Below are 108,401 nucleotides of genomic sequence, written 5' to 3'. Positions count from 1 at the left end.
GGTGCTGGGAAAACTGGACAGCTACATGTAAAGGAATGAAATTAGAACACTACCTAACACCATACACAAAAATAAACTCAAAATGGACTAAAGACTTAAATGTAAGACCAGACACTATAAAACTCTTAGAGGAAAACATAGGAGAAACACTCTTTGACATAAACCACAGCAAGATCTTTTTTGACCCACCTCCTAGAGTAACAGAAATAAAAACAAAAACAAATGGGACCTAATGAAACTTAAAAGATTTTGCACAGCAAAGGAAACCATAAACAAGACAAAAAGACAGCCCTCAGAATGGGAGAAAATACTTGCAAATGAAACAACAGACAGAGGATTAATCTCCAAAATATACAAACAGCTCATGGAGCTCAGTATAAAAAAAAACAACCAATCCAGTTTAAAAATGGGCAGAAGACCTAAATAAACATTTCAGCAAGGAAGGCATACAGATGGCCAAGAGGTACATGAAAAGATGCTCAACATCACTAATTATTAGAGAAATGCAAATCAAAACTACAATGAGGTATCACCTCACACCAGTCAGAATGGCCATTATCAAAAAATCTAGAAGGAATAAATGCTGGAAAGGGTGTAGTGAAAAGAGAACCCTCCTGCACTGTTGGTGGGAATGTAAACTGATACAACCACTATGGAAAAAAGTATGGAGGTTCCTTAAAAAACTAAAAATAGAACTACCATATGACCCAGCAATTCCACTACTGGGCTTATACCCTGAGAAAACAATAATTCAAAAAGAGACATGTGGGCTTCCCTGGTGGCGCAGTGGTTGAGAATCTGCCTGCTAATGCAGGGGACACGGGTTCGAGCCCTGGTCTGGGAAGATCCCACATGCCGCGGAGCAACTAGGCCCGTGAGCCACAACTACTGAGCCTGCGCGTCTGGAGCCTGTGCTCTGCAACAAGAGAGGCCGCGATAGTGAGAGGCCCGCGCACCACGATGAAGAGTGGCCCCCGCTTGCCACAACTAGAGAAAGCCTTACACAGAAACGAAGACCCAACACAGCCAAAAGTAAATAAATAAATTTAAAAAAAAAAGAGAGAGACATGTACCACAATGTTCATTGCAGCATTATTTACAATAGCCAGGACATGGAACCAACCTAAATGGCCATCAACAGATGAATGGATAAAGAAGATGTGGCACATATATACAATGGAATATTACTCAGCCATAAAAAGAAACTAAATTGAGTTATTTGTAGTGAAGTGGATGGACCTAGAGTCTGTCATACAGAGTGAAGTAAGTCAGAAAGAGAAAAATAAATACCATATGCTAACACATATATATGGAATCTCAAAAAAAAAAAATGGTACCGATGAACCTAGATGCAGGGCAGGAATAAAGACGTAGACATAGAGAATGGACTTGAGGACATGGTGGGGGAGGGGGAAGCTGGGGCGAAGTGAGAGTAGCATCGACATATATACTCTACCGAATGTAAAAAAGATAGCTAGTGGGAAGCAGCAGCGTAGCACAGGGAAATCACCCTGGTGCTTTGCAATGACATAGAGGGGTGGGATAGGGAGGCTTGGAGGGAGGCTCAAGAGGGAGGGGATATGGGGACATGTGTAGGCATATGGCTGATTCAGTTTTTTGTACAACAGAAACTAACACTAACACTAAAAGAAACTTGAGTTTTTGGCAAAGCTTTGCTACCTTGTTGTAGACTTTTCTTCAGTTTCTATTAGATTTTTCAAAATATTGTAATAATTCAAAGGTTCTTAAATATTTTTGACCTCTAGGATCCCAAACCTCCCAAGTTTAGATAACTATGAACTAAAGATTAATTAAAGAGAATAATGTGAAACAACTTACACCTTGACGTTAGCCTTCATTAAAGGCACATACTACTTACAGTTAAATATCTAGTTTGGGCATGGCAGAGTCAAAATACTTGGTAAAATACCATAAAATATCCATTTATTTTCTCATTATTTAGACAAACAAAAGACACGGTTTCTGTCCTCAAATGGGTATCAGACAACCACAAAGAGCATTTTTGCTTTTTCTTACATGTAGCTTCCCTATACTCTCCTCTGTTGTTCCATTTCTTAGCGTCTTCCTTCTTCTCTGTGTCCAGGGAACCTCTGCTGAGATCTGTCCTTGTTCTTTCATAGCTTCCCAGAAAGATAGCTGTAGGAGCCCAAAAACAGACTAAGCCAGGCAGCAAGGTCATCTGTCAGAGCTAAGTTCAATTCCATAACATTCACAAATATCTGCACTGTAGGGACTCACAAACCTGCAAAGGCCTCATTCTGGGATTGAGGGATCAGAATAGGAAAGGGTTTGGGGATAGAGGGAAAAGATGAGCTAACATGAGTTTTATATCCTGACTACCAAATTTCTATCATTGTACCTCTGTTTTGAAAGCCTGAACATCAAGAGTTCTTAATTTAATCCGCCCGTTTACAGGTTAGGAAAGAAATGAGAAATTCTAGCAAGGGCTGAATGCTGTAAAGTTTTCATCAAGGACCACTGCAGAATATATCGTTATGGAGAATTCCATCAGCTTTCCAGTCCAATTTACTAGATATTGTGAGACCATTTGTGAAATTTGGCCTGCTCCAAATTAAATCTTTAATATGCCACCACTCTGGCAGGTCAGATATAACTTAGGCTGGAAAAAATTAGAAACAGCATGAAAAAAAGAAAGGTAAGATTTCATAACCATAAAGAGTTAGGAAGCCACTGTACCAGACTACAAGGTTCTGCAGGGGAGAGCATTATGTCACCATGACAACCCAAGATATTTTTATTAAGAGAGTTGGTAGGCTATACTGAAACATGTTCCAGAATTTGGAGGTTGAGAGTGAAGTATAAGAACATGTGTAGGAGTTGAAAGACAAATTTCAACTTTATTTGGATTTTCATCTTTATTTTTTAGCTTTTCCTTGCAATCCACATATTGCCAAATCTTGTTTTCTAAGCGCAAAAGGGCAAAAATAATTTTTATACCCCATATTAATATATAAATGTTACGTACATGTATGTATATTTGACTATGTAACTTCAAGAATTGGGAGGGTTTTTTTAACAAAGGATACAAGGTTTCTTGAAGAATTGGACAGATTTATATCATCAATAGTTCAAAATAGGTTATTATAAAAATTTTTATAATTAATTTATTTTTATTTATTTATTTATTTATTTTTGGCTGTGTTGGGTCTTCGTTGCTGTGCGCGGGCTTTCTCTAGTTGTGGAGAGTAGGGGCTACTCTTCGTTGTGGTGTGAGGGCTTCTTGTTGCAGTGGCTTCTCTTGTTGCAGAGCTTGGGCTCTAGGCGCGCAGGCTTCGGTACTTGTGGCATGCGGCCTCAGCCGTTGTGGCACGTGGGCTCAGTAGTTGTGGCTCGCAGGCTCTAGAGCCCTGGCTCAGTAGTTGTGGTGCAAGGGCTTGGTTGCTCTGTGGCATGTGGGATCTTCCCAGACCAGGGGTCGAACCCATGTCCCTTGCATTGGCAGGCGGATTCTTAACCTCTGGACCACCAGGGAAGTCCCAAAATAGGTTATTATACATTAGTATACCCATCCTTGTCTTAAAAATCCTGAGAGTATCAGGTGGATACCTTACATATTGAATTTATACTATATTACTTTTCATTTGATTTTATAACATTTTAATCTTCTGTGTTTAATTTCCTCTGTACTGTTTCCCAAAGTGTCTGCATAAAGCTCTGTTATATGTGTATTATCTACTCAGTATATGTAGTTTATTTAACCAAGTTTATGTTCCAGTTTGTTTTGCATACAAAGTTGATGCAAAATAAACATGTCTGCCTGTGCCTTATAACAGATACTTCACAGCTCTCATTTTATTTAATCCTCACAATATTTCATAAGTATTATTATCCTCTTTTAGAGGTGAGCTAACTGTAATCAAAGAGGTGATACATTTGCCCCATGCCACATCTGGAAGTGTCAGGTCTGTTAAATCCCAGGTTTATTTGACACTTACAAGTCTTTCCATTTCCTGTGCTACACTGATTATCAATGTCCTCATGATTCTGGAGGCATATACTTTGAGCTTATAAAGAAATTGTTTCTGATATTACATAAAACAATATGTTTGTACTTCTAGCTAAGATATAAGTTCTTGCATTGAAATGTCCTCTGCTCTAACACATAGCAATGAAAGATAAAATATAAAAACAGAAATTAACAAACAAAACAAAGCCAAGAAACAAACAAACAAATAAACTACCATGCTTGGAACCAATATAAACCTCTCTGAGGCCCAGAAACACCAAAGTTGAGGCCTACAGCGTTCTCCATCTAAGAATTCTGCTCCTGCTTGTTAACGTGGACCAAAAGTCCTCCCATGAAAGACAAGAGATGGACGCAGTCTCACTGCTGAAACTAGGGGCTTCTGCATCTATGAAAAAAAGGTTGAAAAGTGCTGCAATGATTGCTTCCAGAGCCGTGACAGTGGCTAGGAGGTAGGCAGGAGAAAGGTGACAGTTTCATATCCTGGACCTGGTCAAGTGGTCCACTAGCTCAAAGTCTGGATCTGCAGTGTTTCTTAATATCATAGCTAGATAAGCTTAAACCACCAATATAAGACCTGATTCTCGTCTGGGATTACTTGGGGGGAAATGGAGGCAAATAAAACACAGTTTGGTAACTAAGTGTCACTCACAGAGAAACCAAAACTCAGTGACACAAAAACAAAAAGATTTTATCACCCACAGACATTGGCTAAAAAGAGAAACAATGTTTAAAAAAAGACACAATGGGCCCAAGATGGATTGCTTGTGCTAAGCCCCACATCAGCAAATCAAGACTTAATACCTAACCTAATTGCAGTTTCAGCCTCTCCCAGGAATGTAAACTTTAACCAGTCAATCTGAAATTACCTGGTCAGCACTAGCAAGGTAGTCTGTGCAATAGAACCCTTCTGTCCCCCAAAGGCAGGTGACCTTGCCTGAAACAACCCACTCTTTGCTAGAAACTTCCTTTTCTCACCCCTTTCTGCCTCCAAAAGCCTTCCATTTCGTACAGCTCCTCAGAACTCCTTTCTGTCTGTTTGATGGGATGCTGCTTGATTCATGAACCCTCGAATAAAGCCGGTTAGATCTTCAAATTTCCTCAGTTGAATTTTGATTTTTAACAATAACAAAGAGGCAAAGAAGTTGTTATAAATATGTTGGTGTTACTATTAAAAAACTAGTGTTGAGGGAACAAAAAAAAATCAAGAAATATGGGCAGCAGTGTTTAATGAAAAAGTCTGCTAAAGTTCTTGCCTTAATCATGAAAAGGATAGAGATAAAAAAATTCTTATTAGAAATTTTGTTAGGAATACAAATGAAATTAGTATTTGGAGCAATAGAAATTTTTATACATGCCAAGTGAAAGTACAACCACTTTGGAGAGCAATTTGTCAATATGTAGTGAAGATAAGGATGTATTTCCTACCATCAGCACAATTCCACCCCTGGGAACATGGAAAGAAACATCACAGATGTGAACAGGAAGACATATAAGAAAATTTATTAGTAATTATAGCATTAGTAATAATAGCAAAATCAGTAAACAACATAAATGTATATCAACAGAATAAAAGATTAATAAATGTGACTTGTAGTTGGAATAATGTACAGTACTGAAAAATGAATGAACCAGAATTAGAGGGATAAACATGGGTAAATCTTAAAATGTTGAGTTCTGCATGAGGGAAGGGATGTGGGAACAGATGTATATGTATGACTGATTCACTTTGTTATAAAGCAGAAACCAATAAAAAAAAATGTTGAGTTCTAAAAGCAAGTTGCAGAAAGATACAGAGTGTGCCATTTAGATATAGTTTTAAAATATGTTACATAAAACATTATATAATGTTTGGAATACTTATTATACAGAAAAATATAACAGCATATATGGGAATGGAAATCAGGACAGTAGTTATATCTGGGGAGATGAAGGACTTGTGGGTGAAGTGCCAAGAAGCTTCAACCACGTTTTTAATACTTTATTTCTTAAGCTGGGTATTGGGATAAATGAAAAAATGAAAGAGTGAATGAACTTTAACTGCAAATGTCATTGGAGTCCACCTGGTATAGGGATATAACAATAATAATATCTGGAAAGATTATTTAAATTGGAACTTAACAAACTACAAGTGCTACACTCTTGTTATGGCGTTAACTTGAGGTTTGATTGACAAATAAAAATTGTACATATTAAGGTGCGCAACATGTTTTGATATATATAAACATTTTGAAACGATTATCACAAATTAACATATCCTATCCATCTCCTCACTTAGTTACAATTTTGTGTGTGTGTAGGGTAAGAATACTTATCTTAGCAAATTTCAGGTATATATTTTTATTAACTATAGTCACTATGCTATGCTTTAGGCCTCAGAATTTATTCATCTTATAACCGAAAGTTTGTGCCTTTTGACCAATATAGTATAAATTTCTGATTCCTCCTGTCCTCTAGAAACTAGTGAAGGTCTTCTCCAGATGTGTAATGTTTCTCTTTCAGTCTGTTCTGGATTTTTCTTCTCTCATAATCCTGGCTCTGCCTTGTTTGCTGATCCAGTCTGGATATCCCAGACTAGAAATGGTCAAGCCCCTGCTCAGAATTATCTGAAAATTGTTTTCAAATCCCTAAGTCTCTTTGCTATTGTTCAAAACTCATATTTTTGGGGCTTCCCTGGTGGCACAGTGGTTGAGAGTCCGCCTGCCGATGCAGGGGACACAGGTTTGTGCCCCGGTCGGGGAGGATCCCACATGCCACGGAGCGGCTGGGCCCACGAGCCATGGCCGCTGAGTCTGCGCGTCTGGAGTCTGTGCCCCGCAATGGGAGAGGCCACAACAGTGAGAGGCCCGCGTATCGGGGAAAAAAAAAAAAAAAAAAACCTCATATTTTTAAAAATATTTTTATTAGCATATAGTTGATTGATAATGTTGTGTTAGTTTCTGTACAGCAAAGTGAATCAGTTATATATATATCTCCACTCTTTTTCAGATTCTTTTCGCATATAGGTCATTACAGAGTATTGAATAGAGTTCCCTGTGCTATACAGTAGGGCCTTATTAGTTATCTATTTTATATATAGTTGTGTGTATATATCAATCCCAATCTCCCAATTTATCCCCTCCCCCCTGGTAACCATAAGATTGTTTTCTACAGCTGTGACTCTGTTTCTGTTTTGTAAATAAGTTCATTTGTACCATTTTTTTAAATTCCACATATAAGTGATATCATATATTTGTCTTTGTCTGACTTACTTCACTTAGGATGACAATCTCTCGGTCCATCCATATTGCTGCAAATGGCATTACAAAATTCATATTTTTGAGTAATATTTTATCTTCTGCCACATTTCCATAGCTCTAGTCATCTCTGTGTCTAGTTGTAGAGCCCTTAATTCCTTAATGAGGTTCTCTGTACCTCTGTCACACTCTGAAAAGTGCCTCCACTAGTGACTTATCCCTTGAGAGGAGAGACAGTCACTGACTTCACGCCACTGCACCTCTCCATCCTCCTCTCTGCTCCATAATCAGCCCTGGCAGTTCTGTGGAAGGGAGAGGGAGTCCTACCTACTTCAGTTTTTGGCAGCAAGAACAACTTCCATGGTTCAAGAGTAAACACGGAAACACAGAAACTCACCCATCCAGTTATTAAAGAGCTGTTCTCCTTCCCAGTGGGCAATGAATTCTTGAGAGTCCTCACATCATAGAATGTGGACTCTGAAGCACTTCCCTTTTCTTTCAAACATCAGAGCCTCTGGGAGAGGTTTAACTCACACTTATTGCCATATTATCTACTCACACCTCCGCCCAACTGATTCAAGTTCCTAAGCTTTTAAGCAGTCCCCTTAGCAGCAGCTGAATCTCTGTATGCTTGCCCGAAATATTCGGTTTCCCTTTAGTGGAGACCTTGAATGCTGAGGCATTCCTGACCATTCTTCTTCACTGCCTCAGCCCCTGGCTATCTATGCAATGATGATGGAATGGTATTTTGAGATACCAATCAGTGTCTCACCCCACCCATTTCTTATTACCATTAAACTATTTCAAAAAAGAAATCACCTGTTCACTAGAGATTGACCTTAATTATTTGAACTTGGATTCTTAAAACATTTCTGAGTTAGTTTCTGTAAGAATAATATATTTTTATTTTAAGCATATCACATTAAAGTATTTCTATGTCTTTGTTTTCAGATAATTTTAGAAGTTAAATTTATATGTGTTTATTTACCTTTATAAACCAATCAGAACAGAGCTCCTTTAATAAACTTTATAATTTAATTTATTAGTACCATCCAGATGTAAGACATCTCATGCCCACAAAATGAGAGGTAAAGTCCTTTAGAAATAACAGACACATAGACACACAGGCATATGGAGAGTTTATGGCTTTGATTTTACAATTTCAGCCATGGGTCAAGAGTAAACATAGAAACGTAAAACATAAAAATTCACTAGTCTAGATATCAAAGAGTTATTCTTCCCAGTAGACACAGAATTCTTGAACTGAAAATAGACAAATAAATAAACAAACAAAACCAACAAACCAGATTCTCTGTTGTCTCTCACTCAACAGAAAATAGATCTCTATAAATCATTAATCCTTTTACAGAGCCCACCAATGTGGTCAGACCATACAACCAAATTCCTGATCCTTGCTGCCATGAAGGGGAAATAATTTATTGGCCACATATAAGCCCCCAAAAATTGGTGGAGGAGAAAATTTACGTGAGGAAAACAGAGACCTAAAGAATTCTATCGTGCTTCCGATTCACCTCTGGGAGCAAGAAAAGAAGTACCTGGATTTAGCAATCCATGAGGTGTACTTCTCTGGTGGTGAAGTTCAACTGGTTGTCAGATGAATACATTGGGCATCTCAGTGGGAACTGCAAAACTGTTATAGGATAATTCTCAAAAAAAAAAAAAGTAAAATCATACTGTTACCCACCATGGTTCTTGCCCTCCTTAATCAATAGAAATTGATGAGGCCAGACAAGAAATTCAGGCAAGGCTTTATTGGGGCTCCTGGTGCAGCACGAGGGAAAAACAAGCAAAACAAGCAAAAACAAGTGACAGGTTCCCTTGCTTGTTCCCCAAGTAGGGGAGGCGAGCTGGTTCCTTATACAGGGTGAGGGTAGGGGTGGGTCCAGGGCTTGGGCCCAAGGGGTGGCTTAGGTGGTGTGTCCACCCCCTTAGTGGTGGACAATCATGTGTCCACCATCAATACTTGCAGTGCTTTTGCAGTCATTCATGGACATGTGCAGAGTGGCAAAAAATTTGGTTGCCTAACGTGCATGTTCCCAGGAGAGGTCTAGGGAAGCAAAGTGCTGCCTTCTTGTTTCAGCTCTCACATCATAAAAAAGTGTCCTCTTCACGGTCTATTTAGTGACACACTTTTCACATTTTTGTGCCTTTTTTCTGAGGGATTTTCTTGTTTAAAATGGCCCCCAGGGAATTCCCTGACGGCACAGTAGTTAGGACTCCGCATTTTCACTGCCAGGGCCCGGGTTCAATCCCTGGTTCAGGAACTAAGATCCCACAGCTGTGGGGTGCAGCCAAGAAAATGAAATGAAATGAAATAAAATAAAATAAATAAAATAAAATATTTTTAAAATGGCCCCCAAAGGTAGTGCTGAAATGCTGTCTATTGTTCCTAGAGTCCTTGATGTGCCTTATGGAGAAAATACATGTGTTATATATGCTTCACTCAGGTATGAATTCGTGCTACTGGTCATGAATTCAATGTTACTGAATCAAAAATATATAGTAAATAAAGTGTCTTTAAACAAACACATATAAAACAAGGTTATGTATTGATTTAGTGACTAAAATGTGACCAGTGGCCTGGGGGAACCTAATTGTATTTACCTTAAGAGCAATGGTTCAGTAGTTATTAATTCAGTGTTGGCAGTAACTTTGAGACAGGCTGGGACCTGGGACACTTTGCTGCTGTGCTTGCACCTGGACAAACATCTCCTTGAGCAACAAAATACAAAGAAACTCTAAAGGACTAATAACTGCGTGCATGCTTGAGAAGTTGGGGCAAATTATGGACATGATACAAAAAGACCAAAAAAACCCAACTACCACTTCTGAAGAGCGGGGAGCAAAAAAGGTGTACTGCACATTTATGCTGCACTCAACACCACCAAAGGGGTAGGCAAACAACCTAAGCCCCTCCAGCCCGACCACTGCACAGACTCCTACCCTCACCCCACAAAAGGAACCAGGTCACCACCGACCTTGGGGAGCAAACAAGGGAAACTGTTACTTGTTTTCGCTCCCCCTACTGCAGCAGGGGCCCCAATAAAGCCTTGCCTGAATTCCTTATCTGGCCTCTTATCAATTTCTACTGATTGGGGGAAGGCCAAGAACCCTGGCTGGTATCAACTTTATAGAACATAACTACCACAAGTAACGGAAATCAACTATATGTATACGGAGGGAAAAAGTGTTTTTCAAATGCATCTGATTTTCTTATTCACACAAGTTGGGGGGGGGAGCCTTCCCAAGAAATCGCTCCACTACTCTCCCAAACAGCCTATAAAAGTGGTCATCAGGCTTTCCACTATTCCTTTCCCCCTTCACTTTATTCTTCCGCAGTTCTCTCTCTCTCTCTCTCTCTCTCTCTCTGTGTGTGTGTGTGTGTGTGTGTGTGTGTGTGTGTGTGTCTCTTGAAGGGGCTCTCCACCTAAGTAATGTTTTCCAAGAATCTAGAGTCCTATACTAAATTTGATAGCGACGGTCACAGACGACGCACACGTACGTTCAAAAGTGAGCTCTGCGGCTGTGTTCCCACAAAATTAATTGAAAAAAACCCGTAGTACCACAATTCTATCAGAACTCAGAGAAGGGCATTTCCCCACTTTGGGCATCCACCTTTGGAAATTCCCAAGGACATTATATAAATACACTAAATTTTTTTTTTTCTTTTTAACAGTAACTGCAGTGAACCCTCCCACAAGCCTTAATAAAGCTGTTCGGCTCTTAGTTTATTTCCTCTGTTTCTTTAAGACGTAAGTCGGGTGTTTTGCCCTGTTCAGAAATGGCTGCCCCTGCTTCACATGCACTGCGCATGCTTCTTGAACAGAATTTGGCGTAGAGGCAACTCAGTGACTTACGCGGCGCAAGATGGGGACTTGGCGGCGGGCATGACTGAACCTCCCAGCATGCTTTGCAGCCCGGCGGAGAGGCCCGACGTCTAGTGATGGGGAGCCTTTGGTGCTCTACGCCGCCAAATCGGCTGTAGAGGTTGAGGTTGAGCCCAGGGCCTGGGAATTGGACGCTCGCAGAGGGGGAGAATGGAAGCGTGGCGCTGTGTGAGGAGGGGCTACGGCCGCTGTGTGGTGGGGAGAGGCAGGTCAGTAGGGCTGGGTGGCGGGAGGGAGGAGGGAGGGGCGGGCGGCCTGGGGGCGGGCGGCCAGGGTTAACCGGGGCGGGGCGGGGCGGGGTGGGGAGTGGGGGTTGGACGAGGAAGAGGGCCCGGGCCGCGGTACCGTCAGGACGGACCTCCAGAGACCCTGAGGGATAGGTAAACCCGGCGCGCAGCCGGAGGGGCGCTCGGCCCACGCGGTCCGGGGCCCGGGCGCGGAGCGCGTCGGCCATGGGCCGGGTTCGTGCTTTCCGGACCAGGTTGGCCTCAGAGTCCCGGCCCTTTTCCCCCAACCCAACCTCCGAGCCAGCCTGAGCCTCCGGGTCCCCGGCCTCCCTCCCCAACCCTGCAGCCCCCTCCGGGAGCTGCCGGTCTGCAGGGAGGGACTGGTTTGTTGTTGTGTTGGTGCCTCTCGAACTTTAGTCACTGGAATCCCAACCTTTACGATTATTAGCAAATTCCCTTTCCACATCTATATTACTTACTGGATATTTTTCTTGAAATTGACTCACTTTTTAAAAAAGCACTTCAATAGGTGCTGCACACGTTAGCGTCTCCCTAAGCAGTATCCGTGAGATCTTGGGTTTGGTATACTGATTTTTTTTCCTAACATTTTGAAATGGATGCTTAGATATAAAAAAATTTTAAGTTTAAATGTGTACCACGCGAAACCGACTGGTGTACCACACGTGGGAAGCACAGCACTCTATTAGTTTTTACATGAGTTATGGGGATCTGGTTTTAACTCCTGTGGTCTTGGGACTTGACAATTCAGTTCAACAATGTTTCCTGAGTACCAGCTGTGTGTCAGGCACTGTGCTAGGCACTTGGGAAGAGACCCAGATTAAAATGAATAAGAAGGCACTGGCCGTGAAGGAGCTCATCATTTTAAGAGAAAAAAAAAAAAGTCTGTATAAAGTAGCTACAGATATAGAGAATGTTTTGTAGTACAAGTATTGTATTTCAATACGGTAGCTTATTAAAATAGAAAATGTATGGGCAAGCCCCAAATCTCTATGGCTTTCAGAGTTGTCACAAAGCAGGATACACTACCCTTGTCATGTCTTTAAAGATTTACAATTACATTGAGTTTAGAGAACAGTTTGAAAATGTGTAAACTGCTCAATATATGTAACAGTTAAAAATTTAAATGCTGTTAAAATGAAACAAATGTAACATATGAAAGTCAAATAACAGTTAAATACAATTTAAGCAAAATTCTTTTGGTGATAAAAGTGGACATTATTGACACTATCTTGGAAATGTACCTTTAATGAATTCTGGAGGAAAGGATAGAAGTTTTTCTCAGAATCCTAGCATTTTGCCAGAATAGTGTAGTAGAAAGAAGGTGGTGCTTGAGTTGCGTTGTTTCTTAGGAGAGCCTGAGAGCGATATATCTATTCAAAATAATAATAACACTACTTTGGAGACATTTTTCATGCTATAACCTATCATATAATTGGTATCAGATAATTGATGCTGTTGGGTTTGGAGTGTTGGTGAATTTCTAGTAAGTAATTCTCTTTCATTTCCCTCAAGGAGAAGCGTGCTTTAAAGTAAAAGAAAAAAAAAAGGGAGTAGCATGGAACAATAAATTATCTACGTACTGATTAGCAAGAGAGGTACTTTTATGAGGTAGTGATAGTCTTTTGTTAGCTGTGAAGATGTTTGGAAAATATAACCTTGGTATAAAAAACATGTTCAGAAGCATGTTTTTACTCCAAACCCAGGTTGGAGAGATTCACTTTAATTGTAGTCACCTTATGTGTTCTATATTTGATTTAAGTATTATGTTTGCTGTGGATTTTATTTGTCCATTGAGTTTTATTAGATGCTAGAAAGCTACTCTGAATACCGTTTGGTGATTGATTCAACACAGCTGAATTGTGCGGACTTTCAGAAGTGCATCTGGTGTTTCGGGAGGTTGGTGGATTCTGTTAAGTGTTTAGAATACCATTCATAGTTGTTTAGGGAGAGTATTGAGATATTGCCACTAGTAGTTAAGTAATGGCTGCTTTTTCCCCCATCCTTCACAGATTTAGAAGTCAGATTTTAAATATTAGACATTACCTTCCCTTGAGGAAACATTTAGATTTTGTGTGCTACAGCTGAACAAGAAGTGGTGCCTCAAGGAGTGTATTTATTTCTTTTAGATACCCCATGTTACCCCATCACCAGAAGAGTCTGGGCAGAGACTGGACTGCACCGTGGGAGAATCTGCAAAGGTGTTGCTGGAACAGACATATTTCTAGTTGTATGAGGTGGCCTGGACATTACTCTCGTGCTCCTTACCCATACTTCAGTAGTAGGCATTTTTCACTAAATTGGAGACCACCTTGTTTGTTTGAGTCTAGAACTCAGTTTCAGTACTGGAACTGGACACCTGACAACCTGAGCCAGACATCTTTGATTCATCTCTCTAGTTACATCATGAACTCTGAGGGAGATGAGCCTTCATCAAAACGAAGAAAACACCAAGGTAAAGGTGACATTTATCTTGGTGGAGAAATAGACATAAGCCATAGAGTAATTGAAACTTCCATATTTAATCCTTAAGAAAACCTGCAGGTTTTAGAGGTGTTGATGTTTATTTTTAGCCAGTAGTTTTCTGTTATAAAAAAGGAAATTCTTTTTTTAAAATTAAGATTTTTAAAAAGAAATCTTCAATTAATTGTGTATTTCTGGCAGTAAAAATAGAAGTGACTCTACATATAAACTAAAGTTGGAAAACAATGGAGGACTAGATTAATACATTAAGTTTAATTTAAGAATAATTTTCAGATTCAGTGTTTTTGAAACAAAGGTCCTTAGACTTCTTAGAAATTGGTGGATGTATGCTTGGGAGTCCACAGAGCTATTTAAAAAAATCATGTTTTCATTTTTAATGTTAGCTTCATTGTATAAGACAAAAGAATTTCCTTAAATAGAAACAATCATAAATGAAAGCTATTTTCTTAAAGAATCAGATTTTAGCTTATTAGATTTATATTTCTCATACTGGGGTCTGTAGACATAATCTCGAGAGTCTGTGGGAAGTTTTATCTTTTAACCACATCTTATTCAACTTTGAGACACTTTTTTCTAGATATCTTGATTATTTCTATTTTTCTCATATTCTTTTTACTCTAAACAATTCACCAGGCTCTCTGTGCTGCCAGCCCAGCCCTGCCTCCAAAGTATACATGAGTTGTCTAAGTAAATTTGGAATTGTCTTTCTTACTGAGCTGTGGTTTTCAGTGAAGATCATCCCTCTGAAGATATGAAAATAGGCTGTGTAAGTGTTAATGTGTAGGAAGCTGACCTAAGTTTGTCAAAGGATGGCATTCACAGTGTCTCACCTGGAAGTCAGAGCTAGATTAGTTAGTGCTCTTTCAAGTAGAACTTCTACTACACATTTAAGTAGAAATTCTAAGCACTCAAAAGTGAAAATCTGGGCTTCTCTGATGGCGCACTGGTTGAGAGTCCGCCTGCAGACGCAGGGGACACGGGCTCGTGCCCCGGTCCGGGAAGATCCCACATGCCGCGGAGCGGCTAGGCCCGTGAGCCATGGCCGCTGAGCCTGCGCGTCCAGAGCCTGTGCTCCACAACAGGAGAGGCCACAACAGTGAGAGGCCCACGTACCGCAAAATAAATAAATAAATAAATAAAATAAAAAGTGAAAATCTATTTGTATAGCACTTAACCACCACATGTGTTTATAAACAAAGCTTTGTTTGAATGATTAAAAGGTGTATTTAGAGACATTAAAATTAGGTTCCTAAGGACAACGCATACTTTATAAATCTAGGGCTGTATGATGACATGAGATAGCTTCTCATTCACGTATTCATTGTTCATGAGGACGACACACTCCTCTTCTGTTTAGCCTTTTGTTATAAATCAGGTGTGCTCTCAGATGGAGCGGTGGTGTAGTGACACAAGCATGGGCTTAGGAACCGCTCCCTGCTCTCATTCTGCTCCACCACTAATTGTGTGGGTTTGGACAGGTCACTGAACCTCTCTGCTCCTTGGTTTCCTAGTGTAAAATAATGCCTACTTTGAAAGCCTGTGGAGGCATGAAGTGAGATATGTCAAAGTGCCTAACACACTGTTGGCTTCATAGTAGGTACTCAGAAAATCCTGGTGTTGTTGTTTTCCCTTTAATGGACGGGGAATTACATTTACAGACTGATAAACTTTGATTGCAACCTGACTCTTTATATGTCCGTTCTTCCTAGGTATTGTGAATAAGGAAAATGCTCTTCGTTAAGCCATATTTGTGACTTCTGATATTTCACTAATACTACTTTTCAATCAAGAGAACAGCATTGCTAACTTGCCTATCACTTTAAAGTGGTATTTGAAGGATTTGTGTGACACAATTATGACCTTTTAATTAGGCACCCTAAAAACCTGATCAGGCCTATTGCTTACTTTCTTTGATTCATCTGTCTTCTCTGCTGTGATCACCTTGTTGCTCCTGACATGGAAGGTATATAAGCTTTTGTAGTGTGAATTTATGTTGTGAAGTATGTGAAGGCCAAAGACTATCCACTCTCTCAGTAGTTTTCAAATTGTCTTCCAGGGAACCCTAGCATTCAAACACATTTCTGTATGTTTATTAAAAGCAAATGTGGTCAGGATAAGACGTGTTTACCCCATCATCCCAGCTCCAGTCCCAACATACCAGGGACTGATGGTCATAACATGAAAAGTAATGCCAAAGGGTTATACAAGCTGTAAAAGTCTGAAAGCCACTGTATTAATTTGATAATCTGATGGTCTCAGTTATTTAAAAAATGGAATTACAAAAAGACTTGGTTACAAACTCTTAATTGCCAGGACTATACAAATTTTAATGCTTTTATATGCCTTTATATATACATATTCTACAAGAAAGTATGAATGATTTTTTTAGACTTTCATCTTTCATATTTTAATGCAATGGTGCCATCAGGGTAGTGCTGTAAGTTTGTGATGGTAGCTTACATTTTGTTTGTATGACTAGAGCCCTTTCCATCTCGTATACATATAAAGACTTAATGATTTGTGGCTAAAACCATAGACAGTCCCCAGTTTATGAATGAATTGTGTTCTAGATAATCAGTTCTTAAGAATCAGTTCTGTTTTCCTCATAGAAGCTATGTTATAAATCTCAGGGTAGTTGTGTGGAGTCAGTATAATTTGCTTTAGTTGTGGCCTTTAGGGGTAGGATTCTCCATTTTCAGTGAAGGATAAGGAAGGGGATAGCTTCCTTCTCTTTCCTGGGCATAGGATAAGCTCTAGGCTAAATTATGTAATAGTTGAACACTTTTGTTTAGTTTGGTTTTCTTTCCTTCCACCATTTTTTCTTAACCTTTCTCCTCAGGCTCCTAGTACCTTCATGGTATCATAATTCCAACTCCCCTGTTCCACCCAGACCTCACTATTCATAAAAATTACCTTCCTCTTCTGTCCTCTGGTCAAAATTCCTATTCCCTCAGTGCAGCAGATATCAGCATTTAGATTTTGAGGGAAGAAACCTGATTAAAGTCAATTTACCAGAGTATATTTTAAAATTTTTACTTCACTGGCATTTTTATAGAGCGTACTGACACTTTTTTTCTTCCAGTTTTATTGAGATATAATTGACATATCAGCCCTGTATAAGCTTAGGTTGTACAGCATAATGATTTGACTTACATACATCATGAAATGATTATCACAATAAGTTTTGTGAACATCCGTCATTCCACAGAGACACAAAAGTAAAGAAATACTCTTCCCTGTGATGAGGACGCTTAGGATTTACTCTCTTAACAGTTTTCCTATAGAACACACCACAGTGCTCATTACATTGATCATGTTGTACATCACATCCCTAGTATTTATTCATCTTATAACTGGAGGCTTGTACCTTTTGACTGCCCTCAAACAGTTCCCCCTCCCCACTAGAGTGTGTTGATATTCTGACTGTAAATATACCATCATTGTAGAAGATTTGGAAAAATCTACCACAATCCTTCCTCTCAGAGACAATTACTCTTAAAAACAGTGGTATGTCTCCCTTTAGTCTTTTTTCCCCCATATATAAAATATTTTTCTTCAATTTAATTTTTAATTGGTGAAATCTTAGGGATTGTCATCCAGTGAAGTGCAAACCTTCTTTCAGGAAAAGGGAGATATTCTAGGGCTTAGATTTTTTTCATATCATCTAATCATGCTCAAAAGTCCATCTTCAAATCTTTTTGTTTCCCAAGTTCATCCCATTTCTTTTTTTTCCCTTCTTTTGAGCTTATAGATTCTCTAAAATGTTCCACATTTTTTTTATGGCTTCCATGGCAGTAAGAGTATCCTCTTTAATGGTGGGGTGAGGAAGACAAGATCAAAGGGGGGTGTGTGTCTGTGTATATATACATATATATAAACATATATACTTAGTGGTGTGTGTATCTATAGTGATACACATATATATATATATATTTACTTTTAGTAGATATTTCTAAGTCAAAGACTGCCTATAATTGCAAAATCTCATGCTATTTGATCCTCTTCTCATCACTTTATCAGGGTACATGGTGTCTTTGCAGAATATAAACTATCACACATTCCTGGTTGCTGCATGCTAGGTTTGTCAGTCAGGCATCATGATTTACTAGCATTCTGTAGCTGTATTACATTTAACTTTTGCTTTGGTGTGCATTAAAAATATTTCTTTTGCTTATTTTGTTTGCATTCTTCCAGTAAATACTGCTTCCATTTATTGTCATTATATACCCTTCATTCATGTCTAAACCAGATTTCTCAGATGAATTGTTTCTGGAACCTAGTTAAGCATTTGATGATCTTATCATACTAATAGGTGATAAAATACAATGTGAAATCACCTTACTGAAAGGCCAGCTGTGACATACAAATATATTATCATGGTTATGAAGTTGCTGAGCATGTCTGCGGCAGAGCCACTTCGTAACCATGGGGAAGTGAGAAACCGTGACCCCAATACAGTCAGTTTTATTAACACACACTCTCAGCCTCCAGAATGACTTGCTAGACCCTTTTGTTGCTGAGCGTGTCTGTGGCAGAGCCACTTCATAACCATGGGGATGTGAGAAACCATGACCCCAATACAGTCAGTTTTATTAACACACACTCTCAGCCTCCAAAAGACTTGCTAGACCCTTTTAAACTGTTTTGTACCTCTTGGTCAGTCAGTGTATCATTTTACTGCCTTTGTAGTCAATTTGATGACAACTTCTAGTTAACGAGTACTACATTGCCATTTCCTAGGGAAAAACATTCTGTTCATTGCCTATAGGAATGTTTAAAAGGCAAGAAAATACTTATATACAGGAAAAATATCCATTTTTAATTAATTCTTTGTATTTTATCTAATATATTTTAACAGGCACAATAAAACGGCATTGGGAATATATATGTAACCATAATAAAGAAGAAACGAAGATCCTAGGAGACAAAAATGATGACCCCATATGTGGAGACAGTGAGAACAAGTTTGACTTTTCAGTGATGTCCTATAATATACTTTCTCAAGATTTATTGGAAGACAATTCACACCTTTATAAACACTGCCAGCGGCCAGTATTACACTGGAGTTTTAGGTTTCCCAATATTCTGAAAGAAATTAAACACTTTGATGCAGATGTAAGTACAAAATATCATCAAAATTCTTCACATAAGGAAGAGTTGGATTCATTTCTGAACTAAATGGTTTTATCCCTTTTGTTTGTAGGGTAAGAAGGGAAGACATTAAATATAGTGATGAGGGAATTCCCTGGCGGTCCAGTTGTTAGGACTCTGCACTTTCACTGCCAAGGGCCTGGTCAGGGAACTAAGATCCCACAAGCCACAGCGTGGCCCAAAAATAAATAATATATAAATATAGCGATGGAACAGTTTTTAACAAGGTATCATAACTTTGGAGGAATAACTTGCTAATGGTTGTTGATATAAATAATTATATAATGTTTCACATAAGATCCAAAAAGTTTTAAGTGTCAATCAGTTTTGAGACAGGGACTGGCACCATATTAAGTATTCAGTAAATATTTCCTTTGATTCAAAATTTAAATAATTCGTGCAAAAATTTATTTAGATGATAGCATTCGAAAAATTATCTCTTAAGAAAGGACTAGGGGCTTCCCTGGTGGCGAATCCGCCTGCCAATGGATTAAGAATCCGCCTGCCAATGCAGGAGACACGGGTTCAAGCCCTGGCCTGGGAAGATCCCACATGCCGTGGAGCAACTAAGCCCGTGGCCACAACTGCTGAGCCCACATGCCACAACTACTGAGCCCATGTGCCACAACTGCTGAAGCCTGCGCACCTAGAGCCCATGCTCCACAACAAAAGAAGCCACAGCAATAAATTCGTGCACCACAACGAAGAGTAGCCCCTGCTCGCTGCAACTAGAGAAAAGCCTGCGTGCAGCAAAGAAGACCCAGTGCAGCCAAAAATAAATAAAATAAATTTTTTTAAAAAAGGACTAGAAGGATTTAGTACTAATAAACATGTAAATTCAGGAAAAATATTCCAACATATAAATTATAAGTATTTCCTTTGGTAAATACCAGTTTTGGATAATAAGAGGGCTTCATGTGATTAAAGGTCAGGGTTTTGGGGACTGATCAAATTTGGAGACATTAATTTGATAGATCTATACATTACAAGAAAAAAAATTTTTTATTTCAGCTTTCATCAGGTTTTTAGAATTTTAGAAACCTATTTTTAAAGACAAAAGCACCAGAAAATTCATATTTGCATTTTTTTGTTTTAATTCAAGCCATTTTTTTTCTTTTAAGGTACTTTGTTTGCAAGAAGTGCAAGAAGATCATTATGGAACAGAGATCAGGCCAAGTTTGGAATCATTGGGTACAGTGTAACTTTTACTTTAGCCAGATTTACTTAATGGGTTGTTAAAGTATAACTTGCTAATAACAAAGATGTGTGGTGTATTTGGACCAAAAATATTAATTTTGAAAAAACTTAATATGCATTTCAGAAGGTCAGGAAAACATTGAGGTATATCAAATGGGACCTTTTGTGTTAATACATAATTTTAATTCGGATGGAAAGGTATGCAAGAATCTCTTAATAGCTTCCTCTCCAGGAGTTGCTTTGCCTACTCCCAGAGCCCTAAGATTCTGAGTTCCGTGAGATCAGGGACCATCGTGTCTAGTTCATCATCATATAATACCAGTGTCCACCGTGTGTAATGGGTAGAAGCTGAAAATCTGTTTGGTGAGTGAATACCTCTAGAAACAGGTTGTCTGTTTGAGAAATGCTGCCTACTTTGCATTCATTCATGCAGCAAATATTGATATTTTTTGAGTGCCTACTGTACACCATGCACTGTTCTAGCCAGTGGGGATATAGCAGTAAGCAAAACAGGCAACAATCTCTGCCCTTGGGGAGCATACATTCTAGTGGAGAAAGGCCAAGAATAAACTGAACAAACAAGTAAATAGTGCCTTAGGTAATGGTAGTTTTCTGGAGAAAAGCAAATGGGTCAGGTTTCAGTTTTAAACAAAATGATCAGAGAAGGTAACATTTGAGTAAAGACTAAGGAGGTGAAGGAACAAGCCATGGCTAGAGCTTTCCAGGTAGTGGAGATAACAAAGGAAAGGCGCTGAGGTTGGAGTGCCTTAAGGCAAGTGAAGCTGCTGTGTGTGGAGTGGAGCAAGCGGGGAAGAATTAGAGGCAAAAAGGTGAGAGATATGGGGTTGGGGGTGGTGGTGAGGGGGCAGATTACTATAAGGCCTCACTGTCTTTGTCATGACTCTGACTTTTGTTAGGATGGAAATGAGAATGTGATAATGTACATGTATGTAACCCTGAAGTCTGCCAGTAAAAAAATCTATTTGACCCAGTCTCAGACTTTTTTGATTCTAACACTTATTAACATCCTACATTACTAATGTTTTGCAGAATACACTTTGGTAAACGTTGTTCAAAAAATTAGGAGAACTGTGTTTTGCCATATATATAATTTTTCGTGTGTGTGGCAAAACACAGCTCCTCTAATACTTATATATATAAAAAACCAGCCATCTTCGTTTAAAATTTTTTTCTTTCCTCTAGGTTATCACTGTGAATACAAGATGCGGACAGGAAGGAAACCTGATGGCTGTGCCATTTGCTTCAAACATTCCAAATTTTCCCTCTTATCAGTGAACCCAGTGGAATTCTACCGCCGTGATGTTCCTCTATTGGACAGAGACAATGTTGGATTAGTGTTACTCTTGCAGCCCAAAATCCCAAGTGCTGCCTCCCCTGCGATCTGTGTGGCTAACACACATCTGTTGTATAACCCAAGGCGAGGTGATATTAAACTGACCCAACTGGCAATGCTTCTGGCAGAGATTTCCAGTGTTGCCCATCAGAAAGATGGCAGCTTCTGCCCCATTGTTATGTGTGGTGACTTTAATTCTGTTCCTGGTTCTCCACTGTATAGTTTTATAAAGGAAGGGAAATTGAATTATGAAGGACTTGCCATAGGAAAGGTACGTGCTTGTTTCCTCATCATTAGGAGGTGGACTTAGTCTCTCTCTTGGTTGTAAAGTAAGGATAGTCATCACAGGGCTGTTTGAAAACCTTGATGAGTCAGTACCCTCACTTTACCAACCTGTGATGATGAGCTACAGCTACTGATAAGTAATTATTTTACTTGATTGAATTTGACCTATTGAATTTCCATCTATTTGTGGCAACATTCTGCTTGGAGGAATTGACAGGCAGTAAAAAATTCAGAATGGGGGAGGAGAAGAAAAATGAAAGCATTGACAGACATGAGTACTGCATAAATAAGGAATTACTTACAAGGTGGCAGAATAGAATTTTGAATGCTGGATGTGGGCAATATAGTTGGCAAAACAGTAATTTAGTATTTATTTATTATATAAGTTTCCCTTTATACAGTGATAAATATTTTAATTCTTTAGCTGAGTAATTTATCCCATGTTTTTATTTTAAGTGTACTTTCTTTTGCTTACTTTAGATAATTTCATCTTCGGTATATTTAACCAAAATAAACTCTCCACCACTGAGTTTTGAATGATAGTTTGAAATTTTATAAGAGTTGATCTCTCTTAGTATTTTATGTAAAAGGAAATATATTGCAGGTAGTAAAAAAGGAGGAACAGTATTAGTCCAAAACTATAGATCGTTTAGATTTCCAAATTAGACAAAAACATGCATAGGAAAAGATTGCCATTTACATGTAAATAATAAGTGCTTTCTGAACTGTATTTGAACAAGATTTTATAAGCACAAATAATCAATGTAATGAATAAAGGGTAATATTTACCATTCTTGGATTCCCTTTTATCTAAGAAATAAACTTTTCAGTACACAAACTATTTAAAATCTATTCACCTAAGATACCTGTTGAAATTTTGTTTAGGTATCTGGCCAGGAACAGTCTTCACGGGGACAAAGAATTTTATCTATTCCAATTTGGCCCCCAAACCTAGGTATCTCACAGAACTGTGTGTATGAGGTACAGCAGGTACCAAAAGTAGAAAAGACAGGTAAGTGTTTGCAATACATTTTGGCAGTCTTCTTGATAATAGTGTTCCATTTGAAGACATAAAACTAAATTTTTAAAGGGATAACATCTCAGTGATGAATATTCATATATAAAAGCATATAGTTGTTTGCTTATTCCTTTTTTTTAAGAGCTCTAAATTTACCTTTTTAAAATTCAGCTTCCAAAATTATCTTTGCGTGAATTACTTGCATGTTGCTTTGGAAATGTTTGTGTTTTATTTTTGCTAATTCTGGAGATCATCAAAACATAGATACGAGAATGAACCATTTAACTAGGCATCTATCTAAACTAGATATGTCTTAAATATTGTTCCTAGAGTAAAAGGACTATACTAAGGCAAGCTAGAACAAAACAATACATTGATAGTATAAATATATTTCTCTTTGTTCTTACAGACAGTGATCTGACACAGACACAGCTGGACAAAACAGAGGTCCTAGTAACAGCTGAAAAGTGAGTTTTGGAAAGCAACAATAGACATTTGCTGACTTTAGTTGAGTAAAGAAATCATTTCTCAAAAATCACTTGGATGAAAAATGAAGTTGATGTTATTTTATGCTGGTGAAGAATGCTGGCTCTGAAGTGAAGTAGACCTGAGTTCCAACCTTGACCTTGCTACTTTTTAGCTGTGTGATTTTTGAGCAAGAAATTTAACATCTCTAAGGTTCAGTTTCTTTATCTATAATTTGGGTTGTTGTGAAGATTAGATGAGACAAAGCATGTAAAGCTCAGTGTTTGACATACAATAGTAAGTGCTTAAGCACTGCTGTTTATAGAAGCAGCTTGTCCAGGGACCTGAACAGGCTAGTAAATTTATTATCTTTGAAATTTATTGCTATTACATATTTAAACAAAGGTCAAGATCACAGAAAAATATCTTTCAGATTTCAAGAGGACCTTTAGCCTCCTTTGACTTACTGGATCTTGAAACAAATCTATAGGAGAATTGATCCAAAAGAATATGTCTGTAGAAAAGACAATTACTTATACCATATCTCTTAAACTACAGGAAAAGGTCATCAGAGGTAGCTGGGTGAAGATGCCTGGATTTCTTTTTATTAAAGAATCATGAATCTTTAGGGCTGTGGTTGAGAAACAGATGTATATTAATACAACAGGGTGGAGACTTAAATCTTGTCTCTTGGGAGATTCTTGAAATGTCTTGATTGTTTCATATTGTGGCTCTTTTATAGCTTTGACTTTCGTTTAACATTTAAATTTCGGGACCACCTCTCATTCTCTTTATCTGCTTTCTCCTCAGTCTTATTTTATTTTGTATATCTTGTTTTGGGAAAATTTCTCATATATAAGAATTAGTAAGAAAGCAATTTTTTTTAATTTTTGAAAAAGAATATATAAAAATCTGTGATTAAAACTTTCAAAGTAAAAACTTCCCTGAGTAAGATTAATAAAAAGGTTACTCTTACTGACAAATACTTAGTTTTGAGTAATTCTAAAATCTTTTTATAACAAAATGGGGTATAAGAAAAGATACTTTTAAGTATCTATATAAATACAGTGTGTGTATACGCATAGCTTTTATCTGTAAACTGAAATGTTGGTAGTAAGATAACAGTTTGCAGGAGACCTATTTTACATTTAAAAATATTGTAAATATAAGTCCTTAGACATAAAAAGTTGCTAAAACTTGGAAGTAGAGCATCTTGAAGCAATTACCTTTGCTTATTGACATATGAGCTCTTTAAAAGCAGAGCAACATCTTTATTTGTGTATTCTCAGTGCATAAGATGAGATAGTGCCTGGGACTTAGTACATGCTTGGTAAATGTTTGTTGGGTGAATAAAAAAAAAGGTTTTTTTAAATTTTGTTTTCTTTTGTGACATAAAAGATCCTTAAAATTCATGATGTGTTAGTAGGAAATGATTTTTAAACCTTTTACCCATAACATTATGTGTATTTGTAGTGTGGGGTAAATGTAAACCATTATAGAAGCTGTTTTAAGATACAGTATGGGGAATTCCCTGGCGGTCTGGTGGTTAGGACTCCACGCTCTCAGAGGGCCCATGTTCAATCCCTGGTCTAAGGTCCTGCAAGCCGTGCAGTGCAGCCAAAAAAAACCAGATGCAGTACAAAATTATCTCATATACCATACCAAGAACAGTCATGGTAAAATATAACCCCTCTGACATCAGAAGTCTGTTAGTTCTAAATAGCATTCCTAAAGGCCACTTTAATTTTCCTTCTTAAAAACAACAAAAAACTTATAAATTGTTTAAGAATATGTGTTCATTCACAAGTGAAGGCTCTCAAATATGTTATAATTAATTTTAAAAGTCACATTAGGGCTTCCCTGGTGGCACAGTGGTTGAGAGTCCGCCTGCCGATGCAGGGGACGCGGGTTCGTGCCCTGGTCTGGGGGGATCCCACATGCCGCGGAGGGGCTGGGCCCGTGAGCCAGGGCCGCTGAGCCTGCGCGTCTGGAGCCTGTGCTCCGTAACGGGAGAGGCCACAGCAGTGAGAGGCCCGCATACCGCAAAAAAAAAAAAAAAAAAAAAAAGTCACAGTAGTCGGTTAAGTATTGAGCTCCCCACTTGCACCCCACCCCATGTATCACAGCTCTGTTAATGGGTTTTGGATATCACTGCATGAATAAAGGAATGCAAAATTGTGATATGGTCTATTTAAATAAAGCTTGTCCTAATGTCTGGTTTTGTCTGGAAATGAAGTGAAAAAGTGGTTTAAATAGGAGGAATTATAAAAATCATGAAGAACTTGATGGATGCTAAATAATTTTTCTTTTCAATTTAGATTATCTTCAAAGTTACAGCACCATTTCAGCTTGTCATCTGTTTATTCACATTATTTTCCTGACACTGGAATTCCAGAAGTAACCACCTGTCATTCCCGAAGTGCCATAACTGTGGATTATATTTTCTATTCTGCTGAAAAGGAAGGTGTTGCTGGGCAGCCAGGTAAAGAATGCATGTAATCTTAAATTCTGCTTGAGAACAAAGTAACTAAAACTTCAGGGCTAAAGTTGAGAAAGCTAGCTAAACATCTAGATGTTTAGATTTCGAAATTAAAAATATTTTTAAATTGGTAATACATTTGGCAGATTGGTGATATATTTGAGTAAATCAGTTTATCACCTGCAAAAGTTGGAGGCAGTAGAACACCTCAAAGCAAATTATGACCCAAGAATTATATCCTCAGCTCTATCCTCCAGTCCCAGTCAGCTTCTGAGGTAGAGCACAGATCTTTCATATCGCCCTTTGGTTTTACTCTCCATACATTTATGTTTTTCTTGTGACAGCAACATCATACAGTTTTGTACTTAAATTTTACTGAAGTATGCTGCCTTCATTGTAGGGCCTTGCTTTTACTGCCAACAATTGACAGTTTTGTCATGTTGAGCCTGGAATATTGGTTCTTCCTGGAAAGAGAAGTCTATAATACATGTTTTCAAAAAGCAAAGGTGATAACACACTCTTCTTTGTATGATTCAATGAAAACAAGGTTTTATTTATTTATTTATTTTGCGGTACACGGGCCTCTCACTGTTGCGGCCTCTCCCGTTGCGGAGCACAGGCTCCGGACGCGCAGGCTTAGTGGCCATGGCTCACGGGCCTAGCCACTCTGCGGCATGTGGGATCTTCCCGGACCGGCGGCAGGCGGACTCTCAACCACTGCGCCACCAGGGAAGCCCAAGGTTTTAAATACTAATCAAAGGACTTAACATGGAGAAGAAAGTGCCATTTAAAGTAACTGGAAGTCAAAAATATATTCAGAAAACTGAAAATCCTAAATGTGGGCAGCTATTTTGTTTTTCCTGATTTTCCCCTTTTTTCTTTTCCTTTTTCTTTTTTCAGTGCTACTTTTCTTTTCCCATCTGTTTGTTTGTTTTCTCCTTCACAAGGGTAACCTTACTAGTAACATTCAGGAGGTGGTTTACTCCTCTCTGCTAGATCAACTCTGCAAAATAAGCTTGCTTTGAATTTGTAATAAGGTTCTGGTAGTTGTCATACTGAAGAACACTCACTAGGTGGCGGAAGTGTGCCATGGACCAGCATCACTAATGTTAACATTAAGAGCACATCCTCTTTCCATGGGTACTGAGTCTCTGGGACCAAACTATACTAACTTATTCTGCAGTCACCTCATAAATGTCCTACTCAGATGTGGCTTGGTCTGATTTTATACAACTACAGAAAGGTTGATGGGTGAATTTCTTAGGTAGTTGTCAATCTCAAATTATTCTTAACATCTTATGTGTTGCATTGATATTTTCTTCTAAAGATTATTTGCAGAAGTTGAAATGGAAAAAAAATCTGAAATAGAAAAAAACAAGCATCTGAAACTTGTTTGTTAGAGAATTATAATTAGGTTATGTCACAATAAAAATTTAACCATATTCTAAAAACTGTTTCATATTAGACTTCCAGAAGGGTGTCAAGCTATATATCATTGTTGTTTTAAAAGAAAAAAAAAAGATTGGTATGATTTACAGTAACCTGTTGTTTCACTAAATATGTATATGTTTCTTTAATGTAGGAGCCGAAGTTGCTTTGGTTGGTGGCTTGAAACTTCTAGCTAGACTGTCACTTCTTACAGAACAAGACTTATGGACTGTTAATGGACTTCCAAACGAAAATAACTCTTCGGATCATCTGCCTTTATTGGCTAAATTCAGACTTGAGCTCTGACTTTTTTTTTTTTTTTTTTGCGGTACGCGGGCCTCTCACTGTTGTGGCCTCTCCCTTTGCGGAGCACAGGCTCCGGATATGCAGGCCCAGCAGCCATGGCTCACAGGCCTAGCCGCTCCACGACATGTGGGATCTTCCTGGACTGGGGCACGAAGCCACGTCCCCTGCATCGGCAGGCGGACCCTCAACCACTGAGCCACCAGGGAAGCCCCTGACTCTCCTTTGATTACATATATATTGTGCTTTCCCATTTATGTTCTTTTTCAAAGAATGTAAAGTTCTTAAGAGTTTGCATGTTACTTATTTTTACGCTATGGAATTTCTGAAGAGGTTATGTTAAATGCTTGAAACAGCAGAAGAAACAAGTTTACAACAATTTTCTTTTTTTGATAATGAAAAAATATTTGCCTGACAAGTGAGATCTAAACGCTCTTTATTGTAAAAGAGTTGTAAATATTTATTCTAAATTCCAGTAAATTTGACAGTGATTTTTAAATATAGTGCAGTTTCTTTAGTCCTCTTAGTAAAGAATTTCATTTCATGTTTTTGGCAAGCTTTACAGTGGATCCAAAATATCTTTGAGTTCTTACAAACCACAACTCATTTCCCTTGCAGAGGCCCGATATCATCATGAGGATCATATGTTTGTTGAGTCCTAAGTAGTTCATCTCAGAAATCATCAGGTTCACAAGTGTCCAACCAACCATTGTAGTTTGTTTTTGAGGGGGCTCAGTAATGCTTTTTAAAATTGTACAAATTGCTTAATTCATCTTATTACTATCCTGAGCCATGTAATATACCTGCATTTTATTGGGGAAATATAGGTCACCATAACTAGTAGGATGAAGTGCTTTACACAAGCCCACTTTCCATCCTGTCATAGACCATTGCAGGATACCTAGGAGAGGCAGAGATTGGGGTTATGCCTTGTGTTTCCCTAGTAATTTTTTTTTTTATATATTCAGTTTCAAGAAAAGATCCCTGGATTCGGAAAGATATTTTATTTTACTTAACTAATCCTGTAGAAATTTATTTTATTAGGAAACTTATTTGGAACAAAGTGGCAGCTATAAGGTTATTTTTATTTTGCCTTAGAAATAAGAGGAAGCCAGCAAAACTCTAGAGAGATATCAGCTTGGAGACATAATGCTCGTAAGTAGTAACTTTAACTGTTTTGTTTTGTTGTGGTTTAACTGTCGTGGTTTTGTTTCTAAAATGTTTTATCATGATGCAGCAGTGTGAGATGATGCTGATTTTTTTTATAAAGTGGTGAAGAGCAGGCCTAAAAAATGCTGTAGTTGGCTCTGTATAAGTGTTTGAATCAAAAAATTTTAAACATAATTGAAAATTTTCTCTTTTTTAGACATTGGGATCAAAGAATTATGTGCATTTTTACTAAGTAGTAATTTTATACTGAATTATACAAGTTTTTACAGTGGGTTTTCTTAATAGAATACTTCATCTTAAATTAGAAAGCAGCAGCTACTTTATAGTCTTGGACTTTAAAAGTTTTTCTACTAAAGTATTTACTACAATTTTTAAAAAATAAACCAGATAAATACCCACAAAAGGCATGTGGGTTACAAGGATTTGCCTAGTAAAAATTATAGCGATAAGCAAGTACTTTTAACTGTTTAATGTCTCGCTTTCTCTCACAGTATTAACTATAGTTCTAGGATTTTCATTTCGTAGTAACAGTTTTCAGAAGATTGTATGTTCTAATTAGCAGATATTGTCATCATCAAATAATAACAGCACATAGTATATTTATCCCCTTTTAGTATTGGGGAAAGAAAAATGAAGGTTCATTGATTACTACTTTGTGTTGTGTGAATTTATTAACTAACTTTATATATAGGTATTGTTGATAAACATCCCTGAAAACCTCTATGAAAACTTAATTTTTTGTATCCTGATTAATATATTGTGATTTTAGGCCCTTTTCATGCGCTTCAATTTTATGGAGTTAATCCATAAAATTGCTTTCTACTTTAGCTTATAGAATGAAGTATTATTTTGTGTACTGGAGGCCAAAGGGTCCATGTAACATCATAGCTTTTTAAAGCTCCACTAGGGACTTCTCTGGTGGTGCAGTGGTTGAGAATCCGCCTGCCAATGCAGGGGACATGGATTCAGTCCCTGGTCCGGAAGATCCCATATGCGGCGGAGCACCTAAGCCTGTGTGCCACAACTACTGAGCGTGCGAGCCACAACTACTGAAGCCTGTGTGCCTAGAGCCCGTGCTCCACAACAAGAGAAGCCACTGCAATGAGAAGCCTGCACACTGCAACGAAGAGTAGCACCCACTTGCTGCAACTAGAGAAAGCCTGTGCACAGCAACAAAGACCCAGTGCAGCCAAAAATAAATTTATAAAAAATAAACAAAAGCTCCACTAAAATTAATGTCCATTTGTCTTTACTTTTTTTGGTCCAAAGAGTTAATAACTCTGTTGGATCCTTGTATTTATCTGCCAAAATTAAATTAATTTAAATTTGGTTAATTGCTGAAACCAAATCTCCCAGTCTCAAGCGCTATGCTGTCCAAGTGTGTGTGTGTGTGTGTGTGTGTGGTTTTTTGTTGGGTTTTTTTTTTGGCCGCACCCTGCGACTTGCGGGATCTTAGTTCCCTGACCAGGGATTGAACCTGGGCCATGGCAGTGAAAGCAGAGTCCTAACCCCTGGACCTCCAGGGAACTCCCTGTGCTATTTAAGTTTTAAATGGAAAGGGATACATTGTGGAGTAATGAAATTTTGGCTTTACTGTAGCTTTTGCTATCAGTATGCATGTTTGAAGTCATCTTTTTTGGAATTTAGCAGCTGTATGCTTTTAACCCTTTGCTTTCATAAAAAATTAAAAAACTAAGATCCAGAGAGTTCAAGGGGTTGGAGAAACATTCACGTCAAGTCATTTGCACTTTTTCCCTGTAAGTTACCTAATATATTATTGTACTAGTACATCTGTGCCTGAAGATTTTGTAGTAGATGTACTAAGCTGTGTAATTGACTTGTTGCCTCTTCTAAACTGTTTCATTACCCTTTTCAGCCTTTATTACTTAGGGTGATACCAAAATATAAGTGAATTAAGATACACCAAAATAGAGTGATGTTTAACACAGAGTCTGAAAATTGTGAACGACAACAAGGGTGAGAGAGTGATAAATTAGTTTACTAGGACAAGTATGTAATAAGAGGAATAAGAAAAAAATCACACCATTTATATTTTTAGAAGGAAAACAATCCTTGAGTTTCCAGGATGGTTTTATTAAAGTCCCATGCTGTGTATAAACATACAAATGATGAGAAAAACATTAACTTGAAACATGCACTTATCTGGCATTCCCTAAAATACCATTATACAAGTTTTCATTTACTTAGAAAAATACCCACTAAAACAATCACAGTTTTTCTTAAAAGATTTTAAAAAAAATGTGTTGGCCAGAACAAAGTCCAAAGAATAAACAAGATTCTGAATTGCATGTCAAAAAAACTGTACAAGGTTGTACATAAAACTATAGCTTACAAAAGCCTCGGGTATAGTAAGAATACTGAATTAGGATTTCCAAAGTTCTATTTACCAATATCTATTAATAAAATCCTTATGAAATAATTGACTTAGAAAAAGTGAAATGCTCATGATTTCAGAGTGTATAGAAAATACTAAATATCACTTTCTGAAATAAAGTGTACTCAAAACAGCACAACATGTAGTCTAGAATCAAAATTTCTGTCATTCATTTAAACTTTGCATGTATTGCCATAATGGCTTAAGCATAAAATTTCTCTTGCATTATTAACTTTAAAAACTAGATTTCAGATCCCTTCATAGTTTTGTTTTTTACCTTTTGAATTATAGCCAGTTTTAAAATCAGTTCTAGGGGGTAAATCATGTCTTTTTTTTTCTTGCCTTATCAATTAAATTACTTCACTAGAATGTTGGAGTTTGGTGCCTTTCTCATATCTTTTAGAAATTAACATATTCCATAGGCAATAAAAATAGAATAACAACCAAGAACATTTTAAATTAATTTTCATGTTTCTGTGACTAACTCTTGCTTTGGGGAAATGAGTCTTAAAATCAAGAAATGAGTGTGGAATAAATCAGGTTACCAATTGAATCATCAAGCCAGTTGGCAGTTTTAAGGCTTATGCATCAGCATATTAGAAACAGGTTGTATTCCTATTCCTTTCCCCTTTTCTGTGGGAAACAAGAGGCTATGCAACTATTGGCATTCCATATTTTAGATTGGACAGTACTTAATACTTAGAAAATCCTATTCCAAGCTCTTAGAATGATTGCAATGTTATAAGTAGTCTACTTATTGGATATAATATTTTCAGATTGATAAACAGATGATGGTATTTCATCTAGAGAGAGAGCTAGGTCAGTATTGTTTTAGAACGAGAATGAAATGATTCACTGGCGACTGCAAACATCTAAATACATGTGGCCATGAGGCTGCAAATGGGTTCATCTTGTGAAGGTTAAAGATAACTCATTTTAAATTCTGCTAACTGATAGTATTCTTGAGGAAAGTGGTTAAGTTCTGAATTTTTAACTTACGCTGTATTTTAATCTAACTGAGATGTACACTTCAGTCAAAGAAAGTCAGAAGGGGAAGCACTGAGACTGAAATAACACTTTTGTTGACTAGCAGACTTCACTTAAATATGCCTTTTGGGGGCTTCCCTGGTGGCGCAGTGGTTGAGAGTCCGCCTGCCAACGCAGGGGACACGGGTTCGTGCCCCGGTCCAGGAAGATCCCACATGCCGCGGAGTGGCTGGGCCCGTGAGCCATGGCTGCTGAGCCTGTGCGTCTGGAGCCTGTGCTCCGCAACGGGAGAGGCCACAACAGTGAGAGGGCCCGCGTACCGCACACACAAAAAAAATATGCCTTTTGGTCTCATGAGTTGGCATGGTTGCTAAGATCAAACAAATGAAACGGAAGCTGTATTCTTGATAACATACAGACTTGGTATGCTGTTAGAGTTATTCTGTGTGGTCTGCAGCCAGAAGTTACACTGTAACTACCATATGCAGGCCAGATATTCATACTGTGCTCCGTGGACTAAATCACACTATAAGGTGTAACACTGTACCTGAAGACTTTTCCATTAAAAAAAAGGTTCTGCTTCTCTAATTCATTGTATTTTCCAATACCAGTTTCTAAGCACCATGAAGTGGTACCTAAAAGCAAGGTACTGGAAAATAATCACATCGTGTTGTATTTGGTCTTAATATAAGACATCAGAACACATCTCTAACAACAGTGAGTCCTTCAGAATCAAGGCCTGACTTAGAGTTTCAAAATCAGGTGAAATGGGATCAGCAAGGTTAGCTGGTTCTCAAGACCTACTGATTCACTCCTGGCCTGTGCCTTTGAGTGTGTTACTGTCAGAGGTAATTGCAATACTGCTAAATTTGTGTAACAGTTCATGACCCTGTGTGCTTTTTGCTGGACTCTGCAAAGTTTAAATGTTAGTGACAGAACATAGACTAGCTTCTGAACGTGCTTTTCTTGTTTTGAAAGAACAAAAACTGCTGTCAGTGAATGCTTTAAGAAAGATTTAAGAAAGAAGTGACTCCAAGGTTCTGAAAATGGTTTCCCGTATTGCCAGAAGAATTTCAGTGCTTTTTTAGTAGAACACTTGCATATATAATACCTTAAATTTCATCGCATGTGTGCACCAGGAAAAAAAATTCCAGACCTTGTGGAGATCCCCATGGAAAATACTGGGGAAACAATACAAATAGAATATAAAAAAACAAAACACCATTAAATTTGCATATCTGATGTCAAGATGCTGAGGTAATATTGACTGCTTAAAAAAAAAACCCACCAATCTTTGCCGCTGTTATTGCTGAAAAAGACATTAATACTGATTGAGTTTACCTTACTATATCAAAAGTGGGAGGGAGGGTTTCATGAACATTTATTACTGCTGTTTAAAACAAGTAAAAGAATGTAGGTAAATGGGAAAATATAAAACTACAGTTATGGTCTTACCCTTTCTATCCAGAGTGAGTCTGACCGCAGTGGGGTTTATTACTTAGCCTTTTCGTGGTTGTCCCTTCGTGAATTTTTTCAAAGTTAATTGTTACCACCCACTCAGAGTCTATTCCAAGTGAACCCTTACAAATAAAATTCACAAGTTCTTAATAAATAGTTGCAGTTCCTCCTGAAGATGCTGGGTAAAGTGCAGACAGAAGCACCATAGAAGCCCTGTTGCTGGCTGTATTGCTGGCCTAAATTCGGATTTGATAGCCCACTTCATTCAGAGTGCTGAGATCAGCCACCTTCTTTTCAGGCAGTGCAGGCCTAAGGGTAAAAGAAAGACGGTAGGCGAGAGGGGAAGGGACAGAAAGATCATTCAGTATCGTCAGGGACCTCTACCCTTTTGGTATTTGCCCCCCCTACACACACACACCAGCCTTAGCTCCCAACTCCACCTCTTGTTTCTGAAGTCCACCTTTATAGGTTTTAAGGAACCTTTTAATAGGCTTTCAATGTAGAGTTCAAAAAATATTTACAGGTTGCTGAATGAGTTTGTTCAACTTTAAGCCTGAATTTGGTCACACTGTAACTTCTAAAACCTAGTTTCTGTAAACCTTGAAAGGGTCTAAAAAAGTTTGACTACAGTAGAACTGAACATCTGAACCAAATTCTCCTAGAAACCTTGGCCCCCTCGTGTCGGTGCCCTGGGGAAGCCCAGCACCTACAAGATGTCTCAGGTGACTAAGGTTCTTGTGGAGATTCTCAGCCACTATTCCAGGCTTGAGGGTATAAATCAGGATGAATCTTTTAGAATTCATCTGTAAAAGCAGGTCAATGTGGAAAATCATTCAGTGGCAAATCACCTCTCTTCCCTAAATACATTTTCTCAAGCACTTTCCAATATGACAGTACACCCAAGCATTTATAGGAAGTTGTAAGAAAGTACTTCAAGGTGGGGAAAGAAGTCATTCAGTAGCACATCATCTGTCTTCATTAAAGATACTTCCTAGGTGACTTCCCAATATAAAATCATACCTAAGTGTTCTCATGATTTATCTCACAATTTTTTCCATTTTTAAAATGAGCCTCCTCCTCACCTTCTTTGGTAAGACATAACCCAGATTGTAAACCAGTATGTCTGAGTTCTAATTGAAAAGTTTCACGTTTTTACAAGAAGATCAAAGACATTTTTAGGTTACACTTGAACATTAAGTGTTAAAAAAAGAGAGACCAAATGAAAATATAATTGTTTAAAAGTTTCCTGGTTTATACCGAAAGATTTTCTAGCAGTAAATTTGTTTTTCCCTTGGCATGTGTGTGGTCCAACTCACTCAGTGTTGCTACAACGAGAAATCAACAGCTAGCTTCTACTTAGGGTACTGCTCGATAAAGGACACCAGGCTTAGTTTTGGCAACAAATTCTATAACCCCTCACATTCTCACTCTCATTCTCTCTCTACTTGGCCCTCCCTCTCCCCTCTTCCTCCCTCCCTCCCTTTCTTGTTTTCAGAGATGTCCCATTTCTGATAAGTCATTAACAGTCTATGATCATCCCCTCTGAAACTAGATTATCCAAAGTGGTACAGAAACCTTCCCTGACCTGCTACTTGACACTACTAAAATAACCTGTAACCTTTCTTGTCTCCATTGCACGGGGCTTACTTCTCAGCTGGACCATGTGCCCTGCTTTATTGGTCAGGAATCATGCCTCTCATTCCTTTGTGTATCTTCTCATGGTGCCCAGGATACACAGATGATGCTGATAAATATGGCCGACTATGGGTAGAAATCCCAATACTTCCTTGCCTACACCCTTCATTGTATTAAAGAGCCTAAGGCTTCTGACCTTCAGGGCAATGGTGTCCTCCAGCAAATACATGCCCTAGAGATTAGCCATTCCCTATAAACAGAGCCACTGCCTCAGGCCTGGTAGAGTGGCTCCCAGGGACCACTGCAAGAGCCATTCTTGAGTTGCCGGCTAAAGGGAGCACGCTTTTGCTTGAGGATTCAAACTTAACCTTGTATTTCTGCCCTACTCCTTGGCCAACTGATGTGGGGGAGAACTAGGGTTTTTGCAGACAAGCCAGGTTCACAGTCCATAGGTATCAATATCTTGTTCGTTTTGTCATAAAGCCTGAAGGAAGTCTGTTTTGTCTCCTTGCCTGGCGGAGTGCTGTCTTTACAAATAGCTAATATGAGACTTTCTCCCTCAAGTGGACTCCCCTTAAGTTAGCATCAGCCTAAGGCAAATGTGGTTAGAAAGGTAAATTACTCCCCCCTCTGCAGTGTGCCCCACTTTTAGAAAGTTCAGTAGTTAAAAATCCACTGGCCGGGCTTCCCTGGTGGCGCAGTGGTTAAGAATCCGCCTGCGAATGCGGGGGACACGGGTTCGAGCCCTGGTCCTGGAAGATCCCATATGCCGTGGAGCAGCTAAGCCCATGCGCCAGAACTGCCGAGCCTGTGCCCTAGACACCGAGAGCCACAACTACTGAACCCACGTGCTGCAACTACTGAAGCCCGCGTGCCTAGAGCCCGTGCTCCGCAACAAGAGAAGCCAGTGCAGTGAGAAGCCCACGCACTGCAACGAAGAGTAGCCCCCGCTTACCGCAACTAGAGAAAAGCCCACACGCAGCAACGAAGACCCAATGCAGCCAAAGATAAATAAAATAAATTTATTTTAAAAAATCCATTGGCCAAAGGATAAGCTTGAAGTACCCATGTGCATTCCTTGCTTTAGAAAAGAATTCAGTAGGGATCATTCCCTATAGCAATTGAAATAATTTTCCACCATGGCAGCTCTTTAGATCTCCCGTTGCCTCTGAAAGTTTAGCAATCCCTTGTGCTTAACAAGAGAATCCCTTGCTCCACGGTCCTTGCAGCACCTACCAATTAGCTCACCCCAGTTTCCGAACGTTTCTCGCACATGCTTTCTTCCTGGCCTGGCATCTTCCTCAACACCAAGTCACACCTCTCCTCCTTCCGAGACTCTAAAGGTGCCGCCCTTCTTATATGAGAATAATGCTAGTGAGACCCTAGCTTCATATTTCTCAGGTGTTGGGATAAATCTGCATTGACCTATTTTCTCTCCCTCGGTCCTCTGACCAACAGCACCTGCTGGAAAGTCAGTGGCAGGACAGGCGACAGGGTAGGTCAAGGAGAGAACAAACCCTACCCACTCAGCCCTGTAACGAGGGCTTCCCTGGGGTCACTGCAGCGACAGGCCACAGGCACAAACCACACGCTTGCCACCTCCTCAGAAGCCACTTTTTGGCCACTCTCCTGGCTTCCTCCTTTTGGAGCCCCTCAGCCCTGAGGAACAGAATTTTCATATTTTTCGAACTTTCTGTGCCCTGCAAATTTCTCCCTTTACCTTTCCCATGTTCTGCTCTCAGCACCCTTGAAAACAGATGCACTTTAATGAGGGGCTCTTATGGGAATTCTCTGGCATCCCAGGGGTTAGGACTCAGCGCTATCACTGCCAGGGGCCTGGGTTTGATCCCTGGTCAAGGAACTAAGATCCCATGAGCCGTGCGGTGTGACCAAAAATAAATAAAGAAAGAATGTGGGGCTCTTTGGCCTCCTTTTTCTAAACCTTTCCTTATCACTTCCACCAGTTCCCCACACCTTCCACGTGCTGAGAAACCACCGTTATAAATAGCTTTTATTTATTAGGCACTTACTCTGGGCCAGGCATTGTTCTAAGCAGTTTACATGGGTGAATTCATTCTCGCCATAACGTCATGGCACTGATAGTGTTACTACCCATTTTACAGAGGAAGAAAGGGAGGCACTGAAAGTTAGGAAGCTTGCTCAAAGCAAAGTCGTGTGGTTATTAGCAAGTGGTGGAAACCAGAGTTCTTCCCCAGAATCTAGAGCCCATGCGCGTGACCAAGATGCAAACTGACCCCCATCCCCACGCAAAGTATCCTCCCAAGCATCTGAAGATGACATCAGGCCACTCCTGCCTCTGCACCTTGGCTTTTGGAATGCCTCCTGCTTGTCTTCTCATCATCCTTTCAAGAACCAACCCAGATGCCACTTCTCCCCTGCAGTATTTTCGGACTTCCTCTCTCCACAGCACACTGCTCCTTGCTCTGTATGCACTGGTGTTTCCTTTTGTACATCTGCTAAAGTATCTCAAAGGCTCATAATCCCTGTGCCCGCCTCAGAGACTGCAAACAACTTCAGAGCAGGGATCAAGTGAATTCATCTGTGAATCCCCACTGTGGCACCTGTACCCCTCAATAAATTTTTGGTCTAGTTCTGACTAACGTGTAAATGACTGATAGGACTTCTTTCTGTTACGTTTGTCATGGGATATTTTTATTTCAACAAAGTCCTAAGCCAGGAATTCAAGCCACCATGACACCATTCGAAGAATTAACAAGTAGGAAGAATTTTTTTTTTTCTGTGTAAGAGAGGCTTTACCTTATCTCCGAAAGCTATTTGGGGAACCTGCCTACTTGTACAGCTAAATGTGGTTCTGCAACAACAGCTTGGGGGCTTCTAATGGAAAGGGACTAAGCTGTCTCCTTCCTCTGTATCTCCACCCCTCCCACCTCCCCCCAAGAGCCCAGAACCCAGAAGAGGAAAAAAAAAAGGTTAACACTGGCAGAAAATGAGTTAAACTGAGATTCCTGGTGACCTATCCGTAAGGTGAAACCCTTTTCTTTCTCAGCAACACTGGCTACAATTTCCTGGCCTGGCGAAGGGCAGAAGTGGGTTATCACAGCATGCCACCTGCCCGTGGGCCTAGCCAGAAATACTGTTCAGTTCTTGCCAGCTCATCTCAGGGCCAGAGCTGGGGGAGCTATTGAGTATGGAGAGGCCTCTTCCAAGTGCTCCCCTGGCTATAATTAGAATATGGCAAGGGGGGTTATTTTTAAGAAACACAAGCACCAGGATGATGATTCAGCCAGGTCTGTGCTTGCCCAGAACCTCACATCAGATCCAGGGTTATTATTTTAGAACAATATATTTCTCCAAACCCCTCCCCAGTCCAAACAAGCAAAGGAAATCAAAGGATTCTCCTTTGGAAAGCTCTCGGGCACCTTCTACTTTAGGGGAAGCGGGGTAGGGACCTCAGGTTTCCTTTGATGCACTTTGTGGATGGAAAAGGGGACGCTCCTCTCTGGGCACAAATGGAAAATCCCAGCCTCAACTGTATCCAGGGTGAACCAGGGTGACGGCGTGATGGCCTGGTCCCAGGTCCACCCTCAGCCCCACCCTCAGGCCTGCATCCCAGGAGTCAGCCGCAGCGAAGCTGTGCAGAGCGGGGGAGGTGGGCTGGGGAGGACAGGGCAACTGTTCCACGGAGGAGGTATTCTGTGAGACGTACCACTGCTATTCACCACACACCCTAGTGTTCGCTAACTACACCTTGACAGTTCGGGCACAGTGAACCATCTCCAGGTGGCACATCGTGTCTTTCACAAACCCTGAGGCAGCCTCAGGGCCGAGGAAGAGCTCGGCTAGATTGGATGTTGGTGTTGAAGCCACAAGAAGCATCAGAACCAGAAAGCGATGGCAGCATGTTGGGGACAGAAGCGGGGACAACATCATATCCTGGGGCTTGAACGAGTCGGCGTGCGTCTGTGTGACACTGGCTTTCGGGAAAGAGGCAATAAGTGGAGGAAAAGCCTACGGGGTTTTCCCTAAAACCACCCAGCCCCCTTTCTGTCCCTCTGACTAAGGGCTGTGTCTGGGGCATCTCCTCTCCTCACGTCCCAACTCCCCAGCCCCCAAGCTGTCACCGGGCAGGATGGGTCAGAGGGCCTGAGTGGCAGCCGGACAGCAGGGCTCCTGCAACTTGCTTGCTACTTAACTCATTCACAAGAATGTATCAAGCAGCACTTTGTGCCAAGCACCTCGCAAGTCTTGGGGTTACCCAGACAGATGGCAGCTCAGTGGAGCCACAATCCATCCCCCTTTCTTCCAATGGAAATTTACCACTTGCTTCTCCCCTACGAGTGTGAGATACTGATTCAGGGACAGGGCCCAGCTCTGTCCAGTTCAGGGCCGCCTGATGGGGACCCACAGACCACCAGTCGGGCTGCTCATGCTTCTTGCTCCTGTTGCCCTTGAGGTCACAGCCCTTCAGGGTGGGGGTGCACGTGCCCGTGTTCACACGCACCGTCCTCACACACCGCACACTCGCAAGGACCAGTGTAGCTGTGATCCTTGTGGTCTCCGGATTCGAGAAAGGGATATATGGTAAAGAAGCCATGTTCATCTCTCGGGCCTCAGTGTTAAGGGTGTGGAACGGACTCCATCAGGGATGGTGTTGGCCCAGCATTCACAAGTTCAGGGAGACCTCAGGCCCTCTTCTCTGGTCTAGTCTGGCAGCAGTCAGGTCAGGCCAGGCCCTGATTTAGGACTCATGGCCCATATGCGGGTACGCCTCAGGGACGAACACTGGGTGGTTCCCGCCCACCTGTCACCTTCCTTCAAAGCCAGTCCTGCTCCTCACTCACATTCCTTACTTCCCAGGACCGCAGGCACCACTGCTGGCAGCTGACAGGGCAGACAGCTGAGGCTGCTATGTGAACAGACGGGCTTGAGCCAAGAGAGACGTGGCTCCAAAGAGATCCTCCGGCCCTTTGCCCTTTCTTCCAAGCCCTCCCCAGCCAGGAGCTCTGGCCAGAGACCAAGAGCCAGGGGCCACTGAGATTCCAGGGCACAGCTTCCAGGCTCTGATCTCACCTCCCGTTTCCATGGCAGAGAACCCCTGTAGGAACCCCAACCCGGCATGACTGTTTCAGGCGTCAGCTCTGGAGGCTCCTGGCTCACTCTGCCAGAGGCAGTCTTTCCTGATAAGGCCCATCACTCCATCTTGGTTTCTTCAAGCATCCCCAGGGACCCTGGACCATATGAAATCCCCTGGGGAACGAAGCAGGGTGGGCCTCTGAGTTGGAGACTACCTTCTCTGGGCTCCTGGAAAGAAACCCCACATCATCGTGGAGGTTTTACTTCTCCCTCCATAACCTTCCTAGTTTTCTCTCCCTCTTTGTGCCCCTGCTACGATCCACATGAAGGCAATTTTCCCCTTTCCCCCCTTGGGGAGATTTTCTCATTTGGGGTCTACAGAGAATGACTTCTTGGGCCCCATTCAAAATATCTTTGATGTGATTAGATCATGGAACCAAACTGCTTCTCCTATGACTACATTATGATTTCATTTAGAAATGACTTGAGGGCCTCACTTAACCAGTTGCCTGGAGGCATCTTCATGAGCCTGGTGGTAGAACGGAGAAGGAATTCCCTCATCCAGCTGTGGCCCAGCAGTGGAAGGAGAACTCTCACGGGGCTGAGTAACCTCTGTGACCCTGAGGGTCTCCAGCAGGGTGAATAAAGCCCACCGGAGGCACGAAGTGCCCTCGAGATAGATGACAAAGAAGGGAACTCAAAGAAAAGGGAAAAAAAAAATTGTGAACAGCAAAGAAGAGAGCAGAGACAGAGGGGAAAAAAAAGGAGGCAGATGGGGAGAGAAGACAAAGATGGTCTCGTGGGTCCTGAGGGACTCTTGCCCCAGTTCAGAAGAAAGCTCCTCGGGGTCACTCCAGTTGGTAGGAGCTGCTTTCATGCGAACACAGGCAACCCAGCCAGAAAACCACTGTCCACTCACCCCCACTCCCCCGGGTTCAGGCTACAGTCAGCAGGCCAAGAGCTGTGGACTGTCAGAGACAGAAAGGACCCCAGGGAGCATCTGGGGTTCTCAGTGGAAGCATTTTAGGTGGAATGGTTCTTTACGGGGGAGGATGGTCCATAGCTTTCTTTGCAGGGCATTGACCATCTTGGCTCCCAAGATGTTGATAAGCAAAACCCTCCCCTCCCACTGCACTTCTAACGCTTCTCCCCCAGGGGGCGCCCTGGCTCCTGTTGAGAACCTCTGTGAACACCCCTCAGTGAAGAGCTAAGCGGGGACTGAGGCCCAGAGTTGTACAGGAGTTGATTCAAGTTCGCAAAAGGCCTTTTACACCTAGATCTCAACCTCCATCTCCCTGACTCTGTAAGAACTTCAGGAAACAACCTGGCTGTTCTGTGTGGACGCTTCTCTAAACACTCCTAGAGGAGCAGCGAGTACGAGAAAGGACTCTGGGTGGAGGGGTGGAGGAGTCCCTGTTTCTCTCTTGAAACTTTGTCTCAGCTGACACTAAGGTAGTCACTGCTACTTGCCCTCCTCCCACTCAGCTGACTCTCTGTCAGCCCAGTGACACTGATCCTCCTTCCTAGAAGGATTATTCAGACAAGTGCAAAAATGGAGAGGAATGCAGGGCTGGAAGTAGCTCCAGCTGCAGGGAGGTGGTGGCTGAGGATATAAAGCCACTAAAATTATCCACGCACAGACAGGGGCTGGGGCCCCACAGCTGATGGGCTTCTTGCCTGTTATGGTCATTTTCCACCCTTTGGGCCACTCCCCGGCTTCACTGTGGCACCCGACACATTTAGAAATGACTTGATGGCCGTAGGTAATGCTGAGATAATAACACAGTGAGAATCACCAAACCCTTGCTAGCCCTGACCATGCTACAGTAGGATGCCCAGAGTTTGATGGAGTTATGGGGTCATAATCAAATTTGTCACTTTCTCGTTTCCTAGCCAAAAGCAAGATTACCTGGAGAAAAGCCTGCTTGGTGAAGGCCATGGGTAGAAACTGAGAAGCTGCTTTTCTCCAGACACACCTCTAGGAACCAGGCTGTCCTGGATTCTAGTCTGTTGTAATGGCGGAGGCTGGGAGCCGGAGAGGGATGGAGGGGTTTGGTGCTCAGTTCTTCCCGTGGTCCCCACCTCTCACAGCCTTCATTTTACTCTCATCTCCTGCATCTCTCTTCCGACATGGTGGCCCCTGTCATCCCTAACCCAGCCCTGCAACCCACAAGTCAGGGTTTAGGAGGAACCGGGGAGAGACTCTTCCCTCCTTGTAACTCCTCCATCCACTGTGAAACTTCAGCCAAGATATTTGCCCTCTAGATTCCTCTCCTGACCTCCAAACTAGGAGAAAAGAAGCGGCAGGGGCTTCCACCACCAAGAATAACCATGGTCTTCCTGGATTTGCTCACATCAAATTGTCCATAAGAACCCACAAGCCACCTGGGTTCCCTTGATGGGCAAACAACCAAGGCCACCTGGCCCTAATTGGGAAAAAAAATCCCCATATTCTGACCCTTGGGAGGAGTTCATGAAGGAAGACTCCTGGGAACCAGTGCTCTGCCCAGAAGAAGGGGCTGCGGAGAAGGGTCATGAGTCCAAGGGATTCAGAGGCTGCTTGCAGCCACTCTTCACCATTTCGGGAAAGTTTACATTTTCACTGAACCATGAGCCGTCACCTGTGTGCTCCTGGGGCCTGCTCAGCTACAGCTGGGACCAATTCAGGGCATGAAGGAGGCTGGTGGAATTGAATCTCATGTCCCTGCACGTCTTCCTTCCTGACCCCCCGGTGACGACCACCCTCTCCCTAGTCTTTCTCCCCCTTCCCAGGCCCACTCCCACACCTCAGGAGGGTGGGCCCTGACACTAGAGGGTGGCCCTGACGCTCACATCCTAGGCAGTCTAACAGCCGTCCTCTGCAGGCACCGGTGTGCTTGCATGCCTTGGGTGCACGACAAAGTAGCTGCAGTTAGAGCAGGGGCATGGCCAGGGGGATGACTGAGAACAGGATTTCTCTATCTGGCCCACAGGAGAAAGACCAGCTGGGTTCCTCCCAGAGTGACTTCAGTGGGGGGCCAGGCCCCGGTCACACCCTCTAGCCTCACCCCAGCAACCTCATTATCCAGAGGCCCAGGCAGGACCAGGCAGGGCTGAGCCCCTGAACCACACTCAATGGCCTCATCCGCCCCTCTCGGCAGATGTAGGACCTTCATCTTGACGTTCTGGGTTTGTTTTTTTTTAAGTCAAGCCCCAAATCAGTTCTCCCACATTGACTGATCAAACGGTGGCTCTCCAGGTGTGGTCCCTGGACCGGCAGCATCAGCATCACCAGGGAACTTGTCTCTCCCTTCTTTCCTTGCAAATGTATCCAGCTGTTGTTTCAACTGTCACTTCTGAGGAGATGGCTCTAAAAGCATGATCTCTCTTTCCCAACATCCTCCAACTCCAGATCTGCATTTTCAGCAACTTCTACAACAAACACCCCGCTCCCTGGGTGCCTAAGAAGTACCTCAAAGTCCACGGTCCGAACTCAAATTCACCTTCTTACCCAACTCAAACCACCACCAATACCACCACCATCACCAGCAGCTTGTCATCCTGACTTTTGTCTCTACAACCAGTTTCTAAGATCTTATTGGCTTTACCATCCCTGGGCAATCACAGTAACTTTTTCTGGTGAAAAACTTAGTATATTTTGGACTGCAAAGTTCCTGTGGATCCAAGTAAAATGACCCGGACAGGAATCGCCTTAAAAACCAACGGCTGCCATTCTGTGCATAAACCCGTCAGGTAGAATGCCTAGGGTTTCATGTACCCTGGACGCCAGAATCTCAAGGGGAGAGAAAGGCTTTATGGACTGCTCAACGTTTGCTGAAGAGTGGGAGCCCCTCAGGAAAGGACTCAGGCCTCCACGGGCAGAAAGGATAATCTATCAGATTAAGGGGCCCCCTCCCCTGCTTCAGGAGCCACCAGATTCCCATTTCTGGGTCACTCACTCTATGCCAAATGACCCTCTGGGAAGGGCTTACATGTCCATAGTCCTGTGAGACAACTGCTACTTTGTTCAGGGAAGCAATGGATGGATGTTAGAATCAGAGAGGAGGAGACACAGGGTTAGGGTCAGGGTCAAGGGTGCTCGTCAGCATCAGGGTCAGAGGCCATGTATGAAAGGCTTGAAGCCATCCCGCTCCCTGAAAGGACACACCTATGTTGAAACCACCCTGACTGACCTTCAGCTACAGGAGCACCTGACCCTCCTGCTTTGTCATTCCTCCCCTTTCAAACCCTGGGTTCCAGTCATTTTGCTCAAGGCCTTCCTGGCTGTCGATGCTGAAGCCTGGGATTGGCAGTGGGAGGTGGAGGGGAGATGAACGGGAAACCTTCCTCAGAAATGACAATACGCGGGTCCTGTCCTATTCTTCCAAAAACAGAACCGATGCTCCCCTCCCCCGCCACCTTCCCAGAGTCAAGAGACCTGGGTTCTAGCCCCAGTGCCATCACTGGCCAGCTACACGACACGGCAAAAGACGACAAACCTTTTTTGTGCTCTGGTTTCTTCATCTAAAAAGGAAAACCGTGAAACTCTCCCTTCTCCCCCTACAGAACTGACGTGACAATAATATGCTTGCGTACAGCAGTTCACCACGAACAAATCGCTCTCGTTACGTCTTCTAACTTGACCCTTACAGCACCTTGTGATATAGGCAAGAAAAGCATTTTTATCCTCTTTGACGGATGAGGAAACTCAGGCTCCCGAAGGATTTGCCCAGGCTGCAAGGTTAATAGGCAGCAGAGAGCCAGGGCCCAAGCTTGACCTCTGTGCCCTGTACCACTCCGTCCCCTGCACGGTGAGAACCCATGTGACAGACACAGCATGCTGCTGGTATTAATCAAAGTAGTAGTTTTTCCCAGTGTAATTATGACCCACATATTTGCCAGTGGATTATCACTGGTTACTCTGGGTAGCCTCAGCATCTCCAGTCGGTCACTTCTTAAGTGGGTCATTTTGAACTAAGATGCAGGTGTGAAATCACTAGCTTCACGGCTAAAACAGGGGAGGATACAGTCAACCAGGGAAGAGGATGAGCCTAGTGATATTTCTGATGCCACCATCCATGGAGGGCGATCACGCTTTCTGCTGGGCACAGAAGGCTAAGGTTTTAGGCAAGTTCATCACTTCTAACAATCGCATTTTTGGGGTGGGAGAACTTGAGCCTGGAAAGGCTGCATGACATGCCTAGGGCCCCATAGCTCCTTAAGCAGCTGAGCTGCCTCCAGACATGGGTTTCCTAACTCTGTAAGGCCAATGCTCCTTCCAGGCTACCGGGATTTCGCACTGTTCTCCATCTCACACTATCTGGGGCTTATCCCTCCAACTGCGTCTCCATCTGACAGTCAGGAGGGTAAGAGCACTGGGGGTGATGTGCATGGTGGATCCTTTTCCATAAGAGATGTCCACCGAACGAGGGGCAGATCTCTTGGAGATCACCATTTGGTTCAAATGCTGAGCCCAGGACACAACTTCATCCCCAGGGGCCAGGCCAACCTCCCAAACGTGTGTGCTGGGCCTTAATTTGGGGAAGAGGAAATACTACTCACGACTTGTCTCGCCTGCCGAGCCGTCTTGGGGGGCTCGCCTGCCTCCGTCGGGGGGACAGTGATTTTCCCCGGCTTCTCGCTTGGGTTGGAGAGTGGGCACTTGCAGGTTTCAGGAGCTGGAGGAGATTACAAGGAGTTACCACGCTGCTTCCAAACAGCCCCGCCCTCGCGCCTTCCTACAGCCCAGCATCTCAACCCCTGCCCATTCATGATCCCGGGGTTTAGAAGGCCCTGAGCTGGAGGCCTCCTCCTGACACACAGATGTGCTTCTCTCATGCTGCACTGATAAGAAGCAGAGGTACCACTTCCCAGAGGATGATAGGATTTCGTTGCGTTCCTTTCCCCACGGCAGAGAGAGGAACAGAGCCCAATGTCTCAGCCTCCTGGGGCTGTTTGGTTGCTCAGAAAATTCCCCTCTCGCAAAGGCAAAGTCCCAACCATGTTGCCCCAGAAGCCAGCTTGTTCCTTTTCTGACCCTCCCACTCTACACGCATGCGCAGAGTGGGTCCAGCTGATCCAGAGTCTCCATTACAGGTGCTGCCGAGTGAAGTCCCCAGGTGCTAAACGCAACCAAGCCTGAATTCGGCATAATCCCTTGCCCCTGCGGGTCTCAGCATACACACAGGTTTTCTCTCTCAGTGACTCCACGAGCTCTGGAGGAGCAGGGACAAACAGGCATCCTGTCACCTTGGAAGTGACATGGTAGAAGGAAGAAGGGCTTATGAGCATAGTTTATATTAAAGCCAGCAGAGCACATGCTCCTTTGTTTGCTTTTGTGACCCCAGGTCAGAATTTTATGCCAAAGGGCTTTGCAACTTACAAAGCAAAGCAGAGATAGGGCTTCCCTGGTGGTGCAGTGGTTGAGAGTCCGCCTGCCGATGCAGGGGACACGGGTTCGTGCCCCGGTCTGGGAAGATCCCACATGCCGCGGAGCGGCTGGGCCCGTGAGCCATGGCCGCTGAGCCTGCGCGTCCGGAGCCTGTGCTCCGCAACGGGAGAGGCCACAATGATGAGAGGCCCACGTACAGCAAAAGAAAAAAAAAAAAAAAAAAAAAAAAGCAGACATAAAACAGGACTCTGAAATAGATTTTACAGCAGGGTGACCCACTCATCCTGGCTTGCCTGAGACTTTCTTGGTTTTAAGTACTGAAAATCTCATTTCCTCAGAAACCCCTCAGTTTCAGGGAAACTGAGATGACTGGCCACTCTTACTATAAAGACAAAACAGAATAAAGCAAAACTAGAGCCTTAGTATAAAATGACTAACATTTTAGATTGACTCACAGAAGGAATTGCAGGCCAAGACTCTGCTTCAGCTACAACACCTAAATTGAGCTTAGCTCTAGTTTTTAAAGTAGTAAATGCAGAGAGACTTAAATTGTCCATGTCAAAAATTGAATGTTATTTTTTTAACAGGGTGCCTACTAAGCAAGATAAGCTCAAGAAACTTTTGACCATCTCAGAAACACAGGGCACGTGGCAATAGAGAAAGAGAGAGGGAGGGAGGGAGAGAGAGAAAACGAGGAAAGAACTCTCTTGCATTGCTCATTTGCCTCCCCTGAGCCTACCTTCATTCTCATGTCCCTGGCATATTTCTCCAGCTCCTTCCTTATGTCAGCCCTCAACATCTTTGAGACATTGAGGACCAGCTGCTTCCACTCGATGGGCTGGAAGCTATGAGGCTCATGGGGGACATACAACCCAATCTTGACCTTCTTGACTGTGTGCAGATATTTCTTGTAGGAGTCTTCAAAGTCAAAGATGAGGTCACTCAGAGTCCGAAAGGTCAATGGCTTGTCCATCAGCTCAGCCCTTCGGCTCATGCCCAGTGAGCCATAGCGGCCATTGCAGTAAATCCCCAGCACAACATGGTGAAAGTAGTTTCCTGAGAAGTAGGTTTTAAAGCTGATGGGGAATCGCTCGATGGAAGGCTGTCCATTGGTTAAGTATCTTAGAGAATCTGAGTCAAGGAAGAGAAAGGAGGCTTGAGGACACCAGCACTTGGACTCCCAGGAAAGGAAAGTAGCCCATACGGTCAGTGGGTCCACCCCTCTGCCTCTGAGCAGGCCAAGACCTAACCTTTCCAGACCAATCCTCTTATAAAGGACTCACTGGATATCTCTGAGTACCTGCTACATGATGCATACCAAACCAAATTAATATGGGACAAAGAGGGAAGATTTGCCATCTTCTTTAGTAAATCAATAAATGCAAACAAAACCATTAACAACGTACTTTATCCTCCCCTGGTGTTCTACAGGGGATGATAAGCTATTAAAAGTTGGTTTCTGCCATTGGACTGATGTTCTCAGTCGTTAATTCTGGCTGGAGTATGTGGGACAGACCAGGAATTGAAGGCCTCTGCAATGGTGCTGGGAGAAATGACAACCAGAGCCTAGGCAAGGCAGTGGAGATGTAAAAGACACAGACCAACTGACAGGATGGGAAGGGAGAGAATGGTGTCAGAATGGGTCATATCTGCGCCTTGTCTGCTCCTCTCATTGGCTCCAGCACACCCATGCCAGTAGCCTTGGGTACCACAGAGAGCTGCCTGCAGCATCCGAACCTCAGGCTCCCTTCAGTCCCCAACCCAGCTGGTGTCACAGCTCGGCTCTCTCCACGTGTTGGCCCGTCTGGATTGAGCCACCCAGCCTCTTACCATGAACTCGGTTTGGGCCCAGCAACCCCACATGGTGCAGCTTCAAGTAACTACCCCCACTGACTCCACACGCTGCAACGACGGACAAGAGGCACCACATCCTCAAGTCCACCTCAAAGTCTCCGGACAGCCCTGGCATGGCCGTGGAGACTCAAAGACCCAACTCTTCGGGAGAGGGATACTGGAAATTCAAATACACTCTGCTGAAGACCGTTGGTGTCTCCGGACCTTTTCTAAGGGACATAACAATCCAGGCTCTTAACATGGTGGCTTGTGCACGGTGAGTGCTCAGTAAGTGGGTACCATTCTCCACGCTCGGAGAACTTGTCTTCACCATTTCTTGCCCCTGCTCCAATTTACCTTCCACACAGTGGCCAGAATGATCTATTGAAGCCAAAATTTGGTACATGTCACTCTTCTGCTTAAGTTTTCAGTGTCTCTCATCTTCTCCAGGACTTGGTCCAAATCCCTCAGCAAAGTCCTGCCATGATTCAGCCCCTCTTCCTCATCCCTTTGTACCGTCTCATCTCCCCCACACTCTGGGCTCACACACTGACCTACAGTTGACCTGTGACTTTTTTTTTTTTTTTTTGCCTGCAGTGCAGCTTGCAGGATCTTAGTTCCCCAACCAGGAATTGAACCCGCACCCTCAGCAGTGAAAGCGCAGAGTCCTAACCACTAGACCTCCAGGGAACGCCCAACCTGTGACATTTCTGAAGGATACACCGAGACCATGAAGAACCCAAAGATCTGTGCCCACTGCCCTCAGCACATACTCCCCCAGAATATGAAGTCAAATATAACTGAATATTTTAAATGACCTTTACATTACAAGGCCATGAGACTAAAGTGACCCAGGAAACTTTCAAAAACAAGCTACTAAACCCACTGTACACGACCTCATGTCTCCATCGAAGTATAAGTTCTTTTATGGCTTCACTCACACATCAGTCTTATATTGTGGAGGATTTAAACCTGGCAGAGATCTTTGGGGTCTCCTAAGAATCATGAGTGATAAGGATGCTATTGGGGGTTTCCCTGGTGGTGCAGTGGTTAAGAATCCGCCTGCCAATGCAGGGGACACGGGTTCAAGCCCTGGTCCAGGAAGATCCCACATGCCGCAGAGTAACTAAACCCGTGCGTCACAACTACTGAGCCTGTGTGTCACAACTACTGAAGCCCATGCACCTAGAGCCCGTGCTCCGCAACAAGAGAAGCCACTGCAATGAGAAGCCCGTGCACCACAACGAAGAGTAACCCCTGCTCGCCGCAAGTAGAGAAAGCCCGTGCACAGCAACGAAGACCCAACGCAGCCAAAAATAATTAAATAAATTTATTTTTTTAAAAAGGATGTTATTGGGCTTTCTCTCTTTACACAGGCTGCACCCTGACTGGAACAGCCTCACTTCCTGGGTGTGATACCTTCCCTGACCTTCCTCAGTGTGGGTTAAGTCTCCCACACCCCCTGCAAGAACTCCCACAGCACTTGGTGCTTATTCATCCTGCTTTGTGTGTGTGTGTATGCGTGCGCACACGTGTGCGTTTGTATCTTGTAATGGCAGGAATTGTGCTTTGCATCCTGGTATCCCCGGGCATCGCACAGGCCTGGCGCACAGAAGTACCTGGTTAGTGCTTGCTGAAAGGATGAATCTTAGATTGTGAGGATACATTTCCTTACGTTTAAGAAGACTGTACTCGACAGAGAAAGACAAACACCGTATGATATCACTTACATGTAGAATCTAAAAAAATACAACAAACTAGTGAATATAACAAAAAAGAAGCAGACTTACAGATATAGAGAAGAAACTAGTGGTTATGAGTTGGGGGGGCAACATAGGGATGGGGGAGTGGGAGGTACAAACTGTTGGGTATAAGACAGGCTCAAGGATGTATTGTAAAACATGGGGAATATAGCCAATATTTTGTAATAACTGTAAATGGAAAGTAACCTTTAAAAATTACATTAAATTTTCTTTTAAGTAAAAATAAATTTTTTTTAAAAAGGTCTGCACTGGGTGTGGTGTTAATCCAGTACCCTTAAAAGAAAGAAGGCTTGTCCTCTATCCTCAATTAAATCACAGATGGCTCCTCTCTATAAAAATGGTTACCTGCTTTCTCTTCACTTTATCATGTGAGATAAACTGGCAGTAAGGGAGTGAAATCACATCCTTCTGAGTCCTCTTACATAAATTCTTACTTGCTTTCTGGGGTGAGTTCTCTGGGGCTGGAACAAGGGCATTCCTCAGTTAAGTCAGTGTAATAAACACTGGGTGAGTGTTTCCTGTGCCAGACAGACTGCTAGGTAGGGCTGCAGAGCCAAAGATGAAGACTCCCTGGAAGTCTGATAGGGAGACAGACTCAAAGTGGACACAATACCATCAGTATGGCAGTTCCTCAAGCAAACTAAACCTAGAATTACCATATGACCCAGCAATTGTACTTCAGATACTTCAGGTATATACCCAAGAGAACTGAAAGCAAAGACTCAAACAGATACTCACACACCAATGTTCACAGCAGCATTATTCACAATTGCCAAAAGGTGGAAATAACCAAAGGGTCTATCAAGGGACGAATGGGTAAACAATGCGTGGTATATACATACAATGGAACATTATTGTCTTAAAAAGGAAGGAAATTCTGCAATATGCTACAACATGAGTGAACCTTGAGCATATTACACTAAGTGAAATGAGCCAGTCACAAAAGGACAAATACTGTTATGATTCAACTTTATGAGGTACCTGGAGTGGTCGAATTCATAGAAACAGAAAGTAGAATGGTGGTTGCCAGGGACTGGGGACCCTGTGTTTAATGGGTTTAGCATTTCAGTTGGGAAAGAGGAAGTTTAGAGATGAATGGTGGTGATGGTTGCACAACTGCGTGAATGTCCTCAATGCCACTCAATTGTACACTTAAAAATAGTTAAAATGGTACATTTGTTATGAATATTTTACTATTCTTAGAAACCCCGCATTCGCAATATATGTGTCAAGTCATTATGCTGTACACCTTAAACTTTCACGGTGCCCTAAATCAATTTTATCTCAAACTGAAAAAAACCCACCCCCATGTGACGTGTGTTGTGAGAGAGGCATCCCTGCCACCTCAGGAAGAGCAGAGAAGAGCCCTCGGGACCAGAATGAGTCCCACAGGACAGGTAGAGTCAGCCAAGGGGAGAAGAGGGAGTGGGGAGGGGACTGGAGGGACCACCAGTCCATCCTGTGACAAGTCACCAATCACTTGGATTTGCTCCATCACTACAGCAAATCAGTAAAGTCTTGGGACCTGGAGCCTCTGTGAACGGAGAGGGAGGGGACTAAGAGGTATGGATTAGGGCTGGGAAGTAGCCTGAGCTTTTCTAGAGAAAAGGGAGCAACAGTGCCCCAAGCTTGGGGAAGATCTGCCCAGTACCCAGCCTGCTGGGGCTATGCCTCCCCTGCCTCTAATTACACACCTGTTATTGAATAAACCATAGCACTTCAGCACCATGATTAAGCCCCACCAGGGCCAGTGAGGCCCCCTAAAGAGCTGCCCTGATTCAGAAAATAATTTGGAACCAAAAGTCTATCTCTCCAGCATGATCAAAAAAGCAAGATCAAAAGAAGTGGCCCTTCGCGAATGAATCCTGAACTCGGAGCTCATGTCAAACAAGAGAAAACAAGGACAAGCCCATGGACACAGCTTCCAAGCAGCAGCCAAGCCGACCTGTTTCAGAGTTGGCAACACACCGCTTGTCCCCTAGGACCTGTGGAAGGGCCCATGGGAGGCCGACCGATGACCCAAGTCCGTCCTTCACTGTGCCTGGGAGCAAAGCAGGCCACAGGGCTGCTGACACAAAGACAAAGAGGCCGTAACTTTTAGAATTCAGCTGTGTTTCTTGTCTGTGCAAGAGTCACATTTCCCTGAGTTCAGCTGTATTTCTCCCCCCTCCCTCCACTTTTCTGAAATGAAACACCGGTTAGAACAAAGGAGAACCCAGAGCATGCTACCCTCTGGTTCGGACAGGCCCAGAGGCTGGCCACAGGTCCATCCCCCCAACCCCAAAGGTTTTATTGGTAACTCCGGTAACCTAAGCTAATTTCGGCTTGGACTGATAGAATTGCTCGGGGACAAGACAACTGTGTACGGGACTGGCGTGTGAAGCAAGATGACCTCCATCCAGGGGCCCTGCGACCTCTGTCAGCACAGGGTCTGAAGGCAGCTGGTGCCCGTGGTGATGGGCTCCCTCACCCATCACCAGCAAATCCCCGACAATTGTTCACCCCATTAAACTTGCAGGAGGCTCTGCCCAACAGCTGTGCTGACTCCTGCCTCTAAAGGGTGGGGCCTGGAGCCATCTGCTGCACACCCCCCCGCCCCCATCCTGCCCTCCTGCTGGGCTCCCAGACGCGGTCCATCTCCTTGGTGGGGAACAGGGAGGAGGTATGACTGGAGGGCTGGGCAAAGGCCTCCAAAAAGCTCAAGTTTCCATTTTTCAGACGTCAGCCTGGGCACCTGCGGACAGTCCTGTTACAGATCTGGCCAGCCAGCGCTCTGCAGACTAGAAGGGTGGAGATTCCCCTCCCCACGAAGATGTCCAGGGGGCCGGGAGAACAGACCAGACCCAGCCTACTGTCCCCAGTCCGATTCTGAGTCACCAGTCCTTCTGTATCTGCTCTCTCTCCTGGTTCTCCTTCTACCTCTCTGGCCTCCAAGTCCTGTAAATTCTATCTCCTCGGGATCTCTTGAAACAGTCCCCTCAAATCCATTCCCATTGCCAAAACCATGGTTCAAGCATCAACATTGCCCTCATGTAGCAGCTCCTAACTGGCCTTGCAGATGCAGCGCCCCCTTCTCCGGTTGCCCTTCAACTGGCCCCAAGAACTACCTCTCTAAAGTGCACACCTCATCATGTCCTGTCTCTGCTCCAGAGATTTCGGCTGGGCTGCCCATTGCCTTTGGAAAAAGTTACCCTTCTCAGAATGGCATTCAAGGACCTACATGTCCTAACCTGGTATCACCTCTCGAGCTCATGTCTTACTGTGTTCCCTTGGCCGGTTCACCCCAGCCGTCCGCCCCAGGACTGGGAGTTTCTTTGCTTTTCTACCAGATCATATTCTACTGCCACTACCACTAATAAGTCAGTGCCATCACAGTTATTCTGGACCATATTCCCCCTCCGGCTGAGGATCCAGGAGCCTGGTGCAAAACAGAGCAGAAAGTGTGGAGAGACCAGACCCTTGTTTCAGCTTTATGTCCTGTAGGGTCAGGACACTACGCCATTGGTCTCCTCCACAATCCACTCATAGAACTTTCCCTGGAGATGGCTTTGGATAATCCCATTTTCCCTGGAGGGTCTTTCCTGTTGCAATGCCAGATTAATGCAAAAAATAATGATACACACTCTCTCACTAGTCCCTTGAAGCTGTAATTCTCCTTGTGACTAATGCGTCTGGCCTGGGAGCTGGCCGTGATGCAGGCTTCAGCTCACAAGTTACACTGATGATTATCCAAGCTCTGATTTGGTTCAACTCCAGATGGTGAAAGTTCAAGAGAAGCACCAGGAGGGCTTGACACTTTCCTCCAAGGAGACAACAGGCATCATCTCTATGGATCTAGGATGATAAAGGCACAAGCAGCCCCACAGTGAAGCCATCATCTATGGAGTAAATTTAAGCTTACGTCACTTAAAGGATACATGCCCAGGATGACAGCTTCAAGGCATTTGATAGGCAAGGACTCCCGAATCATTTCTTTCGCTGTTTCCATTAACCTGTAGGGTAGAGCATAGCAAAGGATCTCAGACTTATTCAATTATGCAGTCGGTCCGTGTGCCAATGCACCAGGCATGCCCATCGCCACACTAGGCAGCATGCAGGAGTACAGAGAGAAAGGGCAGAACTTGCCTCGTAGGAGGCGCGCAAAGCACATCCGCACCTGGTGGAACTAAATTCCTAAATTCTCCACTCCTCTCTGCAAGACGTAGTTCCGGGAGATTAGTGCTTTTACTCCACAGCACCCTCCCACTAACCCAGGACACGGGTGTTACAATGGAGCAAGTGAAAAAGGCCACATAAAACAAATTTCACAGGTCTGCCCCACCCCTGAGTTAGTCTCCACCACTGAGCTTAGCTCAGCCCCACCTCCAACCTGGCCCGGGGCACCCCTACCCCTTACAGACCAGAATATTTGAGCACTGGGATGAAGGAGAGAGAGTGGGAGAGAAAGATGGCCCCTCTCAGATAGAAGCATGGTCACCTGGCCCACAGATCATGCACCACTTACCCACTCAGCGGTCTCATTTTCCTAATTTCAAAGAACTGGGTCCCTGTATGATTGTATCTGTGTGAAGTATGTAAAGGGAAAGTGACAGAAAACTCCAAAGGTCCCAGTAATCCAGCAGAGGGATTTCTCAAAGGGATGAGGAAGTGGGGGCTTTCCAGAAGGTGGCCTGTAGCCAGAAGATCGCCAACAGTATCTTCCTCCTCTCTGTCCTGCCCTAGAAATCTACTTTCTAACTTAGGCCCCAAAGCACCTTGGATCTATACAATAGCTATTTTCAATCTGCTCTGTATTTTGTTTAGTTGACTCCATGTCTTAATTCACCTGCTAGATGACAAGCCCTTTGAGAGTTGGGACCATTTATCATCTTGTGTCACCCATAAAGCCTGGCACAAGCCCAACATATTCCATTTAGCAAATATTATTAAATAAATGAGGAATAAGTGAATGGAGGGGTGGATAGAAGGAAGGAAGGAAGGATGGAATTGACAGAAGAGTGGATGGATGGATGAATGGAAAGCTGGTTGGTGGGCTGGACAGATAGAAAGGTAGGTTGATGGATGGGTGAAAGGAAGGATGGAAGGGTTACGGATGGAAGGTGGATAGATGGTAGGAGGGTTTCTCGAGAGCGCAGACTCTGCAGCAGAGCTTACCGTGGAGGTAGCACTTTCATTTCATGCCTGGACTGATATTTGACATTGATTACTAGATCTGAGAAGATGACAGCATTCTCCACAAACTGGGATTTAGCTGGTTGCCCACAAGGTCTCAGGGACTGACAAGCCCGCACCAGCTCATTCGGAAGGAGACTGGAGATTCTCAGATACCGGGCTCTCTGTTCTGAAGGAGACTGGAGATTCTCAGATACCGGGCTCTCTGAGACCGGATCTTGATTTTTTTCTGAGCCTGAACAAAAGTTGTTTTATATGTTTCTCTTTCCTGCCTCAAACAAAATCCTATAGAAAAAGTGCATATTGGGAAGGTGCTAATGAAGCGTGAACCTGTAGCCCAGGCAGGAAGTATGAGGTTAGATGTGTGCCCCTGCAGTGGTATGGGCAGCTGCAGGAAGTGGCAATGATCACCTCAAGGCACTGCACACCTTCCCGACAAGGGTTGGGATTCCTCTCCGGGCAAAGACGTGCTTGGCCGCTAAGACACAAACATATGTAACGATCACCTGGAGAGTTTGTTATAAGCAGATTCTGGGCTCCATCCTTAGAGATTCTGATTTCGGGCCATGGTCTTAGCCCCTGATGTCAGAGTCGCCCCACCTGGGACTGTCGAATTGGAAATTCTAGGGGATGATTTTAATAAGCTCACCGTTTGGAAATTACCAGCATGAGCCATAAGAATAACCAATAATGATATAGGCTTGCCCAGATTTTTAAAAATACAATATACAAAACCCTAGAGATAAGAGAGAAAAATGAAGGGCTACGTAGCCTCACTGTGAAATGCTTTTTCACTTTACCAAAGATTTCATTCAAATAGTGAGATTCCTTGTATATTTAAAGTAACATGCAACTGGCAAAAGTTCTATTTATATGCCCAATTTTCCCCCTGTTCATATATCTAGTTTATACATCTAGTGCATGGAGTGAGACAAACCTCTAATAAAATAATAAAAAACTACCTGACCATTCTTTCTCTGTTCCTTACAGTTATGGGCCCCTGAAAGTGAGCTGGAGAGGACAGCCTCCTGTAAACGCTGCCTGAAGAGAGAGACTTCACCCTCTGCTCCCTACACAGCAGAGCTCGGGGGTGGGGACTTCTCTTTCCAGAACCCAGTGCAAGGTCAGCATTCCAGTTGGCCAACGCTGTGAGACTGTCAGAAGGGAAGGCAGGATTTGTCCTTTCCTGTTCCCCAGCTGAGGACATCTGTGGTCAGGGCTGGCCCCAATCGGTCCCCATACCCTAGCACCAGTCACTGCATCCAGGACAAAGCAGTAGGAAGGCCCAAGGAACTAAATAAAAGGCTGCTCAGGAGGTAGAACAAAGAGATTACTCCAATGGCCAGGTGACCTGGAGCCTGATCCCAGTAGCGTGGTGGTGCTTTCCCTTCTCCAGCCCTCTCTGCCGTCACTGAACCAGCTCAGTGAACATCACAGTGGGTCAGTGAAGGGAAAAATGAAAACGCAGATCCTTCAGGACTGAGAATGGGCTGCAGCCTTTCCGGGAGGATGAGCCAATGATATGTAAAGCACATGCAAATTTGCCCCATCAGTGCATTCCCAGCGGCCAGGCTCGTCCTCTTTAATCTCCAGCCAGATGATCCTTGTGAAGACCGTGTCCTAAATAGAAGGGGGGAGCCATGCTAATTTCTGTCACCTTCTGGAACGTTCTGTGAGGAGTCGATCACATCCAGGAAGGCTCAGCTTTTGGGGTCCAGGTCGACTCTGGCAGGTGTTTATGCTTCTGGGCCACATGGAACTCCCCACGTGCGGTCCCAGTTCAGCGATCAGCACCATCATCAGCCTTCTGAGGGCTAGAACTGTCCGCCTGACCCCTGGAGGCTGGTGTTATCTTCTCTAATATCGCTTCAGGATTCTACGAGGAAGATGCCATGCAGGGGAGTGCACAGTCCGTGAAGTGGGAACTGAGAGGCTAATCAAGTAATTTGCCCACCCAAACGAGCTGCAGCTCTCATCTGGTAGGACCCTTCCCTTCAGGGAAAACACAGAAGTCCACAGGAAGGCTTCTTGCCTATAGCACAGAGAGGGGAGGCCTCCTCTCAGGCATGTGGGACATGTGTGCAGTGCCCCGTGAAATCCTTTCTGCTAAGCTCTATGCCTTTAGGGAGGAAAGACAGAGGTCAGCAGACCTCCTGAACAATGTGCTGGGGGCTAGGATGGCGGCAGCTGCCTCGGCAGGGAGTCCGATGCTGGCTTAGCTGAGATGCTCACTGACTCGCTTGGGCAAACGGCCTGTCCCACTCACATACACCTCCTCTGTTGGCCCGGCTCCCGTCTGACTCCCATCCCTGATAAAGCACCAGCCGTGGCGAGGGCACCATCTGACCCTGCCCCTTCGTTCTTACAACATAGCTCACATGGGCGCTCAGAACAGAGGTAATCCTGACTGCGAACACTGGAGGAGAAAAGGGGCCACAGACTGGCTGGTCTGCACCCAGCCTGGACCCACAGGACTTCTCAGCTCTTCTTCAAACTCACATGAGGGGAGACGGCCCCCAGCCCAGGGCCCCATTCACTCATACAGAATGGACCAAGGGCACCAGCCACCAAAGGCAACGCCAGGTGGGCCTCTTGTAGATGATGAGTGGTCAGGATCAGGGCAAAAAGTGAAAGGAAAGAAAAGGAACAGAAGACTAGGAGGGGGGCTTCCCTGGCCGTCCAGTGGTTGAGAATCCGCCTTCCAGCGCAGGGGACTCGGGTTCGAGCCCTGGTCTAGGAACTGAGATCCCACATGCAACGGAACAACTAAGCCTGCACGCCACAACTACTGAGCCCACGCACCCTGGAGCCCGTGCACCACAACTAGAGAGGGAAAACCTGCGCGCCACAGCAAAGAGCACACGCTGCAATGAAAGATCCCGCACGCCTCAACGAAGACCCCGTGTGCCGCAACTAAGACCCGATGCAGCCATAAATAAATAAATAAACAGATATACTAAAAAAAAAAAAAAAAAGACTAGGAACGAAGAGGGAGAAAGCAAGCTGGTACAGGAAGAGATGGAGGGAGCAAGGATAACCAAGGAGGAGGAGGTGGAGAAAGCGTAGATGGAAGGAAGAGGGGCGTGTGCTGCCCACCGCCGCTTCACTGCCCTTTACCGTCCCGGCCCACACCCTGCTTCAACGGAGAGGGTCTGATCATTGCAGTGACGTCCTCCAGTGTCACTTCTTCTAGACTATCACATCGAGGCATCCCTCCGTGCCTGGGCTCGCCAACCTCAGACAGCATTTGCTGACCAGATGGGGACAGAGCCGCCACCAGGCTTGCGATCATCACGCCTGTCCCCGGGCTGGGTCTGCTCAGACCCTGGTCGGAAGGATACTGTAGTGTCTTCATGTAGTTCTGGATTGCCTGGAGCCAATCTGGGATCGTCATCGACAGCCTGTAGTTGGGAACCTGGGGTACTGAAGGCTGCAGGGAAGTAGAGAGAGATCATTTTATCAAGGAGATGCAGAGCTACTCCTGAAGGCAGATGGCCACACTGGCCTGGGCACCCGTTCAACGGGTGCCTCCTGGACAAGGTCTCCCCAGACAGGCCAGTCCTCTCTCTGCGTTCCCTTGGCACACACTCTGCCCTGGGTCGCAGCGGCTCTCTATGAGCCTTTGTGTGTTGTGGTATGAACACCGCCTGCCTCCCCATGGGAGCCTCAGCCCTTCTTGAGGCCAAGGACCATGTCCTATAGTGTCCCCCCCTCCCCAGGCCTGGTCCAGGAGGGTTCAGAAGTGCTCCATTAATCCTTACACTTCTACTGCATGACTACACTTTTGCTGCATGGCTGGTGTCACCATTGTATGTGTCCACTCCAGGGCACCACTGAATACAAGATGAATGGCGTGGTGCTACACATGCCATTTCTCTTCAACAGCACCCCCTGCAATGCCCATCACATCCATTGCCTGAGTCCAGCCCCAAGTGCACTAGGAAAGATTCCCTCCTTGCCTTGAATCTTCCCAGCTAAGTGCAGCTCCTCTCACTCATGAGCCATCTTACCCTTTGACCCCACCCGGCTGCCCAGTCTGCCTGGGCATCTCCTAGTCTGCCTCTTGGTCAACACTCACCAGCTGAGGGTATGAAGTTCTAACCCCGGCTGGGAACGGAAGGGAGCAACAGCCGGCCAGCACTGAAAAGGGGGAGGTAAGTCCCTCTTCTCGGGAATTTAGAGCTGAGACACCACCCAGCTCTGAGCAACCCGGCCGACCAGGCCAAGAGCGAGATCAAGCAGGGGCTTCCAATCCAGTCCCTCCTGGGAAGCAAGGGGGCAGTTTCTGCTTTATTTCTTCTCCGTGTTACCCAGTCCCTTACCCTCAGCCTCTCGGATGGGTGGGGGGGAGGGGCGCTGGTGACAGGGACACTCAGCCTATGTGGGTCTGTAGCTCTGGCAGGAAGGAGAGGAGGACTAAGCCGCTTAGGGAGGGGCAGAAGGGGCCGCAGGACAGATTAGTTCCAGCCTCTAAGACAACAGGGAGAGGGAGGCCCTGGGGATTTAGTACTTAGCTGATGGAAGGTGAAGCCACTGGTGGACAGACTGAGGGACAGCACTGGGCAGCCTGGCTGGGCACCAGCGCCAGACGCTGCCCACGGACGGTCCCCAGTTCTGTCCCCAGCTCTGCAAGCTCAGGCCCCACAGCCAAGCTGGAGGGCGAGGGGTTCCCCCGGGCCTGAAGCAGGAGGCTCTTCATACTTCTACAGCTTCTGCTGCTTTTACTTAAAATAGAAGGGAACTAGTCACACATCCTATTTCACAGCCAAGGTGCAGAGTGTGTATGTGTGTGTGTGTGTGTGTGTGCATGACTGCATGTGTGAAAGACAGAGAGAGAATGTGAGACTGTGTGCACACACTCACACAGCTGTTCTGCAAACATTTTGTTTACAACATATCAACTCAAATCACATTCCTGTCTTGGAGAGTCATTTTTGGGAGCAAAATGTTCCCATCTGAACATCTGCTTATACGGCCATTCCCACAACACCCCCGCCCAGCCCAGAGTCAAAATACAAAGCGCGTCCTGGTGTTTCCGACCTAGCAAACATGAGGACGCTTGTCCCTGCTTTTGGCAGTAACATCCACTGATCTACCCACACCTGGAATTCTGCATAAGAATGTGCCAGAGCTCTCACAGAGAAGTGAGGAAGCAGGGGAGACTGAGAACAACCATTTCTTTCGCACCTCCAGTGTTCCAAGCTCTAGGCCAGGTACAAGAGGGAGGTGGCAAACGACACAGTTTATGAAGGCAGGAGCATACCTCTACCCTGGCAAGCATGGGACAACGCCCCGGAGAATCACCAGCCACCTGAGGGATCCCCAGAGGGATGTCCCTTGGCCAAAGCCCTGAGGAAGCCGGAGTGCCCTGGCTCAGAGTCAGCTTTGGGGGCCGACCACCAAGTTATTTCAACCCCCCCCAAGCCCAGCGGAATCCACAAGAGCCAGATGATGGGGGGAGTCAGGCGGCAGCCGGTCCTCAGAATAGCTGCCCAGTGGCGCCCAAGGGCTTTTAAAAACAGCTGCCTGGTTACCTCAGCCCCGGCTAAGAGTGAGTACAGGGGCTGCAGTCACATTCCCCAAACCCCAGCTGGGGAGCCGGGCTGCAGTGGGAGAAAAGCCGAGACTGCTGAGGGGGTGATGTCATCTGGCTACAGCCCACCCTGCCGTCTGGGACAGCTGGCGGGGGCTCAGGCTGGGGCAGCTCCCAACCAGCATCTCGGGCTGCCAAGGCCCCACAGGATGATGGACTATAAACCAGGCAGGCTCCTTGGGGTATAATTATGAGTCCTTGCTTTGTCACCTACTGCTGTGGACCCTGGGCAAGCTGCACAGCCTCTCTAAGCCTCCAGTTCCTTCCTGATAAAATAGGAGAGGATATCACCTACTTCAAACCTTCTGAGCTGGTTGCGAGGATTATATGACCTAATGTATAAAGCAGACAACTTGGGGCTTGGCACTCGGTGTTTTTAAGTGTTAGCTGTGTTATCATTATTCATCAACAGTGTGTTTTCAGAGGTCTAGATGGGGGAGCCTGAATGGTCTCCACTTTTCAGTAACTGGAAAACAGAATCAGCAGGGCCTGAGCCCCCAGACACTCAACTCAGGAGCATCACCAAGATGCCGTCTCAGCCTGATGGAAGAGGATGAAAACATCCACTTCCCCTGTGGACACGTGGTGACCATGAGTTAATATCCTTAATTCATGAAGAGTTCATACAAAGTGATAAGAAAGCTCTCTAGGCCTCAATGAAAAGAAAATGGCCCCAGAAAGTGGAAGCAACCCAAGTGTCCATCAACAGATAAATGGATAAACAAAATGTAGCATATATGCAACGGGATATTATTCAGCCTCAAAAAGGAGGGACATTCTGACACATGCTATACATGCCAGAACTTTGAAGACCTTATGCTAAGTGAAATAATCCAGTCACAAAAGGACAAATATTGGATGATTTCTCTTCTGTGAGATTCCTATAGTAGTCAAGTTTATAGAGACAGAAAGTAGAAGGGTGGTTGTCAGGGGATGAGGGGAGGGAGAAATGGGAACTCAGTGTTTAACGGGTACAAAGTTTTAGTCAGGGAAGAAGAAAAATTTCTGGAAATGGAAGGTGGTGATGGTTGCACAACAACGTGAATATATTTAATTCACAGAACTGTACACTTCAAATGGTTAAAATGGTAAATTATATGTTACCACAATTTTTTTAACGGCCATGAAAAGACAATTCACAAAAGAAGAAATGCAAATAGTGAATAAATATTTTTTAAAAATGTTCCAGCACACTAACAATTTAAGAACTGCAAATTAAAGCCACTGCAAATGTCATTTTTGGCCTCTCCAATTAGCAGAGATATTCTGAAATGTGGACACTCCGTGCTGGTGAGGATGCTCTCATACGGCATGATGGGAAAATTAATTGGTACAACCTTTTATGAAAAGACCAGGGCACACTCCTTTTTTTTCTCCTCCTCCCTGACTGGGGTCCTGAGAGTCTCTCCTCTTATTTTCCTGCCCCCTTTCAGCTGAATTCCCCTGGCCCTGTCCCTCTAGATTCCCTCCTGCCACCTGCATCCAGCTATCTCAAACCACAGCCCAGCTGATGAAGGCAGAATCTAGGGGGCACACATCAAAACCACCCTCTCCACACAGGCACTGTGCCTACAGTTAGGGGGTGGGGTCCCTGAGGGTAGGGAATGGGGGGGGGAAGGAGGGGAGTGGACAGGAATACGGTTGTTCAAGAAGAAAAATGAAACAAACCACAGGCAAGCTTTTGTGGACAGGCTCTCTTTCACTCCATTCTTGCCAAGTGCAATGCCCTGTCAGAAGAATGCAAGAAGGGATGTGGAAGGACACGAGTGTGAATCATCACCATGCATCACCATGTGGAAAGAAGGGAGAAGCCAGGAAAGGAGCCAGGGAGGCATCGAGAGCCCCAGGCACCAGGAGTCTTTAACAAGAAAGTACAAGGAGAAAGCGAAGCCTTTTGCCGTCCCTGCTCTGAATATGTATTATATACACTGTGCAGGTGCCAAGCAGAATTTTCTCTGGCAACCTTGGGCGGGGGGCGAGCATGGAACATCACTCTTGGGCCAAGGATGGGCCCCAGGCCCCTGCTCAGGAACAACCAGGAATCTGTTGATGGTGACCTGGTCCAGCGGTCACAACCTTGGGCTGAGCAGGAAGGTCGGAGGGATGGATGGTTTTGAACGCAGGACAGAGGAAGAAAGTGCACTGCCTGTGTGAGCCAGCAGGGGGCAGGAGTGGAGCCCTGACCGCAGCAAAGTCTGGTCCCAAAGCCCTCACTCTTCTTCACTCACGCAAAGCCGAGTCCTCTAAATGTGAATTATTTCCCAATTTGGGATCAGCGTGAGAATGAGCCACAAAAACGTGGTGTCTGCAAGAAACGGCTTGGTGTTTCCTGCTCAATCCATCTGGCTGTCTGCCCCAGGAGAGTCGGGCTCCAGCCACTTGAGAAGCAGGAGGTGCTGTTTCCTAGTCGGCCCAGCTGTTTTTTCTGGGCCAGCCATCCTCTCTGCCCCTCCCTTCCCAACCTCTACTATCCTCCAACTGACCCGTGCTGCTTTCTTGCACTGTCCCTGAAAAACCCTGGCTTTCACCTAGTCAATTGTTAACTTCAGACTCAGTAACCACCAGGGGAGAGGCCTGCAGTCATAAATTTAGGATTGCAGAGCAGGTGACACCTGTCCCCCTTTCCCCAGTGGGGGCACCTGGATCTTTGGGCAGAAATTACCACGGCTGCTAACAAAATGTCCTGCGGTCAAAGAAAGGGTCATTCAGTCTTCCTCTTAGGCCTTTGACACCTTCCCCTGGCCACTTCTTTTGCTTCTCAGTCCACAATTCAATTGCCAAAAAAGGTTCACCTCCCTGAAACTCTCCAACCCTTCCACCACCACTCCACCACCCGCCTTCTGTACAAATTCCTCAGCAAGACACTGATCTGATTAAAGGAGAAAAGGACTTGGCCCCAGAGGAAAAAAAGTCTGCTGAGCTGAGTGCAGGAATAGCCCTCAAATCAGAGAGGAGTGGCTCCTGGAAACAGGAACTTTCAAAGCTGTTCCCATCCCAGGGCCTGCATAGGGGTCACGGTTTGGGGAATGCCAGGACCAGGGAGAGAGGGGATGCTGTGATGGGCGTTGAGGATGGAGAACCAAGCATTATGATGCAGTGTAAGAGAGAGAAATGTGAAGCTCTTTATTGAGGTTCAAAAAGTCAATGCCCATGTTCAGCCTGGGGATGCCCTGGCTTGGCAGTTCTCATGTAACCTTCCGGTTACTATGAAAGTACAATATGATATGGCCGCTATATTAAAAAAAAAAAAAGCAAGCTCATTTTTTAAGAACGCAGAATTCAGCCACAATAACGGGCGTATCAAGTACAAGTCTCAGGAAGTAGTACTTTATGTTCTAAGCTGCTCAGACAACATTTAGAATATTGTGTTTCTTACTGTGCTCACGTTTTCGGGGACTGGCTGATGACAAACTAGCAACTGTCCTAGAAAGAGGAGGAGGAAAGTGAGCTGATCTGGGAACTATGACACATAAGAAAAGGTGAAAGGAACTATCTGTGGACAAAGACGATTAAAGGAAGATGCAGAATAATCCAGTGCACGTGTCACACAGATGACTAGAACCTGAAGACTAATGGGTCACAACACCACGGGATTTGAGAGTTGGAAAGAACTTTACATGAAATCTGATCTACTCACATTTTATAGGTCAGAAAACTAAGGCCAGAGATTTTAAGTGAGTGACCTAGGCCACAAAGCTAGAGGTATAGCACAACCAGAACCAGAATTCAGTCCCTTGATTTTTCCACTCCAAGTCCTTTCCTTACTCCAAGAGAACCATCTCGTAACATTCGAGGGAGCTATGAGTAACACAGGAAGTCGACGTGTGCCGCCCTTTGGTTCTTGAGCACAAGAATCAGTGGTGACATGTGACCAGTGACATGTGGTGACATGTGTTCAGTTTCAGAGAAGAGTTTCCCAGTGACCAAATCTGGCCAGGCCTGGGAGCTGCCCTGTGAGGTGACAAGCCCCCCATTCCCAGGAGGCCTTCAGAAAGAGGAAGGGATTCTGCTGAGAAGTACAGGATTGGTCTCTACCAACCCTGACATTGTCTGATTCCCACAGAGAAAGGGGGTCCCCACCCACAATGTTGGGAGAAAGATGAAGCCACAATCAGAAGCCACAATCAGGTGCTAAGGGTGCTAAATGAGAAAGGCTCACTTAAGTGAGGACAGACTCCAAAGTCAGAACTGCACTCCAGTATCAGGGTTGTTCTCAGGCTCTGAGTCCTCAAGGAGGACTCAGCAAGGGTAATTATAGCTGACACAAAAGCAGGCAAGATTCTCGCCGGGCATAATGAAGATCCCACTGACCAGTGTTTTGGTTACTAAAACACCGTAACCAACTACAGCAGGAAGCTTACAGGCTCTGTCACTTTTCCCAAGGGCACACACAGCTTTCTGGCCTGCAGGCTCAGATGCTCAGGTCACCAGATGCTCCAGGCTGGGGGCTCGACCTTCCAGGTCTCAGGTCTGGCATTCCTAGACCTGTCCAGGAATCTTCTTGGCCATATCAGTGTCCCCAGGATGGATGGGAAACCACCTGCCATGCTCCAACCCCCAGGCTCTGCGGCATTTCTCCTCCAGTTTGCGTTTTCGTGCTTCATACAGCGACCACTGTACATCTTCCTCCATCTTACTAACATTATCTTTGGCCACCAAACCCAATTGGCTCACTGGCTTCTCTCCAAGGTAGAAAGAGTTTCACTCCTGAGCCTCCTTCTCTATCCAGTGAGATTCATTCCTCATGTGTACTGGAAAGTCCCTTTTTTTTTTTTTTTTTTTGCGGTACGCGGGCCTCTCACCGTTGTGGCCTCTCCCGTTGCGGAGCACAGGCTCCGGACGCGCAGGCCCAGCGGCCATGGCTCACGGGCCCAGCCGCTCCGCGGCATGTGGGATCTTCCCGGACCAGGGCACGAACCCGTGTCCCCTGCATCGGCAGGTGGACTCTCAACCACTGTGCCACCAGGGAAGCCCTGGAAAGTCCCTTTTAAGCCATAGTTAAAACTCTTTTTTCTCAGAGCCCAGATAAGCTGGGAAAAGAGAGAGCTGACTGTTTTGCAAGTTTCAGAGGTGAAAGTCACTGTCATAAAAAAAAAAAAAATTTTGCAAAAAAATCTAGGAATGATTCACGCTGAGAGAAGTCTGACTGGTTGATTGTAAATTCATTCATAGCCTAATAAATCATTTGCAAAGGGGGGACAGAGGAAGACCAAGAGACTCCAAAGAGGATAAGCGGGGTGGGATCCCTAGGGGGCCTATGCATTCTTGGCATCACTGGTGCTACTTGGTGGCTACAGTCTTCATTGAAGCAGGATGTACACGAAGCTAAGTAAATGATAAGAGTTTGGCTCCAGATTCTGAGAAACCTTGGCACAAGCCGACCACACAGCCCCAGGACAGCAAGCCCCCTTTCTCTCCCTCCCCCATTTCTAAGACGTCCAAGACAAACATCTCAATTAAGCAAAGGGGGTGGAGGCTGTTGAGAAAAATGAGGAGGGGAAGGGAGTCTGCAGCAGGACCAGGAAAATGGAAATTGCTACGTACAGGCAAAATGGTCCCATCACTGCCCACACCACCCCCTTCCTTCGGAGCCACTAACCTTTGCTAAGAAGGTGGCGTTCCTGATGGCGCCCACCATTTCTCCCCCCTTGGGGTGCACTTTGGCCACGTGCATCCACATGCGCTCCCAGGTGTGGCTGTCGATGGGGAAGCCGCTCTTGTTAACGTGAAACAGCACCCCGCCGTCTTTGTCCTCCTCCTCCGAGCCCCCGCTAGTAGCGAGGCTCACGGGCCGCGCGTGGCTGCTCCGGGACCGGGTGCCTTTGGCGCCTTTGGGGTGGGGGCAGCGGTGAGTGTCGGCCGCTGAGCCGGTCATGGTGGGGCAGAGGCGGGGAGGGCGGCGGGGGGCGTGTGCGCGCGGGCGCGGTACGGGGATCAGCGCCCCACGGGGGCGGCCTTCTCCATGCTTCTGGCTGTCGCAGGACGCGCGAAGGGGCAGCGGCGGCTGGAACTCCGCTTACGGGCCGTGCCTGAAATCAGTGAGACCCAGCACATACCACGGGTAAGTGGACACCCGGAGGAACCAAGGAGGGGGCCGTGGCCAAGACGGGAGGGGGGCTTCGAAGTGTCCCCACTTCCCTGTCCGCTCCCCCCACGCGCGGACGGGGCGCCCCCCCCCACCCACCAGGGAATTGTACACGAGCCTCCAGCCCTGCCATTACCTAGAAAGGCGACTTGAATTTTGCCACAAAGCTTCACACCCACCTAAACCGCGGGAGGGAAAGACAAGGAGCGTGAAGGCTGCGGAGTGGACGGGGTAGGGAGAAGAAAGACAGCTCGTGCAGCGGGATGGAACAGGAGGTCCCCGCAAGGCTCCACACGTCCCTTGGTCGCCAGATGTGGCCGAGCGCCGAGCCGAGCCACAACGTGCCGGCACGTGAGCGCCCGGGGCTGCCCCGAGAGCCCAGCGACAGCCTCGGCTTGCAAAAGCGGCCGCGCTTCTTCCAAGAAGCCCTCCCGAAGCTGGGCGGACGAGGGGCGGCCCCGGCCCCCAGGCTCCAGTGGCAGTGGCTCCACCCGCCCCCTTCCCTGAGTTCCAGCGCCAGGCACCCCGGGGAAATGGCTGCAGGCGGGGCGCGGGAAGGGCGCACAGCAGCTCCCGGACCCTACCTCTGGACGGTCGGCCTCATGGCTGCACGGCTTCTCCGGGCGGCGGGGGTGGAGGGAGCTGCTGGGGGTGCTGCGGCCGTCGCCTCATTCCATGTCCCATCCTCTAATGTTATTCTGTGACATATAAGCGAGTCACCCGGGCAGCCGCCGATGTTCTGACTGCGTCCATTGGCCACCGCAACAAAGAGGGGCGGGTCCCGGGCGCGGGACTCTACAACCCGGAGCTCCGCGACGCTCTGATTGGCTCCCGGGGTTCCCGGGCGGGAGGGGTGAAGAGTAGGGGGAGCTGGGCCGCCGCGCGAAATCCGATCGCTGTCATGTCCTGCGAGCCCCGCGGGGCTGGAGCGTTTGTCCCTAGGACTTAAGACAGAGTTTCCCCAGGGGTCGCGGCACTGCGGGGGAAGCAACTATGGGAAGCAGAGGAGAATTAAAGCCACCCAAGAAGTGACCCTGAGGTAGAGGAGGGCTTGTCATAGGACAGCATTCCCTGAAGAAGGCTGGGCACACAGTCACCTGCCGCTACCAGGCAGTGATGGATGGTTCAGGCAGGCATGTAAACATGACGGCACAATATTAAATCTTTTTTTTAAATCCTACATTACAAATTCCCCAAAACTAACAAGGGGACACAGCCATATACCCTCTGACATTAGTCATGATTAATAAAGTCCCTTTAAACAAGCTTATATGCGACACTAAAACCGGGGACATCAGCCAGGTCCCCACTGTTCTGTCACAGCTACTGAGTTAGGAGAGGGTGGAGAGATGATTCAGAGCCACTGTGAAGTGGAGACCCTCCCACACTCTCCAGGGAAACACCTTTTCCTTAAAGGCATCTTCTTCTTTTTTTTTTTTTTTTCTTAAAAGAAGAGCAAGATGAGGAGCAGCACCAGACTACTGACCTGAGGTCTGGCCCTAAGTCCAGGTTTATCACTTGGCAAAGCTGTGTGATCCAGGACAAGCCATTTGCCTGTTCTGGGCCATAGCCCCTTTATGAAAAGAGGAGAGCAGACCCTTCACTCTCCAAGGCCTGTTCTACCTCTAAGATTCTGTGATCCTCTGACTTCCTCTTTTATGGACACTTGGGAACCTGGCCATAATATGCTTTCTCTTTAAACTCCAGGCCAGCCTGCCAGCTTTGAGGGGAGTGAAGCAGCTGAGACAGCAATACTAAGTTAACCTCGAATTAAGAATGCAGTCATGGGCCTCCCTGGTGGCGCAGTGGTTAAGAGTCCGCCTGCCGATGCAGGGGATACGGGTTCGTGCCCCGGTCTGGGAGGATCCCATATGCCGCGGAGCGGCTGGGCCCGTGAGCCATGGCCGCTGGGCCTGCGCATCCGGAGCCTGTGCTCCGCAACGGGAGAGGCCACAACAGTGAGAGGCCCGCATACCGCAAAAAAAAAAAAAAAAAAAAAAAAAAAGAATGCAGTCATCAAAGACCACTGACGACAGATCTCTATCTGGATGCTTAACCCTGGAGCTTCTCTTTCAGAGGAGGGCGTGGTGAGGGGCAAGTGTTGGAGGGTAGCTGAGAGCCAGGTATTGGGTGAGGAGACCTGGATTCTGGACCATTCCTGCACAGCTACAGACAGAGCCCATGCCCAGGACTTTATAGATTCCATAAGGAGACTAACTTAGGTCTGGATAGACAGAGGAAATGGACCTAATAATAATATTCAGGAAATTATCTGAATAATTCAAGTGGAACAAGCACACTTGAAGACAACATTAGGGAATTGAAAGAGAATTATCCTCTCAATATATAATTGCCTCAGTTTTCATTTCCTGATTAGGAGAAAACATGCCTCAGAGGGTGAGCTGTTTTCTCATCTCGAACATTCTTCCTCCCTTCTTTTCTCACTCATCTCTCAAATCTGTCCCCTTCTCCTTGCTTCCCCAGGGGTTTCAAGTCCCAGGAGACTAGGATTTCAGGATGCAGATCTCTATGCAGAGGATGAGAATATGGCCTAACCACCCCTCAGGAGAAAACTGAGTTCTCAAAGCTCAAGTGATCAGACCAGTTGGTGAACATCGAAGAATGTCTGGCATGTTTCACTGTCCTTGGCATCGATTCCCAGTGTCCTGACTCAGGCCAAATCCAAACAATTACAATGTCCCTGTCAAACCAGGGCCTGGTTCCTGCTTTACCTGAATCAAAATCCTAGGGACCAGAGAGGATTATCGGTTCATCTTCCCGCCCCAGGCACCTCAGGACTCCCTGACAGTTGAGGGAAACGCTTTTGTTTTTCATCTCCAGTATTCCAACTATCTGTTCTCTTTTCCCCAGGAGATGGGGTGCAGTGGGGAGGCAAGCGAAATGGTCTATGAAGAGAGTTGTGAGATTTGGCTAATTTTCCAAAGAGGTGGTAAGAAGCCTTCTGAAGTGAGCTGCAGTGTCCCACTGAAAGGACTGGAAAGGAGAAGGGCCCTTTTGTTCAGAATTCTTTTGCAATTGAGAATTGTGCTAATTGTGTAGACCAGCCAACTCTGTACTTCATTTCTTTGTGTATTTTGTGTTACATGACACTCAAGTGAACACAGGCCAGACAGATTATGGGTTTGGGGGTTTGGTTGTTGCTGTTTTCTGCTTGTTTTTAATTTTTTAAATTGAACTACAGTTGATTTACAATGTTGTGTTAGTTTCAGGTGTACAGCAAAGTGATTCAGTTATATATATATATGTTTATATTCTTTTATATATACAAATATATATATATGTTCTTTTTCACATTCTTTACCCTTATAGATCATTACAAAATATTGAGTATAGGTCCTTCTTGGCTACCTATTTTATATACAGTGGTATGTATATGTTAATCCCAAACTCCTAATTTATCCCCCCACCCTTTCCCTTTGGTAACCATAGCTCAGATCGTTAACGACAATGACATAGCACACAGTGTGCAGGGCCTACCTGCAACTTGAACAGGAACACCTAATGACTAGATGCCCAACCTCTGAGAGCATGATCATATCCATTCACTGGCATAACAACTGGTATAGCAGAGACATGTACTGGGAAGGTGTGGAACAAGAAAAACTGGGGCTTCCCTGGTAGGGCAGGGGTTGAGAGTCTGCCTGCCGATGCAGCGGACACGGGTTCGTGCCCCGCTCTGGGAAGATCCCACATGCCGCAGAGCAGCTGGGCCCGTGAGCCATGGCTGCTGAGCCTGCGCGTCCCGAGCCTGTGCTCCGCAACAGGAGAGGCCACAAGAGTGAGAGGCCCGTGTACTGCAAAAAAAAAAAAAAAAATCAAGTAATCAGCTCAATAGATGCAGAAAAAGCATTTGAAAAAAAATCAATCATCCTTCACGATGAAACTGCCCAGAAAACTAAGAATAGAAGTGAACTTCTTAAACTTGACAAAGGGCAATTCTGAAATAAAACTACAGCTAACAACATACTTTATGGTGAAAGACTGAATGATTTCCCCTGGGAGAGGGAACAATGAAAAGATAACTACTCTTAAACCATCTATTAAATGAGCAGGAGTGTGTGTGTGTGTGTGTGTGTGTGTGTGTGTGTGTGTATGATAAAATTCACCACTGTAATTTTAGAGTGTTCAATTCACTGGCATTCAGTACATTCACAATACTGTGTAAGCATCACCACTATCTAGTTCCAGAATTTTTCATCACCACAAAAGGAAATCCTGTACTCCCCATTCTCTGCTCCCTCCAGCCCTAGGCAACCACTCATCTAATATCTGTCTCTATGGATTTGCCTCTTCTGGGTATTTCCTATAAATAGAATCATACAATGTGTGGCTTCTTTCACTGAGTATAATGTTTTCAAAGTTCATCCACGTTGTAACACATATCAGTACGTCACTCCTTTTTATGGCTGAATAATATTCCACTGTATGTAGAGACCACATTTTGCTTATCCAGTCATCTGTTGAGGGACAGTTGTGTGTATTTTAACAGAAAGATAGCCTTTACCCTCAAGGAATGAATCTCTATGGTGGGATTTCAAGCATAACATCAAACTGGAGAAAAGAGAGTTGGGAGCAAGGGCCTTTCTCAGAACTTTCAAGTCACAATTTACAAATCATGTATGCTGTGACTAGCTCTGTGGGAGTGGCAATGAGGCAGGATGTCTAATGGTACATGCTCCCCACAGGTGTCAAGGCTTCCAAACCACTTCTGCCTGGTAGGGAGGTTACTACAGGACAGCATCTGGCAGGCTCTTGGAATCAAAGCTTACATCTCAGGCTACTCACCCCCCATTTCACTGGGGGAGGACATGTCATAAGAATAACTAGGTTTCCACACACAAGCTGTAGGCACAAGCATAAAGGAAGGGAGGATCTGAGTGATCCCCTGGATAACTTAATCCCCACATCAGCCCAATTGCTGTCTTGGGTTCTCTCCATAACATATATACACACATTAAAATTAATTATGCAACTTCTAATAATGCACCAAATAGGTCTTCTTAAAGGTAGTTAAATCAGTCCAGTTTGAAAACATTTGGCTGGGCCAAGCCTTCTTTGTGAGGCTAAGTACTGTAGTGGTTCAGAACAAAGGCTTTAGAATCAGGTAAACCGGCATTCAAAGAGTGCCTCTGCTACCATTACCTCTGGGAACTGAAATAGGAGATACAACCTCAATTGCTTCACCTATAAGCTGGGAACAGTAGTTAACAATACCAAACTCAGTGGATTGTTACCACCATATGTGGTAACTCCTAGCATGGTGCCTAGGAGAAGCAAATTTTAATGTTTTTATTAAAAATCACCATCGTCCACGTTTACTGAGATTCTATGAAAGGACAGACTAAGGACCGCCACTGCCAACTCTGCCTTATTCGATACAATTAAACCATGAGCTTAAATGGTTCAAATTGATCCCATCAGCTTACATTCCTATAGATTTCATCCAGTAGCTGAATTTGGGGGAGGCAAAGAAAAAGGACCCACACAAAACTTTCCCACTTGAAGACATTTTTATTTTGGTAACGCACCTGAGTCCCTGGCAGGATGGGCCTGTCCTCCGCGGGGGCAATGGGGTGTTTGGCAGAGGATGGGGGCCCTGCCCTGAGGGGGCAGCTGGGGGATGAGGCAAAGGGCTTTGGGACAGTGATAGGTCACAAAGGGCTTTGTGACACTGATAGGTCACAAAGGGCATCAGAGGATAAATAGGCTGTGCCAGGGGGTTAGGCTGACAAAGTGGTTACTTCTCTCACTAGGACGGAAGTTCACCACAGCCTCTCGGGGAGATAAAAACCCAGAAGCAGAAGTGAGGTGAGGCGGAGGGGGAGCCTGCCGTACCTCTCGACACACTTGAAGAGATTCGGCCTGGGCTCCAGGCGCCCTACAGCGTCCCCGCTGTGATCATCTGTGATCATCTACCCACACCCCTGCTGCCTCTGGGAGACCCTGAGGCAAACGTGGGGGCCTGTGGGGCGGGCTTGGAAGACCTGCCACAGGGCCGCCTGTGTGACGCAGGAGCATCGCAGCTCGCTCTTCTGCCAGTGAGGCCGAGGGAGGGAGGAGCCAGGGAGCCGCCTTAACCGCGCTGCCTGTCGTGATCAAAGACAGCCATGAGTGGGGACTCTCTGCTCCCGTATCACACGGCCCGGAGCAGCACCTGGGTGGACCTGCTCACCACCACCACGGGGAAGCTGCAGCAGCAACTGCACAAGGGCGAATACGACCATTTCAAGTACGCGCCGATATTCGAGAGCGACTTCATCCAGGTCACGAAGAGGGGAGAAGCGATTGACGTGCACAACTGGGGCGGCATGCTGACCGTGGGCATCACATCCACCAGCCCCGTCCTCCCGCTCCCAGACATCATGCTGCTGGCCCGACGGGCCACCGGCTGTGAAAAGCACGCCGAGCGCAGCCAGGCCACCAAGGGGAAGAGCCACAAGGCTGCAAAGACCTTAGAGCTCACCAGGCTCCTTCCCTTGGAGTGCGTGAGGCTCTCCGCTCACAATCGTGAGAAACAACAGCTGCGCGTGAAGCTTGCCACTGGCCGCTGCTTCTACCTGCAGCTGTGTCCCCCTCTGGACGCGCGGGAAGACCTCTTCGCCGAGTGGGAACAGCTGATTTACCTCCTGCGACCACCAGTGGACAGTGAAAGCAACACCTATGCCGTTCCCGTCTGGGACATGACCTGCATGCCTGTGTTCGAGGAGGAGCAGGACGGGAGGAGCCCGGCCGTGGAGGATTTCCAAGGAAAGGGGCATCAGGACCAGGTGAGCGTCAGCAGCCTCCACACGTGCCCTGAGGTGGCCGGGGCCACGCCTGCAGCTTTTGCTGGGGGGCACGGAATCCAACTGGACTCCCACAAGCCCGATACCATGCCCGATGTGGCCACTGCGAAAGCAAAACCTACTACAGGGCTCGACAAAGCGTCCGCATCGCGGGCAACGACCAAGGTGGAGACAGCAGGGGTGGCAGGAGGCACCGCGGCGGGTGCTCTGAGCACGGCAGTGATCGAGTCTCCTGCCGCTCAAGAGCGGGGCACGGCCAGAGCAGCCACAGCCAGCGACGGGCCCGGAGGAAGCAAAACCAACACAGCCACTGGGGACACGGCCACAACATCCCTGAGGAGCGGGAAAACGGCCTTGGCAGGGGCTGAGAACAATTCAGAGTATGCTTCCAGCACGTCCACCAGCCTCTCCCCAGGGGCCGGCATGACTGTGGTCGGAGCAGAACCTACCAGCAAGACTGTCAAAGGAAGAGCCGACAAGGACCATGAGGGGACCCTCGTCTCAAGCTTGCCACAGGAAGGCAAAGTGAGCAAACAGGGTGGCAGCTCACAGAGAGTGTCCCAGGCCCGCAAGGGAAGAAGGGAGAGGAGGGAGCACTGGGGAGAGGACAGGGCTCTGACGAGCCCCTCGCTCTGCAGTTCCGTGGAAAGCCACCACAAGGCAGCGGGGAGCAAGACCATCCCCAAAGCAGCGGGCCCGTGCTCAGGCGGCCGCAGAGCCACTAGACATGACCAAAAGGCCAAAGGCCACGGCAGCCCGGGGGGCAGCGAGCAGGGCACTGCTCCCAAAGGCATCAGCCGTGCTCCCATCACCAGGGACTCCAAGACCTCGCACAAATCGGGCAGGAGCTTATCTCCAGCGCGTTCAGGTCCCACCACCAACATACTCAGCAGGATCAGCTCTTTCTTCAGGAATGTGAGAGCCAGACTTACAAAAAAGATGGTGGCCTCATCACGAAATAAACATGGGAGCATCCTGGCAGAGCCAGTGGAAGGGACCTGAATGGGGGCCATCACAGAGACAGCAGAGAGTGGCCAGGGACTGGAAATCACCGGTGTGACATCTGAGACCTTGGAGCCAGTGACCGCTGAAGCCCATCAATAGGACCTAGAGCTGGGAGCTGCAAAGGGGACTAGGGCTCTGGGAAATACCCCTGGAGAGCCCCTGTCAGCTTCCTTGCTGCAATTTAAATAAAAAACCATATAGTCTGAGAACGCATGCAGTGTTTTGTCTGAATTTCTAGGTCCTGAAGCCCAGCCGTAGCCTCACAGTGGATTCTGCCACAGTCTGAGACCCAGTGTCCAGGCAAGGGCAGCCCCACCTCACACACATGCTCAGCACCAACAGCACTGCTCCATCTGGCTTCCACTCCTTTCTGGCTTTGCCCCTCAGGGCCATGGCTCAAAGTCAGACTATGGTCTGGGAAGCTCTCCTTCACTATCCCCCTATTCTTTTTATAAACGCTTATTCCCCCTGAAGGTCTGTAAACAGAGCCAGAACAGGACTCATGTCCCCTCGGGCTATTCAGTGGACAGAAATAAGGGCGGCAGTATGAGCTAGCAATCAGAACAGCAAGCACTCTCATCTAGACTTAGCTGTTCCCTGCCCAGGTATATACCCTGGAGAAACACACATGTTCTAAGAAACAACTCTGAGAATGTTTAGAGCAAAAATACCTTAACAGCAAAACACGGGAAACAGCCCAAATTTCCATCAGCAGAATTAATACAGTAGGATATGAAGAGACTGGAATATTCAATAGTGAAAAATAAATGAGCTACACACATTAGCAGAGATCAACTTCTCATGATTTTTAAAAACATCAAAAGAATGGGATACAATTCCACTCACGGAACCATTCTGAAACAAGCTCAAACAATGGATTGCATAGGGTACACGTTTTAAAAAAACGGTAGCTAAAACTGAGGGAAGAGTAAACACAAAATTGAGGACAGTTTTCTCTAGGGTGGAAAGGCTAGGTCAAGGAGGTTGACACAAGGCTGTTAGTGCTGCTGGGAATTGTTCTGTCTCTTAAGCAAGATGGTAGGTACACAGATGTTGTATTTTTCACATTTTACTAACTATGAAATCAAGATGGTACTACAATCACCGTGGCAGTTGTGATGAAGTTACTGCCAATGCCTTTCTCTTTTTTTCACTTTTATTTATGCACAAAAGTGATGTCAGAAAGCCTTGGCATCTTTAAAGTACATTTATTTAAGGTAAAGTACAAGAACACTTGGTTATTAGGAAAAGAAGGAACAATATGCCTATTTTACAGATGAGAACACTGAGGCTCAGAGAAGGTAACCTGCTCCAGTCGCACAATGGGATCTTTGCAGAACAGTGATCCACCAGCCCACTTCTCTATACAAAGCCCTGTCTGTATTATGCGAAGGAAACAAGCAAACAAGCCTGAGATAGAACCAGCACAAGAACCCGAGGCACCACCATTCTTACCATCATGTTCCAAAACTACAGAGATGAGCATCAATTTTACTAGATTGAGGGGAGGGAGGGGTGGGGGCTAGGAGCCGGTTTTCGAACTTCAGTGAGCTCACAGCTCTTAGCTGGCATTATCACGGGAGCATTCAGGCTCTGGCTCCCAGGCTTCTACCTCTAGCCTCTGGCATGACCCGGGCTGCGGCCAGAAACAGGCTCCCACCTGGAATTCCAGCGTTCACTCCTGGAACGTCCAGCGTCCAGTCCTCCTCCAGCCACTAATTCAACTTTCGAATGCCCTGCTCAGAAGGGTTTCTCCACACCAAATCTGCAGGAACTTTTTTCTTCTGGGGCTCCAAAACCAAATCCTTAAACCTCACATGAGGGAGAGTATTTGTTAGGTCAGAGCATCCTTGTTGATTGGACCTCCAGTTTGTGACTTCCACAGACCTCATCACGGGAGGGTGGGGAGAGGTCTCTTCTGTTGGTGGACGGAATGGTGGGCACTTGGTGGGGAGCCCTGATGAGAAAGGGAGCCAGCCCAAGACCTACACATATGCACTGTTTCCCCTGGCCAAACAAGGTTCCTGACCCCAGAATTAACCCAGAGTTTCCCAGAAGACTAGGAGCTGCAGGGAGCCGCAATTAATGCTTTACTCTCCACCCGCTTTTCCTTGGACCCAAGGAGGAGAAATTACAAAAAGATCACATCACACTCCTTTGATCTTATGATTTCCACACAGGCAAGTGCAGGGAAACACTAGTTTGGAGGAAGAAAATGCATTAAAAACACGTGCACAGGGACTTCCCTGGTGGCGCAGTGGTTAAGAATCCACCTGCCGATGCAGGGGACCCGGGCTCGAGCCCTGGTCCGGGAAGATCCCACATGCCACGGAGCAACTAAGCCCGTGCGCATCTACTGAGCCTGTGCTCTAGAGCCCGCGAGCCACAACTACCGAAGCCCGCACGCCTAGAGCCCGTGCTCCCCAACAAGAGAAGCCAAAAATAAATAATAAAATAAATTTACAGGAAAGAAAACACGTGCATAGCCCTTAGCTGTTTATAAAGTTCTTGAATGTGTGTGCCCCCTTCCGATTCTCACGTCTTTCCATTTTGCGGAGAAGCAAACGGAAGTTCAGAGCATTTGAAGGACTTGCTCAAGGTGGCAGGTGATGGTGCAGAGAGGGAGCTACCTCGGTGCAACAACTTTCAGACAGTGTGCCACCCCGGTCCCACACAGAGGTACACAGATGGTGGAGGAGACAAGACAGCACGAGTAATGATCACAACTCTGAGTGACAAATACAATGAGAGACGTGTGTTTGGGGACTGGATCTATTCAGAGGAGGGGGTCTGGGGCATGGGAAGGAGTTCTGGGTTAGGGAAAGCTTCACAGGGGAATTGGTACTTTTAAGGATGAATAGGGCTCAGCCAGGTGAAGGAAGTATGAGGAGCAAGGGTAAAGGTGGGGGAGGGGTGGGAGATGATCAGGCCACAGGAAAGAGCGTGTGCAAAGTACAAAGGCTTGACACACCACGCTGTGTTGAGCAACTACAAGTATTTCAGTACTACTGGTTGCAGGGCAAGAGAGGAGGGACGTGAGGCTGGAGAATCAGGCAGCTGGGTCTTGGGGAGCCTGGGGTACTATTTGAGTGTCTGGCACTTGGGGAACGACTGAAGGCCAGCGTCTGATGGCAGTAAGATCTCTCTGGCTCCAGGGTGGAGAGTTGATGGGCAGGGGGCTGTCTGCAGACACGGGGTCATCCAGGAAGCCACTGCATTAATCCTGGCAGAGTCGGGGAGCCCCGAACCTGGGTGGCCCTGGGGAGACAGAAGGGGGCGGAGTCGGGAGGTGTTGAAGGGATGGAACAGGACAATTTTCCAGCCCACATCCTGAAAGACGGGGAGCTCATGGTGTAGGTCTGGCCCTTATCTAAAGGAAGTGGAACTGACAAAAGTGGAGGTGACTTGCCCCTGTGGCGGCTGTTGGTCAGTAGTAGAGTGGGTGGCCAGAAGAGAGGCTCACGGGAAAGCAAGGAGTAATGTGTTAAGAGAGAAAACAACAGCTGCTAGACAGCTAAGGGTAAAACACCAGGATAAGGCAGCCAAGGCGGGCAGTGGGGCTTCAGCACTTGGAGAGGGGCAGAACCCCTGAGCAGTTCCTTGTCTATCCAGGCAGTACTTCCCACAGCGCCCTCCTCCCCTGGGCAAAGGGTCGCCCCAGAGAGCCCCTTGTGGCCACATGCTGGTACTGCAGGTTGGCGCTTGAATGAGGGGAGTCAGCACTGAGGCTGAGTCACCGTGACCCTTTCCCTGTGTCACACCACAATTAGTCTAATGCCAACCCCAAAGGTGTGAGCTAGGGGAGGTGAGGGGGTCTGGGCAATGAGGATGTGTCTCATCCAGGCGGCATGGCTCCAGGCCCCTGGCAGTGGAGTGGCAGAGTTTGAAATGGCTGAAAGGTCCCTGAGAGGCTGGGGATCCGGACCCAAGGGGACAATGAGTGACCACCAAGAACAGGGGTGGAGTTAGTGCCAGGGTCCCTCTGCAGCATGGAAGTCCTTTGAGAAATAACTGTTGAGCACCTACTGTGGGCAAGATAGGAAATCAGGGACCATGAGGATGTTAACATACACACACACACACACACACACACACACGGTTGTAACACAAATCACAGTGTGGTAGTGGCCTCAGTGTATAGAAAGAGGCTGCACGGAGAAGTGGAGGGCTTAGCACAGGGATGGCAGGCTGAGTGCTCTGGCAGAGGGAATGGTGTGATGGAGAGAGAGAAGGGCTTGGGAGATGTTCACAGATGACAGACAAGTGCAATGTGCCCAGGGCGTAATGTGCTCGGGAGACAGAGTGGGGTGTTCGGTGGGAAAGGAGGCGAGAAATAGAAGTAAGGCCACAGCATAGAGGAGGGACCCAGAATGCTGCACAACTCCCCTGAACCCCATGATCTTCATTACTGCAAATGGGACCTGTATCCCAGCGTGAGGCATGTGCAGAGCTGGTTTCTCCAAGAGCAGAAGGGCAAGGGAAGCCTAGACTCTTCCCCTCTGCCAGTTCGGAGAACGTGAAACGGATAATGGAGGCCCATGGCTTCCCACACTCTCTCTAAGAGGACATTATCCCACAGGTGTACTGAGGTTGATACCCCTCATCCTGGGAGCACCTGGAGGACCAGGCCACTTGGCTTTGGCTGCCAGGAGCCCCATCTGGTACCCCAGTGTGTGCCATTCCAATGTTGTCATTTTCTGCACGTGCCACGGCCTGTGAAAGGTTGGGAAACATCTTTCTAGATATGCACATGCCAGTGCATGATACAGTTTGCAGGTGAACTGTGAGTGCAGCAGCAAGGAGCTGCTGAGAAGTACCTTCCCTGCAGAGCTTGCCTGCTCCCCACAGCTTCAGCTGATGCTCACATCACCCCTCTTTTCTTTTCCCTCTGACACTTTCACAGTCCCAGGACCCTGCCATAATGCAATATACACTGGTTCAAGGGAAAAACAAGAACAAATATATTGCTTTTCATAAAACTAAATTCGTTTTTGAAAGATCTATCCTTGGCTTTGAGATCATGTCCTGCCTCCTTGTTTCTTAACATTTTATTCTGAAGTGCAGTTGACCCTTAAACAACACGAGTTTGAACTGCTCAGGTCCACTTAAACTTGGATTTTTTTTTACTAAATACATACTACCGTACTACCCAATCCATGGCTGGTTGCACCCGCAGATGTGGAACCGCGGATTCAGAGGGCCAACTGTAAAGTTATATACGGATTTTCACCTGGGGGCGGGGAGGTTCCTAACCCCTATGTTGTTCAATGGTCAATTTATAACATTCATGCAGGAAAGTGTGCCATCGTAAGCATACCACTCGATGACATTTCACAAGATAAGCAACCCCATGAAACTAGCACCTGGTGAAGAATCAGAGCATCGCTGCACCTCTGGAAGTGCCCCCTTGCAGTCACTCAAGGGTAACTACTACCCTAGCTTCCAACACCACAGATGAATGGTGTTGGCTTTTCAACTTTACATAGTGGAATCACATAGTATGTACTCCTTGACTCTGGTTTCTTTCCCTTAACATTATATTTATGAGGTTTGTGCATGACTTTCCTGGCGATCCTCCATTTATTTTCACTGCTATACAATATTCCACTGTGTGATGATACTACAACTTATTCTGTTATTGATTTAAGTTATTATCAGTTTGGGGCTATTAAAAATAGTGCTATTATGAACATTTATATACAGATCTGTTGGTAAAAATATACATAAACTTCTGTTCGGCATATACATAGGAATGGAATTGAATATATGCATATGTTCACCTTCTGATTATACTGCCAAGCTATTTTTCTTCCAAAATGACTGTGGAAATAATAATTCCCACCAGGAATGTATTAAAGTCCTGGTTGTTCCACATCCTTGCCAACATTTGATACTGTTTAGCTCTTTCCTTTTAGCCATTCAGGTTGGATATTGTGACTTTTCTCCCTTTTTCATGATAAAAATATACTTAAAAATATATAATTGGGCTTCCCTGATGGCACAGTGGTTGAGAGTCCACCTGCCGATGCAGGGTACACGGGTTCGTGCCACGGTCCAGGAAGATCCCACATGCTGCGGAGCGGCTGGGCCCGTGAGCCATGGCTGCTGAGCCTGTGCGTGCGGAGCCTGTGCTCCGCAACAGGAGAGGCCACAACATTGAGAGGTCCATGTACCAAAAAAAAAAAAAAAAAAATTGGATTCAGATGGTATCTTATTATTCAAGTGCCAGTCGCTGGGTTCTCAATTATAAATAACACAAAGTCCTAACCCGATGATCATATTTCTAGCTCTACCACCTGTTGATGTTAATAGCCTATTGATGGATGTATCAGACGCACCTTATGAGCCTAATAGCACCAGCTAGACCTTGCCTTTCTCCTGCTTCCGCAGCTCCCTGCACAGCCAACCAAATCTGTGTAGTTCAGCCACCTAGGACTGATAGTCACTTGCCCAGTCAGGTCCCTCTAAGCTACTGCTGCACAGCCAAGCTGGCTGACCAATGTCCGGAGTCTGTGACTCTTCCACTACTTCTGGATCAGAAGAAGTGCCACACTGCAGGATGTGGCTTCTAAGCAGCCATCAAAGGGGAATCCGAGGGAATTAATTCCCTCTGGGGAACATTTTGACCAATGAGAAACAAGAGATGAGGGGGAGCTGGGCAAATAAACTCTCTTTCCTTCCTGCCTCCTGTGGACTGTTCAGAGTCATGATTTTCTAACACAGCCTGTCTGGAGATGTCTTGCATGGCTGAGCAGACATACCTCCTGAGAAACCTGCCAGGGCTCTTTGCGGTAGGTGGTGAAGCAGTTACCTGCGTGATAACACACCGTCTTGCACTGCTTCTCATCCTAGCCCACCTCATTCCCCTTTTCACTCACTCTTACTGCCTTCTCAGTCAGATTTAGTCTTTGCTTCAGATACATTTTCTAGAAAAACAGAGCTAAGACAGTTGGTTCCACAAGTGGTTCAAGAAAGCAAGTCCTCAGGATGGATTTTGGGGTTGTATCTCCTAGGTGTCTGAAATCAATAGAGTCCTTTGCTGGTGATAAGAGAGATAGCAATAGCTTTGATGTGCGATCGCACCCAAGCTTTCACTTGGTTAATTGCGGTGAACTGGGTGGAGAGCGAGACATTGGGAGAGCAAGGGGCTGTGGTAGTCAGTTTGGAAACAGTGCTAATGACAGGTACCAGAGACCTTGGAAACAGAAAATGACAGGCTCAGAGCAGTTAACTACCAACTCATGGAATGCTCTGAAAGCCAGAGAGCTGCTATGGCTTTAAGGGAAAGTCTTATTTCCTGAAACTGTGGGAGAGACTTATAAAATCAAGCCCAAGATCTGATCACAGGGTAGCAGAACTGCAAAAAAAAAAGACTAAATGTATCGTCTTGATAGGCATCCATGTCAAAGCAGAGCCCTGATAGGGAAAGACTGGAACCCTGAGACCTGGGATGGGCATATCTCGGTGGGTGAGCATCTTGACCCTTCAGATCCCCTGAATGTTACTGCCCAAACCAGCTCCCCTTCTCCATGGCTGCTTCTTCTTCTCAAGACCTGGCCCCACCACTACTGCCTCTGCCAAAACCCAGAGTCAAGTTGCAGCACAGCCCACACTGGCAGGAAAAAGTTCTCTTTCAGGGAGAAAAAGCATACCTGCCAAAGATCTTGCGGGACTTGGCTAACATGTACCGGCAGGAACTGTAGAAATATGTGTGGGAGTGGATCTGGAAGATGTTATATTTGGGGGTGAAACAGGAAGCTCAATTGGGAGGATCCACTAATTTGGGGATACTCACACAGAACTCGAGATTGAATGTTTTCACAAGGATGCTCGGAGTTTGTCCCAATAGTTCGCTGGAATGGCTCTTTGAAGCCTGGTCTCAATGATGGCCTACAGTAAGCAAAGTGGAGAAGCCAGACTTCCTTGTGTAGTCTCGAGGAAGGGGTCAGAAGACTCAGGAAGGAAGGAATATTAGAAGCATTTATTATACGTGGCTCAAGAACCCACCACCTGACTAGTTCCCTGGGCCAGCCCAGAGGACACTCCCTTCACTAAAGCAATAAAGAATGTACTAGCAAGGAGGTTTTTTGAGCACCTGGTAGTGGCTATCCTTGTAGTCCAGGGTCGATGGGAGGGAGAAGGCTGCTGTGGAACTGAGCTCCATACTTTCAGTGGAGATGATAAAAATCACAGAATTGCCAAGCACTTAATCATAAAGGACAAGGTGGAATACTTACCACAGTGGACAGCAAGGAGGAGGAAAGATCAGGGTGACTATATCTGCAGGGACTCCTGGTGTTTGGATAATAAGTCATGGTGTTCCTAGGGAGAGGGTATCCATAGAATTTGTTGTCTAAATTGAGCCACTTTTAAGAGTGAAAAGGGTCCTAGTAATAATTACATGGGGAGCATAGGTATACACCAGAACCATCCCAGTCAAACTGATACCCATGGTCACCCCACCAGAGGTGAGATAGATGAGCAGCCAGTTCGAGTGTTGCATGATTTGTATCATCAGACAGAACAGAGAGCTGTGAGCAGAAGGCCAACTTTAGTCACCATAGTGAAAAATCACAGACCCTTCCTCCTTTCCAAATCTAAACCAGATCTGGCCCAAAGCGACTGTTGTTGCTGAGGAGCCCAACTGGCCAACAGAAAAGACTGATGCTGAGCCCTCAATATAGCAGCATTCCTCAGCGGAGCCATATAGCCACCTGGTGGCAGGTAAATTTATATTGGACCTTCCACCTTGGAAGCTGGCTTGAAGGGGCTCCCATTAGTCAAATCTGGGACAGTCTGAGCACAAAATAATTAACTACAATAATGAAATGCAAACCACTGGAAAAATAGGAATCCATGAGTCTATAGTGATTATAAATAGATAAGTAAGTGGGGAAGAAGGGAAGACTTGCTTAGAGAAGAATATAAATGTGAAAGGAGTACTAGAGTTAGAAAATCATCATTCTGCAATCATCTCAGTAAAGATTATTTCAGGCAAGCGTCATAAATGCATGCTAGGGGGGCATTTTGATGAGGAGCAGTATATCTGCATGGTCTTAGGTGTCTTACACAAGATTGTTCATAAGTTTCAAGAGAAAGAATGGTAATTATCCAGTGGAGTAATTACTCAGCACCTTGACCAGGGGATCAAAGTTAATATCACCAGTTATGGGCAGATGGACAACACGGGTGTCCAGTTGTGATATCCAGAGGACACAATATCCCCTTTACACTATTCTGGCTAGAATCCTTAACATGAATCTAATGATGAAGAAACATCATACCAATCCAAAATAAGGAAAGTTCCATTCAAAAAACTATATTTTTAAAACTGTCAATGTAATAAAAACAAAGAAAATCTGTGGAAATGTTCCAGATTAAGGAAGACTAAAAAAACATGATGATTGGTACTTGCCTGGTGGTCCAGGGGTTAAGTCTCCATGCTTCCACTGCAAGGGGCACGGGTTCAATCCCTGGTCAGGGAATTAACATCCCACATGCTGCACGGCCAAAAAAAAAGAAAAAAGAAAAAAAAAACATGATGACTAAATGTGCTATCTGATTATAAACTAGATCTTGACCTATAGGGGAAAAAATGGTGTAACTGATATTATTGGGTCAATTGACAAAATTGGAATCTAGGTGTTCAATTAGGTAAAAGTATTATGTCTATGTTAACTTTACAGAAGTTAGTACTACCGTGATGTGAGAGAATATCCTGATTCCTTTTCTTAGAAAATATACATTGAGGTATACAGGGCAAAGGGCCATTATATGTGTAACTTGCTCTCAAGTTGTTCAGAAAAACACCCCACTGTGTGTGTGTGTGTGTGTATACAGAGAGAGAAAATGATAAAAGAAATGAGGTGAAATGTTAATGTTTGATAAATCTGGGTAAAGAGTATGTGGACATTTTTTGCACTATTCTTATTCTTGCCACTGTTCTGTGAGTTTGAAATTATTTCAAAGTAAAAGGTTAAAAAAGGGGGGAGACTGAATAATCCCTGTAAACATAATAACTGTCTATTATACTAGCCCTGTGAGGCAGGTATTATTATTTTCATTTTACAAAGGAAGTAACTGAGGTTTAATAGGTTTAATTTGCATAAGGTGATACAATTAGTGAGTGTCAGAACTAGAAATTAAGGACTTCCCTGGTGGTCCAGTGGTAAAGGATCCGACTCCCAATGCAGGGAACGCAGGTTCGATCCCTGGTCGGGGAACTAAGATCCCACATGCTGCTGGGCAACTGAGCCCACGCACCACAACTAGAGAGCCTGGGTGCCGCAAACTACAGAGCCCACGTGCTCTGGAGCCCGCGCCCTGGAGCCCGCATGCCACAACTAGAGAGAGAAAACCCGCATGCCACAACTAGAGAGAAGCCCGCATGCCACGACAGAAGATCTCGTGTGAACAACTAAGACCCAATGCAGCCTAAATAAATAATAAATAAAAGAACTAGATTCTCTTAATCCAACTCTTTTCTTTTTTTTTTTTTAATAGTAGGAAGAACATGAATGCAAATGCTCATCACAGATAAGTCCCAGGCGTCTTTATGATCAAAAAGTTTTACTGTCCTGATGCTTCAAACTTTTGCCTCCTAGGGAAGTCCCTTGAATTTCAGGTTCATTAATTTTTCTAACCTATCCCCTAGAGAGGGGACGCCAGAGAAGGGGGAGCACAGAGGAGAATTAGAAACAAAATTACTAAGACCAGGGGAGCCGCCAGGGAAAGAACCACACTGGCAGCAACGGGCCCTGGACAATGGTCCTCCCTGCCAGGTTTAGAGTGCTAAGGTGCTTTGAGGACATTTGGCTAGAGGGAGCAGAAATTTAAGACTTTCTTGGATTACAGCTACTTTTTGCCCAGAGAGGAAGAGGATCATCTGCTGTAAATTTACAGTGGCAGCCTTCAGAGGAGAAACCTGTTGTCACTTCTGGACACTGCAGTCAGAGGCTCTGTGCTCGCCCCTTGACAAAAAGACCATAGACTGCATGACATAAACAACAAACATTAATTTCTCACAGTTCCAGAGGCTGGGAAGTCCAAGATCAAGGTGCTGGCAGATTCAAGGCTCTGGTGAGGATCCACTTCCTGGTTCATACACAGCCGGCTTCTCACTGTGTCTTCACTTGGTGGAAGGGACAAGGGAGCTCTCCAGGGCCTCTTTTACAAGGACACTAATCCCATTCATGAAGGCTCCATCCTTTCGACCTAATCACTGCCCAAAGGTCCCACCTCCTAATACCACTGCATTGGGGATTAGGATTTAACATATGAATTTTGGAGGGACACAAAAATTCAGTCTCTAATAGCAACCATCTTGCAAAAACTTGTGTTTGGCCTTTGTGGGCTTCCTGAGATTCACGCAGAGAGGAGCCGTTGCTCAGATGCCTTGGGACAGCTGGGGTTATGTGAGGAAGCTCCCCTTTTGGCTCTCTGGCACTTTAGGAAGACTAAAATGAAGCAAGTTAACAAGATAGCATCTGTTTCCCAAAGGAAAATGGGAACACAGTGACCCAGACCCAGGCCTGATGAATGAGACCTAAGGCAGTTGCTATGGAGACACATGACTGGGGTCCATACAGGAGCTACAGTTGAGAGTTTCTGAAGGTCCAGGAACCCATGTGATATGAAGGGCACGCCATCTACCAGTCTTAGCTCTGCCTGCAACATCCCAGCTGAGGCAGGTAGCCATCTCTAGGTATTTGGTGACTGCCACAGAATGTGTATTTGGAATATTCATGGAAATTAGAGTAGGACAGTCATCCCTGAGCAGGATGAGTGTGTGACCCATCACCCCAGCCACTGAGCAGTTTTTCTGGGTTCAGATCTCTCTACTGTCCCCTTAAAATCTATGTACAGATCAGTTTCCTCCTATATGAGTTAGGGGTCAAGCGCAAAACAAGTGGGACTCTCGAAAAAGGTTTAAGTGAAAGATATTTTCTGAAGGCCTTGTTGACCGAGGCATAGGCGGGATGAAGGGGACCACCAGGGATGGTGAGGAACCCAGAAGCTGTTACCTGCCTGAGGCCTGAGCAGGTGAGGGCAGGAGACAGGAGCCCAGTCCACCGAGGGTGGCCTCCTGCACAGAGAGCACAGCAGAAAGTGGGCTGGGGGGCAAACAAAGATGACTAGTACACCTTGATCTTCAGGGCATGGGCACAGGCCCAGTGCCTTCCGGGGACTCTCACACACCTGGAGATGAAAGGGAAAGACAGATAAGATGGAACGAGGACTTAACACAGGAGGGAAAACAAGGCATTCGTGTATCCAGACCATGAGCTAAGCACATTCAGAGGCTGACTGTCTTCTGGGAGATACTGAATAGGGAATGTGAGCCCAAGTTACGTAGGGAGGTGTTCAACCTTCCCTGAGGAGAGGACCAAGGGGCCTCTTGTTGACAGTCTCCCTGGATGCTCCCCTGAATGTCCAATTTGAGGAAAGAGTCAGCATTAGAAATGTGCCAACATGTCTTCCTTTTTTAATTTTAACATTTTCCTCGACCTTATCAAAAACAACAGCTGTTGGGCTTCCCTGGTGGCACAGTGGTTGAGAGTCTGCCTGCCGATGCAGGGGACACAGGTTCGTGCCCCGGTCCGGGAGGATCCCACATGCCGCAGAGCGGCTGGGCCGGTGAGCCATGGCCACTGAGCCTGCGCGTTCGGAGCCTGTGCTCCACAACGGGAGAGGCCACAACAGTGAGAGGCCCGCATACCGCAAAAAAAAAAAAAAAAAAAAAAAAAAAAATCCCCTTAAAAACAACAGCTGTTTGGGGAGCAAGTGGGTACCCATGACAAACATCTCTTTCGGTAAAGGAAGCATTACTAAAAGCTAAAGAGGAAGTCCACACCCTGAATGTTATCATCACATGTTACTGCTAACATTTACTGAGACCATACGACGTGACAGACACTGGGTGCTCTTCCTGCATGGACTCAGTCCAACCTCACACAGCCACCCTAGGAAATGGGCGCCATTATGGACTGAATTGTGTCCCCCTGCCCTGATTTGTGTGTTGAAGCCCTAACCCCACAGTGTGGCTATATTTGGAGATGGGGACCCTAAGGAAAGAATTCAGGTTAAATGAGGTCATAGGGTAGGGCCCTGACCCGATAGGGTTAGTGTCCTTATAAGAAGAGACACCAGATAGCTTGCCCTTTCCCTGAGCACATGCAGTGAGGAAAGGCCACATGAGGACATAGCAAGAAGGTGGACGTCTACAAGCCAGGAAGAGAGCTCTCACCAGAAACCAAATTTACCGGCGCCTTGATCATGGACTTTCCAGCCTCCAGATCTGTAAGCAAATAAATGTCTGTTGTTTAAGCTATCCAATCTGTGGTATTTTGCTACATCAGCCCGAGCCAGGACAAGCACTATCGATATTTCCATCTTATAGATGAGGAAACTGCAGCATAGGGAAGGTGAGTGGTTTTCTTAGGTCACCCCGTTTGCCTTTGACTTTGATCTTGTCACCTCGCAGGGTCCTGCTTTTCTTATAGGAAGGGGGTAGGAGGAAATAAGTCAGGGGCCATAAACTCAGTTGTCAACAGAGGTCACGCAGGTAACAGAAAAAGGTGAAGCTGGCAGAGTGGGGACCCTGGCACACTGGAGACCACTGCCCTCTCTAAAGAGGAGGGAAGCCCTAGTCTGCTTCCACCAATGGTTGGCCAAGTGGTTACAGTTTTTCAAGACAAATTTAGAAGTCTGGATCTTTGGAGGAAATGTTCTGGTTTTTCAAATATTGGCAACAAATTACATCATAAAAGAGTGTGCAGGCCAATTAAAACATGTCTACAGGCCATGTCTGGTGTACAACGTCCCCTCTGGACTAGGTGATTTTTTTTACCCTCCCTTCTCTTCCTTCCTCTCCACTTGGCCATGATTCTCTGCCTTTGGAGATATTCCTGTGGTGTCTCTAAGTCCCTTGTCTTCAGGAAAATTATCACCATCATGATCCAGAAGTGTTTCCAAGCACAGTCCACGCAAAGGACGATGTGCAGACTTGGCTGAGCCATGAAACCCTGAGCTCATTACCTCTTCTGAAAACTGGTCCAATGATACCCACCTTGCAGGAGTTGTGGTAGGATTAAATAAGACGGGGCAGGAGGAAGCAACTGGTAGATGATGAGTTAGCTGTGTGTGGAGCCCCTGTTGGGTTCAGAGGCACTGTGCTCAGCCTTCCCATACATATCAGGCATCTCAGTGTTAAGTGTGTGAGCTCCTTACCCACAGGGTACTGTTGGCTGTACCATGCTTGAAAGAGAAACCACCCAACCATCCGCCAAGTTCTACATCTCAGCAGAGGGTGACCTGGAGAGCCCAGGGACCTGGCTGGGAGGTGGAGAAATTGTCAGGAATGAGAGAGCAGTGATTTCACCCCCGGAAGACAGGAACCAAGCAGCCTCCTCTGCTTGGGAGGGCTTGGGAGAATTAGTAACAGTGTTTGCAATAATGCACTGAAAGTTCTACTTGTGCTTTATAGCTGCCTGTAAAAATTCCAGTGGGTCCATTTTGAGTTGGGGCTAATGAGGGTTAAAAACTCTCCAGGCTGCTCAGAATAGTCTCAGAAAGGCTCCCCTAGGCAGGGAGTATTTACTGAGCTGCTGATTAAGGAACAGTTTATCTACTTTGTATCATCTTTCAGCAAAGCCTCTGTCAGTGTGTGTTTTGGGCTGCTGGTGGGGGGGGGGTTTGTTTGTTTTGTTTTGGTTTTTTGTTTTTTTGTTTTTAAACAAATGAGAGCCATTATGTGTGTTCCAAGGCCATGACTCAAGTTAGCTGTTTGCCAGTTGGGAGGGAGACGGAGCTGGTTTTCTGGGGCCAGCTCTTCTTTTGCAGAGCCGGAGGAGAGTCACCAAGGAGGAGAAATGCAAAAGAAGAAGGCAAAACTCATTTTCTGCCAGGTCTTGCTGGGGACAGCTTGGGACTGGGGGTGGGGGGAATGCTCTGGTGAGGACTTTGACCTGGAGAAGAATGAGTGGGTTTAAGGCAGGTGAGGTGGAGGAAAGAAGGCCAGCAAGGAGCTGGGCAGCAGAGGCTAGTGGAGCAGACCCTCCCGGAGAGGCATACAGGGAGACTTCCCCCAGAAAGGGAAGAACCTGCAAGTGGTCGTAAAGGGAGGACCTCACAGAGCAGGAAGGAGGACCTAGGTGAAGCTGCGTTGGGGGCTGCACTGAAACTCTGTATTAAAGCTAAATCCACTCTGGGCAGATCAAGGGAAGGCTTAAAGTTCCTCAGCTTGGAAAGAACTTTTGGCCACAAAAACCATGAGATCGAAAAATGCATTTTCAGAAGAGATGATGGGGAGGCCTTTGAAGTAGAGAAGAGAGTTCACTGGATTTGGGGCTCATCCCTGCCACGAACTGGCTGAGTAATCCTGGGCACCCCACCCCCCCTTCCCCTCTCTGACGCTCGGTCTATAAAACAAAGGGATTGTATTAGATCCCTAGTTCTAAACCTCAGCTGCACATTAGAAGTACCCAGGGAGCTACTAAAAATTCTGATACCTGGCGACAGCCCAGACCAACTAAATCAGAATCTTTCCAAGAGCAGGTCCAGGCATCAGTATCCCATAAACTAGAACACTGTACGGACCCAAGTTTGAGATCCACAGGGCTACGTGGTCTCTAAAGGTCTCAATCAGCCCTGCTGCCATATATTAAGTCTTTAAGGAAAGGAGAGAGGGGATGATTGGCAGGCAGTCCTCAGTGGAAGCAAGGCATGGACCAGATGGCCTCTTGAGAGTTCCACTGCCCATAACATTCAATGATTTGAGGCTCCAAGTGGACAGGCTCTTGCTGCCAAGTTCCAGCCAGCTGTTTCTCCTCATCAATTCATCCCACAAATACTTATTGAGCACCTACTGTATGCCTAGCATCATTCTAGGGGCTGGAACGAGACAGACCCTCTTCTATTTTCAACTCTTGGGACAGACCTGAAATCACAAAGCTAAAGAGGAGGGTGTAGGATGGTGCAGAGAGTGGGAAGGGAATTTTGGGAATGTGTTGATTCACACAGAGTTCCCAAACTTACCCATTATTTCATCAAACTCCTAAGGTTATCAGGGGTCTGTCCCTGTTGTATTAATCCCATCTTCCTTTACTCCCTACCTCCTCCTACAGCTGTGCGATCATCATATCTGCAGTTAGCAAGCAACCCTAGGGTCAGAAAAATTCTTTTCCGTGAGCCCAAATCCATACTCCCAAGTACACACCATGTCTTCCCAACACAGCTTAAGCCCCTCACAGCCGAGGACCGGGGCTTGAGTCTTTGGGGGCCTTGGTGTAGCTTGGAGTGTGTGGGCTACAGACAGGCAGTCTGGCTTCAGATCTTGCCTCTGGCCTCCTACCAGAGCTTATCACTACATGACCTTGGGCACATACTTAGCATCCCAACCACCCACCTCAGATCTGCATCTGTAGAATGGGTGTTATCATAGCACTGCCTTTCGCATTGTTACGAGGAATAAATGAATTCATGAAGGGAAAGCAGTGTCTGGCCCATGAGCACACCCACTAGGTGGTGACTCTTACTATCCTAGAGCAGATGTTAAATGTGCTTGTTCCGATCCGACTGATGGAGCGACCAGCAAGGTTGTAGGTTGTATGTGGTGGGATCTGCTGTCTTTCTCCCTTCCCATGTGTGACACATTGGTAGGGGAATGCTACATCCTGTTGCAGGTAGAGCCTGAGATCTCAGCAGCTTAATTCCGTGGGATTCATTCTTCTCTCATAAAGTCTAATGGTAGTGGGGAAGGGGGCGCTCTGCCCCGTGTAGTCATTAAGGATGTCAGAGGCTCCGTCATCTTCAAGGTGTGGCCCCCAAGGCAGCCCAGGGCTTTGACAACCACATGGCACACAAGCTGAGAGAGAGAGAGAGAAAGACTATCTTGGGGGGTTTTGTGGGCCACGTGGCAATGGCGTCACTTCCACGGACATTCCACTGGCCAGAACCCAGTCACACGCCACAGGGAGCCTGGGAAAGGTGCTGTGAAGAAGGGCTGGAGGGGGCCAATAGGATTGTCTCCCATCTCAAGCCCTAGCACAGGCAGTGGTTATCCCGTCTGGGGCAGCACTGGGACCACTGCGCATGTGCGGGGCTCGTCTTCTGTCTCTTTTCTCTCCGACCTTCTCCAGTTACTTTCCTCCAATTCCTGTTCTCTCTCCAATGGCGCCTATCCACTGTTGGGGTTCTGTGGTTGCAGAAAGGTTGATTGTTTGGCCACTGAGGGCTTCAGTGGAGACATGCTCTAGGGACAATGATAAAGGATGTTGGGAGGGGGATAGGGCGAGAAATGCCGGCACAGGAGCCTTACAGGAAGGACAGCCGTGGCCACCTCCACCCACCTCCTGTGAAATCAGAGAGTTTGATCCCACGGGGCTCAAAGGCGCTGGGCTCCCAGGGTCCTGGAAGGGGCTCTTAGCCCCTGACACTGTCCCCTGACCAGTAGCCGCCATATCACCTGGGAACTTGGTAGAAATGCAAATTCTCAGCCCCACCTCAGACCTGCTGAATCAGAAAATCGGCTCAGAAAGATTAGTAACCTGCCAAAGTCACACAGCTAGTAAGAGGCAGGACAAAAGCAATTGAACAAGCCCTTGGGTGATTCTGGTGCACACAAGTCTGAGAATCCCTGCTGCAGGGGTGGAGCCCCAGGTGGAGGGCGCCGACAGGACAGTGCTTCACTCTGCCACCCAGTGGCCGCGGCGTGAACAACAACCCAGCTTCCAACGCAGGACAAACTTGGGGCTGAGGAGGCAGCACTACTAATACGCAGAATAGGAAGCAAGTTCTGGAAAAAGCCCTGGGGAATCCACAGGCCCCGCAGGGGATTCACCCAAGGCTGCCTCGCAGACACTTTTTAAGACTTAGATTAGAGTCCAGCCCCCAGACAAACCCAATGTCTGTTTCTAGAAGGGCAAACCCACCTGGGGCTTTCATGGAGACTGGGCACAGCTGGCTGGAAGAGGCCTTTATGTTCAGACTGATGACCCCATTAGGGGTCAGGGTCCAAAAGTTGCTGTCAAGTTCAGGGGGTGCCAGGAGAAGCAAAGCCCCCTCTTCCCTGGGAGAGCACACAACTTCAGCCGGATCCTGTGAATTAGGCCCCCAGGATCCCAGGGCTCACCTGGTTTAGCCCTCCCTGGGTCTCTGCCAGGAGCCTGGGGGGAAGAGAACAAGAGATGATCCCTCAGGGCGCAGCCCCCTCCAGCCTCTGTGACCAGCCCTGCAGAGATGGGGCTCGCCACCTGAGCTCAACCAGGAGGAAGTATCCAGAGACAAAGGCCTCTTGCTGTTTCCCTTGTCCCCACCCCCACCCCTGCTCAGACTCAGCAGGGCAGGAGGCTTAGTGCTTGGGGGACTGGCTCTGATTTTGCATTTTTATGGAAGGAGCTGGCAGCTGGGGGGTTCTGGGGGGAGGTGCCCAGCTTGCTGAGTAGGTTGTTCATTTGGTCCTGACACACCTGGCTTGTCCTGACTGTGCTCTGGAGACTCTGAGGGAGGGGGAGGGGCATGAGAACCAGTGTCTGTAGGGCATCCTGTGCTGTGTGGGGAACCCGTGATCTCCGTCTCATTTAACCCACTCACATCGAATTCCCAGCAAGACTCAGCTCAGAGAGGTTAGTAACCTGCCCAAAGCCACACAGCTAGTAAGCCCCCAGCTAGTAAGCTAGTAAGATCGAACACCAAAGCCTTTGTTTCTCTGTCCATCTCTCCCTGCTGCCCACTTCCCCACCACAGAACCCTTTTGGGCTGGCTATCATGCCAGGCAGTTCTCACACCCAGAAACCTGTGGGATCCAACAGCAAGAGAGCATCCTTGCTTAGCTGCCCTGCCCTCGGCTCCCAGGGCCCTCTTTGGTGGCTCAACAGCAGCTCTGACAAGGGAAGATGCTCCAGCCAACTGAGAAACCAGGAACACTGGCCTGTGTTCCCAGGTCAGAGGGAAAGCCTTTTAACCAGGGCAAAGCTACATGCAGAGGGTGCCCGTCTCCACCCTCAGGGCTCCCAGCAGGGGCTGCAGAGCAGAGCCCAAGTTGGGGAGGGTGGAGAAGGAGGAAAAGCAATAGCTCAGCTCTTCCAGAGAGGAGGGACAGATGGGGCCCCTGGTGCAGCACGGAGCAGCCTGGCCACCATGAGCCCCAGGTGCAGGTGCCCAGCCAAGCCGAACTGAGCCTGGGATGGTAATGTGATGCCCAGATGTCCCACTGTTCTCCTGGGTCCATCAGGTGGGCCACAGCCACCTCATGCTACAGGTCACTTGAAACCAAGGTAGCTTTTTACATTTTCTGCTGCAGACTCCAACTACATAACCATCACTAAAATAAACACATGAAAAAACACAGGAAAAGCATGAATGGATTTATACTTTAAGCTTTATTCAACATATGGATGTCATCAAAGAACCTAACATATATGAACCTCCTGCCCCCTCAGGGTGTCTGACTCAGGAGCAGGTGGGTGTGGCTTGTTGGACTTTTTGCCAAAAGATCCCCAGGATCCCTAAGGGAATCACCAGTGTGGCTTACAATCACTGACATAATTCGCAGCCCAGAGTGTCCACTGCCATATGCCTGACTTCGAGGCCCAGAGGATGGAGTGGGCATAGAAAGGGGACTGCGTTGAGGGCGCCAGCAGTGGCTGCCCCAGACAGGTCGGGTGTGGGAGACCTTTCTAGAGAGTCTGCATGGGACCGATGCCGGGGAGCAATCCAGACAGCTGTCCTGTGGGTGTTGGAAGGCAGAAGTGCCAGCAGCAGATTCGTTCCAGGGCTAAGAAAGCCAGCCCCTGATGCCCCTCAAGGCTGATAATCAGCGCTGACTTCTCCTTAGAGACATGCATCCCTCTGGGTCACCGGGGTGGGCTGGTGCCTGCCTGAGGCTGGGGCAGCTGCCAGCATCTCCCAGCTTGGGTTTTCTGACCCTTCTTTTTCCCAAGGAGGCAGCATGAGCAAGGGAAAGGCCTGCCTTGCAAATCTTTCCCAGTCCCAGCTCCATTCTTTTCTAGCCCTGCAACTTTTGGCAAGGCTGAGTCTGAGTCTACTCTTCTGCAAAATGGTTGTAATCAGTGAGGCTCTGGAGTTTTTTATAGGAGGCACTTAGGGGCCCTAAGGAAGGAGGTGCTGGGAAATTGTCGACAAGCACATATACAATATTTTGCTTAGCTAACAGGCTTGTTGGGGGTGGGTTGGGGGACGGGGAGCCAGGGTGATGTTGAAGCCTCTTCCAGCCATCTTTTTTTTTTTTTTGCGGTACTCGGGCCTCCCACTGCCGTGGCCCCTCCCGCCGCAGAGCACAGGCTCCGGACGCGCAGGCCCAGCGGCCACGGCCCAAGGGCCCAACCGCTCCGCGGGACGCAGGATCCTCCTGGACCGGGGCACGAACCCGCGTCCCCCGCATCGGCAGGCGGACTCCCAACCACTGCGCCACCAGGGAAGCCCCCAGCCATCTTTTAGTGCTGCCATGGTTACAGGAATCAAAACCTGCCTCCCACACGTGGTGATTGTGACGGTCAAATGAGATCATGCAGTGAAGCCCTCTGGGAATTGTAATGCTCTCAACAGATGGAGTATGTTATTGTCTCCTCCTAAAGAAGGACCTTAGCCCTTCAGCCAGGAGCCTAACCAGCATTGCTTGCTAATGGATCAGTGACGTTCCTGTGGACCCTTCTGCAGCGAGGCCTCCAATGAGCACTTTTCCCAGCTGTGGACGATGCCCCAAGTGGTTATCTGGCTGCTTCTTACACCAGGGACTTGGTTGGATCCTCCCAACCCCCCCAAAGCATTGTTTTCTGGAGGAATCTCCCTACTCATCAGCATCCCAAGTAGTCCTCCAAACAGGTGGTAAGAACCTTCAGAGGCAAAGGTGGCCAATCGCTTCTGGAACCAGTGGGATGCTTGTGAAAAATTCCACAGCCGCACCCTCGGTCTAAGGAATTAATTTCTGGGAGTGGGCTGGAACAATCTGTGAGGCTTTTTTGTTTGGTTTGGTTTTGTTTTTCATCAAAAGCATCCCTGGTTATTGTTATACAAACTGAATTTGAGTTTTGGAAAGGATTTTGCATGGGATCTGGTGCCCTGCCCAGACAGAGTTCCTGCAAACCGTTCAAATTCGGGAGAATCTTTCCCAATTTTAAAGTACTCGCTTAGTCCCTGGGAGGTGATGAAGTGACAGGAACACACCACATATACCAGCCACGTATTCCTTTTGGAAATGTCAGTTGAAATAGTGCAGAAGGAAACTCGAGAATAAAAACAGAACTGGGGAGATGATAGGGTTTTAAATGCATTAGGAACTTTTGCTAAGGGCAGAAGCTCCTGTCTGGAAAAGACAGAAAACTAGGGGAGGTCTCACAGGGGGCTAGGGGATGCTCCTGGCAGACTCAGCTCAAACAGCAGCTCTACCCCGAAGCCTTCCCTCCCCAACTCCCTGCCCACCGCACCAGCGCCTCCACCCACAGAGTTCATCTTTGCTAATGTGCTCCAGCAGGCGGCACAGATCCCCTCCTTAGCACTTTCTCACCATTAAAATTCTCCATATGTCTGTCCTCACCAGACTATGAGAACTGGCATCAGGTCTTGCTTGGCTCTGCAACCCATCCACTGGCCCAAAGTACTGTTTAATGTTTGTTGAACGAATAAACAAACAAATCCCATAATTAACCTGTGAGACAGAAACCCAGAGAAGATCTTAAATTTTAAGAGAGAATTTAAAGAAGAAGAAAAAAATTGAAGTCTTAATCATACAATTCATTATCCTTATAAATAATAGAGGAAAACATAAACAGGCAGAGGAAGGGTTAGGCAAACCCATACTTGAGAGTTCCAGAAGTGAATATGTAATTCAGGGAAGTGGTTGTCTTGTGTGGGTCTGACCCAGTGTGGCCATCCTGGATCACTAGGTGACTCCTAGACATTAAAAATCAAGACCACAAGCATCGCTTTCCCTCCTCTACTCTCTCGGAAAGAGGCCGTAGCATCAAGCCTAGGAGGTTGCCCTGTTGAGAGTGGTGGATTTTGCGCCCAGTTTCTGGGGCAGAGCCTCTTGTCTCCTTTGCTAACTTTTCTCCAAACCAGGTAAGGGTGTTTCTTTTCTTTTTTAAAATTTACTTATATTTGACTGCACCAGGTCTTCGTTGCGGCATCTGGGATCTTCAGTTGCATCATGCAGGCTTCTTGGTTGCGGCATGCATGCGGATCTAGTTCCCCGACCAGGGATCGAACCTGGGCCCCCTGCACTGGGAGCGCAGAGTCTTACCCACTTGACCACCAGGGAAGTCCCGGTAAGGGTGTTTCTTGCCTTCCTCTCTTAGTGGCTGCGGGAACAGGGTGTGTGTTAGTGCTGTCTTCACCAGGGAGAAAGCAGCTTTCCTAGAAGCTGGTTTTTCCAACCCTCCTTTCCTTGAAGCAGAGTCCTTCGCTCCCATCTCAAATCCACCCTATTCTCTGAATTGGTCCAAAAGCAAGGGGGAGGGGAGGAAGATAAACGTCTGATTGGGAGAAGCGCCAGTCGACACTCTCCAGGGACCAGCCTGGCCCTCCCCGTGTCTCCCGTGGGTGCTCGGCTTGTTTCTGCACAGAAGCAGGTGCCTGGTGGTGGCGTGTGTCCCGGGAAGGCTGGAGACGGGCCCCCTGCGCCATCTGCGTGCCTTCCCTCCGCAGCCACAGATGCACCTGCCCGGCTCGGAACTGTCCAGGTGGCTAAGAAACCCAGTCTCTACCTTGTTCCTCTTCACCAGGGGAAGGACAAAAGCCTCCGATCCGGATCATGAAAGAAACAGCCGGGGCCTGTTTCCAGTGAGGCTGGAGGAAGCATTTCTGGGGCAGCCAGGGGGCGCATGCGTGGAGAGGGAGTGCTGAGCCCGGGGAGACCCCCCTTGAAGAGGCGGTGTGCGCTCAGCCCACCCAGGGACACGAGGCCAGAGGCAGCTACTGTAGGGTGGGAGTTCTCAAAGAGTGGTCCCCAGTCCTGGAACCAGCGTCTACCTAACCTGGAACTTATTAGGAACACCAATTCTTGGGCTCCACCACAGACGGGCAGAATCACAACCTCTGCGGCGGGGCGCAGCACGTTGTGATTTAACAAGCCTTCCAGGGGATTCTGAGGCAGGCCCGGATTGCCGGGCCTCCGGGTAAGGTCTGCCAGGATAGGAAGCCCTGAGCCCTGGCGAGGGAGGCAGGGCCCAGGGGCTGGGGGTCCCCCCAGGGGGCCTCCAGTCAGAGCAGCCTCATCCATGTGCCCCAGTGTGTTGTACAAAGAGTATCCTTTTCTAGGTGTGCTGGCAGGTGAAAAGCGTTTGAGAGCCAGCTGAGAAGCACATGACAGGGAGAAACGCTGAGGAAAGTCACCTGCTGAAGGATGCCTTCCCTCTTCTAGGTGTAGATGACCGTTTATCCCAACTTGGAGAATGTGTTTCCACAGATTCCCTGGTAACCTGGCTTGGAGACTAACATCGTGTGCACATCCTTTTGCCCAACAGAAAACTGTCGTGTTTCATTCAGCACAGGCCCGCTACTTCTTGATATTTGGTCAGCCGGTGTGGAGAAGGGAGAAAGCCCACGGCCAAGCTGAGGGGTGTCAGTGGAAGGAAGCCCACCATTGGGCTACCGGGCTGGGTCTGGAGCAGTGTGGCCAGAGGTACCCCGAGGGTACCTCCAATGAGAAAACACTGTGGTCTTCCCAATCTTACAGAAATTGTGCAGGACAGTTAAGAGAAGTCAGCACGTTCACCAACCATCCCATTATTTGGCTTGGAAGCGTCACTAGAAGTATGAGAGATTGCTGTTTCCCCGTGATTTGATGTGTGTGTGTGTGTGTGTGTGTGTGTGTGTGTGTGTGTGTGTGTTTGGGTTAAGTGACTCCTGCTGGCCTGGATATGGTTGCGATGAACCCGCACATCCTATCCCCCACTCCCCAAACAGCGAGATTTCTGCATTGTCTGAAACGGTTTGTGAGACCACCCAGTAGAGGGCGTGCTCGCCCCAGTTTGGGGCGGAACCGGCTCTCTGGGCCCCGAGCCCGCTTTGGGTCTAGCAGGCAGGCTTTTCAGTGCTAAGGAAAACCCAGATTGACCCAGATGTCAAAGAGGCACCAGCCTAACGCTGGTGACTTCAGGGACACAGGGAGGTACAAAGGCTCACATAGTCTGTCTTCCCAGACAATTGAGACTGTCTGAGGTTTATCCATTTAAAATGCAAATATAATCCAGGATTACACTTCATGGCTTCCTGTCTCCTTGAGATGGAGGGAGTTGAGAGGGTTTTGACAAACTAGAAGGTAAGGGTGAGTGAGTGCTGGGGTGGGCAGAGAGGCATTTGGGGCATAAAACAACGAGATTGGGGCCTCGCAAGCATCACGATCCTCCTCTGTTCCAGAGAAAAGAAAAGCCTTGTGTGATTCCCAGGGTGAGAGCTGAGTCTGCCTGAGTGTCTGTGTCCCTCAGGAGGGACGCTGCCTCCTTGGGGGTCCATTATTATTTGCACATAGGCAGTCTCTGATCAAGTGCTGTGGACCCTGATGACTTATTTTCTTGCTTTTGAGCATTCTGAGAACGGGACACTGCTTTGTATTTCTAGCTCCTGTCGTAAACCCTGACACAATTGTAAATGTTCAATAAAAGTTGACTAAATGAACAAATGAATGGCCACGAGTGGGGAACCATTAAGTAAATTATGGTGTATCAGCCTTATTGGAATATTATGCAGTGATTTAAAATAATGGTTATTTCAGGGATTTCCCTGATGGTCCAGCGGTTAAGACTCCACGCTCCCAATGCAGGGGGCCAGAGTTTGATCCCTGGTCAGGGAACTAGATCCCTCATGCCGCAACTAAAAGATCCTGCACATCACAATGAAGATCCTGCATGCTGCAACTAAGACAGGCGCAGACAAATAAATAAATAAATATTTAAATAAATAAATAAAATAATGGTTATTTGAGAATTGCTAAAAGAGTAGCTCTTACAAGAAAAAAAAATTGTAACTATGTGAGGTGATGGATATTAACTAAACTTACTGTGGTGATCATTTCACTATATATATAAATCAAATCATTATGTTGTACACCTTAAACTAATACAGTGTTATATGTCAAGTATATCTCAATAAAACTGGAAAAAATAAAATAAAATATTGGTTACAGAGGCCATGTAGCAACATGGGAAATGCTTATGATACTATGTTGAGTATACAAATTGCTTTATATCTATCTATGGAAGATTACGCATTCATGTGAACAAAAAGGGAACAAGGAGAAATGAAGAGTTGTGGCAGGGCAGTGGACTTGTGGGTAGCTTCCTTCCTAGCTTGAGATTTAATCTCCTTTGTTGTGGGTTGTGCAATAAACATAAAAACCTTTTTTTCCTGCTCACAAGAGCGTCTCAGTTTTGTTCTTTGGTGCCAAAGTACCTTTACTCCCATCCTGTTTGCTCAGATCTCTGTCTCTTCAGAATTCATTTGTTCCATGTGCTGGTCACAATGCCCGGGGCTGCACCCACATGTACCCAGAAGTATCTAAATCCTTTGGATGTTAATGATTTTATGGCAGCTGATGTGAATAACATCAAGTTCAAACACTTAAACTGAAGTTCTCCCAAATCAGTCAACTGCTTCTCAAGTGTTATCTGTAGCAAGTCCCTATATTTACCATTTCTCAATGAGAATAATAATGGATCTGATTTTTTCAGAAGCTACTGTGTGGCTTCTATGTAAATTTAAGCCTCACCACAAACCTGCAAGCAAGGAAATATTATCCCATTTCGTAAAGGAAGAAACAGAAATTCAGAGGGTTTCAATTGCTTCCCCAAGACCATAGGCAGTTGGGTTTCATACCTCAGACTAGGCTCCCAAAGGCTGTGCATGTTTTTACCCGCCATACCATGACAGATGCTTTCAAAGGGCTCACAGTGCAGCAGAGGCAATAAAATAACGCACATGAATAACACAGCCTAACTACACAAGAAAACTGTCATGAATGATAGTACCGAGGACTGCATAGACTTGGAGACAATGAGTCTATGCCTATGTGTAATGTCTCCAGGGACCCCTTCTCTAATACTGAGCTGCTGATTGTGTAACGGGAAGCTCCATCCACCCATAAATCGTGCCCTAGCTGATGATCTGGAGCTTACCTCTCTTGGTTTTCGGTCAAAATATGTTTTGAAGGATTAGGCTTTTCACTGAAAAAGAAATCACTGTCACTCTTTTTATTTATGTATTTGTTTGTTTGTTTGTTTGTTTGTTTATTCTTGGCTGCGTTGGGTCTTCGCTGCCGCCTGTGGGCTTTCTCTAGTTGTGGCGAGCAGGGACTACTCTCTTCATTGCGGTGTATGGGCTTCTCATTGCGGTGGCTTCTCTTGTTGCGGAGCACGGGCTCTAGGCACACGGGCTTCAGTAGTTGTGGCACTCAGGCTCAGTAGTTGTGGCTCTTGGGCTCTAGAGCACAGGCTCAGTAGTTGTGGCAGACAGGCTTAGTTGCTCTGTGGCATGTGGGATCTTCCTGGACCAGAGCTCGACCCCGTGTCCCCTGCATTGGCAGGCAGATTCTTAACCACTGCGCCACCAGGGAAGTGCCCACTGTTGCTCTTATTTCAGCTTCACGCTTTTGCATTCTGAAGCTTTATGAAAATTTATTCTATCCGTTAATCTCAGGGGGTTAGGGACCATTTCAATCCCTGGAGGAATCAGATGTTTCCCTGAGAAAGGTGTACTCAAGCAGCATGTGTCAACCAAAACCTGGAGGCTGCAACCAGAAATCAAGGGTCTACTGGTTTCTGACACTTCTCTTTAGAGTGACCATTTCACCATGGGCTTAAAATAATAGGAATGAAGGGAAAAGGGCAAATGAATACATGGAACAGGACTAGGCAGAAGCCTGATCTGTCGTTTGTCTAAATAGGAAATGAAGCTCATATACGTTACCTTATGAGTCATTTTCCCATTTTTCCCTGAATCCCATTCTCCTCTTTTCTCAAGGCTCTAGGGCCTCCAGACCCATGTCCTCCTTCCTCTAATTCAAACCTGCCCACAGGACATCTATAGATCTTAGTACAGATTTAAGATAAGGTATTCTTCCTTGATGGTCAGTGCACTTTGACACCTTATCTCTCTTTAGGAACCCAAAGGTATTTTATCTCCTGTGAGATATTAAGAATCTGCCTTCCAATGCAGGGGATGTGGGTTTGATCCCTGGTCAGGGAACTAAGATCCCACATGCTGCAGGGCAATTAAGTCCACATGCCACAACTACTGAGCCACAACTAGAGAGTGGCCCGTGCACCGCAACAAAAGATCCCACATGCGCAACTAAGACCCGACGCAGCCAAAAATAAATAAATAAATAAACATGTTTAATTCTAAAAAAATATTAGTTTTTAATTGGCCTTGGCCTGTTTCAGCTCCGCAACGCTGGGTAGGGACGGAGGTGACGGGACCGAAGAGGTGCGAGAGGAGGGGCTGTCCCTGCTGCATAGAGGCGGGACTGAGGTTCGGCGACGCCGCTCAGGGTGCCCCGCGCCAGGCCCGGGAGAGGGACCGCCGTGTCCGCGTCCCGCCGGTACTGGAACCGCTCCGCCCACGGAGTCCGATGATGGCGGCGGCGCTGAGGGACCCGCCTGAGGGCAGTGTGACTTTTGCAGATGTGGCCATGAACTTTTCCTTGGAGGAATGGGGTCTCCTTGACGAGGCTCAGAGATGCCAGTACCATGATGTGATGCTGGAGGACTTGGCACCTACAACTCCCCTGGTTGTTGGCGTGCAGAAGAGGATGGGGAGGCACTATCTGAGCAGAGTGTCTCTGATCAAGGAAGCTCACAGATCAGAATTGTTAAGGCAGGTCTGTCTCCCCAGAAGGCCAACCTCTATGAGATGTGTGGCCCGATCTTGAGTGACATTTTTCACTTGGCTGAGTACCAGGCAGCACGCTGTGGGCAGAAACTACTCGCGTGGGGCGTGTGAGAAACCATTCTATTTCAGAGCAAACCTCCATCACCAAAAGCAGCACACTGGAGACAAACCATTGAGAAGTGATGTGAGGAGAGCATTGTTTGTGAACGGCTGCAAATTCTATGTATCAAGGAAGCCCTTTACCTTTGGGGATGTCGGGAAGGACTTCCTGGGCAACTCAGGATTTCTTCACCAACAGGCCACATGCACCTGGGAGAAGTCAAATAGTGGAACTGGGGCTTCCCTGGTGGCGCAGTGGTTGAGAGTCTGCCTGCCGATGCAGGGGGTCCCGGTCTGGGAGGATCCCACATGCCGCGGAGCGGCTGGGCCGGTGAGCCATGGCCGCTGAGCCTGCGCGTCCAGAGCCTGTGCTCCGCAACGGGAGAGGCCACAGTGGTGAGAGGCCTGCGTACCGCAAAAAAAAAAAATAGTGGAACAGAGCGTTAGACTACCTTTCCAAGGGCAAAAAAATCATTATAAATGGGGAGACTGCCCAGAAACTTTCAGTGGCAAACACACTTGTTCAGCACCAGAGAGTACTCACTAGAGGAAGATGTTACACGTACAGCGAATGTGGGAAATCATTTAGCAAAAGCTCCCATCTCATCAGACATGAGAGAGTTCACACTGGAGAAAGGCCTTATGAGTGTAGTGAATGTGGGAAATCCTTTAGCCAAAGCTCTAACCTCATCACACATCGGAGAGTTCACACTGAGAAAAGGCCCTTACAATTTGGGGAATATACTGAATTCTTTACCTACAGTTCCAGTCTCTTCAAACACTAGACTGTTTACACTGGATCAAGGCCTTGTTAATGCAATGAATATGATAAGGCCATTAGCCCAAGGTTTTGACTCTGGAACCACAGATTTCAGAGGGAAAAAAACATCTTACATGTGCAGGGATGTACAGTTTCCTTTTTCAGTATGTCGACACTTGAGATCCCTCCATGTGGTACCATCTGAATGGAACCTCATACATCCAAACATCTGCAAACATCCCAGGCATGTGGGAGCTGCATTGTACTTTTCTTTTTTTTTTTTTCGGTGTGCGGGCCTCTCACTGTTGTGACCTCTCCCGTTGCGGAGCACAGGCTCCGGACGCGCAGGCTCAGCGGCCATGGTTCACGGGCCCAAGCTGCTCCGCAGCAGGAGGGATCCTCCTGGACTGGGGCACGAACTTGCGTCCCCTGCATCAGCAGGCGGACTCTCAACCACTGCGCCACCAGAGAAGCCCCATGCATTATACTTTTTAACCTGCCCAGGTCCCTTGCCAATTTCTGTCACTGACAGTTTCTGTGGCCAAAGCCATTTCACCTCTCCCACCTGACAGGTACTCACAGTGTACAGCATTCACCCACCACAGTGTGTTCAGGGAAAGAAACCTTGGTTTTTCCCATTCACAGGAGGGACTGTGAGAATCCTGAGCACTCACTCCTTTCTCATTTCTTTGATGAGTTAAGTCACTGACCTGACCCATTTTTGGCCCAAAGGACTCTGCTGGTGACTTGCAAAAATGGACGACCTTATTCAGGGATTTTGTTGGCCTCACATAACTCCTATGATAGGATTTTCTAGCCATCAAGTCACCAATCCAGGAGTAGCTTCCCTCCCATTGCTCTGGTTTGTGCAATTATAAAGGTCTCACTGTTTAAGCCACATTAAATCCTGAGGTTCCATTCACTGTATGAGATGATTTGAAAACAGTTGGGTTCTGCTAACATAAAGGAGTGATCAGCTTTTGTTGGGAATCCCATACTTTGTGTGTCTTAAGGGCACAGTATGATAGCAGATGTACCTCTCTCCATTTTGGCCTTGTTTGCATTATTGCCCAAGGCTTGCAAAGAAAGACTACAGAGCTTTCTGGTCCTAATTTGTGGCCTGAGTGCCATATTTTCTTGGTTCAGAGGTCAGCCTGGGGAAGGAGCAATTGTTGTGACAACCTTCCTTGCTTATGAGAGTAACATGAAATTGTTGTCTTGTTCACAGGGGATATTGCCTTGAGCTCAGCATTAGTGAGGAAAATATTCTCCCAGGTCCTGCAATAGAGCCATGTGCCCTTATGTGCAGAATTCTGTACCATAGCATCACTGGTTGTAAGATTATAGGGGGAATGATAATTGTTACAGAAAACATTGGATTAATAGTGGGAGGAGGACACTATTACAAGCTGGCTGGAATGTGCCTCATTTAAAGGGGCATCCACAATGACCATGTTCCAGTCATGGTGGCTGTGAAGGACGAGCATGTACAGAAATTCTCAGATCGCCTGAATTGTGAAGCTTGTATAGCAGAGGGCATTACAAGAGAAAATAATCTGAAGGTTTTGTGGATTTCTGTAGCCTCTGTGGGCTACCCTCCTCAAGGCCATTTCTGTGCAGACAGAAAAATGAGAATAGAGAGAAGGGATATCTTTTCATCGAGTAATGGACTTTGGGACCCAGGCAATATTCCTGTTGAATCAGGTGGGAACAGTCTTCATTGCTTATATATATATATATATATATATATATATATATATATATATATATATATATTTTTTTTTTTTTTTTTTTTTTTTTTCCGGTACGCGGGCCTCTCACTGTTGTGGCCTCTCCCGTTGCAGAGCACAGGATCCGGATGTGCAGGCTCAGCGGCCATGGCTCACGGGCCCAGCCGCTCCGTGGCATGTAGGATCTTCCCGGACCAGGGCACAAACCCGTGTCCCCTGCATCGGCAGGTGGACTCTCAACCACTGCACCTCCAGGGAAGCCCTGCTTATTTATATTTTTGACCACTGAGGCAAGGTGACCCTCCCAGGGGGTGTGGCAGAAAGTGGTGAAGTCAATATAGGGGATTTTACAAAAACAGTAAGAAATCCCAGATTTTTATTTTGGATAATATTTTTAAGCTTTAATAAGGTATAAATACATGCAATAAAATGCACATGGTTAAAATTAAAAAATATATTAAAAAAGAAAAAAAAAGAGAAAAAAAAGAAATGTGCTACTTACCTATATATCTTTGCCTGCTGTGGAAAATGAGAATGGTACTTTTTTCTGAAAGGAAGTTTTTTTTTCCCGCTGAAAATCTAAATGTAATTTTAGCGCTTTTCAATAGGATCTAAGAAAGGGCTTAGATTTTGAAGTCCCTGCTTATTATAGGGTAACTAATAAAACTACCCAGTTCTGCCTTTCTTTCTCACAGACTCTTCTGTCTCCAATGATTCTCCTTTCATCTGCCTCCTTATTAGACACCTTTGATCCTTGACCCCCTCTTACTCTCCATTCTTCCTTTTTTCTCACACTGTCAATCGTTGATTGAAAGCCAATCTCTTTTCTAGAACAGTGGTTCTCAAAGTGCGGTTGGCAGAACCTTGGGAGTCCCCAAGACCCTTTACAGGGAATCCATGTCAAAATTCTTGTAATAATAATAATACAAAGAAGTTACTTGCATTTTTTACTGGGTGACATTTGCAAAAAGCGGTGACTGGTAAAACTGCTGGCATCTTAGCCCGAATAGGCCTGTGGCACCAAACTATATTATTGGTGGTCATTGGATCCTTCACCACCACGCATTTGCAGTTTAAAAAAAGTCAGTTTCGGGCTTCCCTGGTGGCGCAGTGGTTGAGAGTCCGCCTGCCGATGCAGGGGATACGGGTTCGTGCCCCGGTCTGGGAAGATCCCACATGCCGCGGAGAGGCTGGGCCCGTGAGCCATGGCCGCTGGGCCTGTGCGTCCGGAGCCTGTGCTCCGCAACAGGAGAGGCCCCAGCAGTGAGAGGCCCGCGTACAGCAAAAAAAAAAAAAAAAAAAAAAAAAAGTCAGTTTCACCTAAGGATATCCTCAGTGAAGGAGTAAGAGCTATTGAATCCCGACCCTTGGGTATATGACTTTTTAATATTTTGTGATGACATGGAAAGTATGCATAACACACTCTGCCACACACCAAAGTATGAGGGTTGTTTAGAAGAAAAGCACTTGTACAATTATTTGAGTTGCAAGCTGAACTAGAGCCTTATTTCCACAGAAAATCATTTTCACTTGAAAGAACGACTGACATAAATTACGGTTACCTAGACTTGGGCATTTAGTAGGTATTTTCTCAAGAGACAATGAAGTGAGTCACTTCAAGAAACAATGAAGTGCGTCACTTCAAGAAACTGACAGAATTTTTTTGCCAATGATAAGAATCAAGTTTTCAAACTAAAATTAGTGTTTTGGAAATCCTGCATCTGCCAAAACAAGACTCAGAATACTTGTATGAGCTTGACTGCTTCCCAATACTTAAAAGACTTTCTGATGAGATCAGAGGTGATTTGTCTGGCAACATATAATGAAATATATCAATATTTGGAAGAGCTGCATAATTCAGTGAAATCCTATTTTCCAAATGCCAATGCATAATATTACAAAATCATGCATGGTTACAGATCTATTTAAACAAGAAGACAGACCATTAGATTTTAATGTAACAAAGTTTCAGATTCCACATAGCAACTAACTTTTAAGACACTACCAGTTTGAATTTTGGTGTAGTATTAAAGAATATCCACAATTACCTGAAAAGACTAGTACATTTCCCTTTCCAGCTCCATATACCTGCAAAGCTTTCCTTCAAACATGTCAAAATAGTGTATCTTTACAGATTGAACACAGAATCTAAGAATCCAGCTGTCTTCTATAAAGCCAGACATTAAAGAGTTTTGCATTCTTTAAATATTAAAAAGAGTCACTCTTCTCACCATCTTTATTTTGGGAAATAGTTATTTTCATAAAGATGTAATTTATGTTAAGGTATAATGAAGTTTTTTTTTTTTTTCGGTACGCGGGCCTCTCACTGTTGTGGCCTCTCCCGTTGCAGAGCACAGGCTTCAGACGTGCAGGCTCAGCGGCCATGGCTCACGGGCCCAGCCACTCCGCGGCATGTGGGATCTTCCCAGACCAGGGCACGGACCCGTGTCCCCTGCATCGGCAGGCGGACTCTCAACCACTGCGCCACCAGGGAAGCCCTAATGAAGTTATTTTTAAATGAATAAAGTAGTTTTTAGTTTCTAATATGATACATATTGATTTTTTTTTTTTTTTTTTTTTTTTTTTTGCTGTACGCGGGCCTCTCACTGCTGTGGCCTCTCCCGTTGCGGAGCACAGGCTCCGGACACACAGGCTCCGTGGCCATGGCTCGCAGGCCCAGCCGCTCCGCGGCATGTGGGATCTTCCGGGATCGGGGCACGAACCCGTGTCCCCTGCATCGGCAGGCGGACTCTCAACCACTGCGCCACCAGGGAAGCCCCACATATTGATTTTTAAGTGTAAAAGAATTTTGAGATCAAAACCTTTGGGAGTCACTTCCCTAGACCAATCTTTCTTCTGGCCTCCAGTCTCTATTACAGTTTCCTTAATAGACACTAACCCATTTATTAGTACACAAGACTAGCTTCGGGAGGATTTGGAGTGGGCAGTCTCCTGCCTGGTTTGATTTGAATAGTGCAGGCCACCACTTCCCTTCTCCCCAAATATCTTCTCTGTTGACCCTCCACAGGACTTCAGATTTTCCTCATTGGTATTCTTTTGATATGTCACTTGAACGTCTCTCT

The 108,401-nt window shown here is 46.0% G+C and overlaps 2 protein-coding genes across 12 annotated transcripts; one reads left to right on the top strand and one right to left on the bottom strand.

Moving 5' to 3' along the window:
- The first annotated feature begins 11,124 nt into the window (after nt 1–11,124).
- On the top strand, nt 11,125–29,950 carry ANGEL2 (angel homolog 2). 10 transcript variants are annotated; one of them, XR_009531209.1, is made up of 11 exons: nt 11,476–11,631; nt 13,203–13,294; nt 13,525–13,850; nt 18,738–18,994; nt 20,152–20,221; nt 21,431–21,852; nt 22,752–22,878; nt 23,294–23,351; nt 25,668–25,831; nt 27,411–28,714; nt 29,628–29,950. XR_009531209.1 is itself a non-coding variant. In XM_060091105.1 (10 exons), the coding sequence occupies exons 2-10, from the start codon at nt 13,203–13,205 to the stop codon at nt 27,560–27,562; spliced, it is 1,668 nt and encodes a 555-aa protein (XP_059947088.1). In that variant the 5' UTR covers nt 11,476–11,631; the 3' UTR covers nt 27,563–29,950. The 10 variants fall into 10 exon arrangements, 9 of the variants coding, with proteins under 9 accessions (XP_059947091.1, XP_059947096.1, XP_059947093.1 ...); XM_060091105.1 differs by having other exon boundaries at nt 27,411–29,950; XM_060091106.1 differs by having other exon boundaries at nt 13,194–13,294; nt 27,411–29,950.
- A 1,219-nt stretch (nt 29,951–31,169) lies between these two features.
- On the bottom strand, nt 31,170–67,762 carry VASH2 (vasohibin 2). 2 transcript variants are annotated; one of them, XM_060088494.1, is made up of 9 exons: nt 67,660–67,762; nt 67,212–67,254; nt 66,590–67,019; nt 58,739–58,827; nt 54,730–54,786; nt 54,143–54,217; nt 47,369–47,750; nt 45,801–45,916; nt 31,170–33,878 (listed from the first exon to the last, which is right to left on the bottom strand). In XM_060088494.1, the coding sequence occupies exons 3-9, from the start codon at nt 66,863–66,865 to the stop codon at nt 33,806–33,808; spliced, it is 1,068 nt and encodes a 355-aa protein (XP_059944477.1). In that variant the 5' UTR covers nt 66,866–67,019; nt 67,212–67,254; nt 67,660–67,762; the 3' UTR covers nt 31,170–33,805. The 2 variants fall into 2 exon arrangements, with proteins under 2 accessions (XP_059944477.1, XP_059944478.1); XM_060088495.1 differs by lacking the exon at nt 67,212–67,254.
- Between the last annotated feature and the right edge of the window lie 40,639 nt (nt 67,763–108,401).

Source organism: Mesoplodon densirostris, chromosome 2 (genome assembly GCF_025265405.1).
Source record: "Mesoplodon densirostris isolate mMesDen1 chromosome 2, mMesDen1 primary haplotype, whole genome shotgun sequence".
Lineage (NCBI taxonomy): Eukaryota > Metazoa > Chordata > Mammalia > Artiodactyla > Ziphiidae > Mesoplodon > Mesoplodon densirostris.
This window is presented reverse-complemented; position numbering and strand designations above follow the sequence as displayed.

What these genes read in the sequence shown, in the direction of transcription:
- ANGEL2 (XM_060091105.1), top strand. Translation starts at nt 13,203, where the DNA reads ATGCTAGAAAGCTACTCTGAATACCGTTTGGTGATTGATTCAACACAG. An exon ending in GCCAAGTTTGGAATCATTGG is followed by an intron (nt 20,222 to 21,430) that starts GTACAGTGTAAC and finishes TCTTTCCTCTAG; the next exon opens with GTTATCACTGTGAATACAAG. An exon ending in ACCAAAAGTAGAAAAGACAG is followed by an intron (nt 22,879 to 23,293) that starts GTAAGTGTTTGC and finishes TTGTTCTTACAG; the next exon opens with ACAGTGATCTGACACAGACA.
- VASH2 (XM_060088494.1), bottom strand. Translation starts at nt 66,865, where the DNA reads ATGACCGGCTCAGCGGCCGACACTCACCGCTGCCCCCACCCCAAAGGC. An exon ending in AACTACATGAAGACACTACA is followed by an intron (nt 54,787 to 58,738) that starts GTATCCTTCCGA and finishes TACTTCACACAG; the next exon opens with ATACAATCATACAGGGACCC. An exon ending in CCAGGGACATGAGAATGAAG is followed by an intron (nt 45,917 to 47,368) that starts GTAGGCTCAGGG and finishes AATCTCCTCCAG; the next exon opens with CTCCTGAAACCTGCAAGTGC.